The sequence below is a fragment of the Mesoplodon mirus genome (assembly GCF_964341445.2).
Source record: "Mesoplodon mirus genome assembly, chromosome: 18".
In the NCBI taxonomy this organism is placed as follows: Eukaryota; Metazoa; Chordata; class Mammalia; order Artiodactyla; family Ziphiidae; genus Mesoplodon; species Mesoplodon mirus.
In genome coordinates, this window is record NC_138994.1 from 26,401,815 (window position 1) to 26,545,667 (window position 143,853).

Below are 143,853 nucleotides of genomic sequence, written 5' to 3' on the forward strand. Positions count from 1 at the left end.
ACCGGTGGGGTGGGGAGCCTCCCAGACCACCACTGACCCCAGCTCAGCCCTTCCCCCAACCTCCTTTGGGGTTCCTGGGCACCAAATGAGAACCACCGGTCCACCCCTCTCTCAGCTTCTTTCTTCAACTCTTTCAGAAAAGCGGGGTGGAGACGGGGGCAGCAGGGGTAAGAATGCCACCTGACAGGGCGGTAGTGATGAAACGTGATAATATACGACAGTCCCTAACAAGTGCCTGGTACATAGAGGGGGTCAAAAATGCCTTTGCAGTGTCACCTTAGGATGGAGCCCCAGGCCTTCCTGAGTGCACCTGATCATAAAGAACTCCCCGGTAGGTCATCATGTAACTGAGGGGTTCTCAGATTCAAGGCCTCCTTCCTAAGCAGACACACGAGGCATAGCCTCTGCTACCAGAAGCAAGAACTGTTTTCCCAACCAACCTTCTGGTGGTTGCCACTGCTTCTTGTCCTTGAGAGAGGAGCTCCTAATGCATTTTGAGGGAAACCCCACTTACAGTGCAATATGGCTTTCCCTTCTCACAGGAGTCATCCCCCAACGCCACCCCAATCTGCAGGTCTCAGATTGGTTATGATGTCCCAGAGACTAGAAAATGCCAGATGGGTGTTTGTAATGAAGTCACCCAAACTCTTGAGTCTTCTTGGTCTACCTCCTCAGGAGAAAAAAAAAAAAAAAAAGATGCGCAAGAAATAACCAGTCTGTAGACCACAGCTCCACCTGAAGATCAAGATACAGTGGAAACATTCCAGAGACTCTCTGCAAAGGGTCTCATGAGCTGCAGTTCGAGTGACTTTAGCCCACAAGGAGAAAAGAGGTTTCCAGTCCCTTCTGAGAGGGGAAGGATCACGGTTGCGGAAGAAGATGAGTCTGGGAGAAGGGTCAGGTGCCCTCAGCATCCAGCTTTCACGTGGGTCTAAAAAGTCTCCGTATGTCTTGCTGAGGATGCCCAGGAGGTCAGTGGTGCCATGAGGCCAGGATGGGATGTGAGAACGGGAGGAGAGCCCTGGTACAGGGGCTAAGGCTCTCAGATGGCCAAAGGATCCCACACGCAGAGCCTGTTCTCGGGGTCCCCCAGCCTGCCAGAAGATGAGCGTCTGCGCTGCGTGTTCCGACGACTGAGCACGTTGTCGTCAGCCTGCCAGGCACCTGAGAAGAGGAAAGGAAGGTTACCGGACCTTTGGTTTGGTGCAGATGGTGTCTCTGGCAGGACAGTCCGGGAGTTTGGCATGAAAGCTGGCAAGATGCGCATTAGCTGGAACTCCCACAGGGTGCAAACCACAGCACGTGAAACTTGGGAGCAGTGGCGTCCACTGGGCGAGGGACAGTCATGGCCACTGTGGCCCACTGATGGAGGGACATGCAGGATGGTCCTTGTTTTGTGAGCTTGCCGTAGGATCCACCTTTGTATCTTTATTTGGTCTTGAAGTTTGCCTAAGTGTTACAGCGGACCAGGAAAAGAAACTGAGTCTGGCTGAGACTTTCACGAGAGCAGGAGGAGGTGAAGGGGAGGGAGAAGAGTGTGTTAATTTGGGCTCAGAGTTAGTGTTTGCTGTGGGGGCCAGGGTGGGGCAGGAAGGGACTGGCTGCCCAGCAGGGTTCCAGGGACCAAATGGCATGGCAGAGAACAGAGTGACAGCTGTTCCTCTCCTTCTGCACCCGAACAGCCCACCGAGAGTTGCTATCAGCTGGTGCCACCAACCCCAGGAGACATTAGCTCCAGAGCTTTGGGGTCCCCCGGGTACCATCCACGAAACTCATCATCTTCCCCCCTTGTCCTGCAGTTCCTGCACGAGAAGCACCCGCTGCCCATGCTGGAAACCCACTCTTGGTGCTTCTCTCTCCTTCATGCTCTGTATCCAATCCATCCTGACCTCCTGCTTGTTCAAGCTCTAGTAAGGTCTAAATCTGTAGTCAGAAAACCGGGATACAGCCCCAGCTTGTAACGTACTGACTGTGTGACCTTGGGCAGGTCACTGTACTTGGAGCCCTGGTTTTCCCATCCATCAGATGGGAGACAAGTACTTACTCCCCAGGGATGCTGTGAGACTAAGCGAGGTGACATGGAAGACTGGTGAGCAGGGCGCCTGACTCACAGAATGTGCGCGACAACCATCCGCCCCCCCAGGCCTTGTTCAGGCTACACTCATCTCCCCGAAGTCGTCCTCCCAGCCCACAGACTGTCTCCGTCTGATTCATTCCCCCCAGTGCAGCGAGATGCCCCTTCTGAAGGGAGAGGATGAAGCCCTAACCCCCTGAGTTGGGGGAAAGCCTTCCATTCTCTGGCCGAGGACTGCTGAGCTGCCTCTTCCAGCACCTGCCCCCAGAAGGCCCCCCCTGAAGCCAGATGGGGTCCAGCGTGCTCCGAAGTGCTTCACCACTGGCCGGTACCACCACCCTATTTCTCATGCTGTGTGGAAATTGCTGGATCCTCCAGCACACGGTGATCTCCTCCAGGGAAGAGCCGAAAGCCATGCCCTTCAGAGGGCTCAGTTCGTGGACGGAGCCGGCTGACCCTGGAGGGTGGACGTGACGCTCACTGTGTCACATTTGAGGGAGGCCACTCACAAATGTCTGGGGTCAGCTTCAGGTTAGGCCAGCCCAAGACACGAAACCCTTTAATGGCAGAAACACTAGGATTCAGCGGGTATAAATTGTGTATACCCATAAATGTCCTGGTGTGCTAATCCGCCCTAAGGCTCTAATAATAGTCTTGTGGAGGTGGACCCCAGGGGAAGGGGAGTGAGTGGGACAGGAAATGTTTAGGTATCTCTCACAGCCAGATGGAATGCGGGGATCTGTACTCCCTGGGGGTACCGGAGTCCGGCACATGGGTCCACAGTGCTTTTCCCTTCTAAGGGTGACAGGATGCAGAGCAGGCAAGATGGCCCTTTTAAGTTAGGAACCCCCAGATGTAATATGTTGTTCCTTCGTTTTATATAATTTGGTAGATCTCATACTTATTCCTCTGTGTTTAATGGGCAGGACTCCGGAACTGCGGCTGTTTGGTACGAAAGACCAAAAGCAAATGGTAAACAGGAGAGAAGACACACACACAGACACACGCACACGCACACGCACACACACACAAAGTCAAATCAAAACACTGCCGCAGCCTCGCCGCCACCACCACTGGCTGCCAGGCTGCCTGGCTCTGAATTCTTGAGTCCTTGCTACAAACACCACCGGTCCAGATTCTGAGCCAGGGCTGAAAAGTGGCTCCTTCTGAAACAGCCTCAAGACTCAGACCTGAAGTCTCTGATCTCCCCAGCTTCTTAGTACAGTCGGTGGTGCTCTTTCCTCTAAAAAGGCTTCTGCCAGACCCTCGGCGAAACCCTGCTGCTCCGTTCATCCTGGATGCAGAAGGTAAGCTTGGAAGGCGCAGGAGGACTTCCTGAGCGAGTGCTGCCATTCTGTCCAGCCCTCAGCCAGAAAAGGGAGCCTGGAGATTCAAAATCCTTCACGGGAGGTAGAGAAAGGTGGTTCCCACTTAATTCCATCCTCAGGCTCAGAAACGGGGGAGTGAGGAGACCTCTAGAGGCAGATTTGGGGAGCACATCTAGGGGGATTCCACACACCTCTTTCCTGCCTCTACCCAGCCACTAATTAAATTTAAGGTCTGTAACAGTTCCACCATCTTGTAGGGTTTCTCTCCAGGAAAAGAGAAAGTTAATTCCGATTTTTCCTTAGTATCTGCGAAGCATAACCCTTCCTAGTGGCGTCTTAGTCTTGGGTTATTTCAGGTCTCCATAAGTACTTTTCTTTGTTTTGTTTTTGGCTGTGCAGTGGCTTGGAGGATTTTAGTTCTCCGACCAGGGGTTGAACCAGGCCACTGAAGTGAAAGTGCTGAGTCCTAACCTCTGGACTGCCAGGGAATTACCTCCATAAGTACTTTTAGATTTCATCGGTATGCCCACTCCTGTCCAATGCCATCATTTAAAAACATCTGTATCGGGCTTCCCTGGTGCCGCAGTGGTTGAGAGTCTGCCTGCCGATGCAGAGGACACGGGTTCATGCCCCGGTCCGGGAAAATCCCAGATGCCACGGAGCGGCTGGGCCCGTGAGCCATGGCCGCTGAGCCTGCGCGTCCGGAGCCTGTGCTCCGCAATGGGAGAGGCCACAACAGTGAGAGGCACGCGTACCACAAAAAACAAAACAAAACAAAACAAAAACATTTGTATTTCCACTAATAAACTCAAATTATCTTTGCTTTTTCCCATCACACTCCCCAGAGCCTTTTCACAGAATTGTCACTGGTCCCCTGGCCACTATCCTGACGCCTGTGTGATACTCCATCAGGTTCCTTGGGGCCCCGTCTACCTAGCACGGCCTCGCGCTTCTAATCGACTCACCACCTACAATGGTCAACTCAGATTTCCTCCCTTTGAGAACCTTGCAGAACAATCTCAGAACATACCATCGCCCCCCCACCTTGGTCTCAGGGCCAAAGAAGACCCAGAGGCTTCTTAGCGGAAGAGGTGCTGGAATGACACAGGTGCTTTCTCAGCATCACTCCCACAAGGGTGATGAGAGCAGCGAGGATGGGGACCTGAGCCATCCTTGCCGCGAGCTGGGGCTCCTGGCAGAGCACCTGTGGGCCTGGGGAGGGTGGACCATGGGATGCTCCCCGGGCTCCCTCCTTGTGGGCGCTCCGTGAGGGGAGTGGCATCCATGTGGGGAGGGAAACAGCGTGGAGAGGGAGACCAAGTGCCTGAGAAGCTGTCCTGACGGCCAAGCCAGCCTGAGGCACCTCAGTCATAGGATGGAACTTTGAACTTACAGCTGAGCGTGGTGAGGTCTGTTGATTCCACGGGAACTACCACAGTGGATGCTCCGGTCATTAACCTGACATTAACCCGACAGATGCTTCCAGAGAGTTCCCCAGCTCTTTATTACCAGTGTGACGCTAAAGCAGAACCCGAGAAACATTTTACCAAGAGAGCAGATGCACTTTCCTTCTCCCGTAAGAGCCCTTGAGACCTCGGGGTGAGGCTACGATGCGACCCTCAACTCCCTCTCCCGGCAGCCGCCACTGTCATTCGGTTTCATGTCTGGCCTGAACGGTGAAGCCAGTTTAATCTGAGAATGGCTGGCTCTCGAGATCACCATAAAGAAGCCCAGGCATTGTTTTCCTTCCAGGTCTCGCTCCCCTGCCGCAATCCCAGAGTGGAATAAACATCCACCAGCAGGTTGGCCCGTAGGAGTTAGGGAGAGGAGGAAGCACAAGGCCTGGGGTCAGTTTCCACCAACATGGGTGGCTGAAACAATTCCCAGGAGCTCTCTCTGCCAAACACGGGGGTTGGTGGGGAGCCACTGCGGGGAGGCAGGAGCCTAGATTCCTCTCTTGAAGCCCAGTGAGCGGCTGGCCGGCACAGCTGCCACAGACTCAGGGCGGAGTGAGGGCAGAGATGGCATCTTCCCCAACTAGTGACCAAAACAAATCCTGCCTGTAACCTTTGCCACCCAAGCATCCCCGCTTTTGTGGAACAGGGATTAATCTAGTCTCACAAATATTTTTTTTTTCCTGGAAAATTTCAGCATATTAAATACAGGCTCTTGCCAGTTAGGAATGGAAGCCTCAGCGAGGGCCCCTCGGATGTGCGCGTGCCCAGCAAGCTTGGGGTTGGGTGTGGGTGAACATGAACTTTCACACGAAGTCTGGGTAACCTAAATGAGTTTCAAAATAAAGAAACTGGACAGACAGACGTACATTTGGCAAAAAGACATGAGAAACAAATGGACAGACAGAAGCCAGGTAAAGAGTGGGAAGGCAGGAAGTGAAGTGTACCCCGGACCTCAGCCGCTCAGGCCCAGGCCTGGCTGGGTCAACGCTAAGTGGAAAGGCTGGCGAGCCCCTGGGAAAGCCATGGGATGTGTCTCTGGGGATTACGGCTTCCTCCACCACAAGCCTGCATGGGGCCAGAGGGGTGAGGACCTGGGTCTTTTGCAAGCTGATGGAGAGTGGCAACCGCAGGAGTTTGTGTCCCTCCAGCACCCGTAGCCACGTTGCCAAGGGGGTAAAGCAATGGACCCACGATGGGACGTGGCTCTCCTGAAGCTTAAACATGTCCAGGGCATGTTTAAGAGATTACAAACCATGCAACATGAAGGCAGTCTCTGCCGTGAACCCAGAAGGGGCAATTTCGACCTAGTCCACCGGGCAAGACGTGGCTTTAGAGCCATGGTTGGTGAAGCCCTTGGTGAGCATGGAGAAGGGGGACATCAGTGCCCAGAGTGTGACTGACAGGTGGGTTCCTCCTGAGAACTCATCCCGGATTCAGTTTAGTGTCATGAGAAGGAATAAGGGGCACGTTGATGGCCCTGATTGAATTTACAGAGTTAACGCTCCAGGGAGAAGAGTCACCCTCGACCCCTGATCGTTCCTTTGGGATCCAAATCTAGGGAGCACAAGGCAACTGGTGGTCGCCCAGGGCTCACTGGGTCACAGAGCTAGTCTATAAAATGCTGGCTTTGAAATTCCTCTCTGATCCTAACTAACCACTCTCCTCTGAGGGGCTACAGGTTCCCTTTTCAAGGGCTCAGGCTCTCTTTCCAAGACCTTATCACCGACGCCGTGTCTGCCTTAAACTGCCTGTTGATGGAAACAAGACCAGGCCCCCTGCCATGGGACCTGCAAGAGAATGATGGAGAGGACACGGTCAGGTCAAATTGGAAGGCTTTGGAGGTATTTTTGTGCCTTTCTCCATGCCCAAATAGTTTCGCTTAGAGCAGAGTCGCTCTTTGCCCAAGGACTCTCCCGAGGTCGCCTCACTTCCTTTCAGCAACTGGCTCCCAGCACCTTAGCAAAGCCCATGCCTTCTTGCAGGAACTGCAGGGCAGGAGATGGGTGTCCCAGGGTGAGAGCAGGGGTGCGAGCAGGGGAGCATCTCCCACCAAGTTCATGTTCAGCAGACTGCCACTCACCGGGTAAGCAGACCGCAGAGCACAGCTTATTGTCCAGTGCTTTCATGCTGGCGATGTCAAAGTCATTGTTATTGTCACACTCCATACCTAGAAATGCGAATGTCCTCTGGCCTCTAACGGAGTTAAGGCAGTTAGAGAGGACCTGGCTGTGTTTTTCTCTGCTTTGCTGTCCTTAAAATAAAAATCTTAAGGATGGAGACAAAAAACATCAAATCATATGTTAAAAAAATAAATAATTAAAATTAAAAACAATAATTATTGGGGAGAGTGGACAATAAAGGAAACTGTGTGGGTACGTTTGTGTTCTCGCTCTGTTCTGCTCTGTTTCCTTAACTGGCCCCTTTCCAGCCTTCGTTCCAGGGAAATCAGACCCTGGGGAGGTCTGTGGGATTCGGACACGCAGACGCGGGCCCACAGCAGAGCTAAGCCAGGCTGGAGGAGCCAGGAGAGCCACGGGGGAAGTGACCCCGGACTCCGGCCTGTGTCTGTCGGTGCACGTGGGGTGTGTTTATGACCACAAGGCTCTGCGAAATGACTAATACATAAAATGGCAATTAAAGCTCTTTGGTCCCGTAATTTGGCACCTCAAATCAAAGAATCGCATTGTTCGCAAAATTATGATTTATTTTCTTTGAGACTTAATTTGCTATTCTGAGGATGTTTTAAGGGGATGACCAGAAACCTACAGTCGTGTAAGATGGGAAGGGGACAGTTTTAGATGTTATTTTTTCAAGCTCCCCACCCGATTTTTTTTCCTTGGTGAAAGGGAGAGGAAGAAACATACATGTACTGCGTACGGCATGTCAGGTGGAAACCACATATGGAATGTCAGGCGGAAACCACGTACTGCCCTGTGCCTTTTAGAAGCAAATATTCTACTGGGGACGACAATCACAATGGAGATCTCGGAGCCTTGTGCCCTGAAGACATCAACCGAGGGGAGGTAGCGCCCAACCCCGGCTTGGTTGGCGTGTGCGTTGGGCAGAGGCACAGCCTGGGCGACCACCCCTCCTTCGGCACTACTTTGCCAGGAGAGTGTGGTCATGTGCGCATGCGCACCCCTGCACACCACACCGGCCCCCAAGCAACTGCCATGGTCAAAGCAGAAGCGACTAGCATGGCATCTGCATCCAGGCTGGGATCCATGTTTGCTCTGGAGGTTGCCCTTCTGTGGAGGCATCTCAGAGGAGCAAACTGAAGAGACACCGGTTCCTGGGACGCCTGGTCCTACACTCCCAGGTGGGATTTCCAGGTCACCTCCCCACCCCCACTTCCTTGCTCTATATGTAGGTCGTTCCTTTGCTTCTCGGCTTACTAGAAACAACATTCTTCCGATTGAAGATAAGATTGACCTTATTTACAAAACAGAAATAGAGTCACAGATGTAGAAAACAAACTTATGGTTATGGCGGGGGGCAAGGGAGGGGAGGGATAAATTGGGAGATTGGGATTGACATATACACACTACTAAATATAAAATAGATAACTAATAAGGACCTGCTGTAGAGCACAGGGGACTCTACTCAGTACCCTGTAATGGCCTATATGGGCAAAGAATCTAAAAACAGAGTGGATATATGTATATGCATAGTTGATTCACGTTGCTGTACAGCAGAAACTAACACAACATTGTAAACCAACTCTTCCAATTAAAAAAAAATATCTACTTGAGGCCTGAATGATGGTAAAGAGAATCGTTCCAATAGCCTACAAACACTAGTGTACGCTGAGCTGCTAACGTCTCTTCCCCTCACCTTTGCTGTGCCGCCAGGGCTGTGATCCTTCTGCTACTGTAACATCAGCCGTTTTCTTCACTAAAGCAGGAAAACCTACTGCCTAACAGTCGGTTCCCCCAAGGGGAGGAAGCTGTTCTCCTGCTGCAGCTGAACTTTGGGGCTGCTAGAGCAGTTCTGTGAGACTCGGCTGAGAAGCTGAAGCAGGAAGGAAGGTGATGGCAGTTGCCCAAGAAGCTTCAGGATCTACTCAACGTAGATGGAGAACTCCATGTATCTTCTGCAGCCTTGGCTCAGAGGCCCAGAAAGAGCCAGGAAGGCTGCTGAGGTCCTCAGATACCCTGCTTGCTTTGATATTCCATCAAGAAGACAACCTTTCCCCAAAGCCACACCCTTGAGCAGTGCCACCAAGTCACACCAGTGCCCCTTTCTGTACCCTTCAGAGAATACCCGGGAAAGAAATATAATAAAAGGGAGCAAAAGACCAGGTCTTTTACCATCTTCTTGTGTGGGTGATCCGTCCTCTTCTTCTAGAACATCATCTCCCTAGGACAGAAGGAAGGCACTGTGAGTCCGTAAAGCAGTGAAATGAGTCTACTGATGGTCAGAAGACAGAACTAATCACCCTCATGGTATCCATACATTTCCTGTCCGTGTGAGATGGCTGGGAGGCCCAGCAGAGGCAGATTTTGTTTGGCGAGGCAGGATCGGCCCGTAGGGACCAGGTCTGAGGCACGTTCCAGAGGGTCCAGGTCTGAGGCACCTTACAGAGGGACCCTGGGACTGTCAGGAATAGCCTTGGTCATAGTTTAGCTCACACTGTTTCTCTCAGGTGGAAATCAAAGTTGTCAAATGAAAAAGCAAACCGTGAGATCATAAAACTTTCAGAAACCCTTTAGGATCCCCAATCCCATACAGATACTCCTTTGAGAACATCTGGCTCAAGAGAAAGTTGTAGAGCCCCCACTGGGAGCTGGGCATTCCATATACTTCGGCCACACCTCCATCAGAGCATTTCTCACGCTGAGTTATAAGTCTGATTCCTCCATCAGACGGAGCTCCGGGATGGGTGGGATGGGTGGATTGGGGGCGTGGGCAGGCAAAAGCCATGTCACTCGGTCTTTGTGTCCCCCAGTGCCAGGAAGATGTGAGATGCCTGTGCCAGGTAAATACTAAGTGAATTGGAGGACAAACACCCTCTCAAGGGTCTGGCCTGGAGACTTCCCTCTGGAACTCACCCCACGCCTATTACGCTGAGACCAGCGCACTCTGCTAACCGGACAGTCCCTGTGCCTGCACCCTGCCTCTAACAGATCCAAGTGCACAACCATGGAAGGCTTCTTCCAGAACAACCCCCATCCTATTTGCCTCCTCTGCCAGCGCCGGCAGTCCCTCTGACCGGGGAGGGGCACCAGCGTCCACCTTGCTCTTACCTCTGCATCCTGCTCTTCGGCGGTGGCGGCGAGGCCCGCAAAGTTGCCTTCTGGAGACGCCGCTGGCGTCACCTGCAAAGGAGCAACAAAAGTCAAGGTGCAGATGCCACCGGCTCTCCTACGCAGCTCGCCTGGCAGCAAACCAAACCAAGTCCTCAGGACAGAAGTGGTGCCACATGGAAGATCACATCTGAGGGAGTCTGTGATTCAACGACACGGTACCCTGTTTTCCAGGGCTCCCCTCCCGAGCACTGGGGGGCTTTGCCGATCTCCCTGGCAGGCCCTGGACTGAGCTCCTTGGGACTCGAGTACAGAGCAGAGCAGAGCGGCGAGGGCGATCCCATGCTCCTCTCTTACGTCTCCTTCTTCTGAGGGGGTCCTGCTGGAGGCCCGGGGGCAGGGGAGAGCCTCCCCTTCCTCTTCTGTGCCAGGGGCGATGTAGGAGCCGGACATGGAGGAGACGGTGTTGGTGCTGATCTGGGAGGACACCATGGACATGACAGACTGGGCCAGACTGCTGCTGGCAGGGTCTTTGGAGACAGGAGTTGGAGGAAGGACACGGAGGTCAGGCCCGGCTGCTGTGACTGCACTGGGAGCAGAGCTCTCTCGCTGCACCCGGGCAGTGAGGACACCAGCGGCCTGGCCTTGCCCTCACCAAATAGGGTTTAGATGGAAGGTTTTCCAAGGTTTGGCTGCTTTATATTTTAGAACTCCAAACTCAACCTCAGGGATGAGGGATTTGCTTTTCCCTGTCATAATGTTAAAGAAACACTTATGACAGCAGGACTGGGAGTGAGATACCTGCTTCTCCCCCAGCTCAGCCACTAGACCGCCCTCTCATTGCAAGGGAGCGAGTCTCACTTCCTCTCAAGCTGGGGCCTATTTTGTCTGCCGCTTAGGTATTAAAGTGCTGCTCCCTAGTCCATCCGGGAGGACTCGGCTGATGGGGAAGGACCTGCAGTTGTTCCGACCCACCATCATGTACCTTCTGGGGAGGAAACTGTCGAGGAGAGAGGCGTCCCCGTGCAGGACGACTGGTCAATAGCTCCTTTCGGTGACAAGGTCAGGTTCTCACTTTCTGGGGTGATGCCACATTCCTGGGTGGGAAAGAAGTAAGCGCCAGTCAAATATGTTAGAGGGGAGGAGTCAGGGCAGGGCACCCGTGCGAGGAGGAGGAAAGGGGATCTGGGAAGGGCGGCAGGAGGCGACATGCAGAGGGAGGGCTGGTCTCTCCTCTCATCACTTCTGTGCACCCCTGACCCGGAGTGGCTGTCTCCTGGGGGGAGGTGCAAGCACATCCTGCCCGAGGCCCAGCAGCTGCTGGAGCCACACAAAGACCGCAGCTCAGGTGACACTGGTCACCCAGTAGCTGTGACACAGGAACACCCCAGGTTTCCCCAGGATTACTAACAGCTCTCCTTTTTTTTTTTTTTTTTTTTTTTTTGTGGTACGCGGACAAATAGCTCTTCTTCTGAAGCGAGAGAACACAGAACCAGCAGAGGCCCTGGTACCTGCTGGGCTTCTCCTCTTGGATGGAGGGTTAGTTCCAGCTTGATGGATCTAATACAAACACCGCCTGTCCCTCAGCCCACGCCCGGCACCCCCATCAGTCACCTGGGCTCGCAACCTCGGTGCACCCCAGGGCAGATGCAAAAGCCTACTGATTCTCTTTCTACAGCCACAACTAAAAGTTCACATGCCACAACTAAGGAGCCAGTGAGCCATAACTAAGGAGCCTGCTGGCAGAAACTAAGACCCAGTGCAACCAAATAAATAAATAAAGATTAAAAAAGTAAAATAAAGAAATGAATCCAGACTCTACATTATATATAGGAACTTGCTTTTTTTTTTGGTAAACGATGTGGCCCTAGATATATTTGCACCTCAGTGGATACAGCTCTACTTTAGTTTTGCCTGAATACCAGTTCATAGTATAGATACATTATAATTTATTTAACAATTCCTGCCTGATGTGCGGAAAACCCACACACATCTAGTGTCAAAAGTGAATCAGGAGGGACTTCCCTGGTGGCCCAGTGGTTAAAAATCTGCCTGCCAATGCAGGGGACATGGGTTCCTGCCCCGGTCCGGGAAGATCCCACATACCGCAGAGTGGCTGGGCCCGTGAGCCATGGCCGCTGAGCCTGCACGTACAGAGCCTGTGCTCCGTGACGGGAGAGGCCACAACAGTGAGAGGCCCGCGTACCACAAAAAATAAATAAATAAATAAATAAAAATAAAATAAATAAAAAACTGCCTGCCACTGTAGGGGACACAGGTTTGAGTCCGGGTCTGGGAGGATCCCACATGCCATGGAGCAACTAAGCCAGTGCACCACAACTACTGTGCTCGCGTGCCTCAATTACTGAGGCCTGCGCACCTAGAGCCCATGCTCCACAGCAAGAGAAGCCACTGCAAGGAGAAGTCTGTGCACCACAATGAAGAGTAACCCCTGCTCACCACAACTAGAGAAAGCCGGCGCATAGCTAACGAAGACCCAACGCAGCCAAAAATAAAATAAATAAAAATTAATTAATTAATTAATTAATTTTAAAAATGTGAATCAGCATTGTAGGAGAATACTGAGAGCAGAGGAAACACACAGGCGTATGTTTTTCCTTTACATGGACACTCAGAGAAGTGAAATAGCTGGGCCACAGCTGAAAATTTACTAAATATTGCCAAACTGAATGCCCAAAACAAAAACAGTTGTACTACAGTTATAAAGGAAGGAAGAAGGAAAGAAGATAGCAGACAAAAGGCAAAAAATCCAGTCTAATACACACACACACACACACACACACTCGGTAAAGAGGCCCATTCCTTCCATGGACTTTACATTGTGCTATGGACTCATGTCCCCCTCCCCCATTCATACCTTGAAGCCCAACTTCCAATGTGACTATATTTGGAGATGGGGCTTTTGAGAGGTAATTAGGGTTAGAAAAGGTCATAAGGGTGGGCCCCTCCAGATGGAATTAGTGGCTTTATAAGAACAGAGAGAGAGATATCAGTCTCTCTCTCTTTTGTTTCTTTTTGGCCACACCGTGAGGCTTGCAGGATCTCAGTTCCCCAACCAGGGACTGAACCCGGGCCACGGTAGTAAAATCCGGGAATCCTAACCACTAGGCAACCAGGGAACTCCCAGTCTCTTTCTGTCATGTGAGGACACAGTAAGAAGGCAGTCATTGCAAGCCAGGAAGAGGGCCTTCACCAGCAACCCAGTCTGCCGGCACCTTGATCTTGGAGTTCTCAGCCTCCAGAACTGTGAGAAGTGAGTATGTGTTGTTTAAGCCACCCAGCCTGTGGTATTTTGTTACGGCAGCCTGGGCAGATGAATACAGGCTCCAAGGCAGTAGATACTGGGGTACTTGTGACCAACCGGTCTGGTTACACTGGGGCCTGGGCACAAACCAACCTGCAGACAAAACCCGTGCAGAGGATCCCATTTAAGTGGTAGCTGCCCCCAGGGACTGCTCCTCCGTGTCCTCTGCCTTAACTTCTCCCCTTCCCTCAACTCACACTGCCCACAACTTTTGAATCTGCACCATCCTTATTTTTTAATGCTGCTATCCTAGTTCAGGTAGTTTTCATTCTTAACTAAAACTATGACCTCTTAACTGGTCTCCTTAATCTCCTCCCTTTCTGATTCACTCTACACTGTGAGTTGATTTAAAGAGCTAACTTTCTAAAATGGAAATCAAATTACAATAGTTGTCATTATTTGAATTCTGAAAATATTCCAGCAAGATGGATATTTTTTTTACTTTTTTTAAAATTTTTAATTATTTGGCCGCACCGTGTGGCTTGTGGGATCTTAGTTCCCTGACCAGGGATTGAACCCAGGCCTGCAGCAGTGGGAGCATGGAGTCCTAACCACTGGAGCACCGGGAAATTCCCAAGATGGTTTTTTGTTTTTTTCCGGTACGAGGGCCTCTCACTGTTGTGGCCTCTCCTGTTGTGGAGCACAGGCTCTGGACGCGCAGGCTCAGCGGCCATGGCTCACGGGCCTACCGATCTGCGGCATGTGGGATCTTCCTGGACCGGGGCATGAACCTGCGTCCCCTGCATCGTCAGGCAGACTCTCAACCACTGCGCCACCAGGGAAGCCCTAATTGGGAGTTGTTATTGCAAGATCTGTAATCAATCTTCCCTTCTTTTGGTATTTTTTTAAAAATTGAGGTCACAGTAAAATAAATTAGATATCCTGCCTAAAAGTGGAAAATACTAATCTTCACCTATTTACTTTTGGACCAATGGAGTTATATCCTTGATTATTGTAGAAAATGGAATTGTACTTAAAAATAACTTCATACAAAATTAAAATATGGGAAAAAATTAAAAAGAAATAAAAAGAAAAGGAAATAAAAAGAAAAATTAAAATATGGAAAAACTGGCTATGGAAATCCTATTACATTTTCATATATTTGAAAAATCTTCATCTACATGGCATTTCAATAACATACTTTAAGCTTAAGGTCACAAAAATAAAAGGAAAGTAACAAAATTGTATTTAAGCACCTCTAACTGTTCAAGTCAATTCTAATGCTACAGTGCTGCTTTTGTTATTCATGTTTTTACCTATTTAAAAAAATTATACGGACTTCCCTGGTGGCGCAATGGTTAAGAATCCACCTGCCAATGCAGGGGACACGTGTTCGAGCTCTTGACCGGGAAGATCCCGCATGCCGCGGAGCAACTAGGCCCATGCGCCACAACTACTGAGCCCACGTGCCACAACGACTGAAGCCTATGTGCCTAGAGTCCGTGCTCCGCAACAAGAGAAGCCACCTCAATGAGAAGTTCACGCACCGCAACGAAGAGTAGCTCCCGCTTGCTGCAACTAGAGAAAGCCCGCGCCCAGCAGCGAAGACACAACAGAGCAAAAAATAAATTAAATAAATAAACAAAATTTAAAAATTATATAAGTAATACATGTCTTTGACAAAAAAAAATACAAAGAAGTACGTAATTTAAAAAGTGATAATCTGGGCTTCCCTGGTGGCGCAGTGGTTGAGAGTCTGCCTGCCAATGTAGCCAATGTAGGGGACACGGGTTCGTGCCCAGGTCTGGGAAGATCCCACGTGCCACGGAGCGGCTGCGCCCGTGAGCCATGGCCGCTGAGCCTGCGCATCTGGAGCCTGTGCTCCGCAACGGGAGAGGCCACAACAGTGAGAGGCCCGCGTACCATGAGAAAAAAAAAAAGTGATAATCCAACACTATGAAAGGTAACTCCATTATTAACAATCAGTTTGCAGCCTTCCAGATTTTCCTATACATATATAAACACATTCAGGTTTTCTGTTTTGCTTTATTTTGATATTTAACCTAATTGGGATATTACTCATATTGATCTGCATGTTGTTTTTTTTCCTAATGTACTGTACTCATCTTTCCATGTCTGTACTTACGGATTGACCTCATTGCCTCGTTGTTTTTTTTTTGGCCCGCTGCGAGCAGCTTGCGGGATCTTAGTTCCCCAAACAGGGGATGAACCCGGGCCTCAGCAGTGAAAGCGCCACAGTTCTAACCACTGGACCGCCAGGGAATTCCCAAACTCATTGTTCTTAATGACTACATAATAACCACCTCTTGGGCTTCCCTGATGGCGCAGTGGTTGAACGTCCGCCTGCCGATGCAGGGGGCAGGGGTTCGTGCCCCGGTCCGGGAAGATCCCACATGCAGCGGAGCAGCTGGGCCCGTGAGTCATGGCCGCTGAGCCTGCGCGTCCGGAGCCTGTGTTCCACAATGGGAGAGGCCCCAACAGTGAGAGGCCCGCATACCGCAAAAAAAAAAAAAAAAAAGAAAGAAAGAAATAATTTTCAAATATGTAGATATTTTCTTAGTTTTTTTCTTGTTTTCTACCTTAATTGCATCACTGTCTGAGAATGTACTCTGTATGATTTAGAGCATTTGAATTTGTTGAGACTTGTTATATGGCCCAGCATTTTCATAAACATTCCATGTAGACTGGAGAAGAATTTGTGATCTGCAGTTGTGGGTGCAGTATTCTCTATACATCTATTAGGTAAGGTCTGCTTATCCAGTTGTTCAGATCTCTTTCTTACTAGCTCTCCATCTGCTCATTTTAAGAGTTACTGATATATGCATCTGCCACTATATTTGTAGATTTGTCTCTACCTTCTTGCAATTCTGTCCATGGGTTTGCTTTCTATATTTTGAGGCTATGTGTATTAGGCACACACAAATTCAGAACTGTTATGTCTTCTTGGTGAATGAAGCATTCCATCATTATGAAGCATCCCTCTTTACTTCCAGTCATGCTTTTTTGCCATAATGCCTACCTTCTTTTGGTAGTTTTTGCATGGTTTGTCTTTTTAAATTTTTGTTCTTCTTTCAAAAATTGTGGTACAATGCACAATTTACTGTCTTAACCATTAAACTTTTTAAAAATTGTGGTAAAAACTCTGTTAACATGAAGTTTACCATTTTAGTCATTTTAAAGTGTACAGTAAAGTACATTTACATTGTTCTGCAATTAATCTCCAGAGGTCTTTTCATCTTACCACACTGAAGACGCTATATGTGTATCCAGTTAACAATTCCCCATCCTTCCTTCCTACCCCCTGCTTGGCAATCACCCTTCCTACTCTCGAAGAATTTGTCTACTCTAGATGCCCTCATACAAATACAATCAGACAGTGATTTGTTTCTTGCTGCTGGTTTATTCCACATAGCACAATGTTGTCAAGGTTCATCCATGTTGTAGCATGTGTAGCATTTCCTCCCTTTTGAAGGCTGAGTAATATTCCATGGTGTGTATATACCACAATAAAAAAAAAACTATTCATCTGTTGATGGACGCTTGGGTTCCTCCCACCTTTTTGTGATTGTGAATAATGCTGCTATGAACATGAGTGTTTAATATCTGTTTGAGTCCTTGCTTTCAATTCTTTTGGTTATATACCCAGAAGTGGAAGTGCTGGGTTATATGGTCATTGTTTAATTTTTTGAGAAACTGCCATAATGTTTTCCATAGTGGTCACACCATTTTACATTCCTACCAGCAATGGACAAGTATTTTAATTTCACTACATCTTTGCCAACGCTTGTTATTTTCTGTTTTTTGTTTTGGTTTTGATAACAGTTGTCTAAATGTGTGCGAGGTGATACTTACTCTGGACTTAAGTTGCTGTCAAAAGCAAAGGACCTTAGGGCACAAGGACCCCAAATCTTAGAATCACCTCCCTGTTCTGTCTACCCCTGATAGTTTTCACTCTTATTAACCTACCAGATGTTTCCAAGCAGATGTTTTGAGGAATACATTGTCTATTTTGTTTTAGTAGTCCTTAGTGGGGGGGGGGGGTTAGTCTGAATTATCTGGACCACCATCACTTCTTTTCTGTATTTCAAGAAGAAATGAAGTGGGCCTTAAAGGTAGAAGGAGAGTAGGAGTCCATGGATTTAATATTTCTTTATTTTTTAACCCATGTTATTTCCCACGTCTATATTTTAAGTAACCTGGAGTAGATATCCTGGCTGAGTACTCGCAGTAGCTCACATTAACAGGCAGTGAATTTTTTTTTTAGATTAAGTGGGAATAAAAAGAGAAGAAAATCCATGGAAGAAAAAGGAGTGGAAGAAGAAAGGGAGAGAGAAGGAGGACCTAGAGGGATAGAGATGGAGAAGGCAGAAAAGCGGGAAAAAGAAAAGAGAAAGATGAAGCGGGGAGAACAGAATTAAAGGAAGCTCCATTTAGTTTTACCAAGACCTGTAGCCAGCGCTTCTGTAGAAATCCAGAGTTACTACCTGCTTAACAAGCAAACAAACAAAAAATTCCTTTCACATTGTCCTTTCCTTGCCAACCATTCACTTATTTTCATGACTGGTCGCGGAAAAAGGAAACTAATTCATTCACTCAACAAACATTTATTAGGTACCCACTATATGCCAAGCTCTGTTCTGGGCACTGAGGAGAAACAAATGAACAAAACCTACACAAGCCCTTGCCCTCACTGAACTTCTGTTCTAGTGGGCCACTGTACCCAAGGTACAGTGATTGAGGTGCTAAATGCTGTAACAAACAGATCACAACTTCTCAGCAGGTTAACATAATAAAGGTCTGTTGTCTGCTCAGCTGAGAGTCCTTGCATGTATTTTTGGTCATGCAGATCTGCCCTGCTCATTCAGAGTGACACTTCTGCTTCACGTCTATTGGCAAGAACTAGTCACATGGCCCCAAAGGCAAGGGCATGGCTGGGAAATGTAGTTCCCAGTAACAAACACAAGTCTTTGGTGATCAGCAAACTGATTCTTCACATGGAAAGATACAGACAAGAAACTGAATAACAAATTATTTATTACTTTCGGAGGTGATAAATGCTATGGGAAAAATGCAGGAAAGAAATAGAGTGTCTGGGAGGGGGGGGAGTATTGAAAATTTAAATAGACTGGTGAGAGACGGACTCACTGGGCTGAGCAAAGCTTGAAGGAAGCAGAGGCGTGAGCCATGTGAATATAGGGGAGATGGTGTGACTGGAAGAGGAAACACTCAAAAAGGAGCCCATTATGGCTGAAACAGAGCCAGCGGAGAGAGGCAGGAGATGAGCTCAAACAAATCAGAGGCAAATCGTGTGGGACTCTAGATTTATCCTCTGAATGAGACGAGAAGAATCAGATGGGTGTGAGCAGAGGAGAGCTAGGATTTGATCTGCACTTTATCGAGACCAGTGTGGTGGCTACGTTGGGAATACACTGAATGGGGGCAAAGGGAAGGAGATAAAAGTGCATGGGACCAGAGTGGCAACAATGGAGGTGATGAGAGATGTAGATTGCTAGATACAATTTGAAGGCAAAGCAGGATTTGTAGATGGATTGAAGATGGAGTTTGAGAGAAAGACAGGAGTGACTGTGGCCTGAGCAATTAAGAGATGGAGCTAGGGAAGACCATGGTGGAGCACGTTTGTGGGGGGAACTCAAGAACTCACCTCTAGACATGTTGAGCTTGCGACGTCCATGAGAGTTTCATGTGGAGACGCTAAGAAGCTGCTGGACTAGGGTCTGAAGCTCAGGAGAAAGCCCTGGGCTTGAGCTACAGGTTTAGAGTCCTTTCTCAGGGTAAAGACGCTACTCAAAGCCTTGAGACCGAAAGAGAAGGGCAGGCAGTGTAGTTGAAAAAGAGAGACCCAAGGACTGAGCCTTAGGTCTGGACAGAATAAGATGTGGCCATTGCTGGGGATGGGGAGAAAAAAAGTGAGGGAAGGAAGCGGGCGTGAGTGGGGAATTATTTGGGGCTGTGGTTCATCAGATCAGAATCAGAATGGAGCACCATTAATGGTGACCAAGGGGTCTGTTTCCCCCCAACTCCACTCCTACCTGCCTGCCTCTAGCTGTGTACAATCCCAGTGGTCTGATGATGGGCAGGGCCGTCAGCTGCTCATTCCATGCTTCTGCACTCTTTCACCACCACCCCTCGCTCTCATAAAGGTTTGGTCATTCATTCAACAAATCTTTGCTGAATGCCTATATATGTGCCAGGCCCTGAGTGAACAAGCTAGACAAGGCCTGTGCCCTTCTGGAGCTTATACTCCATAAGGGGGCTGGGGCAGATAATAAACAAGCAACAAATAGACAAACAAGAACATTCCTAATCCAGGGTAAAAGAATAGAGAATGCCCTGCTTTGGTGCAGGGGATCATGAAAATTCTCTTCCAGGAGGGGACATCCGAGCTGAGACCTGAGCGCTAAAAGGATGATGGCCATCAGATCTGGGGGTCAAGGATCTGGCTGGAGGGAGGCTTGCAGTGCTGCAGGGGAATGTTGAAGGCCAGTGTGCTGATCATGGTGAGGAGCCCCCTCACATGGGACCTTGGAGGCTATGGTTAGGAATTCGGTTTTATTCTAAGTGTGACGAGGACACCTCCCGTGGGTTTAAGCAGAGGACTCACGTGACAACATTTCACAGACCTCACTGGGTTGGTCAGATGGAGAGCAGACAGTAGGGGCCAGAGTGGAGGCAGCGAAAGGAGTTAGGAGGGTTTTCGAGCTGAGGCCACAGGTGGCATCTTGCACTAGGATGGGCCAGGATGCACGTTGTCTTGAACGAACGGGTGGGTCAGGCAGTCATACATATATCAAGCTCTTCTCTGGGTCCAGGCCTATGCAAGGCCAAGAAAAGCACCTCCTAAAGAAACATGAGCGAGGTACAGTCCTTGCCCTAAGCTTACTGAATGCTGAATTACAGGAAACTCAGACCACACATATTAAGGTGCCGGGTAAACACAAAGCAACCAGTAAGTCAGTGCATAGGAGAGGCTGACTAGGTGCAGAAGGGGGACTGGAAACAGTAACTGGCTACCGCGTAAAGGGGAGACTTTGGAGCCTTCTCCAGACGGGCGGGGCGGCTCATTTTCCAGCGGGCAGTGGCAGAGGGTCGCGAGCAGCGCTGCCTCCCCGCCCCCAGCCCACGGCCCCGCGTGGCGGCGGGGCCTGGATTGTCCAAGAACTTGGCTCCGGGCTCCAGTTTCCCAACTCACTCGGAGCTCAGAGAAGCGGTGACAAAGGCGAGGGCCCTCCCGACACGCCGCGTTCTCAGCCGGCCTGCAGTGACTCACCACCTCGCTCCCTCCCTCACCGCTGACCCCGGGCCAATCCCTTAAGGAGTCTACACCCCACTCTTCTCACTTGGCCGGGACAATTGCCTGGTGGAGTTTTTAGCTCCCCGGGGGCAGGGCTTTTGTCAGCAACCGTCCAGGTTCCTCGAGAGAGGCTTCTCCTAGGGGCTGGTGGAGCGTAAAACCTTTGGGTGGACCCGAAGGCCCCAGGCCCTCCCCGTGCACCGAAGGAGGGCTTTAATGCCTGTGCATTCTTCTAATTTCAGAGCCTTTCAACAGCATTTTATACCGAATACAATTTCGCAAGTCTTGGTGTCCTGGAGGAATTTTCCCTTGGACACCTCTTGGTCAAAATTTGCTAGGGGAAAACAAAAAAGCAACCAGAGTAGGCCCCCAAAGTCTGCAAAGCAGAGACCAGTGGCAATGGGAGGTGAGAGTGCGGCGGACTGACCAACGGGCCCCGGGGCAAGGGGACCACCGCGCGAGGGCGCGGGCCGAAGCTCTACTCGCCCGCGCAACCGAAAGCGGGCGGCGAGTATCGCGAGAGCGCTCAGCTCCCCTGCAGCGAGCCCTCGGGCAGGAGCAGAGGCCCAGGCGGCGGGCGTGGGCTGCGGGGACGCTCGCCTGGTTCTCCGGCTGGCATCTCGGCGCCCCTACTTCCAGCGCGCCCCGTCGCAGCCAGGCGACCTGAGCGTCCCCCAACCAGCCTTGGGCCGGAGTGCTGCCCGCAGTCCTCCGCTCGCCCGGCCGCCGGCGCTCGCCGCCCGGCTGGGACCCGGCAGGTGGACTGCGGCGGGCGCACCCTCCTTCCGGCCCCGGCCCCTCCCTCGAGCCCTGGCGCGCCTCTGCTCCCCGGCCAGAGCTCGCCATCTGCGCCCCCGAGTTACCTGCCTCGGGAAGTCCCAGTTCGCAAGCAGCCGGGACTGTAAAAGGGTGGATTCGGCAGAGCCCAAAACCACATTTCTAGGGGAGGGGTGGGGTCCCCATCTAGAGGGTCGCAGATCGCATTACCGGCCGAGGGGAGGAGACAGCGGAAGGGAGAGTCAACAGAGGTAAAAGTTGCTTTTCGCTTACTACTCCCCCTCCCCCTCCCTTACGCGCTGCGATGCCGGTAGGCTCGGGGACACAGTGTCCGCCCCGGAACGGTTTGGCAGGACAGAGGTATCTTTCCATACGCGGATGCTGCAGTCAGAGCGCCGCTTGGCCTGCAGGGCTGCCGGGCTCCGGGGCCCCGAGGGCGACCCCCGTCTGCCCGGGGGCGGGAAGCAGAAGCCCGCCTCCGGGCACCGAAGATCTAGAGCAATAACAGACGCATAAATAAACCAATGAGCGGCTCTTTGCTGCCAGCAGCAGGGAAACCTCGGGCTGATTAAATGCAGACGCGGGGTGTCTTCCAGGACAGGAGGGCGGCGGGGTAGAGGGAACCGGCGTGGAGGCGAAGGGTGGGGGGAAGGGAGGCCGGGGCAGGAGCGACGGGAAAGACCCAAAGCCACGTTTTTAAACATGGCGTGGGGGGGGGGGGCGGTTTTAAAGGCAACCAGTACGGGGGAGGAGGGGACCGGTCTGCGGGCCTCTGGACCTTTTTTAATACATATTACTTTGAATACATATTACCATGTGAAGTGTTAGTATTCACTTCAAAGTGAAGTTGGTGGTTGGCCACCGAACAGGTTGTCACACGAAGCATTCTAAAATGGGAAATGCCATAGTACTGAAGTTTGTGGTGAAGCGAGGGTCTGTGTCTTTGAACACATCGCTTTTTTAGTCTGTCCTTTTGGCTGGGAAGCTGGGACACTATTTTTAGGTAAGGCGGGAGTTTTGGGGAGTCAGTAAGTGCCTCTCTATCAGCTGGTGTGCTTGATTTTTGCAGTTGTTAGCAAGAAGTTTCATTTCTAATACCATAAGTATTCAATCTACATTGTTTTAAAGTCTGTATACATTTATGGACAGTCCAGTGTTTTACTGGAGCAGGGAGTGATGCCAAAATAACAGGGGAAATCATTTCTACTTGCAAAGGACCTTGTGTAGTTTAAAACTATAGAGCATATTCATGAAAGGCTAAGAATATTGCAGAGGGACCTACAACTAAGTAGACCAGATCTTACACATGCACTTTTGTCCTCTGTTTAAGAAGTAGGCATGGTATTGATATTAAATGCAAATTAGTCTATAATTATCTGTCAGACTCTATTTAAGATTCTAAATACAGGCCCAGCACAAGAAGTAAGGTCCTTTGCCTGTTGTTTTAAATGCTTAACAGTTTGAAATGCCTAGTAGACTTGGGGCCAAGTTTATCAACTTGTCGATAAACAAGAGATGGGGAGGAGCTACTTAAAAATTATAAACAAAGTGTTATGGCTGTTTATTTCCATAAACTTAGATAAGTATACATGCAAATATAATTTGATTTCTAAATAATAGTTTGAATTGTTTTCTAGGAGAGAAGTATGATATGTGTGGAGAGTGTGGCCGCAGCAGCTTGTAGTTCATTTAAATTGCTGGGTGTAGTCAGGATGACTTCGGTAGCACTGGCTAGGAGCCACATAAAACTTAGTGGTCTGTCACTTCACCGGTGGCTGAGATTATACTTTTGAGCTATCCTGAATTTAATAAGGTTAATATTCCTCTTTCAAAAATAAATAGTAGATATAACATGAAGATTTTTAATTTATATGTATATATATGTGTGTACATATATATTTATATATGTATCTATCTTTATTTTAAAAGCTACCAATTGTCTAAAGCAAATTGAACGTTTTTCAGCATACTACTAAAGAGTCATACCAACTTGTTTACTGGTGTAAATTGTACTGGGTCAGTTTCTCCAAGGGCAGGAAGTTGTCTGGTAAAGCCAGAATTTGTTTTTTTTGTTTTGTTTTTTTTGCGGTAGGCAGGCCTCTCACTGCTGTGGCCTCTCCCGTTGTGGAGCACAGGCTCCGGACGCGCAGGCTCAGCGGCCATGGCTCACGGGCCCAGCCGCTCCGCGGCATGTGGGATCTTCCCGGACCGGGGTACGAACCCGTGTCCCCTGCATCAGCAGGCGGACTCTCAACCACTGCGCCACCAGAGAAGCCCCTAAAGCCAGAATTTGTGTGTTCAACTTGTTTTGACCCCCAGAAACCCTGATTCATCATTAGGTTCTTCAAAGAATGCAGGCACATTTTTTTGAGTAAACCATTGTGACGTGTGAATGTTTGTGATTTTTGTTATTTCTGTGCCATATTTTAGGTGTTCTCGGAACATCTGAATTTGCCTTTTTGCTTTCTTCTGTCGATATTCTCCTAGTGGTGAAAATAATCCTGTGAGGCGAGCTTCCTTTCAGTAGGCAATATGTGTAACTAATATAGTTTAAAAACTTATTTATTTTTATGTAAAACTGATGCATGCTATGGTCAACAAATCCAAGCAGTGCTAAGTGTATATAGGAAAAAAGATAAAAAGCCTCTGCTCTCCTTCCTCCATCGTTAGCCATGTCCCCCTAATCTGACCGTAGAAAGCAGTTGGTGTTACTTGGTGTTTGGAAGACCTCTCTTGACTCGGTGCGCGGGCAGTAGTGAAAGCAGAGGGAGAAGTCATGGAAGGCATGGCCACGGAACCCGTTTAGATGTTAGGCAGGTATTCCACCCTTATTTCCTGTGATGTTAATTAATATTGATCATCTTAAACTTCCATTAGTTTAAGATAACTGTAATTGAATTGTTAGTGAAACACTCAAACAGTTAATTGCATTGTCAGGTTGGTAAAGTTTTGATTTGTTGATCTTGTAAGGAAATAAATATTTGGAAATTGAATTCACGTAACCTTAGGGCTGGGAGTAATGTTGGTAATTATCATCTGTGGAATTTTATGATGAGATGCACAGTATACTTACTCTAGGCTTTTTATAACTCATTATGTTTCCTTTAGTTTTCAGAACAACTCCAAGATAGCTGTTATTTCTGCTTTGCAGAGGAGATTTAGGTTAAATGTGAATTAACGAACATAACGTCGCAAGACCAGTAAGTGGTGGTGCTGGCGCTGTGCCTTGGAAAGGGCGTTCTCTTTCCACTGCAGTATGCTCTGCTGCTTCTATCTAGTCTGTCTTATTTTCCAGATGAGGAAATTGAGGCCTGGAGAAGTCAAGTGACTTTCCCAAGGTCATACAGCTGATTAGTAGTAACATTAAACCAAACTTTTATCTCAGGACTCTTGGTCCTGGCTGGTTATGCTACATTTTACTGAAGTACTGTGGACCAAAGGACCATATGCTGTGACCACTGGATACAAATGCTTCAGAACTGATACATCAGCAGTGGTGTTTTCTAGTATGTATTCAAAGGTTCCTTCTCTCTCTTTCAGAAATTATAAAGAGCTCTGATGGGCTCTTTGGGTGATACCCAGTGCAGTGAACTGCAGGTGAGTAAGGTCTGGGAGAGCCTTATTTACAAAGCAAGGACTTGGTAATGCCTGAGGAAAAGACCAAAGGGACTTAATCTAGAGGAGGGTGTCTGGTCAGCAAGATGAGCTGGGACAAGGTGGAGGAAGTAGGGCCCTGGTGCAGCAGCGGTGACCTGACTGAATTGGCTACTTCTGGGGCCGACTGGATGATGGTGAACCTACTCCAAACAGACTGCCTGATGCTTTGTCAGTTTGTTTGAAGAGAAGTGAGGGTAGGTTAATCTTCCACTTCTGTTTTGCATGAGTAACTGCACAGGGATTCAACCTATCTGCATATGATTGGCTCTTCAGAGGTCCTTCAGTTTTTGTGTCAACATTCTTGAGTGTTGACCGCCCAGTGCTCTGATGAACAGGTTAAGTGTTAAATTGTCTGTTTTTCCTGTTATCTACTATGTGTGTATTGTCATGAATGACTATATATCTGCATTTCTGAGGATCTGGATACCAGGAACATACCAATGGAAACAGAAGGTTAAACTTTTTCCCTAATGGTTGTATTAGTCCTTCAAATTATTTGTTTATTGCTGAAATGCCCTAAGAATGACATTTTAGTCTTGAGTATTTATTATTTCACAGTAATTAATCTTCTTGGTCCATTATAGTATCTTGGCCATTCAGTATTAAACTAAGAAAATGGTAATACTACAGAAAAACAATTAGAAGACTGTTCTAATATTGTCCTTGTGGGGCATCAGTGCTAAAATTATTTTTTGATGTATTTTTAATGCTAGTCCCAGAGACTTTAATGAGACAATGCTATATACTTTTAGGGTTTATAATTAAACTTAGGCTTGGCTACTTATTGATTGCTAAAGTAAAACATTGTTGTAGGGGTTCTTTGTTTCTTGAGTTAGGGTAGTTTGCACGATTCATCCCCCACAGGTTCATGGGGATGATCAGAAGGCTAGCTGAGCTGGTTTCTTGGTCCTTGGAAAGCTGGGGTCTGGGTTGTCATAGGTCATTGTGATCAGAAGTACATGAGCGTTCTCAGTTAAGGCCAAAGTGAGCAATAAAAGAGAGGTGTGGACCTCTTCCTGAGACTATATCGAGTTTGCATCCTGGGACCCCTAAGTTTGCTCAGTATGGTAGAACTTCCTCTCTTAAATTATAAAATAATTTAAGAATTGTTATTAAGTAAATTGTTAAATATTTGGGTTACTACCCCTAAAACAGTTGATTTTATTTTTGGCATTCTGTTAAAAATATATATAGAGAGATATATATCTCTCTATATCTATCTATATATACATACACACACACATAGATTATTGTACTCCTTTTTAATTATAATGTATATAATTTGAATTTTTCCTACTTATTAGATTATGAAACATTTCCATGTTATAGTTGTCACAATTTTAATTGACATGATTACACTTTGAGAGGCTGCAAAATATTTCATCAAGTCATGCCGTCAATAATTTACTTAACTCTTTTTATGTTAGTTATTTATGTTGCTGGCTCGTTTTCAGTTAATACTTTAATGTACATTATTGTAGATATTATTGTCCTTTTCTTCGGGCTCATTATATCTCTAGGATAAATTTTTGAATGCATTATTGTGTTAAATGGTATGAATGTTTTTATGGTTTTTGATATATATATCGCCGTCCTGTTTTTCAAGAATGTTATACCAGTTTGTACTACTAAGAGATATACAGATGTACCTGTTTCGCCATAACTGGATATAAATACATTTTTTCCTTAAAAGTTTTTGCTTATTTAATAGTGTAAATTGGCATTTGTACTTCTTTGTTCTATAATGTTGAATTTTTCTCTTTGAGTCTCTTCATGGTGAATTGTTTGTTCATATCCTTTGCTATTTTAATCAGTAAACTATCGATGTGGGCTTTGGATGGTAAGGCAAGTATAACCAGCTAATAAACAGGTGATTATTAAAAAGATGATCAGAACCTGTTCGGGGAGAATGTTCAGAGAGAGTCTAGTCTGGATGGTAAGTTTTCTTGAGAACATAGTGGTTGAAGGGGAACGGGTGAGTTATTCCAAGGTTCAGCTCAGCACATGTTTAGTGCGCATCCATTGTGTACCACGTGTTGCATCCTCTTAGTGCTTCTCAAGTCATCGTGGCGTATACTTGGCTGAAGGAGGAGGCTGCTTGAGGCTGCTTGAGGCTTGACTTGTGGGACTTTGGCTGCTGAAGTCTCTTTGTGGAGGGCTGAGGGGATGACTGACTAGAACCTCTTTAGCTCATTCAGGGCATACCACAGTGCCACGGCACAGTCTTTGAGAAGCTCTGTTCTGAAGGATACAAAGACGAATAAAGCATCATTTCCTCTGACAAGGAGCGAATCATCTAGTAGAGAGAGTAGGGGCACCAAAACAAGAAAGGACTAATAGGAATTTGAAGGGTGCTGTAAGAGGGGTTCAGACAAGGTGCTTAGGGGTTCAGTGGAGGGAGTGATACTGCCCCCTTGCGGATGTAAGGGAACGCTTCAACTGAGGAGGTGGCATTTAAATTGCACCACTGTGAAACTGAGGCGCCAGGGCAAGAAGAGGGCATTCTGGAGGGAAGGGTAGCTTGAGCAAAGGCTGAGGGGTGGTGTTGGAAATGAGGTGGATGTCCGGAAACTGAGTATCCAAATTACCCGGACCCTGGGTTACATGAAAGAACATAGTGGACAGTGAGGCTGTTGAGAGGTCATGACTGGGTTTTGGAGAATGCATATGATGGATTGTGAGTGAGGAGAAACTAGAGACAGGGTTTTCAGTCGAGTTCATGGCACTACTCCAGGTGAGGGATGATGAGTGCCTGAGTTAGTGTGCTTGGGAATGAAAGGAGGTGGTGGAGTCAAGAGATACTTTGGAGGTTGAACAGAGAGATGTGGTGACTGATTAGGTAGGAGGGGAAGGAACAGTCAGTTCTGTGTCTTAAGTCAGAGATGATGCTGAGGTATTTGTGGTTGGATGGCTGGCAGAATGGGACAGCAGGAATACAGAGGTCAGGAGGAAGAGCAGGTCTTAGGGGTTTAGAATAGAGAAAAGATGATTTTGGTTTTGTGTGTTGAGTTTAAGGAACTAGTAGAAAGGTGAAATCAGAATCTTAACCCTGGAAGGAACAGATGAGGAAGTTCAGGGCCCAGAGGAGCTAGAGGGACCAGTGAGGTCTCACAGTTAGATAAAGCAGAGTGAAGACTGAAGCTTCCTGATTCCCAGTGCAGCACTCTCTTCAGTGCCTCAGACTGAGAAACTTCTCTGCTGTGGTGTTTTCCTCGCACCCAGGTGTGCTCAATAGGAAGTTGGAAGTGGCAGAGCTTATGTTGGGAGTGAAGAGTTTATTTTTTAATTACATTTTTTTATTATGGAAAATTTCAGATGTATAGAAGTGGAAAGGGTATAATCAATCCCACTGTACCCATTGTTCAACTTTAATAGTTAGTGATGTTGTTTCCTCTGTTTCCTCCCTCTCCATCAATTCTATTGAAGCAAATCGGATAAAGTGTTTTGGTGAACTTGAACTCTGCGTATCTGTAGTTAAGGAGAATTGAACAGTTCAGTAGGGTATGTTCTGAGCTTTCTGGGTGGGGGTCTAGAGTGAACAGAAGTAGCATTAATTGCCAGGATTCCTGGGCAAGTCACTTACGTCTTCTGAGCCTTCGTTTGTCTGTGAGACGGAGGTAATAATGGCAGCGTCACAGAATCACCTGAGATAAGGTGTAGAAAACCCTCTGTGAACTGTGAGCCTGAAGTGTTATGCAGATTTTAGTTGTTGGTAATAACAGAAAGGTAGTGCTATTCCTTTGGGCTTCTGTGTTGCTGGCATTCAATACATTTTTATTATTCAACAAAGAATGATGTGAGGTACCTGAGGCTTCAACAGGGAACAAAACAGACAAAATCTCAGCTCTCCTGGAACTCATGTTCTAGGTCTGGAGTATAATAGGAAGCTACTACCTTCATAGTGATTAGTGTGGGCCAGACACTGTTCTAAGTGCTTTCATATTTTACCCTATTTAATTCTTGCAGTAATGCCTTGAAGTGTAGCCCTGTTACTATTCCCATTTTGCAGATTTGGAAATCAAAGCAGATTTTTAAGCAGATTGCCTCAGGTCACAATGCCGGGATTCAGATTCAGGCAGAGCTGGCTTCAAGCCTGTACTCTTACCCCTGTGCCATTAAAACACTTTAGCTCATTCATGGCGTACTAGTGTTTGGTACAAATACAAAAGGTAGGCCCTGATTGAAATTATTCCTAAACAAGTAAGTGTTCTCTTCTTGAGGGAGAAAAAAAGACAAAACCAAATGAAAAAAATGGCAGTACACAGTTCTCTGTGGATGGGGGTATATTAGTATTCTTACACAGAAAAGAATGTTTCTTCCTAAGTTTTTATAGGCTTCAGCAACTTTCTTGGATTCTTTAGATACAAATGGCCACCTCAGTGGAACGAAGTCATTTTCCTGCTGGTACTTGGGAAGAGTCTCTTCTTGAATGAATCTCCTTCTTGCTTACAATTCTTCTTTTTTCTCCTACTCCTCTCTTTCCTTACCTTGGGGCAGTTCCCTTCTCTGATTTCCCCTGTTGTCTGATCCTCCTTTTCCTCACAGCTGTGGTGTCCCTTCCCAGTGTCATCAGCTGCCCATGTTCTCAGGGATTTCCTTCCTTCTGCTTTTGCCTTCTCTTCCCTAGCCTGCCTCTGTCCGTCTTCTTGGGCCTTACCCTCTGTTGTGGCTCTTCTGAGTTTCTTCAGCGGGACTAACGTCAGGACCAATTTCCCGCCTCTGGCTCTGGCTCTGCCTTGCCAGCTCGTGGTTCTTCTTCCTGGGCAGGGAAGATGGGGAAATGGGCAGTGAGCATTCCTTAAGTTTGCATCAGGATTAGGACATGGGCCTCACTCCTTTTAAGGAGGGTTAGGAGGGTATTATGGCTTGCATACCTGTGGGGTTTTTTTTGAATATTGTTAAAATATACATAACATAAAATTTACCATTTTAATCATTTTAGCATACAATTCAGTGTCATTAAGTGCATTCACATTGTTGTACAACCATCACCACCATCCATCTCCAGAACTTCATCTTCCCAAATTGAAGTCTGTACTCATTAAACACTAACCCTCCATCCCCCTCTCCCTCAAGCACCTGGCAAACATCATTCTACTTTCTGTTTCTCAGAATTTGAATAGGGTCCATTCATACCATAGGTACCTCATGTAAGTGCACTGATACAATATTTGTCTTTTTGTGACTGGCTAATTTCACTTAGCCTGTCTTCAAGGTTCATCCATATTGTAGCACGTGGCAGCATTTTCTTCCTTTTTAAGGCTAAATACTATGCCATTGTATGTAAATACCACATTTTTAAAAATCCATACAGTTTTTGATAGACACTCAGGTTGCTTCCACCTTTTGGCTGTTGTGAATAATGTTGCTGTGAACTTGGGTGTATACATATCTGTTCAGGTCCCTACTTTCAGTTCTTTCAGGAAATACCCAGAAGAATTGTTAGATCATATGGTAATTCTGTGTTTAATTTTTTGAGGAATCCCCATATTGTATTCCATAGCAGTAGCACCGTTTGATGTCCACCAGAAATGTAAAAGGGTTCCAATTTCTCCACATCCTCGCAAACAGTTATTTTCTATTTTTTGGATAGTAGCCATCCTAATGGGTGTGAAATGATAATATATACTTGTTTTTAAAGGTGTTTTATGTAGAATAATAGAATTTCAGGACTGGAAATGGTATTAAAGATTTCTGGTTCAATTAGCTGTAGACAGCAACAAATGTTCTCATATGTCTTAGCATTTTCACTTCTTTCTCAGTTGGAGAAAGGCATTTTGGGCAGATGGGTCTCTACTGGATCTTCGGCTCAAGATGAACTATGTCTGACCCAGGCAGGGTACATGGAATGCAGCTTTGCCAGAGATCTGCTCTTCTCTTCTGCCAGTGACTCTCTTTCTTATACTTCTTTACAGTTTCCAACTGTGTCTTCTGGGTTATTTAATCTTCTTTCCAGCTTCATTAAGGGATAAGGTAATTGTATTCAAATAAACATTTTTATTTAAAAAAACTAGGTAAGTTAGCAATTAATGAGCCCAAGATCAGTATAAACTGCTCAGATGATTAAAAAGACTCTATTCAATATCAATTTGAAGGAAACCTAAATATTACTCCTGGATGTTAGCTATAATTCCTTACTATGGAAAATAAGTCACCCCTTTTCAATTTTTTTTTTTTTAATTTGGAGGAGATGAGTTAAGCAGCATAAAATAAAATATATTTTATATTTACGAGAAGATTATAACTTCTGGATTAGTTTGGGTTTTGAATCATTTTTAAGTTAAAGAAAACTGTTAGTTTAATTTATATTATGAAAATCTTTACGCCTACAGCAAAGTTGTAAGAATAGTATAATCAATACCCAATTGTTAGCGTTATGTCATAATTTGCCTTGTCTCCCTTTCTCTGTCAAATAGATAGAATTTTTTTTTTTCCTGAGCCAGCTGAAAGTAAGTGGCAGACATCTTACATGGCATTTCATTCATACTTCATCATGTGTCTCCTAAGAATGAGGACATATTTCTTCATAAACATAATACCATTATCACACCTAAGAAGATAATTCAGTAATACTAATAGTTATACTATCAGATATCAAGTCCATGTATAATTTTTCCTATTTCTTCCCAAAATATATTTTATTTCTTTAGTTTGTTTTTGACTCTTTAGTTTCTTTTTTTTAAATTAATTTATTTAATGTATTTATTTTTGGCTGCGTTGGGTCTTCGTTCCTGTGTGTGGGCTTTCTCTAGTTGCGGCGAGCAGGGGCTACTCTTCATTGCGGTGCACGCGCTTCTCACTGTGGTGGCTTCCCTTGTTGTGGAGCATGGGCTCTAGGCGTGTGGGCTTCAGCAGTTGTGGCGCACGGGCTTACTTGCTCTGCAGCATGTGGGATCTTCCCGGACCAGGGCTCAAACCCGTGTCCCCTGCACTGGCAGGCGGATTCTTTACCACTGCCCCACCAGTTCTTCTTTTATCAAAAAATTATGTCCTCATTTGTTTTTATGTGATGATGCCTTTATTTATTTATTTTTATTATTGTTTATTTTTGGCTGTGTTGGGTCTTTGTTGCTGCGCGCGGGCTTTCTCTAGTTGTGGCAAGTGGGGGCTACTCTTTATTGTGGTGCGCGGAATTCTCATTGTGGTGGCTTCTCTTGTTGCGGAGCACGGGCTCTAAGTGCGCGGGCTTCAGTAATTGCAGCACCCAGGCTCAGTAGTTGCGGCACACAGGCCCTAGAGTGTGTGGGCTTCAGTAGTTGCGGCGTGTGGCCTCAGTAGTTGTGGCTCGCAGGCTCTAGAGCACAGGCTCAGTAGTTGTGACATACGGGCTTAGTTGCTCTGCGGCATGTGGGATCTTCTCGGACCAGGGCTGGAACCCGTGTCTCCTGCATTGGGAGATGGATTCGTAACCACTGCACCACCAGGAAAGTCCCAGACGTTCCTTTTTTTAATGACAATTTTGAAGAGTCCTGGTTCATGTATTTCATAGACTGTCCCTCAACTTGGGTTTGTGTGATGTCCTCCTCATGACTGGAATGGAGTTAGGGTTTTGGGGAAGGAGATGTTTACTTTTAATATTTTGTTTCATCTCTCTCTCTTGGCTTTTTATATAAGATATTCAGTGCATATAGATATATATTTTAAAAAGCATGCTTGTAGACTATTATTTTATAATCTGCTTGCTATTTTGTAATCTGGTTGGGATGATGGTGGTATGCTTTTTTTTTTTTTTCCAGTACGCGGCCTTTCAATGTTGTGGCCTCTCCCGTTGCGGAGCACAGGCTCCGGACGTGCAGGTTTAGTGGCCATGGGTCACGGGCCTGGCCGCTCCGCGGCACGTGGGTTCTTCCCGGACCGGGGCACGAACCCGTGTCCCCTGCATCGGCAGGCGGACTCTCAACCACTGCGCCACCAGGGATGCCCATTTTTTATTTTTTTGCGGTACGCGGGCCTCTCACTGTTGTGGCCTCTCCTGTTGTGGAGCACAGGCGCCGGACGCACAGGCTCAACGGCCATGGCTCACAGGCCCAGCCGCTCCACGGCATGTGGGATCTTCCCGGACTGGGGCACGAACCCGTGTCCCCTGCATCGGCAGGCAGACTCTCAACCACTGCGCCACCAGGGAAGCCCGGTACACTTTTGTTTTAATTATGCAGTTGGCTCTCTTGCGTTGATTTACATTTTATTTATAAAGCTCCACTGCTTTGGATTATGATGTGTTTACAAGGCTACACAGATAATCTGGAAGGGAAAATGAAGAAATACAAATGACAGAAAATATTTTATAATAATAAAATTTTCTTGGCAAGCAGCAACCTTTTCTCAAAGTCAGTCTTTTAATATAATTGGCTTGCTTCATAAATATGGATTTTTTGTTTTTTCATATCTTTATTGATTAGTAAGCATATTAAATGACTTGGGAGGAATCTCACTCTCTTCAAGAAATAATTTGGAATTATTGATCCAGAATGCTGACAGTTCTCAAAAATGGGTCAGGAAAATCAAAGTAATAGATGGAAAAACAATCTCAATTTTAGCTCTTGATATAACTTTTCTAAAATTTAAGGTTCTTTTTTATAATTTAAGTTACTAAAACAGATGGTGGAAGGTCCATCAAGATATTTATTTTATGTATTTAAAGCATTTTACTTTGCTGTATTGAATTCCATTCATTCTGGAATTTAGGAGAATTTACCTCTTTATGAAAGAGATGATTCAAAGTAGAAAATGATTGATGACCTTCGCTTCCAGTTTTCTTCTCAATAGACTTAGTCTCTCTTCTAATGCTTCTTGCATACTCAGTAATTGTATAAGTTTTAGAGAAAAATGCAAGTCTGGCTGAATATTAAGCACAGTACACTAAATAAAGCTTTTTTCCTTTGCAGAATATTTTACATGTGTGTCCCATAGATTCATCAGAGATTCTAGTTTTGGATAAAGGCAAGTACATTTCAAGACAATACAACATCCCTATCTAGGACATTGGCATTCAAATGAGAAGTGAATTTGGTTCAGGACAGTTCTTGAAATGCTTAGCATTTAGGTTATTTTAGGTCAACTCTTTGGGAAATTCAATTAGAGTATTTATTGAATGGTTTTAGTGAGCTGATTGGTTGTCATGTCATGTCATAGATGATATAAAACATGACTCCTATTTATAAAATAGTTGTGTTGGTCAGATAAGGCATCTTACATGGTGTATTTAATCCAAGATAATGGATGAGTAAGAGGCAGATCATTGTCTAGGAAGTAATTTTGGTTTTGAGAGAGGCATTCTTAGGGAAATAGGCCTTGAAGTGTTCATTTAGAGCTGGGCAGGATTGAGGTCCGGAGAGAGGAGGGAAAGGATATTTGGGTAGAGGGAAGGGCACTGGCAGAGCCTCAGAGGCCTGACGGTTCCTGGGGCCTGTGTGGGAATGGTGGGAAAGTTGGGTTGCAGTCAGCCTGTGGGTGGCCTGGACGTTGGGTAATGAGCGTGGCCGTGAGTTTATGGGCGCCCTCTCTAGAGTGGTGTGTAACTTGCTTCCTCCCTGAAGAAGTGTGACACGCTTGTGCTAGCTGCAGTGTCTTCCCCACAGCTGTGCTGTCCATTGAGGAGAAAGGGGCCTGCTCTGCCATGGCTTCCTTACTCCTCAGGGTATGGCGTGTGAGTTATTTTAATAATGTATCAATCTGCCTTTTTTTTCTTTTGTCACAATGCATTTACTTTCTAACGTGGTCTTGTTCTCAGGGTAATAATTGGGTTTCCACAGGGAAAATAATAATGTGTGAGGCAAATTATTGACTTAAAAAATGAATCTCTAATATTTTTCTAGTAGTTCTTCTTTTGTTTAAATTTTTGTTTCGTTAGTTATGTAAAGAAACTTATGGATAGTAATTTCTGCTCAGGTGGATAGTGGTACTGTTTAGCACAGCTCATTGGTCTTCTGAAACCTTTACAAATGCAGTCTGATTCATTCCAGCCAAGTTAATTATGAGGTACATCATTTTTTTCCCTTAATGGAGACAAATGTAAAAGACAGAGATACAGAAATCATCTTCCGTTTAGATTGAAGAAATTTTAGTTACTACTCTTTGTTCCTGCTATTTGATCACAGTTTATTTTTATTTTTTGAAGTCTGTCTCTAATCAAATAAGATTTAATGTTTTAGAAGTAATAGAGGACCATGACTAAACTAATAAGAAAAGTTAATTTAAGGACAAGAATGGATTTTTAAAAACATAAAAGTACATTTCATGACTTGATTTCAAGATGATCTGGTGGTATCCTTATACTGTCACAGAAGGAAGTCCACAGTGGGACGAGAATGATGCTTACAAATCTGCACCCTTATTATCTATTACTGAACATGTCTTAGTCCAGGCCAGTCTGCCTACCACCTCTGTGGAACACTGTTGATTTCATTTTTCTTCCAGTATTTACTTTTGGTTCTGGACCAATTATCTAGCTGTGACGGGATTCTTCAAAAGTATCCTACATTTTGTACTTAGTGAACTAGTGATTGTTCTGTTTGCAGACATTCTTTCTGAGGCTCTACTCTTGCCTCGAAAACCTACATTTGCAGAAAGGGAAATGTATAGGTTTTCCTTTTCAATGTATTTATTTTTATTTATTTTTTATTTATTTTTGTCTGTGTTGGGTCTTCGTTTCTGTGCAAGGGCCTTCTCTAGTTGCGGCGAGCGGGGGCCACTCCTCATCATGGTGCGTGGGCCTCTCACTGCCGTGGCCCCTCTTGTTGTGGAGCACAGGCTCTAGATGCGCATGCTCAGTAGTTGTGGCTCACGGGCCCAGTTGCCCCGTGGCATGTGGGATCCTCCCATTCCAGGTCTCGAACCCGTGTCCCCCCTATCGGCAGGCAGACTCTCAACCACTGCGCCACCAGGGAAGCCCAGGTTTTCCTTTTATTAACAAACTTATCCTTCTTTATTTCTTTCCAGTTTTTAAAAACCGTGTCCATTGTGACATTGAGATTCATATTTAAAAATAATTTTAAAATTTTATTCTTAAAATTATCGTACAGTAAAACTAACCTTTTTCTTTTATCCTGTTAATTTAACACGTGTAGTTTGTGCAACCAGCACTACAATCAGTATACAGAATAATAATATCACCCCCCAGAATTCCCTGATGCTATCCTTTTACAGTTAACTGTCCCCATCCTATAACCTCTGCAACCACTGACCTTTTCTCCATCCCTATAGTTTTGTCTTTTTGAGAATGTCCTAAACATGGAATCATACATGTAAGCTTTTGAGACTGGGTTCTTTTACTCTGTCTTTGAGATTCATCTAAGTTATTGCATGTATTGAAAGTTTATTCCTTTTTATTACTGAGTAGTTTTCCATTGTCACTCATTAAAGGACATTTGCGTTGTTTCCAATTTTTAACATTTAGGAATAGAGCTGCTGTAAACATTTGTGTACAGACTTTTGTGCAAACATAGTTTTCATTTCTCTATCTCTAGGGTAGCTGTCTCTGGGGAGAGGGGATTGCTGGATGGTATAGTGAGTATATTTTTAACTTTATAAGAAACTGTCAACCCTTTTTCCAGAGTGTCTGTACCATTTTATATTCTCCCACTAGCAATGTACGAGAATTCCACCTATTCCACATCACTGACACTATCAGTGGTTTTAATTTAGCCATTCTAATAGGTACGTGGTAATATCTTATCATTGTTTTAATTTGCATTTCTCTGATGACTAATGCCATTGGACATCTTTTCATGTGCTTATTTGCCATCATTAGATCCTCTTGGTGGAGTGCCATTGAAATCTTTTGCCTAGCTTTTAATTGGGTTGTTTTCTTACTGTTGAGTTTTGAGAATTCTTTATATATTTGGATACAAATCCTTTTTCAGGTATGTGATTTGCCATTGGTTTTTTCTCAGTCTTTAGCTTGGCTTCGTATCCTTCTAACATAATAGTTTCTTTCAAAGAGGAAAAAGGTTTAATTTTGAGAAAGTCCATTTCATAATTTTTTTTCTTTTTTATATTATACTAAGATGGGTAGATTTTAAAATAAGTTTCTGTTCTATAAAAGTGGTGAAAAGTAACTTAGTGATGGGAATGTCCTCATAAAGTTGACTTTGTGGAAGGTGCAAATGTTATTTTCTGGAAAGGTAGTACTAATTAATATACCTCTTAGTCTTGGGAACATCTAGGACTTTTGTTTAACCAAAGGATGCAATTGGTTGAGGTTTGTGAGGGTTTTCACACTTTTTAAAAAAATGATGATCACTAATGTGGTTAAATATGTATACTTTCATAATGCAGAACTATGTAGGAATTAGTCCTTAAGACTCTTCCAGGGTTAAAAGAGTGGTATATTACATTCCCATTTGATGCTTTGGGGAGTGCCTGAGTTTGAGTTTCTGCTTCACTGGAACAGCATTAGAACTCTGAGTGTAGGTTCAGATTCAGTGGCATGGCTAAAAGCACGAGCTGCATCAGAATGTCTGCATTTGAATCCTGCCTTTTATTTACAGTGTAACTGTGGGTGAGTAACTTAACTTGTCTGTGCTTCAGTTTCCTTATCTGTTAGTGGGAATGATAATAATAACATCCACCTTGTAAGGTCATTATGAGGACTCAAGCAGATTACATAATATAGTCATTTCAACGGCCTCTGGCCCACAGGAAGCATTCAGCAAATGGCTCTTGTTATTATTCTTATTATTATTGCTGAAATAGCTTTATGATAAAATTGTTTAAACAAATGTTTTGGAATATTTTCAAGAGTCAGAATAACCACATATCACACTAAGTCATTTCTCTCCCATGCCCACTTTTTTCTCTTTGCACTTGTTATTATTAATCAATACCTGTGACCAGTGTTTTTAATAATCATGTATATATACACTGTTTTACAAGCCAGCTATCAGTTCATTCCATTTTTCACATCCTGTGAGGTACTAATCAGATATACACATATACATCAGTTCGCCTCAGCTGCCTGAAATATCAACCTAAATTGGCTTAAGCTGGAAAGAAATTTGAGTTAGGCTCACCTAACTGCAAAGTCAGGCACAGCTAGCTGGATTCAGGGCTCAAGTAAAGTCATCAGGACTCAGGTTCTCCCCACGAGTCAACTCTGCCTTTTCCTGTATGGACTTCAGTTGTCGGAACTGTATGTTAGAAACTTGGCTGTAGCATATTCACCCCCTGTAGCCTGTCAGCGTTTAGATTCAGCCGGAAAGAGCGCCTGTCTCTTTCCCAGAAGCCTCAGCAAAAGTCTCATGATGTCTCATTGGCTCTTATGGGGTCACATGTCTGACCTGGAGCCAATCGCTGTTTGAGGCTGTGAGACTGGGATTGGCCAGTTCTGGTCACGTGTCACCCGTGGCTCTTTGGCGGAGTCGAGCCCACCGGAGCCACGCTGACTGAGAGGCGGGGAGAGGTACCTACTCTGAGGGACTTTGTGGGCTTTTATTACCAGAAAAAGGGCTGGACGCTGGCTGGTCAAACGACTAATGTGCTGTTAGGCTCTTTTTGTAGATCGGCAACGGATCACAGGGGTTAATGGATTTGAATTAGACCGGATTTGAATTAGAACCTTGGTTACTGATTCCAGCTTTTTTGTCTCAGGAATGCCGTTCCCCACAGGGTCAGGAGTTTGCAGAAAGTTAGTGTTGTGTATTCTTTTGGTGAAAGTCGGATAATGTTTAACAGGAAGAGAAAGAGTCAAGGCAAATAGGGGTGGCCTTCTCAATGGGTGGACGTGGTGCTTCTTCCCACACTGGTGGGTTTAAGCGACTCAGCGCCCTTCTCCGGGCCTTTCTGTCCCCGTGGCAGAGGCTGTACAAGACCCAGCTTGGTCAGTGTCTGTCCGCTACATGGCAGGGTTGCATGCTGTAGACACGGGTGTATCCGTGTATCCTGGCCAAGAGTGTTGGCTACATGGTGAGGTGTGTCTGGTGCTGGCGTCGTTTAGAGGTAGTTTCTAGATCTCTGTATTTTTTATAGTCCATTTTAGTGTGGCTTGAGACATTGTCTCACTTTGACTTCGGCTGGCAGTTTCTATTTTATGTTTTTCCAGAAGACGCTTGAACTTCTTCAGGAGTATGTGTAGCCAGGTCATGCTGTTTTCTGAAGAACCAGAGAAGGCAGTTACCAGAGACCTGCCTTGTATGGAGAGCTACGCTACAGAAGTACCCGCAGTGAGTTTCAGGGAGACCGCAGTTAGAAATGAACTGTTGGGACCTGATTAATTGTGGTAGGCATCTTCATATCCAGAGCTGAGGTGGGCACCTGAGCCTACATATCAGAGACATTAACTCTTGAAATTAAGTCACTTCCCCCCATAGCTCCCGGAGTTAGTAATTCTGTCCCTAATCTCTACTTCTGTGTTACTTTTATTGAGATATCCCTGGCTAATATGTTTGGTGATTAATGTTGATGGTAGGCTTTGTGATCTCCCCTCAGAGCCAGTTTTAGGGGTTAGCTTGTGTTTGTCAGTGATGTACAAGTACACTTGTTTCTCCAATGGCTATTGGAGAGCATAATCATTCTTATGATTGCATAATCATAACCATTATTATTTTACCGAGATGGTGAAAATGGGTGAAAATAATTCCTCTGTCAAGTAGATAAAGTAGTTACATAGCATGATATTTTATTTTCTAAAACTAGAGTGTTGTATGTTGAAATCTGTAAAGTGATTTCCACTTTGTATAAATTGAAAATATGGAATTTTAGTGAAATAACAATAGCTAACACTTACTGAGCACTCACTGTATGCCAGGCATTCTTTTAAGCACTTTACACGTATTATTTCGCTTAATTCTTAAGTGAAAATAAATAACCATAGGAGGTAGGTATTAGTTGTCTCCTTGCCATTTTAGAGGTGAGCAAGTTGAGATACTTGAGGCTAAGTCATTTGCTCCAGGTCACACAGCTGGTGAGTGACACAGTTGGTGAGTGACAGCTGGTGAGTTCTGAATGTAAGTCCTCTGGCTCCAAGCCTGTGCTTTGGATCACTATGCTGTGTTCTGTCCCTAGTAAAGATTTTAGCTCATGTGTTGTTAGTTTTTCTTTTCATTTTGCTTCTTTTTGTAATATTTTCTAGATGTGGGCTAGGAGTTTTATAGAGAAGATTTGCTAATTCTAGGACCTTTGGAATCCATGGATTTATCCATCTTCTGTTGCTGTTATTTGGCAAGCAAACACTCTATGCTTGTTTAGATCAGTAGGTGTCAACCAGGAATGATTTTGCCCCCCAGGGGACATTTGCTGATGTCTGGAGACAGACATCTTTAGTTGTCGTAAGTCAGGAGACGTGCTCCTGGCACCTAGTGGTCAGAGGCCAGGATGCTGCTGAAACATTTATGAAGCACAGGACAGCCTTCCGCAACAAAGAATTGTTCAGCCCAAAATGTCAATAGCATCAACTCTGGCCTATAGAATGAGTGACTGATGATCTTGTAATGCCATTCTGATCTCTAACGGGCAAAGTCACATTAGTAATGTAGAAATGATTACTTTTGATGTTTGTTTGATAATTGATTTCCCCAAATGAATGCATGTTTGTATAAGGGACATAAACAGCAACCATAACTTAAATATTGAAGTTCCCTTAAAGTAAACTGGGAATTATAGCCCACTGAGGGAGAGCTGAGGAAGTTTAAAGGGAGGCCATGTAATGCCTGAGGATACAATACTCTAAATATTTGTTGGATTACCTTGTGAATTACACAATTAGATTTCATTTTTTGTGTTGTATTAACTTGTCAAATGTATAAACATTTTAAATATCCTGTAATTTTTAAAACCGTGTTTTGGTATTTTTTTAATTAAAAATTTCATACTGAGAAAAGTGGAGAATATTACATTGTACCCCATGTATGTACCACCCATATTTAACAAATGCTAACAAATACTGAAGTCCATTTTGAGCTCTTTCTCATCCCATCCCTTAGGTGTTTCTACATTTTTTATTATACCAAGCATCTCAAAAGTTGAAGGGGCCTGGAACTCTTCCGTTGTCTGTCGTCAGGCCTCACTCACTGCTGCTGCCTTTTGTCTGCCTGTCAGCTTCTCCCCTCATCTTTCACTGCAGTATATAGGCGGTAGAGGGCGGAGCCAGGTTGTCTTCTCAAAGCTGGAAAGGCCAGGCCGAGAGTGGATGCGTAGGCTGGAGGGAGGCGGGAGGACAATAAGTATGGGTTTCCCCCAATGACTGAAAGCAGAGCGTTCCCATGAAACCTTTCATAAGCCGAAGTGGCGTAAAGCGAAGAAGCAGTGACCATAGGACACATCTTGCTAACGGATGCACAAAATAAATTGAGCTAAAGTACAGAAGCTCAGTGACAGTTCAAAGCTATGGTGGCTTGATGCTGAGGTGCTGAGTGTGGTTCCCAGGAAGGAGCTGGGTGGTGCCCCTTGCACCCGCTTTTGCAGCGCACAGTGCGAATTGCCTCTGTACGGGCTGCTGCACAACACGTGCCGGGCACTGTTCTCATTTTCCCCCCTTTTTTGTGAAAATAGATACCTCTTTGGATTTCTTTTGGTTGGGAAAACAGGCGCTAACGTGGGTCTTTCTTAAAAGCGAAGTGGCATAAATTGAGCTTTGGAAGGATGGAGGAGACCTGTACCTTGGGGCCGTTTGGTGAGGTAGAAAGTGGGGAGAGTGAGCGAGGGTGGGAAGAGGCAAGAAGAGCAGTCTCGGAACCAACAGAGATGGTGGTGGGAGGTCTGCAAGCGTGGTCCGCCGGAGCAATGTTGTGACTGTCAGGTCAGAGGATCTTAGGTCTTCTTTGCCCAGGATTGCTGCTCCCTGCATTATGAGTGGTATAGCTCAGGAGAGGCTGCGCTTGAATTCTCAATCTCTATTACTTGGACTGCTTAGTGGTTTGTTATTAATGGCAATGCCTGCTTATCACCAGTTGTTCACCGGACTTCTACATGATAGGTTCCTTTTTTTTTTTTTTTTTTTTTTTTTTTGACCACACCATGCCGCCTGCGGGATCTTAGTTCCCCGACCAGGGATCAAACCCTCTCCCCGCCCCTTTCCGCCGTGGAGGAAGCGCGGAGTCCCAACCACTGCACTGCCCGATAGGTTCCTCCTTTACTTAAACACCTCCCATCATGCTCCATTGCTATGGAATAAAGCCCTCACTTCCTGTGGCATTGGAGGGCATTCTTAGCTCCTTTCCCACTTTCTCTGACACACCTGGAGTGTATCATGTGCTTTTTCTTGTCTTGGTGACTTCTTGTGCATTCTCTCTGATAAACTCCCCTGTGCTCTCCCTATCATCTCTGCACAGTGAACTTGTGTTCTTTTGAGGGCAGCTCATGCCTTTCGGCAGATGGAAGGTATTTCTTGCTATTTTTCATTTGTGCTTTGCCTGTCTTGCTAGAATCTGAGTTTCTTGAAAGCAGTGATGGCATGCTTCCTCTTTGCGTTTAGTGCTGCTAACACAGGGCCTGGCCTCAGGAAATGTTTGCTGAACTGAATTAATAGCCAGTTCGAACTTGCCCTTGAGCCAGTGTTTTGTACTGGTGGGAAAAATCCTACACGGTGTGGACTTTGATTCTCTGAAGTGTCAGTTACAGTATTGTAAGACGGAAGATAGGAGCCTGGGATAGGAAACAGTTTTGCACCTTCTGGTTTTTTTTTTTTTTTTTGCGGTACGCGGGCCTCTCACTGTTGTGGCCTCTCCCGTTGCGCAGCACAGACTCCGGACGCGCAGGCACAGCAGCCATGGCTCATGGGCCCAGCCACTCTGCGGCATGTGGGATCTCCCTGAACCGGGACACAAACCCGTGTCCCCTGCATCGGCAGGCGGACTCTCAAACACCGTGCCACCAGGGAAGCCCTAGATTTCTTTTGTTAATGCAGAGCCTTAGTTTACTACCCACACCCCCGATATTATTACCTCCTTTAATTATGTGTTCTTTGTAAATTTTAATTATTTATTTATTTGGTTGCACCGGGTCTTAGTTGCAGCAGGTTGGCTCCTTAGTTGCGGCTCAAGGGCTCCCCAGTTGCAGCAGGCAGGCTCCTTTAGTTGCGGCTCGCAGGTTCCTTAACTGTGGCATGTGAACTCTTAGTTGCAGCATGCATGTGAGACCTAGTTCCCTGACCAGGGATCGAACCCGGGCTCCCTGCATTGGGAGCACAGAGTCTGAACCACTGCACCAGCAGGGAAGTTCCAATTATGTGTTCCTTTATTCATTGGCATGTATACATAATTCTTATCTTTTTCCCCTGTATTTTTATAAATACAGAAAAGTGAATAACATCTTAAAATAAAATGAAGGAAAGGCCTAATGTATCTGAGTTTTTCTCAGTAGCACGAAGGGAAATGTTTGCCAGCAAGAACTGTGGCAAGGTTATCCCAGATGTCAACTGTCTCTACTACCAGGGGCTCAGAGCCCTTCTGAAGCTTCCTAATTGTCCAGGACAGCTCCATTATGGCTCACCGTACAGGGCCTAGCCTCTCATGCGACACTCAACATTTAAAAATTAGTCTTCATTTCTCCTTCCCAGCAGGCAGCTTCAGTTGGAGAAAGTAACTTCATTTTCTTATGTACTCGTTCATTCACTCAGTCAACAGACCATCACTCCTCTATTATATGCCAAGATCTATGCTTGCTTCTGGTAACAAGGAAAGAATGGTTCCTTGTTATGGTTCCTTCAAGCACTTAAGGAGCTCATAAACTAGTGACAGAGGAAGATGCACAAACCAATCAATAAAGAATTAACAATGCTTTGACTTTCTTTGTATTATTTGAATTTTTATGACTATATTTATATACTACACCCTGTTCAAAGTGGAAATAGATATTTAAGAAAGAACTAGTGATGTAAAAAATCCACAGTAATATGTAAGTTATTTAGAGAGTTAAGACTGGCGATATTTGCACTCTCCAAGAAGCTTGTTCATGCAGATGAACCCCTACTTCTTTTGGTTGCTTTATTTACATTTATAGAGGTATAGGTATTCCCTCTTCTAACAGGGGTTAGTAACTTGGGGAGGGGGTGCTACAGATTAAGGTCCTGATTCAGTGGCAGGTCCATCTTACCTCCTCTTCAGGTCATATTGTCAAGCAGGAGCTACAGGATGAGACGAGTAAAACAGTTCACTTCCTTTGCTTACCCCCAGCCCCATGATAGGCTTCTGCTGGGCTTCCTTGGTTGCTTTCATCATCACTTTCACCACCAGAGGTCAGGGAACCTTCCGGTTAATCAGGGGCCCTGGAAATGATGCAGAAAAGTACTGACTTAAAAATAATAAATAACATTTATTTAGGGCTGACTGTGAGCTCATTGCTTAAAATGTCCTACTTAATCTTCACAACCACTCTAGGAAATTGGTATTGATAAATCTCAGGTATATCCAAAACAAGTCTCTATGTAGGATTGTGATATTTTTAGGACTTTTATGTCTTTAGGTTCGTCTTGGCACCAGACATAAGGCGGTTCAACATAATACGCTGGCCCTAAACAGCTCCAGATGCCAAGAATTGGCAAATCACTACTTTGGTTTCAATGGGTGGTCAAAAAGGATCATCAAGGTGAAGTCTGTAGATTTTCTTTGACTCACCAGACTCCTTTCAACATTGAACTCCTAGACTTTAGAGAGAAGAATAGAACAGGGCTATGGGGAGGAGATGTGAGAGCCTTCCACATGGAAGTATGTGAGCATTGGCCTGCCACCTAGAATTAGTGATAATCTCAATGACTTGGATGGCGGTGTCCATAATTTTCGCCAGTATTTGTATGGTATATGATAAAAAATAGTTGTCCATATCTAGTCATTCATTTGCAAGTCCCAACTTGATTTTGAAGCTATTGCATACCTAAACTATTACCTGGGATTGCTGGAGTTTCGTTTTTATTTCTAACAACAGGATATTTTGAAGTCTAGCCTTTAATTCATAATCCTAACAGCTTCAGGATCTTTCTAACCTTGAAGAAAGGGGAAATGAAGCTATTGTGACACCAATTCAGAAGCAAAGCCTGAAGTTCTTCTGTGCTTTAGAGGTGGTGTTGCCCTCCCATGAGTGCAGGAGTCCCGGAGTTGTCATGGCTGAGGAACCTTTGCATAAGTTGGAGGAAGGTCTGTTTTCCAGTATGTTTGTGTGTGGGGAGGTGAGGGAGTGGGATTTCTCTTTTTTCCTTTCTTTCTGAAACTCACCTTTTCAGACACATCATCGCTTTTCTAAGCCACTAAAGCCCTGGGCAGATTTTTTCTGCCTGACAATATAGGTTTTTATCTTAGGCAATACCTGACAGCACCTTAAACTTTAGAACTTGAGAACTGACCGCCTGCCAAGAAGCTTAGGAGGAAGGAAAATTAGTTAGTTTTTGTTGTGGTTGTTGTTAATAATTTGTTATGTGCTAAAATATTCCTTCAAATACAGATGTCTTCTGGCCTTCAGTTATCCCAAGAAAATCATTGTCTAAAGATTGAAATAAACTCTTGTGTAAATATTCAGTCCTTTGCCTCCTATAGAAGGGCCTGAGCAGAAAAAGTTAATGTAGATCCCTAGAAAGGGGATTCCGATTGGTACTGAGTTTTTTCCTAGAATCCATGGCACTTGGGCTTAGGGTTTTAACTCAGAGGCAGAGCTGTTAGCGAATGGAGTGGAGGAGGCTCCACCATCCACCTGAGTGGGTGATGGTTGAGGAGAGGCCAGATCATCTGCACTACCGCCAAATCTATGTCACTGTATGAATCCAGCCCTTTACGCACAGGAGAGCAGGGTCTGTAGCAGTGCAGCCTCAGCTTGTCCATTTGAAATCTGTGAGTAGTATGAGACTTGTGCACGTTCTTGGTTTCCATTTCCCATCGAGTGTTTTAGGAACCTCCAGAATAGATCTGAGCAGTCAAAATGTGCCATGCCAGGGTATACCTACAACAGAGACATTCACCCGTACCCCAGTGTTGTGCCTGCCCTTAATCACTAAGATAATGATCTAAGAATCACAGATGCATTTTTAGTTTTACACACATAACCTAGAAATCAGTTATTCAGACAGGCATTTTAAATTCATCTGTTTTGGTTGGATTTAGGGTCATTATCATTCCTTATGGAAAGGAAGGTAACCCAGAAGCTTGCTATTCAGAAGGCTATGACAGATGCATTCCAGAAACTGCTGATTGTGGCTTTAGGTAAGACCTTTTTGATTGTCCTTGAAGTACTTCAGTTTCAGTGAGCAAGTAAAGTTACTTGAAAAGTTAATTGGATGAAAATAATGGTTAGCTAAAACATTACATATTCTTTCATTCACCAGGTGCTTTCACAGCAGCAGTCTTAAATTTGTTCTTTGTGGCATTTATGAGAAAAATGACAGCAAATATTATTGTCCCCAGTGTTTAGATGTAGAGTGACTTGCCACAGTTCCTACAGAAAGCGTTTGATCCCGTTCTTCCCCAATTGCTTGCTTATCTTCCAGAATAGTGCAGTGATGATAAGCCTTGGGCACCTGCGTTTGAGTCCTAACTTCGTCTCTTAGATTTTGTTGTTGTCGTTGTTGTTGCAATTTTAGGCTTTTCTAGCCAGAGGCATTGGAAGGTATTTAATATCTCTAAGCTGCAATTTCTTTATCTGCAAATAGGACTAGTAATACAGCTTATCACCTAATGGAGGCTATTGTAAGAGTAAATGAGATGATGAATGTAAAAAGCTTAGAACTATGCCTGAAACATAGTAAGCAGAGAAAATATATTGACTATTATTATTATCGTTTTTTTCTTGTTGAAGAGTTTATCAGATGATGTTTTTGAAATCAGTTTAATTTCAGTTTTCATTTCTGATATATTGGGTGAATATGATTCTTATATAATAATTGGCTACGTCTTTGTGAGCCTTGAAAGTGGTCATGCTATTGAATAGTGTTGATTGTGTTCCCTATCGAGTTATACAGCAGTGAGAATGTCACAGGCTGTGCCCAAAGGAAACTTTATGATGAGTAGATTCCCGGAACAGAATTGCTCCCCTGCTTCACAGCCCTGCAGGCTTAGAGAAAATCCGAGCAAAGTTGTCAGAGACCTTATTTGCTTGTAAGAGTTGACCCTGGATTGGTCTTGGCCTTCCAGCCTGGGCAGTCCTTCCAGTGAAGTTTGACTTCCCTGGTCATCAGGCAGAATCTCCATCAGCTGTCAACTCTGGGTAACAACCTTTAAGAACCAAACTAAATGTCTGGGTTGTTTGTCCCTAATATGCCAAGGTATTCCTTATATGTACTCCAAACTCCTTAGACCAAAAAGCCTGGTGGCTCTAGCTTGCCTTGAGGAAAGCTGTATTGTCCAAAAGGTACATGGGCTAGTTTCTGCCAGTAGAGTGTTCAAATGCTGTCTCTCTCTGTCTCTGTCTCCAAAGCTTTGTTCATTGTATCTGGTAGAAGTTTGGTCCCAAGGAGTAGGCCCTTGCCTTGCTTCTAATATGAAGTATCTATTATAGTCCAGTGGTACCTCTCCAGGTTTGAACTCATTTTGACCCCCACCTAATGCCTTCCTATTTCATTGTATTGTGATTGAACATTTTTGTTTCCACAGCTTTTAATTTCTATGTCATTATTCCTTAGTTCTTATTTCTAAGATCATAAAGGTTTTTGAACCAAAGTTGATACTTCTTATATATTTTTTCACAACTAATTATGATAAAAACTGGAGTGTCAGATGAGGGAACTTCTAGGAAAATGCTCTTATTTTCTGCTTTTAGAAATCAAAAGAATGTCTAATTATTGGGTGCTACCATTGTATACAGGAAGTTTTAGAGCAAGAAAACTTCTGAATTGATCCTTGTTAACTTTATCTCAGAAATTGGTAAAACAGCCGTGGCATATAGACTCTGTGAAGAGGTCACAGATGCTAGAACCAAAGAGGAACTACAGGATTTAATTCAAGTATGTGTATGTGGAGATACAAACTCAAGGGGTACACAGCCAGTGTAGCCATAATTCAAAACAAGCAGCAGGATTTGGAAGACTTTGGCATGTCTACTCAGCTCTGTCTTCCTTAGGAAAATGTGAAACTCTGAAACTGCTTTTGAGGCAGGGAATTTCTAGGACTTTCCCAAGTCCCGAGCCTTGTCTCTGGCCCGTTATTTGAAGTTTGGAGAGCAGGATTGAGGGCCATCAGTGTACGTCTACAGTTGTGGACACAGGAGAAGACACAGGCCCTTTAGAACTCCCCTCAAATAGAATTGCAGGGATTTGGGAACAAAGTAACTATGGCCTTAAGTGTGATTATGCTACAGTGTTTTAAAACTATTCATGCCTTTCAAGTAAGGTATATTACCCAGATCTCAGCATCTCATATATATCTTGTGTTAAATATTTTGCCGAAGCACCTTTCTGTAAACCAATTATATGGATGCCTCGAATTAGGGATTAAGTTGTCAACGTAATTTCTAAAAGAAAACATTAATGTACTGTATATAGGATTTTTATTAAAAAGGAGCAAAAAATGTGTTTCATGTCATTGAGAGCTTATTTTGGGGCTAGTTTTCTGATGATTTAACTCACCCCAACGTTGCAAAGTTTGTTTTGAAGGGAAGAAAGTAGAGAAAGAAAAGGTGGTTATGTTCTGAAAAATGTAGAAATTTTGAAAGTTTTTCCTGTACAAAATAATTATTTTAATTCAATTGAAATCAGTCAAGGAAACTTCAAACGTATCCATGTTTGGACATTAAGAAGTCTAGCTTCCTGTGAAATGTGAGAGGAAAGGACTCCGTATTGATAGTAAAGATTTCGGAAAACTGATTGTAACAACAGATCCATTCCTAAATGAGGCCAATCTTGGAATCAGTTCCATTGAGAAACCATTATGTGCCAGGCACTGGAAATAAGATGAAGCTCCTTCTCTCTTGGAGTTTAGGTGTTACAGGTGTACCAGACAATTAAAAAGGACTAAAATTAAATAGATTATGAAAAGGACTGTGAAGAAAGTAAACTGGGTGCTAGTTACAGTATTTGGAGAAAACTACTTCACATGCTGACTTTAACATTCTAAGTGTCTTCTCCATGTCTGCACACAGGGTAGACCTCTGAAAAGTGACACAGTAGTTTTTTCTAGATTAATGGTTCTGTTGAGACAAGGTGGGATGGGGGAAGTTTTCCCATGCTAATATAAAGGGCCATTCGCTTGGTTTTAGACACTCTTTCCCAGAATGAATTGCTCACCTGCCCCAAACCCCTCCTACAGAAGTTCTGGAGTCATCACTGATTCAGTGGTAACCTCTGATGACAGAGTGGTGAATTAATAATGAGACGTGAATACTGAGAGTTTGGAGGAAATGGCAACAATTTAGAATAATTGTAAGGTGTGTTCCCCTCCCGCCACCCTGACTGGTGCTCATTTTGCAGGTCAGCTACTTTTCTTGTCAGCCCTGTAGCCAAAGGGAGGAAGAATGTCTCTCAGACTTCAGCTTCGAGGAGGAAGAGTTCAGATGCCAGAACTGGACTAGCACTTTTGAATTTCCCAGAATGCCACATCCTGTGGTTTCCTCGGGAAGCTCTGCATCCTTCCCAACCCCCCTCCACCCCTGGGCTGCTGGAGTTTGGGGCCACTGGGGTCTGCAGCCCAAATCCCGCCTCATTGTTTGGGGCCTGGGAGGGCAGGGCGGGGTTGGGAAGGGGGCCCAGCAGGAGGTAATTGTCTCCTTTGCAAGGGGAAGGGTGGCTTGTGCCCTGGGGACTCTGGGAAAAAGGCTCACTCTGGTGGCGTGCATTGGATCTCCGCGGGAGCCTAATAAAGGTGGAGTAAATACAGATGTCATAAATAACGGGTGGGACGTTAGGTGAGGGAGGGACACGTGGTTGCTAACGGTTGCTAACCGTGAGCCCTGTGTTGCAGCGCTGGCATAACGGTTCAGTTCGGCTCTGAAGGAGGATGTGGCTCTGGCTTCTCGCTGGCCTGGGTCGCTGTGCCTGGGAGCCGCCACATGTTATGTCCTGGCTGTGCCTCTGTGTTGCTGCTGCACCCCACGGCTCCTCCTCACATGGCAATGACTGTGGCTTCTAGTCCAGGCAGTTCAGCCTCCGGAGTGGGCCCTGGGCCGCGTCCAGGTGACCCCCTAACCCCCGCGCCTGACCGAGACTTGGTCTTCATACACCTCAGACAGCCCTCCCAAATTGCCCCTTGCCCTTACACCCCTGGAAGAAGCCGGGGGCTTTAATTACTTGACGTCCTCGTCTCCAGTCCACATGTTGGCCCTGCCTCATCAGGAGTTGAGTGAGACTGAGGCTCCATACCCGGACACGGATTCCGTTGTAGAGCTGCCTATAGGGCCAGATCAGTTTGCTGTTCCACATCAGTATCTGAATAACGAGCAAATCCAACATCAAAAGCTCCCAGAGGCGGTTCCAGTGCTAGAGTGGGATCAGAATCAGCCCTTGGTTCTGCCTCCTCGACACAAAAGTAAGACTAAACACATAGGTCTAGATCAGGCTGAAGGTCACCAATCATTTGAAATACTTGTTCCACCTCTAGGTAGTAAGAGCTCAAAACCAATGAGCTTTATTGTTTCACCCCCAAACCTGAAGAAAGATCTAGTTCAGCATCGACGGCTTGCCAAAGTTGTTGTTGGAACTATAGGCCAATTTGAAAAAAAACACTCAGTGTCTAGAACAACAGTTGCAGGGTGATTATTTACATCCAAGTATGGAGGCCTTTTATCCTGAGGAGAGCATACCTAGGGATTTTCTGGGAAGCCCAGATGAACTTCCAGAGCCCCATGAGGAAGCTGAAATGTTTGCATCCCAGCAGGGGGCGCAAACTCGTCATCCAGAGCTCACTGAGGAGGCTGAGTCTTTACCTCATCAAGAGGCCCCTGCTCAGCATCCACAGACCCCTGAGGACGTTGAATCTTTTTCACCCCAGGCAGAGGCCCAGGCTCAGCATGCAGAGCCCACTGAAGAGGTAGAACCACCTCCACTTCGGCAGGAGGCTCCATCTCAGCCTTCAGAGGCCCCTGAGGAACTAGAAACTTCAAGTCCTCAGGAGGCCCTCGCCCGGCCCTTGGAGACACTTAAGGAGGTTGTAGTTTGACCATGTGTTCATCATGGGGTAAATGAAGCTCAGCAGTCACACTTGTACAATGTCACTGTTAAATCTCTGGCTCTGGCCCTTCCCATAAATCCACAGGTCACTAAAGAGGTTGAACCTTCTCCAGTCCAGCAGAAGACCCCATCTCAGCCTCCAGAGCTCCTTAAGGAAGTTGTAGCTCAGTCTCCATTGTATCCCGAGGTGACAGTTCCAGCACAGAGCAGGATCATGCTGAGCATCCAACATCACCCAGTATCAAGAGCAGTGGTTCTCAACCAGGGTGATTTTGCACACAGGTGACATTTGGTAGTGTCTGGCGACAGTTTTGCTTGTCAGAACTGTATATGCTACTGGCATCTAGTGGACAGAGACCAGAGATGCTACTAAACATCCAACAGTGTACAGGAGAGCCTCCCACAGCAAAGAATTATCCAGCCCAAAGTGTCAATAGTGCTGCCTAGCTAGAGAAATAAAGATGACTTAACACAAGTATTTAATGAGCATTTAGTATTTTGTATCTACTGCACCACATATATAATCATGAAAGTATAAATCATAATATCTCCCACAGTGAGATTTCTTTAGTGTATGGAGGGAGTAGTGATGTTATGTTTCATCATATATAAATTAGAATTATTGCCAAAGGATAAATGTTCTGAAAGAATATCTGTTTTTCTAATTCTTTTGCTTGTGTCTTTTTTTGTAGAAATCTTGGTTGCAATTTACTCCCAGAACTGAGCTTTGGAACGTTTCAGGCCTGGCATGGAATGCAGTTTTTACACAAGTTGTAAGTGAAATAGAAGATGAATACATGTAAACAACTGTGTGTAAAAACAATCATGCAGTTATTGGTTAGCTGGGTGTAAGTAAGCCCAGTATGAATTCTGGAAAGTATGTCTTGAGAGCCATTTATTTTTTTTTTCAAATGAGGAAACTAAGGTACAAAGAGGCCAAGAGACTTGTTTAACTCATATATATGAAAGGCTCTGCTTTCCATAGTACTGATCTTTGGCATGGTCAATTAAAGGCACCGAACAGAAACACTCAGATTAGCATTGTCATGGAATCCCACTCCATGGATGCCTCTCCAATATGCGAATGGTCCAGGCACTTCCACTTTTGAATTTCGCTTTGATTCCTTTTCATGTGCAAAGTTCCTAACTGCTTAAAATGTATGCAACACAGAGCTGCAGAGAACTAAGTTTAGCAGGGTGTGGTTCAGTGGGTGTGGGTGCTTCCCCAACCATCATTAGCTCTTTTAAATGGTAAAGCAGAAAGAATTCCTGAACACCCACCACAGGGCTCTCCCCAGCCACCCAGAACATTATTTTTCAAAAAAGCATATATTGCTGAAGTGAATTATCTGTGGCCAATAGGAACCTTTGAGGTATGGAAAAAGACGTTGTTTGTGTTCAGCTGTAGTGTGAAAAATATAAAGAAAAGACTTTGCTGCGGCCTAATTCAATATGTTTTCTTTGCTGACTACTCTTCAATAAGAAGTGTGGGTTTTACACCCCTTCAGCTCAAAACTTCTCTGATTTCTCATGGCACAAGGAAATGATAGTGGGTACGTTCAATGGCCCGAAGGCGATTTTAGACTCAAGGTAAAGAGCTCTTCTACACCTGGCTTTGGAAAAGACTCTCTTACCTGTCTTATGGTTCAGAAATCCAGTTTCACACAGTTCCCACATTTTGGGTTAATGAAGGTGTTGAGGCTGTGTCTGGAGCTGGATTAACAATTCCTGCAGATGCCTATCTTTAGCGGCCTCCTTCCTTTCCCTTGTTAGTTTGCTGACGCCTACCTTGGGGAGAGAGCACCAAGGGTCGGTTTTTCTTTTGTTAGCACACCGGAGAGCAGGCTCGTGAGGTCCCTTCACCAGGAGGTTTTAGTAGCGTCAGTACAACGTCTTAAACTCACCACTTTCCTAAACATCCTAGAACACCAAGAGTTCCTTATAAGAATCAGAGTTTCACCATAGTTAATGTAGGCAACACAGGAAAATACATTGTGGAAATAAATAAATAAATCACAGTTTAAAAATTAATGAATTCATTCCAAAACATTCACTGAGTGCCATGCCCACTGTCTGTGAACACTGTACTAAGTGCTGGGGATACAAAGACGCATAGGGCAGGGACTTTGTCCCCAAGAAGCTTTCATACTGGAAGGAGAAATATGGATGTCGATGGGAAAACATACATGAGAGCCATTCTAGCATCTATGCAGCAGGGTAACAAGGTGAGGGAGGGGGGTGATGAAGTAGCAAATGGGTGGTAGGTTAGAAAAGATTTGTAATGGAAGAGGCACCAACTTGTTCCTTTGGAATTTGTGCTCCTCTTAAATGACAGAAAAAGGTAGTGAAAGAATCAGAACTACCTGGTGTTGTAAATAAATTAGTACTGTACTCCGAAAACTCATTCACAGTTACTTTCAAAAGATTGTCACAGTATAGTAAGTCTTTGTTTTGGACTAAGTCTTTCTAATAGACAAAGCTAATTTGCTTCAGGATACATTTGCCATGGTGAGATATAAACTTTATTGCATCTCTTACCAAAGGCAAGCCACCAAGGGAAGATGCCACCCTTGAGTTAAATCATTTTACTACCTATAATGACATATTACTGGGGTGTTTATAAGTTGCTTGCATTAAATAAGTTTGGAAAAGGGCCCCAGCTGAGGTGGATTTATCATGAATTCAATGAACCTTAGGCTTCAGGGCTCCTCACTTGCATAGGTCCCTTCCAAGGTCTTGAGAGGGGTCCTAGCGATTTTTCTATTTATAACTTTGCATGTTTTTATTAGATAGGATTTCCCAAAGTAGATGAGGTTCAGGCCGCACAAATCCTTGATTCATCACCGGGTGTCAGGTAATTATAAGTCAGTAGGTTTCTTGAATGAAGCCTCTATGTTATTGAGAAATATCAGGTGAAGTAGTTAGCAGTGTGGTAGTCTATTTTAAATCCGAAATCTACCTCAAAGATGAGCCAAGAGCTTATTAATAAAGTACCACTTTTTCAATGGTGGTAGTAATCATATCTCTTTCAGATAAAATCAGGAATGAAATATACTATGGAAAACCGGCAGTGGTTGATAATCCTAAATGTTAAGTATGCTTTTTTTCTCTGACTGTAAAGTGTTTCTCCTTCATTCACCTATGCACGTCCAGACTGATGGCTTATTTTTAAAAATTCTTTTAGTCACTTCATTGGATCTAACAATACAAGCTCCATGATTTTAGAAACTGAAGGACTCTACAATGTGGAAAGGCTATATAACTTAAGCAGACAGAGCACATTCACATGCTGGCTTGTCCGTGGTACATCAATATTGTACCAAGAACATAAGCACGAAGAGAGAATAAGAGGAAAATCAAAGCCTTATCCCTATTGAATTATTTACCCCATTGTTGAGAATATCAGTGCGGGAGGTGTGGCCACACTATGAAGGCAGATTGAGCTGCGGTCACAGAGCCGCCCTAATGCTCCCCCAGTCAGCTAGCATTGGTTTCCTTTACATAGCTATGTACACACAAAAGCTTACACACTTGAGGGTGTTGTCCTCACTTTTTGCTATGTACTAGAATCCTGGCAACTTCTCAGATTTAGAAAGGCATAAACACTAAAAGCAAAAATAACTTGGGTCTGCCCTTTGGGGTGGTTCAGGGTGGCTGTTTTATTTGTAATAGTTCAAAATTTTGAGATTGTCACACCTAGCAACTACTATACTTTTCTTCTCCCCACTGCATCTTATTCTTCCCACCTGTAGTATTTTCTCCCATTCTATATGTTTATTCACTTTCTTGATAGTGTCCTTTGAAGCACAAACTTTTTAGTTTTTATAAAATCCAATTCATCTATTTTTCCTTTGGTTGTTTGTGCTTCTGGTATCATATCTAAGAAACTGTTGTCTAAAGCAAGGTCATAAAGATTTACTCCTGTGTTTTCTTCTAAGAGTTTTATAGCCTTAGCTCTGACATTTGGATATTTGATCCATTTGGAGTTAATTTTCATATACGGTGTGAAGCTTCATTATTTTGTGTGTGGATGTACAGTTGTCCCAGCATCACTTGAAAAGACTGTTCTTTCCACATAGAATTGTTTTGGCACCCTTGTTGAAAATCAATAGACCATAAATATGAGGGTTTATTTCTATATTGTCAATTCTGTTCCATTGATTTACATGTCTGTTCTTATTCCAGTACCACACTGTGATTGCAGTAGCTTTGAACTGAGTTTTGAAACCAGGATGTGTGAGTCCTCCCACTTTGTTCTTTACCGACATTGTTTTGGTTATTCTGTTTCCTTGAATTGCCATAGGAATTTTAGAAAGAGCTTGGCAATTTCTGGAAAGAAGTCAGCTGGGATTTTGATAGGAATTGCAATGGAACCATAGGTCGATTTGGGAAGTAGTGAAATTTTAATAAGATTATCTTCCAGTCCATGAATCCAGCATGTCTTTATATTTATTTAGATCTTCTTCAATTTCTTTCAACAGTTTTGTACTTTTCAGTGTGAATCTTGCACTTACTTGGTAAAATTTTCCCCTAAGTATTATATTTGTTTTGATGCTGTTCCACATGGAATTGTTTTCTAAATTCCATTTTTTGATTACTCATTGCTGGTGTGTAGAAATAATATTGATCTTATATCCTACAACCTTGCTGAAGTCATTTATTAATGCTAACAGTTATTCTCCTAGATGCCCAGGAATATGTCTTGTGGCCTTCCAGTTTCCCAGGAATACACTGGAATATTGCAAAGTGTCTGTGGACATCTCATTCCTCAGCTTTTCTTTTAAAGCTTTGCGGTTGGGTTGTTTTTTGCCCCAAACTGTTATCCATTGCCTCATGCCACCGCCATGTTAAAATATTTGCTTGAAAATGTTTTCCAGAAATGCCACCTGAGCAGAGGCTTTTCTCACTAGACAGCCCTCAGTCAGGTCAAAGGCAAGCCTTTCAAGTGAGGTCTTCCAGGGGACCACCAGACATGTACAACAATGACAGTTCTTTGGGGATGAGGCTTTGAAGGACCTCCCAGTCCATGCTGCTCGTTCTGGTACCAGGGATGTGGGCTGTTTTTCAAGGCTACCACTGGCATGGAGACCAAGGGTCAAGGGCAAGTTAAAGCAACACAGATCTCGTTGTTCTTACAGAAATTAATTTGTTTTCCTTGAATAAATTGCTCCCCCATTTGCTGCCAGCGTGTTGGTTAAATTCCCAGAGTTCAGAAGACGTTGATTCTGACCATTTTTGCCAGTTTTGTTGTTGCTGTTATTGTTGCTTCCATGCGGGGATGAATTTTCAGATGTCCTTCCTCCATCATTTTTACTGATTTTCCTGCAATTAAAAAAAAATCTATAAAGTCTCAATGGCCATAGGCTAATTAAATATTTATCACGAGAGATGATTAAGGAAAAAATAAATAAAAAGAGAAATAAATAAATAAATAAAAAGAGAAAATATAGTTCTCATAGAGGCTTTCCCAGATGGGTAGATGAAGTTTGAAAAGGTATTTCTATATTTAGTGCTGTCAAAATTAAGGTTAAAGTAACAGATGTTTCAAAAAGAAAAAAACCCTTTTTTTTCATTCAGGTTAAACACAGGCTTTAGAGTCAGAACTGAGTACCAACTCCAGCTCTGCTTCTTACGAGCTTGATGACTTAAGACAAGTTATGTAACTTCTCTGTGCCTCAGTTTCCTCATTTGTACAATTGTGTAATATATATATCACATAAGGTTACTGTGAGGATGAAATGTTAAATGCTGATCACATATGCATGGCAACCCAAAAGATATTAGTTTTGATAATTATCTTTATAATATTCTGCAAAAGTACACTAATAATTCTTGAGTAGAGTTAACCTAAAGTCAGATAGTCTCTTCTTTCTTCCTGTTTCTTTTCTGTTTTTTTTTCCCCCTTATTTGTTTTAAAGAACTAAGGGGAAAAGAAAGAAAGAAAGAAAGAACTATGAAGAAAATCTATTCCAACATTTTGGAGTAAAATTTTGTTCCTCAAAATTAATTTGTTTATTTTATTGATATATAAACAAAATGTTATTTATTTATTCAGCAAACATTTATTAAGTGCCTAGTAACTATTAGGCACTATGTCAGGCAGAGGAATAATAATGACAATAAAGTGTGGTCCCTGCTCTCAAGTTGCTGACAGTCTAGGAGAGTGACAAGTAAACAGTTGATTACATACACAGTAACAAAGGCTATGGCACCAGGATACACACGGGACTATGTGATGGGAGTATGGCTTTCACCAGTTCCTCTTGGATTTCTCTCTTCTTTGGCTCCAGAACCAAGGAATTAGCCTTATTTTTGTCTTTAGCTGGGTAGTTTAAATCATGAAATTTTTCAAACTTTGTAGAGATGAAAGAAAAACACCTTGAATTATGGAGGACACTAGAAATAGTACTTTTTTACAGAGCAAGGGCTTCCTACCAGCATAGTCACTTCGAGGGTTTTTAACGTGAAAAGTACTTTGGCATATTTTTTCTTTGCTAGCCACTTTTTTTCTATTTTATTGTTTGTTTGTTTGTTTCTCTTCTCCACTTTATCATCTAGAGACCTGGGTAGTTCCCAGTGAAAGAGTGTTTTACAGATTCTAAGGGAGATTTATAGGTAAAGACAGAAAATGATTTTTTTTAACCTTCAAGTTCCATACGCAAAAAAAAATGACTATAAACTTTCATGGAAGTAATTGAAAATGCAGATAATTTTAATTCCATTCCATTTTTCAGAATTCTCAATCGTAATCCTTTGCCAACAGTGGAAGATTCTTGTCTTTTTAAAGTGCCAGCATTAAACTATTTGTAAGTATTGTAACAGTTTCATGGCTCATGAGATAATTTCTGCTCCTTTTGACTTTCGTCAAAAATTGAGTACTTTGGCTAAACAGTCATAATTTAGATTTTAACTGGGTTATTGAAAATAAGAGTTATTGGCAAAGAAAAGGATTAAGAAAGAATATATATGGGTAAGAGAGCCAGCAGAGGATGAGAACAGTGTTGAAGAACACATATAGGTATGGAACATGAAGATGCATATAGGAATAGTATTTATCCAAGAAAGCAAAAAGGAATAAGGGGTACATTATTTTTTTAAAAAAGAGTGATCAAAAGAGGTAGATGCAATTGAAAATGAGAAGTGAGGCTAATAGAAAATGATTGTACTGTTCAGCACCAAGGTCATTAATTTGATGATGCAAATTTAAATTTCTTCCAAAAGAGCTCTTTGGAATTATCATCTATGGCAAGTAAGAAGCCAAAGTGGAAGTAATCCCATGTTACGTATCTTTTTCAGTTTAGAAATTTTGTCTTTGGGTTTTATATCATGCATGTTTGGGCTTCTCCTTCAGAGACATGGGAACAGCACAAGTGTCACTTACAGCAATTGAAAGCATCCTCATGATGACCCTTGAATTGGAAACACTGTAAGTTGATTTTTCTTACATTGATTTTCACTCAATTGTATTTTTAGGTTTGTTTGATTATCTTCTTAAGTCAGGTTTATTTATGTATAATTTTCATTTAACAAACTTCACTCTTTTTAAATATACAGTGTGATGTGTTTTGACAAACGTATAGTTCTGTAGCCACCACCACATTTGAGGTCAAGAAAACTTCTGCACTCCCAAGAGACCCCCCATGTCCCTCTGTAGTCAATCCATCCTCCTGTCACTACCAGCCCCTGGCAACCACCAATCTGAGTTTTGTCCGTATAATGTTGCCTTTTCCAGAATATTTGATAAATGAAATCATGTGGTATGTAGCTTTTTGTTTTTGGCTTCTTTCACTTAGCCAGTCTCTTTGGAGATTCATCTGTTTTGTTGCACCTGTCAGTAGCTCATTCCTTTTGAGCGCTGAGCAGTATTCTAGTTGTGTGGATACGCAGTCATCGTTTGATGCACATTTGAGTTTCTTCTTGTTTTTTGGCTATTATGAACAAAGCCTCTGAAAACACTCACATGTGTGTGTGAACATATGTCTTGTGTGAGCATATGTTTTCATTTCTTTGGGGTAAAATACCTCAGGGTGGGATTGCTTCATCATATGCTAAGTGCCTATTGAACTTTTTAAGAAACTGCTGAACTGTTTTCTAAAGTGCCTGTGCCATGTTGCTTTCCCACAAGCAGTCTATGAGAGTTGCAGATGCTCTACCTCTTCACCTGATCCTTATATTTGTTTTTAAAAAAATTTAGCCTTTCTAGTAGGTGTGTAGTTGAATCTCGTGGTTTTTGCCACATTTTGCATTTCTGTAATAGCTGATGATGTTGAGTGTCTATTCATGTGCAAATATCCTTTTAAATGAAGTGTCTGTTCAAATCCATTTTTTAATTGGATATTTGCATTGAGATTTAACAGTGCTTTATATAAAAAGCAATGGAAATAGTCCTTGCTCTCAGATATGTGTTTAGTAAATATCTTCTCCCAGATTGTGACTTATCTTCATTATATTAAAGTGTCTCTGAAAACTAGAAGTGTTAAATTTTTGATGAACTCTAATTTAGCAATTTTTCTTAATTTTTCATATTTATTTAATTTATTTATTTGGTTGTGCTGGGTCTTAGTTGCGGCAGATGGGCCCCTTAGTTGCGGCTCATGGGCTTCTTAGATCTGGCATGCGAACTCATAGTTGAGGCATGCATGTGGGACCTAGTTCCCTGACCAGGGATCGAACCCGGGCCCCCAGCATTGGGAACTTGGAGTCTTAACCACCACGGAAGTCCCTTAGCAATTTTTCTTAGATGGTTTTTGCTTTTTTGTGTCTTAATCTAAGAAATCTTTCTCTGAGACCCCACTGTCTAACCCCAAATCACAAAGATTTTCTCCTACGTATTCTTCCAGACGTTGTATAGCTCCATTTAGGTCTATGATTCATTTTGAGTTAATTTTCATATACGTTGTGAGGGAAGGGTCAAGTTTTATTTTTTTGCAGTTTAAAAAACTATTTCTGTAGGACCCTATTGTGACAGTTTATTACACAACGTACTGCACCTTAAACTGTGCCATCCCCCCTCCCATATGGCAAGCTAATAGAAACATTCTGTTACCACAAGGCTAGTTGAGGGGATTGCGTGAGATTAGTATGCGGAAACGGCCCTGCATTTAGCAGTCTGTTCCAACCGTCTTTGTCAGGTCACCTGACAAATGACTGTCTTCACCGTGCCGTCACGCATTGGTCACTGCTCTAGCCTCATCTTCCTCAGCGTCCCACAGCATCAGCCACAATTGCGATCCCTCTCTTGTCAGCTACATGCCCTCCTCTCTGGATATTAAAAATTATTTCCCTGTTTAACGACAATACTGTTAATACACAATATTGAAGACATTAAATTCTTACACAATAATATTACCTAATAAAGTGTTGCTATTCAAATTTCCCCCATTGTCTCTCTTATATAATATCATTTCTTTTAACAGCTTTTTGAGGTACAATTGACATGCAGTAATCTGTGTTCACACACTCACATACATACACACCATGAAGACATCACGAAAATCAAAATGTCCATCACCTCAGAAAGTTTCTTAATGTCTCTTTGTAATCCTTCCCATCGTTCCTTGCACTTCCCAATCGCCATGCAACCATTGATCTGCTTTCTGTTTGCATTTTCTAGAATTTTATATAAATGGAATCATACAGTGTATACTTTTTTCTAACTGGCTTCTAACTCAGCATAATTATTTTAATCTTCATCCATATTGTTGTATATATCAGTAATTCATTTCTGTTTATTGCTGAATAGCATTCCTTTATATGGATGTACCACCATTTATGTATTGACCATTGATGGACATTTGAGTTGTTTGAGTCTTTGTCTATTACAGATAAAGTTGCTATGACTATTTGTGTACAAGTCTTGTATGGATGTTTACTTCCATTTCTCCTGGGTAAATGCCTGCCTGTAGAATGGCTGCATCATTGGTAAGTGTATGTTTAAGTTTTTTTAAAATACCTATTTTCCATAGTGGTTTGATCATTTTACATCTCTACCAGCAGTGTATGCGAGCTGCATTTTCTTCACGTTGTGGCCAACATTTGCTATGCTCAGTATTTTTAATTTTAGATAGTTTAATAGGTGTGTAGTTGTATCTCACTGTAGCATCCCTAATGATTAATCATGTCAAACATCTTTTCATATGCTTATTTTCCATCTGTATATCTTTGAATCTTTTATTTATATTTTTCTGGAGTTCTGAGAGTTCTTTATATATTCTGGAAATTAGTCCTTTATCCAATAGGTAAGTTGCTAGGTATTTTCTCCCATTCTGTGACTCATCTTTTCGTTCTCTCAGGAGTGTCTTTTGCAGGGCAGAAATTCTGTATTTCGATGGTGTCTAATTTATCTGTTTTTTTCTTTTATGCATTATGCTTTTGGTGTTGTATCTAAGAAATCTTGCCGAACTCAAGGTCATAAAATTTTTCACCTGTTTTGTTCTAGATGTTTTATAGTTTTATGTTTTACATTTAGATCTTTGAACCAATTTGAGTTCATTTCTGTATATGGTTTAGATGGAAGTTCCTTTTTTTTTCCTTTTTGCACCTGGATATTCAGTTGTTCCAGCATCATTTGTTGAAAAGACTATCATTTCTCCACTGAAACGCCTTTGAACCTGACAGTCAGTTCTCCCCCTCTCTCTACTTCAGAACTTTGTATTCTGTTCCTTTGGTCTTTTTGTCTCTCTTTACACTACTATCACAATGTCTTGAAGGTGTAGCTTCATAATCCTTGAAATCAGTTACTGTTAGTTCTTCAACTTTGTTCTTTCTCAAAGTTGTTTTAGTGATTCTAAATTTTATTTCCATATGAATTTTAGAATTAGCTTGTCAATGTCTATAGAAAAGCCTACTGGGGTTTTGATGTATACATCGATTTGGGGAGAATTGATGTCTCAACAATATTGAATCTTCTGATCCATGGATACTTTATATCTCTCCATTTATTGAGGTCTTTCTTAATTTCCCCCGGCAATATTTTACAGTTTTCAGGGTGCAAGTCTTTTGTCAGACTTATTCTAAGTATTTTATATGTTTGATTCTTTTATAAGTAGCATTTTAAAACTTTGATCTCTGATTGTTTGTTGAGACAAATTCATCTTTTTGTATGTGGATCTTGTACCCTGCAAACTTGATAAACTCATTTATTAGTTCCAGTAGCATTTTCGTAGCTTCTATCAGGTTTTCTACATAATCATGTTATCTGCAAATAAAGATAGTTTTACTTCTTCCTTTGCATTCTGAATATCTCTTTTCTTTTTGTTGCCCTATTGCACTGGCTAGAACCTTCAGTGCAAGGTCAAATAGAAGCAATGAGAGCAGATATCCTTGCCTTGTTCCTGATCCTGGTGAGAAAGTACTTTGTCCTTCACCATTAAGTATGATGTTAGGTTTTTTGTAGAAGTCATTTATCAAGTTGAGGAAGTCTCCTTCCATTCCTAGTCTACTGAGGGCTGTTTTTTTTTTTCTTTAATCAGGAATGTATGTTAGATGTTTTCATTCTTTTCCTGCATCCATTGCAGTGATTATATGATTTTTCCCTTCTTTTCTTAATTTGTTTATTTATTTTTGGTTGAATTGGGTTTTCATTGTTGTATGTATCCAGTATTCTTAATCTTTTATGTAGATCCATATTCCAATCTGGTGTCATTTTCCTTCTGCTTAAAAATACTTCTTTTAACATTTCTTATTGTGAAAGTCTACTAGCAATGAATTCTTTCAGCTTCTGTATGTCTGAGATAGTCTTTATTTTGCTTTTGTTTTGACAGATGTGGGTATAAAATTCTAGCTTGATAGAATTCAATTCACTACTTTAAAGATGTTATTCCACTGAGTTCTCGTTTATGATTTTTCAAGCAAGAATTCTGCTGTCATTGTTATCTTTGTTCCTCTGTACGTAGTGTATAATTTTTTCCTCTGGCTCCTTTTAAATTCTTCTCTTTATTGCTGGTTTAGAGCAATTCGATTATTTTCTGTGCCTTGGTGTAGTTCTGTCCATGTTTCTTCTGCTTAAAGTTCATTGATCTTCTTGACTTTGTGGGTTTATAGTGTTTACCAAGTTGGAAAAATTTTGGCTATTATTTCTTCAAATTTTTATATTTCTCCTCTCCTTCATGGACTCTAAGTACACATGTATTAGGCCACTTGAAGTTGTTGCACAAGTCACTGAGGCTCTATTCATTTTGTTGTTGTTTTGTTACTCCTTTTGTTTCATTTTGGATAGTTTCTGTTGCTATGCCTTAATGTTCACTGACCTTCTGCCGTGTCTAATTAGCCTTTAACCTCCTGCAATATCTTTTTCATTTAGACATTGTTTTTAATCTCTAGAAGCTCAATTTAGGTCTGTTTTACATTTTGCATGCCTGTACTTAACATTTTCAGGGTTTAGTCTGGGTGTTTTAACATATGAAATACAGTTATAATAACTTTTCTTCATGTATAATAACTTTTTAAAAGTTCTTTCCTGCCCATTCTAACATCTGTATCGATTATGGGTTATTGTTGATTGATTGCCTTTTCTCCTCAGTATGGGTCATATTTTCCTACTTCTTTGCATGCTTGCATGCAATTTTTCATATGATCCCAGATATTGTGAGTTTTAGTTTATTGTGTGTTATGTATATTTTTATTCCTGTAAAATGCCTGGGCTTTGTTTTGGGTGAAATTAGGTTACTCAAAACACTTTTCTTCTTTTAGGTCTAGCTTTTAAGGTTCGTTGGGTAGGAGTCCAAGTAGCCTTTAGTCTGGAGCTCATCATTTGCAACTACTGAGACAAGTCCTTTCTGCGTATCATGAGGTTTTCCAGTCTGACTTGTAGGAACAGGTACTATTCCTACAACCCTGTGTGATATCCAGTTGTTCTTCTTATTAATCCTTTCATGTGGTTCTTTTCCTGGCATCAAGTTATTCCTCACACAAATGTACTGACCCATACTTTGTTGAATTCTCAAGAGCTCCCTCTGCATATCTCCAGAGTTCTTTGTCTGTGCACTTCTTTTCTCTCTGATACTCTGCTTTGTGAACTCTAGTTACCTTGGTTTTCCCAGACTCTTCTCTCCATTTCGTCTGTCAGGGAGCCCACTAGTCTCTGTCTGGACTTCTCTTCCCTGTACCATGACGTGGATACTCTCTCAGAGAAGTAAGGGCAATTATAGGGATCACTTCATTTATTTCCCATCTCCTCGGGAATCACTGAAATGTATTGCCTGAGGTTCCGTTTCTTGAAGACTGTTGTTTCATAGGTTCCATCTGATTTTTTCCTTGTTTCAGCTGGGAGGTTAAGTTGGCCCTTGTACTTCATCTTGGCCAGAAGCCAATAACATTCTTTAAGTCTGTTTTGTTTTGATACAGGATCCAATTAAAGATGAGGCATTGCATGTCATGTCTGTGTTTCGGTTAACCTAGAATTTTTCCCTACTATCTTTTTTTGGTCTTTTATGACATTGGCTTTTTTGAAGAGTCTAAGCCAGTTGTCTTGTAAATTGCCCCACAATCTGTATTTGTCTGTTTCCTCATTAGATTCAAAGTAAACATTTTGGGGAAGAATACTATATAGGTGATGTATTCTTCATACTTCATCCCTTGAGGTGGCCCAGTGCTAAGTTTGATCACTTGATTAAGGTGGTCTATTCCATATCTCTCCATTGTAAAGTTATTTTTCCCCTTGGTAATTGATAAATAATATGTGGGGTGATCCTTGGGATCAGTGAAGATCCTACTTTCAAACAACTCTTCACCCAACTGTGCATCAATGATAATCCTTGTCTGAATCGGTTATTACATTGATCGTTGCAAAATAACACTTTCCTAATTCTATCCTTCCTTTTGCATTTATTAGCTGACATTATTCTATAAAGAAGAGCTCCCCCACTTTTCATTTGGAGTATCATTATGAACTCATGTGCTTTTTTTTCAATTAACTGTGTTATACCTTATTATAATGATAATGTTATTCTTTGGAATGTTCCTTTTGTCCAGATTTGGTCAATGCGATCTCTGTTATTGTTTAGCCACATGATGCTTTTTTATTACTAGAATAATTTCTAATATATTACTCCTCACAAATAGGAACTGAGAAAGTGACTCCAGAATGTGCGGTCTTATTCATACTCTTCTTAGAAGTCTGCCTTCTTCGGGTGTACTCTCAACCCAAAGTGAGGCTTTCGGGTCGGAAGGAGATACTTCTGAATTAAACTGCAGTTCAATGTCACCCAATTCTAATCCCTATTCCCTTTTTTCTAGGCATATCATACCTACTGCCATCCTAATCCTTCTGTTGGGCACCTCTCTCCTCCTCGATATTTATTTCCAACAGTCAAGGGCAGCAATTGGCCAACCGGCCCCTATCCAGTTCTATAGTCCATATGCCCCAAGAACTCCTTTTTGCACTGGTCTGTGGTGGCCTTGGCCTACCTCTTCTACCTACTCAGGTAACTCTTTTACCACGAATTTAATGACCTGTGTTTCCATTTATAGGATCTTACCCAGCCGGAGGGCCTGCTGCCTCTGCCAATTTAAAAATACTATTGAGGTTGTCTGTGAGACAGTCAAGCTGCGTTGTGACAGTGAACGCCTGAGGGACGTCACACGTTGTGGTGAGTCTCAATTGCGGGATAATACATTTTTAATTTTTAACTTAATTTTTTATTTTTAATCAAGGATGATACATTTTAAAACTAATGATGTAATTACATTATTTTAATACATTCATTCAGAGTTCCAGCTCCCTAAATTTCTAAGAATTACCCCCTTGCTAAAAATCAGATTCTTGGTTACATTATTAAGCTAAGAATAGCTCAGTTACATTATTAGCTTCATAATGTAACTGATCTGCATATGTAAAGGAACCAGAGAAAGGAATGGAAGGGGGAAGGGAATTCACATTAATGGCCACATATCCTATGCTGCCCTCTGTGCAAATGAGAACTTATTCACATAGTACATCACAGTTTGTAAACTGATTTTATATACATTAGGTCTCAAGTACCCTTTGTCTTATAAGACAGGTGTAAATATAGTTTTGTTTATTTTGTTTGTTTCTGCAATTTTATGAAGAGTACAAGTGATGCTGTTTTAGGTCCTATCTGGAGCCTGAGAGTTTCTGGTTCCATAAGCAGAAGCTGCTACCAAGCCCTTCTAATGCATGGGAGAGCTAGTTATTTCTTTGACTGTCCAGCTCTGAACTTGCTCTGAATCGCAAGTTTTTCTATCCACAAAACACTCAGGGGCTTTCAACTATTTTTCTATATATTAGATTTATGGGCACTAACTTGATGACTTCCAAAATGTGCTTTCATGCCCAGGTAGCTTGAATACAGGTCTCTTTCAGTGATCTAGAGCACATCATAAATAATAACACTTTGCCACTTATATAAAGACGAAATGGCTGATTTTTCAACACAGTTTTTTTTTTTTTTTTCCCTTTGGCCACAAAGCTGGTGGGATCGTAGTTCTCCCACGAGGGATTGAACCCGGGCCACAGCAGGGAAAGTGCCGGGTCCTAACCACTAGACCACCTGGGAACTCCCCCAAACATTTTTTTTTACTAATTATATTACTCCCTTCTCCCCCAGAAGTGGGCAGAAAAGGCATTTTTACTCTCCTTTTACCGGTGAGGAAAAACAAGATCAGAGGTGTTAAGTGCTATGAACCTAGTGCCCCGATCTCCTGTCCCCAGTTTGGGGCTCTCAGCTAGCCTCTGCTCCTCCTTTCTCATGACCCTTCCCTCCTCCTTTGACCCTCACCAAAAATACTTTCAATCCTTTTGGAAGACAAGCCCAGCTACACAATGGTACACATTACCTTCACACAGTCAGAAGATTTGGATGGTTCCCCAAGTAGAGCTGGAAATATTAGAAGTAAAATGAATTGAAAGCAAAGTAGCCATCCGACAGAAGTTGCTTTTTCCCGTCTACATTTTAGGGCCTCAAGTATTATTCCATTGATTTGTTGAACATTCCACATGGGCATACAATCTGGCAAATCTCTTAACTTATACCCGAGATCCCTGCCCAAATTTTAGCAAAGAGCCAGGTCGGACATAGTGTTTTTTTTCTGTATAGAGCCTTCTGTTATGGGGACTGGGATATATAGAAGCAGGGACTAAACAAAGGACTCAGTGGGTAGTTGGAGAAGGACATGTCCAGATGACGACCTGTTAGCGGCGGTGGTTGTCGTGGAGATCTGTGATAGCAGCAAGAACACAAGCACACTGAAGAGGTGGAGAGAGGAAGCCTCACACTCCTGTGCCTCTGAGGCAGGACAGGATGGGGTATATGAATGTGAGGAGTCACAGTAGGTCTGCAGAGAGTCCAGCTGATTAGGGGAATATTTGTCTTCCAGCCTTGGCTTTTCTTGAGTACTGGCCCCTGGGAACCAGTGGAGTAATCCTGAATATAGTTCCTATGTTTCACGCTACAGAATTTTCTGAGTAGATAGCCCCTTTTTCAAGAGAGACCTTTTTCACATTTTGTTGTTGCCAGTCATAGGCTTAAGTGTGGGTTTCTTTTTCTCCTAAGTAGCACTCAAACTTTGACTGATTCCTCATTTCTTTGGCTGTGGACTGACAAAAGGCTGTCCCATCAGTCTTCAGTGATGAAAAACAGTCCCTTCTCTTTTGACAGATGAAGAAACATCTATAGAGAATGCAGGAGGATCGTTGATGCAGGTGTTACAAGCCCAGCAGAAGAACAACAGCACCGAGCTGACTATTGAGTCAGAGAGGATGTCCTCACATAACAGTGCTGTCAGCTTGTCAGGCTTCATGAATGAGCAGCTGGACTTTCATACTAAAAGTGATATTATCAGTACACTAAATTACATACTGCCTTATATCTCAGAGGGAAATCTAGGAGATGTGGAATCAACATTATTACCATTCATTCAACTTCTTTTTTCAAATAAACAAGATGGACATATGCCGCTGGGCCTTTTGAAAAACAATACAAGGAGCCTTTCTGTTAAACCTGTACCCAACAATTCAACTAATAAAAACAAATTGAGGGAACTCCATTTTGTGGAAAATTTGTTAGATGCAGAAACTCAAGAAAAAATTGATGAGGTTAAAAAGGAAGAAAAACCTGCCACGCGTACGCGTTCCAACCTTTTAAGTGCCATGTTTACACGCTACATCTTTCAAAAGAAATTAGAAACTGCCCAACCACAGAAAGACAGCCTAGCAAAGATTGAGAGTACAGAGGAAAAGCTGCTGAGAGTGAACAAGGTCCTCAAGGGGCATACAGAAAATGCACCTCAAAGCAGTGGGAGATGAGAGCGTCAGGAGGGAACAGAATGCCCAGCCATCTGTGGCGAGCACTGCCAAAGAATGAAAGCTCAGGAGGCCATCCCCAAGAAAGCTGAAACAGCTTCTCGTGGTGCAGAGGCCCAGGAAGCTGGTGGGAAAGTCCTCCAATGCAGAGTCTTCATTCCTAAAGGAACACAAGGCCGCAGGCTCCTCTTCCCTGAAACCGTACTTCAAGGGCAGGCCTTGTGCCTCCATCCCGCCAAAATCCCCATCTGAGGTTAAAAGCAAATCAAAAGACTTATCCAACGCTATTCATGTTTTCGAAGATGCAAAGGCAAGAGTTAGAAATATTAAGGACTTCGAATTAATCTCACATTCTGGAAAACAAATACATCTTCCATAAAATTAGGTCTCATCGGGTCCACAGAAAACCCAAAGTTAAAAGGAGTCGAGGGGCTTCCCTGGTGGCACAGTGGTTGGGAGTCTGCCTGCCGATGCAGGAGACACGGGTTCGTGTCCTGGTCCGGGAAGATCCCACATGCCGTGGAGCGGCTGGGCCCATGAGCCATGGCCGCTGAGCCTGCGCGTCTGGAGCCTGTGCTCCGCGACGGGAGAGGCCACAACGGTGAGAGGCCTGTGTACCGCAAAAAAAAAAAAAAAAAAAAAAAAAAAAGGGAGTCGAAAGTTCAGAAAGAAAAGTTCACTTGATAGAATGATGCTTGCAAGCCCTCCGTTCTCTGTCGTGAGGAGTCTCATAAATTCCCCTCCACGAGAGGCTGTTTCGTCTTCAGGAGAAGTGACTTCTCAGGAAAATCCTTTTCCAGAATTATTTTCTCTTTCAGACCCTTCTGCAGAAAACACTACTTCAGAAAACAATACTGCACAAAATGTTTCTGAAGCAATTATTTCTACAGGAAACGCTACTCTGCCAGGAGGAACCGGCCCTGGAAACACTAGCCATAGGAACGTCTCCACTGCACATTCTACTGTTGCTGCAGACAACAGTATGCCAGCTGTTCAACACAGCAACAAAACACAATGGGAGCACCACAACATGGTCACTGAATTATCCTCTAAGCCCACAGGCTTCACTTTCCCAGGGCTCGCATCCCCGGGTGATCAAGTTGAAACTCAGCTAAACCAGCAGCTCTGGTCCCTCATCCCCAACACTGACGTGCAAAGGCTCATTTCTCATGTTATCCAGACTTTGAAAATAGACTGCTCGGACACCCACGTGCAGCTGGCCTGTGCCAACCCCATCTCTAGAACAGGCCTCCTGATGAAGCTCCTCAGCAAGCAGCAAGAAGTAAATGTGTCCAAAGCGGAATGGGATACGGACCAGTGGAAAGCTGACAACTATATCAGTGAGAGCACAGAAGCCCAGAGTGAGCAGAAAGAGCAGGAGTCAAGTGAGGTGAGGATAACCCCTGACACATGGGACTTGGACTTTTACTCAGTTTAGGACATGCCATTAACGTGCCCAAGCGGGAATACCACGGGCTCCTAGTCAGTATCTTATCTTCAGCCATGAAACGGGCTAAGACAGTGATCTCCAACTTTGCTCATTGAGAGAGTGTGTCACTATTCCTAGGGTAGACGCGAAAAGGACATAACACAAGATAAATAAATTGTAGATAAATTGTAGAAGAAAATGCTAATGATAAGACTAATAACATTCAATTTGACTTGTTCTTATAGAAGCTACTCGCCTGGAAGGATTGGGTTTCATAGTAGTTTAAGAAGAGTTAGCTATCGTTTAGAATAGGATTAAGAATCGTAAGTTTTCATCCCTTCTATCTCCTTGTTTTTAAAAATTGTTATATATTTTTTTAGCTCACAAAAGAAGTTCCAGGTTATGACTATAACAACAAACTCATCTTGGCAGTATCTGTACCTGTAGTAGTGACGATTTGTGTTAGAATTCTCTGTCTCATTGAGGTAAGGACAATAATTAATTCAGATTCAGAACCCAGAAACTGAGAATCAAATCCACCTTTCCTCCTGCTACTACTTGATTCTTCCCTTTAGCCATGAGGACTGACATACACTTTGTTCTTTTAATGAAAAGTATATTCCCAGGATGTTTTTTTGTGTGTTTTTTTTTTTTTTTTTTTGGCTGCGTTGGGTCTTCATTGCGGTGCGTGGGCTTCTTACTGAGGTGGCGTCTCTCGTTGTGGAGTACGGGCTGTAGATGCACGGGCTCAGGAGTTGTGGCACACTGACTTAGTTGCTCCGCAGCATGTGGGACCTCCCCAGACCAGGGATCGAACCTGTGTGCCCTGTGCTGGCAGGCGGATCCTTAACCATTGCACCACCAGGGAAGTCCCCACAGGATTTTTAAAAGGAACTTCACTCCCAGGAGATCCCTATGGAATTGGATCCCTGATAACAAGCTATTGGACTATTTTGACACGTGAAGTTTATAAGAAGGCCAGAGTTGACATGATAGTAAATTTTCTTCAACCCAACAAAGTATGCTGATTTGATGTACTCACCAGTCACTCTCATTCTACTGTTGATTTCTTTCCTTCTTGGCTGAAGTGATGAGAGATATAGGATCTCCATACTCAAGGAGCTATCAGTCACCCTGGGAGGGCTAAAAGGGCATGCCTAAAAGACAAAAGTGTGATCTCGTCAATTCCTCAGGTTTACTTAGCAGCTTTCTTCTCCGGTGTATTAGGAATTGTGTAGATAGGTTCCATTAAAACACTGCAAGTAAACTCTTGCAGCAGGCTACCCTCAAATATTTATAGTAGCCTATTCCTGGAGCTAGCCTGTTTACCTTTTGTTCAGTTACATAGTGGTTGATTACTTTTCCCAGCAGGCAGTTGCTAACATTAAAAGAGTGATTTTAATAGGCTGACAGTCTTGATTCTACCCTACCACTCCACATTACTTTAGTTATCTTTTCTCCTGTGATGGCAGCCCTCCATTCCAGCCAAAGCAGCTCCTCACTATACGCTAGTTACACCATAGCCATTCCTACTTTTGTCTGTGCCTTTGTCCATCGAAAATTCCTTTATTTTGCTTTGCCTGTGGAACTCCTATGAATCTCTGAAAAGCCAACTCAAGTTCAGATATCTTTCTCTGTAAAGCCTTCCCTGAATACTCCAGCCCTCCTGATCCTAGTCCTGTGAGGTTTGTCACCATTTCTTAGGGGCCATAGCAAAGTAGTCCCCCCTCCCCTCAGAACTCACAAAAGTGGTAAGCAGTTTTTTGAAAGGCAGCCCCCCAAGAGAGAACCACCAAGGTTAGCACATCATGGAGCTGAGCAGAGATGTGTAAGGACCAATGGCTTCCTGGCCTATCACACTTGAATCAAACCTGACATGATGTACTAACTTCTAAAGAGAAATGTGTCTATCTGCAGGAGGGTTGGTCACTAGTGAAAGCATAGAAAAGGTGAGGAGAGACCAACATGGGCAGTGCCCATCCTCACATTGCCCAAGAGTAGAGATGGCACCTTAGGCAGCATAACTGAGGAGTCAGGCCCACTAGCCAGGCTGCCTGTTGAGGAGATGGATGGATCCAGTTACCTCAGGCCTTCCCATTAAGTTCTGGATTCAGCTGATTCCTTTTCTAATTCTGATCTCACCAAGCAGCCTTCGATTCTGTGATTGTGCTTTAGTGTGCCACGGAGGCCTGTCCCCACAGAAGGTAATTCTCTGATTGTGTAGACACAGATGCCCCGTGTGTAGAACAGATGTATTTCTCATTGTCAAGTAATAATTTGGCATTCTGATGTTTGATCAATCCTGTGATATTGCTAAAGTGAGACTGCCACAACAGGAAGACGTGAGTTCTCGCTTGGTGAGGAAGAGTATGATTTCTGAGCCTAGGAGGCTGGGGACTAGCTTGCTAGTCATTGGCCATTGCCCAGACTGTACCCTCTACATCTCAGGTGGCATATGGCCTTTGGCATGTTTAGAATTTCTGTAAAGTCCCCTTTTTTATTGTTTTTAACTTCTTGCATTTGTTTTGTTTTGTTTTGTTTTGTTTGGGCCTGTGTGATCTTAGTTCCCCAAGCAGGGATTGGACCTGTACCCTCGGCAGTGAAAGCGAGGAGTCCTAACCTTTATTTCCTCTCCCCACATATACGATAAGCTTTTGGAGGACAGGGACCATGCAGTGTTCTTCCTATGGTAGATAATAATGGTGTTCAATGGAAGAGAGATGAGGCGTTATGTCAATTCCACAGTGAGGAATAATGCAACCGAATATTTATTTGAAGTAGGATAGAGTCCAGCAATAGACCCCTGTGTTCTTAAGACTTTTGAAATGTCATGTTTTAATATTGCAATCAGGGGAAGAAAATGAATAAATGGTGATAGAATAGCTGCCTAACTATTTGGGGGGTAAATAGCAGATCCCCATGTTTCATGTTAAATGAACATATATCCATAAATGTGAAAAAAGACCACATAAAGGTATTAGAAGAAAATAAAAGCAATATTTCTATAATCTTCTGGTGGGAAAGAGCCTTCAGAGCCTGATGCCACAAGCAGAGCCTTTGATATATTCCACCATCTTGTCTGTGACACCAGCTTAGCACTGATTCATGCCGAGCGTAAGATGAAGAGTTTTCCATATATTGTCTGATTTAAAGCCCACAGTCCTGTGAGGATGATATTACTATCCCTCCCTCATAGATGAAGGAGATCAGTGTAAGGCCCCAGCGGCCAAACCGAAAGCAGAAGGCAGTTTCACCCGACTGCAAAGCTGGTGCTCCCTCCTCCACTCTTTTGTCTTGTCTCCTTAGAGACAAAAACACTGGAAATATTCGAAACACTGAAATTCAATGAAAGCCAGTATTTCTTTACCATAAAGAGTTTTTGTTTGTTTGTTTCGAAGTGGTGGGGTTTGGCCATGCTGTGCAGCTTGCAGGATCTTAGTCCCTTGACAAGGGATTGAACCTCGGGCCACAGCAGTGAAAGAGCCACGCCCTAACCAGTGGACCACCAGGGAACTCCCAAGAGTTTTGTAAGTCAACAAGAGGAAGACAAACAGTCCAGGGGAAAAGGGGGCGAGGGCTGTGAAGAGTAGGAGGTGTGTTGACAGTCTGCCACCATATCTGCCTGTCGTCTCCTCATGGCTCATGTGGGGTGGGTTTTGTTAGCCAGGCCTTTGTCACCTCGTGACGTAAAAATCACCTCTAAGATTTTCTTCAAGTACTTTTATAATCTGTCCAGAATTTGTTGTATTTGTTTGTTCGTGTGGTTGAGGTAGGGGATCTAACTTTTTCCCCCTACATGAAGATCTGATTCTTTTCAAATCTTTCACTGAATGGTTTATTCTTTCTTCCCTGGTCTACTATGCTATCTTCATCTGGATGCTGTTCTGTGATCCAGTTATCTTGTCCTGTACCAGTACTGATATCACACTGCTTAATTCCAGTTGCTCTATAACATATTTTATATCTGGTAGGGCAAGGTCCTACTCTTTGACCTTCTTTGGCATACATCTCATAACTATTCTCACATATATTCTCTACCAAATGTCAGCTGGCCAGGTTTATTTAAAAATTATTTTGGTTATAAAATGGATTGCATTGAATTTTTAGTTTCATTTGAAGAGAATTGACCTCTTTACAACATTCTAGGAGGATGGTATCTCATGCCATGTAAGTACTTCTTAATGTCCTTCAAAAAAGGTTTAATATTTTCATCACATAGGTCTTACAAATTTGTGGCTAAATTTATTCCTAGGTACTTTATGCATTTTTATTGATATAGTAAATGGGATGTTTCTTCTGTTTTTTAGTTAGTTAGTTGTGTTATATGGGAAAGCTATTGAGGCTAATATGTTGATCTCTTGATTTTGTATGGAGCCATCTTACTCATGTTACTTCCAATAAAATTTCAGTTGATTCTTTTGGACTTTTTAGGTCCCTTGTTTCATATGCAGATATGTTTGTCTCTTCTTTCCAATACTTCGTTTTTCTCATCGTACTGATTAAGACCTCCTCCACAATGCTCAATAGTAGCAGTAATGATTGGGCATCCTACTCTTGTTCCTGACTTTAAAACAATGCTTAGGTTTTTGCCAGATACTTTTATTTTCTTTTCCTACTTCTAAGAGTTTTTATTAGGAATTATCTGTTGAACGTTATCTAAAACAGTCAATAAAATATATCGCCAGCTGCATGCAAGACCCTAAGTTAGGTACTGTGGAAGAGTCAAAGGATTCTTAAACAGGGTAGAATTCCTTTCCTTGAAAGAGTTATCATCTTACTGGATAGATCAGATTTAAAGTAAAAAGGAATGAATAAGGATTTGGAAATAGTTGTAATGGATAATCATGATCCTGTTTTCTTTCAAAACAGATTTCTTCTCATAGAATTGCAAAAGAGGAAGATAGAAAAAGAAGCAGAAGGTAAATATTGGTCTTTGAAAGCAGAATTTTACAACTAGAGGAGAACTTAGAACTCATCTATTTCAGTTTCCTCACCAAAGGCAGGAAGAACGCTTAATCACCCTAATGGTTTACCCTAGTTTATTTATCAGCAGAATTAGCTCCCCAGCCCAAGCTGAGTTAGAACAGGACTGGCACACATTCATCTGCTCTCACTAGTCCTTTAAGGAAAGAGGGTGGACGGGGAGAGGTTTTGGTTGTACCTGTTCCTGCTGGGCTGATGCCTGGCTCCCAGGCATCAGGCCAGGCCAGAGGCCTTCTAGGAGGCTCGGGGGTAGGGAGGGCCACATGGTTGGGGATTTAGGGGCTGGCCTCACTCAAAGCTGACGAAAGGTAGAACATATGAGTCCCTCCTGGAAAGTGGCAAGAAAACTTCCCTTCTCATCCTACTGTTTTTCAGGCCCCTACTCTCTATTCCCTTTATCCAAACCTCATAGAATTTTAACCGGGAGAAACTTTAGACACTAGTTTGTCTCTTCCTTTTGTAATAAGGAACTGGAGAAAGAGAAAGGGAAACTATCTTGCCCCATGGTCATACTGCTAGTGATTACCGAGAAGAAGATGGTCCCTTTCCACTGAGGACTTCTCCACTGATCACACACTGTGCTTGGGCTGTGAGCTACGTTTTATGTCACAGTCGAGTAGACACATACTATATGGACATAAGTAGTTTCTGAAACAAACTTATTGTGCACTCTGATTTTTTTCTCTTCTATTTGTATTCGAAAAGAGTATTTTGTGCTTCCCTGCTGGTCGTGGCCTTTAAACGGATTCCACAATTCACTGACACCTGAGTGACAGCCTGCAGAGTGAAAGTCAGAGAGCTATAGATGACTTTGCTCGTTGGGTTCAGGTGTTTACTTGGTGTGATTCAACTTATAGGATAGAGCAGCCAGGAAAATAAAATCACCTTCTCCCCACACCCACACCCCCAGCAAATGCTGCATGTGCGACTAAGTCCGAAGCGGACTGGTGTGAAGCGCGTCTAAGGGAGTAACAAGTTTCTGCCCAGTGCCGTTGTGCAGTGTTTTCACTGCACGAGGGCAGCTGGCCAAGGGCAAAGAAAGGTGAACGGGGCTGAAAATCCTGCCTATACTCCATGCTAAGCCACATACAAATGTCTCTCCAGAGACACTTGGGGTCCATTTTGGACAGACACAGAGAACTTCTGGAAGGCCAGCATGCATGCAATGATTTTCATGATCCCGGGTCTGTGGTGGTTTTGCTCATTGTGATTATGGACTGAGGTCCCCATTTAGTCCTAATGAAAGCAGAGATAACACATTGTGAGAGCGATGAAAAGTGACATGCAACACTAACTGTGTGTGTAACACTAACTGTGTGTGTTTTCCTCCAAGGGGCTTTTTTTGATTTCTGCTGCGTAAGAGAAGCTCAGGGGAAAGTGAGAGTCAGGTAGATGTGAGGAGGATAAAGTACTGTGGCCAGAGAAAGCAGGGGAGATGCAGAATTAATATTTCCCTTTCTGTGTTCTAGGAGGGCTTTTTCGGGAGAAGGCGGCCACTTTGGCTTAGGGATATGTATAGGCCTCTCAGCGCCACACGCAAGGAACACATGGCCCAAAAGCTACACGACAGGGAGTCTTCTGATGAGGATGAGATATTTCTGCATCCCAGCAGGAGGCCCAAACTCGTCATCCAGAGCTCACTGAGGAGGCTGAATCTTTACCTCATCAAGAGGCCCCTGCTCAGCATCCACAGACCCCTGAGGACGTTGAATCTTTTTCACCCCAGGCAGAGGCCCAGGCTCAGCATGCAGAGCCCACTGAAGAGGTAGAACCACCTCCACTTCGGCAGGAGGCTCCATCTCAGCCTTCAGAGGCCCCTGAGGAACTAGAAACTTCAAGTCCTCAGGAGGCCCTCGCCCGGCCCTTGGAGACACTTAAGGAGGTTGTAGTTTGACCATGTGTTCATCATGGGGTAAATGAAGCTCAGCAGTCACACTTGTACAATGGCACTGTTAAATCTCTGGCTCTGGCACTTCCCATAAGTCCACAGGTCACTAAAGAGGTTGAACCTTCTCCAGTCCAGCAGAAGACCCCATCTCAGCCTCCAGAGCTCCTTAAGGAAGTTGTAGCTCAGTCTCCATTGTATCCCGAGGTGACAGTTCCAGCACAGAGCAGGATCATGCTGAGCATCCAACATCACCCAGTATCAAGAGCAGTGGTTCTCAACCAGGGTGATTTTGCACACAGGTGACATTTGGTAGTGTCTGGCGACAGTTTTGCTTGTCAGAACTGTATATGCTACTGGCATCTAGTGGACAGAGACCAGAGATGCTACTAAACATCCAACAGTGTACAGGAGAGCCTCCCACAGCAAAGAATTATCCATCCCAAAGTGTCAATAGTGCTGCCTAGCTAGAGAAATAAAGATGACTTAACACAAGTATTTAATGAGCATTTAGTATTTTGTATCTACTGCACCACATATATAATCATGAAAGTATAAATCATAATATCTCCCACAGTGAGATTTCTTTAGTGTATGGAGGGAGTAGTGATGTTATGTTTCATCATATATAAATTAGAATTATTGCCAAAGGATAAATGTTCTGAAAGAATATCTGTTTTTCTAATTCTTTTGCTTGTGTCTTTTTTTGTAGAAATCTTGGTTGCAATTTACTCCCAGAACTGAGCTTTGGAACGTTTCAGGCCTGGCATGGAATGCAGTTTTTACACAAGTTGTAAGTGAAATAGAAGATGAATACATGTAAACAACTGTGTGTAAAAACAATCATGCAGTTATTGGTTAGCTGGGTGTAAGTAAGCCCAGTATGAATTCTGGAAAGTATGTCTTGAGAGCCATTTATTTTTTTTTTCAAATGAGGAAACTAAGGTACAAAGAGGCCAAGAGACTTGTTTAACTCATATATATGAAAGGCTCTGCTTTCCATAGTACTGATCTTTGGCATGGTCAATTAAAGGCACCGAACAGAAACACTCAGATTAGCATTGTCATGGAATCCCACTCCATGGATGCCTCTCCAATATGCGAATGGTCCAGGCACTTCCACTTTTGAATTTCGCTTTGATTCCTTTTCATGTGCAAAGTTCCTAACTGCTTAAAATGTATGCAACACAGAGCTGCAGAGAACTAAGTTTAGCAGGGTGTGGTTCAGTGGGTGTGGGTGCTTCCCCAACCATCATTAGCTCTTTTAAATGGTAAAGCAGAAAGAATTCCTGAACACCCACCACAGGGCTCTCCCCAGCCACCCAGAACATTATTTTTCAAAAAAGCATATATTGCTGAAGTGAATTATCTGTGGCCAATAGGAACCTTTGAGGTATGGAAAAAGACGTTGTTTGTGTTCAGCTGTAGTGTGAAAAATATAAAGAAAAGACTTTGCTGCGGCCTAATTCAATATGTTTTCTTTGCTGACTACTCTTCAATAAGAAGTGTGGGTTTTACACCCCTTCAGCTCAAAACTTCTCTGATTTCTCATGGCACAAGGAAATGATAGTGGGTACGTTCAATGGCCCGAAGGCGATTTTAGACTCAAGGTAAAGAGCTCTTCTACACCTGGCTTTGGAAAAGACTCTCTTACCTGTCTTATGGTTCAGAAATCCAGTTTCACACAGTTCCCACATTTTGGGTTAATGAAGGTGTTGAGGCTGTGTCTGGAGCTGGATTAACAATTCCTGCAGATGCCTATCTTTAGCGGCCTCCTTCCTTTCCCTTGTTAGTTTGCTGACGCCTACCTTGGGGAGAGAGCACCAAGGGTCGGTTTTTCTTTTGTTAGCACACCGGAGAGCAGGCTCGTGAGGTCCCTTCACCAGGAGGTTTTAGTAGCGTCAGTACAACGTCTTAAACTCACCACTTTCCTAAACATCCTAGAACACCAAGAGTTCCTTATAAGAATCAGAGTTTCACCATAGTTAATGTAGGCAACACAGGAAAATACATTGTGGAAATAAATAAATAAATCACAGTTTAAAAATTAATGAATTCATTCCAAAACATTCACTGAGTGCCATGCCCACTGTCTGTGAACACTGTACTAAGTGCTGGGGATACAAAGACGCATAGGGCAGGGACTTTGTCCCCAAGAAGCTTTCATACTGGAAGGAGAAATATGGATGTCGATGGGAAAACATACATGAGAGCCATTCTAGCATCTATGCAGCAGGGTAACAAGGTGAGGGAGGGGGGTGATGAAGTAGCAAATGGGTGGTAGGTTAGAAAAGATTTGTAATGGAAGAGGCACCAACTTGTTCCTTTGGAATTTGTGCTCCTCTTAAATGACAGAAAAAGGTAGTGAAAGAATCAGAACTACCTGGTGTTGTAAATAAATTAGTACTGTACTCCGAAAACTCATTCACAGTTACTTTCAAAAGATTGTCACAGTATAGTAAGTCTTTGTTTTGGACTAAGTCTTTCTAATAGACAAAGCTAATTTGCTTCAGGATACATTTGCCATGGTGAGATATAAACTTTATTGCATCTCTTACCAAAGGCAAGCCACCAAGGGAAGATGCCACCCTTGAGTTAAATCATTTTACTACCTATAATGACATATTACTGGGGTGTTTATAAGTTGCTTGCATTAAATAAGTTTGGAAAAGGGCCCCAGCTGAGGTGGATTTATCATGAATTCAATGAACCTTAGGCTTCAGGGCTCCTCACTTGCATAGGTCCCTTCCAAGGTCTTGAGAGGGGTCCTAGCGATTTTTCTATTTATAACTTTGCATGTTTTTATTAGATAGGATTTCCCAAAGTAGATGAGGTTCAGGCCGCACAAATCCTTGATTCATCACCGGGTGTCAGGTAATTATAAGTCAGTAGGTTTCTTGAATGAAGCCTCTATGTTATTGAGAAATATCAGGTGAAGTAGTTAGCAGTGTGGTAGTCTATTTTAAATCCGAAATCTACCTCAAAGATGAGCCAAGAGCTTATTAATAAAGTACCACTTTTTCAATGGTGGTAGTAATCATATCTCTTTCAGATAAAATCAGGAATGAAATATACTATGGAAAACCGGCAGTGGTTGATAATCCTAAATGTTAAGTATGCTTTTTTTCTCTGACTGTAAAGTGTTTCTCCTTCATTCACCTATGCACGTCCAGACTGATGGCTTATTTTTAAAAATTCTTTTAGTCACTTCATTGGATCTAACAATACAAGCTCCATGATTTTAGAAACTGAAGGACTCTACAATGTGGAAAGGCTATATAACTTAAGCAGACAGAGCACATTCACATGCTGGCTTGTCCGTGGTACATCAATATTGTACCAAGAACATAAGCACGAAGAGAGAATAAGAGGAAAATCAAAGCCTTATCCCTATTGAATTATTTACCCCATTGTTGAGAATATCAGTGCGGGAGGTGTGGCCACACTATGAAGGCAGATTGAGCTGCGGTCACAGAGCCGCCCTAATGCTCCCCCAGTCAGCTAGCATTGGTTTCCTTTACATAGCTATGTACACACAAAAGCTTACACACTTGAGGGTGTTGTCCTCACTTTTTGCTATGTACTAGAATCCTGGCAACTTCTCAGATTTAGAAAGGCATAAACACTAAAAGCAAAAATAACTTGGGTCTGCCCTTTGGGGTGGTTCAGGGTGGCTGTTTTATTTGTAATAGTTCAAAATTTTGAGATTGTCACACCTAGCAACTACTATACTTTTCTTCTCCCCACTGCATCTTATTCTTCCCACCTGTAGTATTTTCTCCCATTCTATATGTTTATTCACTTTCTTGATAGTGTCCTTTGAAGCACAAACTTTTTAGTTTTTATAAAATCCAATTCATCTATTTTTCCTTTGGTTGTTTGTGCTTCTGGTATCATATCTAAGAAACTGTTGTCTAAAGCAAGGTCATAAAGATTTACTCCTGTGTTTTCTTCTAAGAGTTTTATAGCCTTAGCTCTGACATTTGGATATTTGATCCATTTGGAGTTAATTTTCATATACGGTGTGAAGCTTCATTATTTTGTGTGTGGATGTACAGTTGTCCCAGCATCACTTGAAAAGACTGTTCTTTCCACATAGAATTGTTTTGGCACCCTTGTTGAAAATCAATAGACCATAAATATGAGGGTTTATTTCTATATTGTCAATTCTGTTCCATTGATTTACATGTCTGTTCTTATTCCAGTACCACACTGTGATTGCAGTAGCTTTGAACTGAGTTTTGAAACCAGGATGTGTGAGTCCTCCCACTTTGTTCTTTACCGACATTGTTTTGGTTATTCTGTTTCCTTGAATTGCCATAGGAATTTTAGAAAGAGCTTGGCAATTTCTGGAAAGAAGTCAGCTGGGATTTTGATAGGAATTGCAATGGAACCATAGGTCGATTTGGGAAGTAGTGAAATTTTAATAAGATTATCTTCCAGTCCATGAATCCAGCATGTCTTTATATTTATTTAGATCTTCTTCAATTTCTTTCAACAGTTTTGTACTTTTCAGTGTGAATCTTGCACTTACTTGGTAAAATTTTCCCCTAAGTATTATATTTGTTTTGATGCTGTTCCACATGGAATTGTTTTCTAAATTCCATTTTTTGATTACTCATTGCTGGTGTGTAGAAATAATATTGATCTTATATCCTACAACCTTGCTGAAGTCATTTATTAATGCTAACAGTTATTCTCCTAGATGCCCAGGAATATGTCTTGTGGCCTTCCAGTTTCCCAGGAATACACTGGAATATTGCAAAGTGTCTGTGGACATCTCATTCCTCAGCTTTTCTTTTAAAGCTTTGCGGTTGGGTTGTTTTTTGCCCCAAACTGTTATCCATTGCCTCATGCCACCGCCATGTTAAAATATTTGCTTGAAAATGTTTTCCAGAAATGCCACCTGAGCAGAGGCTTTTCTCACTAGACAGCCCTCAGTCAGGTCAAAGGCAAGCCTTTCAAGTGAGGTCTTCCAGGGGACCACCAGACATGTACAACAATGACAGTTCTTTGGGGATGAGGCTTTGAAGGACCTCCCAGTCCATGCTGCTCGTTCTGGTACCAGGGATGTGGGCTGTTTTTCAAGGCTACCACTGGCATGGAGACCAAGGGTCAAGGGCAAGTTAAAGCAACACAGATCTCGTTGTTCTTACAGAAATTAATTTGTTTTCCTTGAATAAATTGCTCCCCCATTTGCTGCCAGCGTGTTGGTTAAATTCCCAGAGTTCAGAAGACGTTGATTCTGACCATTTTTGCCAGTTTTGTTGTTGCTGTTATTGTTGCTTCCATGCGGGGATGAATTTTCAGATGTCCTTCCTCCATCATTTTTACTGATTTTCCTGCAATTAAAAAAAAATCTATAAAGTCTCAATGGCCATAGGCTAATTAAATATTTATCACGAGAGATGATTAAGGAAAAAATAAATAAAAAGAGAAATAAATAAATAAATAAAAAGAGAAAATATAGTTCTCATAGAGGCTTTCCCAGATGGGTAGATGAAGTTTGAAAAGGTATTTCTATATTTAGTGCTGTCAAAATTAAGGTTAAAGTAACAGATGTTTCAAAAAGAAAAAAACCCTTTTTTTTCATTCAGGTTAAACACAGGCTTTAGAGTCAGAACTGAGTACCAACTCCAGCTCTGCTTCTTACGAGCTTGATGACTTAAGACAAGTTATGTAACTTCTCTGTGCCTCAGTTTCCTCATTTGTACAATTGTGTAATATATATATCACATAAGGTTACTGTGAGGATGAAATGTTAAATGCTGATCACATATGCATGGCAACCCAAAAGATATTAGTTTTGATAATTATCTTTATAATATTCTGCAAAAGTACACTAATAATTCTTGAGTAGAGTTAACCTAAAGTCAGATAGTCTCTTCTTTCTTCCTGTTTCTTTTCTGTTTTTTTTTCCCCCTTATTTGTTTTAAAGAACTAAGGGGAAAAGAAAGAAAGAAAGAAAGAACTATGAAGAAAATCTATTCCAACATTTTGGAGTAAAATTTTGTTCCTCAAAATTAATTTGTTTATTTTATTGATATATAAACAAAATGTTATTTATTTATTCAGCAAACATTTATTAAGTGCCTAGTAACTATTAGGCACTATGTCAGGCAGAGGAATAATAATGACAATAAAGTGTGGTCCCTGCTCTCAAGTTGCTGACAGTCTAGGAGAGTGACAAGTAAACAGTTGATTACATACACAGTAACAAAGGCTATGGCACCAGGATACACACGGGACTATGTGATGGGAGTATGGCTTTCACCAGTTCCTCTTGGATTTCTCTCTTCTTTGGCTCCAGAACCAAGGAATTAGCCTTATTTTTGTCTTTAGCTGGGTAGTTTAAATCATGAAATTTTTCAAACTTTGTAGAGATGAAAGAAAAACACCTTGAATTATGGAGGACACTAGAAATAGTACTTTTTTACAGAGCAAGGGCTTCCTACCAGCATAGTCACTTCGAGGGTTTTTAACGTGAAAAGTACTTTGGCATATTTTTTCTTTGCTAGCCACTTTTTTTCTATTTTATTGTTTGTTTGTTTGTTTCTCTTCTCCACTTTATCATCTAGAGACCTGGGTAGTTCCCAGTGAAAGAGTGTTTTACAGATTCTAAGGGAGATTTATAGGTAAAGACAGAAAATGATTTTTTTTAACCTTCAAGTTCCATACGCAAAAAAAAATGACTATAAACTTTCATGGAAGTAATTGAAAATGCAGATAATTTTAATTCCATTCCATTTTTCAGAATTCTCAATCGTAATCCTTTGCCAACAGTGGAAGATTCTTGTCTTTTTAAAGTGCCAGCATTAAACTATTTGTAAGTATTGTAACAGTTTCATGGCTCATGAGATAATTTCTGCTCCTTTTGACTTTCGTCAAAAATTGAGTACTTTGGCTAAACAGTCATAATTTAGATTTTAACTGGGTTATTGAAAATAAGAGTTATTGGCAAAGAAAAGGATTAAGAAAGAATATATATGGGTAAGAGAGCCAGCAGAGGATGAGAACAGTGTTGAAGAACACATATAGGTATGGAACATGAAGATGCATATAGGAATAGTATTTATCCAAGAAAGCAAAAAGGAATAAGGGGTACATTATTTTTTTAAAAAAGAGTGATCAAAAGAGGTAGATGCAATTGAAAATGAGAAGTGAGGCTAATAGAAAATGATTGTACTGTTCAGCACCAAGGTCATTAATTTGATGATGCAAATTTAAATTTCTTCCAAAAGAGCTCTTTGGAATTATCATCTATGGCAAGTAAGAAGCCAAAGTGGAAGTAATCCCATGTTACGTATCTTTTTCAGTTTAGAAATTTTGTCTTTGGGTTTTATATCATGCATGTTTGGGCTTCTCCTTCAGAGACATGGGAACAGCACAAGTGTCACTTACAGCAATTGAAAGCATCCTCATGATGACCCTTGAATTGGAAACACTGTAAGTTGATTTTTCTTACATTGATTTTCACTCAATTGTATTTTTAGGTTTGTTTGATTATCTTCTTAAGTCAGGTTTATTTATGTATAATTTTCATTTAACAAACTTCACTCTTTTTAAATATACAGTGTGATGTGTTTTGACAAACGTATAGTTCTGTAGCCACCACCACATTTGAGGTCAAGAAAACTTCTGCACTCCCAAGAGACCCCCCATGTCCCTCTGTAGTCAATCCATCCTCCTGTCACTACCAGCCCCTGGCAACCACCAATCTGAGTTTTGTCCGTATAATGTTGCCTTTTCCAGAATATTTGATAAATGAAATCATGTGGTATGTAGCTTTTTGTTTTTGGCTTCTTTCACTTAGCCAGTCTCTTTGGAGATTCATCTGTTTTGTTGCACCTGTCAGTAGCTCATTCCTTTTGAGCGCTGAGCAGTATTCTAGTTGTGTGGATACGCAGTCATCGTTTGATGCACATTTGAGTTTCTTCTTGTTTTTTGGCTATTATGAACAAAGCCTCTGAAAACACTCACATGTGTGTGTGAACATATGTCTTGTGTGAGCATATGTTTTCATTTCTTTGGGGTAAAATACCTCAGGGTGGGATTGCTTCATCATATGCTAAGTGCCTATTGAACTTTTTAAGAAACTGCTGAACTGTTTTCTAAAGTGCCTGTGCCATGTTGCTTTCCCACAAGCAGTCTATGAGAGTTGCAGATGCTCTACCTCTTCACCTGATCCTTATATTTGTTTTTAAAAAAATTTAGCCTTTCTAGTAGGTGTGTAGTTGAATCTCGTGGTTTTTGCCACATTTTGCATTTCTGTAATAGCTGATGATGTTGAGTGTCTATTCATGTGCAAATATCCTTTTAAATGAAGTGTCTGTTCAAATCCATTTTTTAATTGGATATTTGCATTGAGATTTAACAGTGCTTTATATAAAAAGCAATGGAAATAGTCCTTGCTCTCAGATATGTGTTTAGTAAATATCTTCTCCCAGATTGTGACTTATCTTCATTATATTAAAGTGTCTCTGAAAACTAGAAGTGTTAAATTTTTGATGAACTCTAATTTAGCAATTTTTCTTAATTTTTCATATTTATTTAATTTATTTATTTGGTTGTGCTGGGTCTTAGTTGCGGCAGATGGGCCCCTTAGTTGCGGCTCATGGGCTTCTTAGATCTGGCATGCGAACTCATAGTTGAGGCATGCATGTGGGACCTAGTTCCCTGACCAGGGATCGAACCCGGGCCCCCAGCATTGGGAACTTGGAGTCTTAACCACCACGGAAGTCCCTTAGCAATTTTTCTTAGATGGTTTTTGCTTTTTTGTGTCTTAATCTAAGAAATCTTTCTCTGAGACCCCACTGTCTAACCCCAAATCACAAAGATTTTCTCCTACGTATTCTTCCAGACGTTGTATAGCTCCATTTAGGTCTATGATTCATTTTGAGTTAATTTTCATATACGTTGTGAGGGAAGGGTCAAGTTTTATTTTTTTGCAGTTTAAAAAACTATTTCTGTAGGACCCTATTGTGACAGTTTATTACACAACGTACTGCACCTTAAACTGTGCCATCCCCCCTCCCATATGGCAAGCTAATAGAAACATTCTGTTACCACAAGGCTAGTTGAGGGGATTGCGTGAGATTAGTATGCGGAAACGGCCCTGCATTTAGCAGTCTGTTCCAACCGTCTTTGTCAGGTCACCTGACAAATGACTGTCTTCACCGTGCCGTCACGCATTGGTCACTGCTCTAGCCTCATCTTCCTCAGCGTCCCACAGCATCAGCCACAATTGCGATCCCTCTCTTGTCAGCTACATGCCCTCCTCTCTGGATATTAAAAATTATTTCCCTGTTTAACGACAATACTGTTAATACACAATATTGAAGACATTAAATTCTTACACAATAATATTACCTAATAAAGTGTTGCTATTCAAATTTCCCCCATTGTCTCTCTTATATAATATCATTTCTTTTAACAGCTTTTTGAGGTACAATTGACATGCAGTAATCTGTGTTCACACACTCACATACATACACACCATGAAGACATCACGAAAATCAAAATGTCCATCACCTCAGAAAGTTTCTTAATGTCTCTTTGTAATCCTTCCCATCGTTCCTTGCACTTCCCAATCGCCATGCAACCATTGATCTGCTTTCTGTTTGCATTTTCTAGAATTTTATATAAATGGAATCATACAGTGTATACTTTTTTCTAACTGGCTTCTAACTCAGCATAATTATTTTAATCTTCATCCATATTGTTGTATATATCAGTAATTCATTTCTGTTTATTGCTGAATAGCATTCCTTTATATGGATGTACCACCATTTATGTATTGACCATTGATGGACATTTGAGTTGTTTGAGTCTTTGTCTATTACAGATAAAGTTGCTATGACTATTTGTGTACAAGTCTTGTATGGATGTTTACTTCCATTTCTCCTGGGTAAATGCCTGCCTGTAGAATGGCTGCATCATTGGTAAGTGTATGTTTAAGTTTTTTTAAAATACCTATTTTCCATAGTGGTTTGATCATTTTACATCTCTACCAGCAGTGTATGCGAGCTGCATTTTCTTCACGTTGTGGCCAACATTTGCTATGCTCAGTATTTTTAATTTTAGATAGTTTAATAGGTGTGTAGTTGTATCTCACTGTAGCATCCCTAATGATTAATCATGTCAAACATCTTTTCATATGCTTATTTTCCATCTGTATATCTTTGAATCTTTTATTTATATTTTTCTGGAGTTCTGAGAGTTCTTTATATATTCTGGAAATTAGTCCTTTATCCAATAGGTAAGTTGCTAGGTATTTTCTCCCATTCTGTGACTCATCTTTTCGTTCTCTCAGGAGTGTCTTTTGCAGGGCAGAAATTCTGTATTTCGATGGTGTCTAATTTATCTGTTTTTTTCTTTTATGCATTATGCTTTTGGTGTTGTATCTAAGAAATCTTGCCGAACTCAAGGTCATAAAATTTTTCACCTGTTTTGTTCTAGATGTTTTATAGTTTTATGTTTTACATTTAGATCTTTGAACCAATTTGAGTTCATTTCTGTATATGGTTTAGATGGAAGTTCCTTTTTTTTTCCTTTTTGCACCTGGATATTCAGTTGTTCCAGCATCATTTGTTGAAAAGACTATCATTTCTCCACTGAAACGCCTTTGAACCTGACAGTCAGTTCTCCCCCTCTCTCTACTTCAGAACTTTGTATTCTGTTCCTTTGGTCTTTTTGTCTCTCTTTACACTACTATCACAATGTCTTGAAGGTGTAGCTTCATAATCCTTGAAATCAGTTACTGTTAGTTCTTCAACTTTGTTCTTTCTCAAAGTTGTTTTAGTGATTCTAAATTTTATTTCCATATGAATTTTAGAATTAGCTTGTCAATGTCTATAGAAAAGCCTACTGGGGTTTTGATGTATACATCGATTTGGGGAGAATTGATGTCTCAACAATATTGAATCTTCTGATCCATGGATACTTTATATCTCTCCATTTATTGAGGTCTTTCTTAATTTCCCCCGGCAATATTTTACAGTTTTCAGGGTGCAAGTCTTTTGTCAGACTTATTCTAAGTATTTTATATGTTTGATTCTTTTATAAGTAGCATTTTAAAACTTTGATCTCTGATTGTTTGTTGAGACAAATTCATCTTTTTGTATGTGGATCTTGTACCCTGCAAACTTGATAAACTCATTTATTAGTTCCAGTAGCATTTTCGTAGCTTCTATCAGGTTTTCTACATAATCATGTTATCTGCAAATAAAGATAGTTTTACTTCTTCCTTTGCATTCTGAATATCTCTTTTCTTTTTGTTGCCCTATTGCACTGGCTAGAACCTTCAGTGCAAGGTCAAATAGAAGCAATGAGAGCAGATATCCTTGCCTTGTTCCTGATCCTGGTGAGAAAGTACTTTGTCCTTCACCATTAAGTATGATGTTAGGTTTTTTGTAGAAGTCATTTATCAAGTTGAGGAAGTCTCCTTCCATTCCTAGTCTACTGAGGGCTGTTTTTTTTTTTCTTTAATCAGGAATGTATGTTAGATGTTTTCATTCTTTTCCTGCATCCATTGCAGTGATTATATGATTTTTCCCTTCTTTTCTTAATTTGTTTATTTATTTTTGGTTGAATTGGGTTTTCATTGTTGTATGTATCCAGTATTCTTAATCTTTTATGTAGATCCATATTCCAATCTGGTGTCATTTTCCTTCTGCTTAAAAATACTTCTTTTAACATTTCTTATTGTGAAAGTCTACTAGCAATGAATTCTTTCAGCTTCTGTATGTCTGAGATAGTCTTTATTTTGCTTTTGTTTTGACAGATGTGGGTATAAAATTCTAGCTTGATAGAATTCAATTCACTACTTTAAAGATGTTATTCCACTGAGTTCTCGTTTATGATTTTTCAAGCAAGAATTCTGCTGTCATTGTTATCTTTGTTCCTCTGTACGTAGTGTATAATTTTTTCCTCTGGCTCCTTTTAAATTCTTCTCTTTATTGCTGGTTTAGAGCAATTCGATTATTTTCTGTGCCTTGGTGTAGTTCTGTCCATGTTTCTTCTGCTTAAAGTTCATTGATCTTCTTGACTTTGTGGGTTTATAGTGTTTACCAAGTTGGAAAAATTTTGGCTATTATTTCTTCAAATTTTTATATTTCTCCTCTCCTTCATGGACTCTAAGTACACATGTATTAGGCCACTTGAAGTTGTTGCACAAGTCACTGAGGCTCTATTCATTTTGTTGTTGTTTTGTTACTCCTTTTGTTTCATTTTGGATAGTTTCTGTTGCTATGCCTTAATGTTCACTGACCTTCTGCCGTGTCTAATTAGCCTTTAACCTCCTGCAATATCTTTTTCATTTAGACATTGTTTTTAATCTCTAGAAGCTCAATTTAGGTCTGTTTTACATTTTGCATGCCTGTACTTAACATTTTCAGGGTTTAGTCTGGGTGTTTTAACATATGAAATACAGTTATAATAACTTTTCTTCATGTATAATAACTTTTTAAAAGTTCTTTCCTGCCCATTCTAACATCTGTATCGATTATGGGTTATTGTTGATTGATTGCCTTTTCTCCTCAGTATGGGTCATATTTTCCTACTTCTTTGCATGCTTGCATGCAATTTTTCATATGATCCCAGATATTGTGAGTTTTAGTTTATTGTGTGTTATGTATATTTTTATTCCTGTAAAATGCCTGGGCTTTGTTTTGGGTGAAATTAGGTTACTCAAAACACTTTTCTTCTTTTAGGTCTAGCTTTTAAGGTTCGTTGGGTAGGAGTCCAAGTAGCCTTTAGTCTGGAGCTCATCATTTGCAACTACTGAGACAAGTCCTTTCTGCGTATCATGAGGTTTTCCAGTCTGACTTGTAGGAACAGGTACTATTCCTACAACCCTGTGTGATATCCAGTTGTTCTTCTTATTAATCCTTTCATGTGGTTCTTTTCCTGGCATCAAGTTATTCCTCACACAAATGTACTGACCCATACTTTGTTGAATTCTCAAGAGCTCCCTCTGCATATCTCCAGAGTTCTTTGTCTGTGCACTTCTTTTCTCTCTGATACTCTGCTTTGTGAACTCTAGTTACCTTGGTTTTCCCAGACTCTTCTCTCCATTTCGTCTGTCAGGGAGCCCACTAGTCTCTGTCTGGACTTCTCTTCCCTGTACCATGACGTGGATACTCTCTCAGAGAAGTAAGGGCAATTATAGGGATCACTTCATTTATTTCCCATCTCCTCGGGAATCACTGAAATGTATTGCCTGAGGTTCCGTTTCTTGAAGACTGTTGTTTCATAGGTTCCATCTGATTTTTTCCTTGTTTCAGCTGGGAGGTTAAGTTGGCCCTTGTACTTCATCTTGGCCAGAAGCCAATAACATTCTTTAAGTCTGTTTTGTTTTGATACAGGATCCAATTAAAGATGAGGCATTGCATGTCATGTCTGTGTTTCGGTTAACCTAGAATTTTTCCCTACTATCTTTTTTTGGTCTTTTATGACATTGGCTTTTTTGAAGAGTCTAAGCCAGTTGTCTTGTAAATTGCCCCACAATCTGTATTTGTCTGTTTCCTCATTAGATTCAAAGTAAACATTTTGGGGAAGAATACTATATAGGTGATGTATTCTTCATACTTCATCCCTTGAGGTGGCCCAGTGCTAAGTTTGATCACTTGATTAAGGTGGTCTATTCCATATCTCTCCATTGTAAAGTTATTTTTCCCCTTGGTAATTGATAAATAATATGTGGGGTGATCCTTGGGATCAGTGAAGATCCTACTTTCAAACAACTCTTCACCCAACTGTGCATCAATGATAATCCTTGTCTGAATCGGTTATTACATTGATCGTTGCAAAATAACACTTTCCTAATTCTATCCTTCCTTTTGCATTTATTAGCTGACATTATTCTATAAAGAAGAGCTCCCCCACTTTTCATTTGGAGTATCATTATGAACTCATGTGCTTTTTTTTCAATTAACTGTGTTATACCTTATTATAATGATAATGTTATTCTTTGGAATGTTCCTTTTGTCCAGATTTGGTCAATGCGATCTCTGTTATTGTTTAGCCACATGATGCTTTTTTATTACTAGAATAATTTCTAATATATTACTCCTCACAAATAGGAACTGAGAAAGTGACTCCAGAATGTGCGGTCTTATTCATACTCTTCTTAGAAGTCTGCCTTCTTCGGGTGTACTCTCAACCCAAAGTGAGGCTTTCGGGTCGGAAGGAGATACTTCTGAATTAAACTGCAGTTCAATGTCACCCAATTCTAATCCCTATTCCCTTTTTTCTAGGCATATCATACCTACTGCCATCCTAATCCTTCTGTTGGGCACCTCTCTCCTCCTCGATATTTATTTCCAACAGTCAAGGGCAGCAATTGGCCAACCGGCCCCTATCCAGTTCTATAGTCCATATGCCCCAAGAACTCCTTTTTGCACTGGTCTGTGGTGGCCTTGGCCTACCTCTTCTACCTACTCAGGTAACTCTTTTACCACGAATTTAATGACCTGTGTTTCCATTTATAGGATCTTACCCAGCCGGAGGGCCTGCTGCCTCTGCCAATTTAAAAATACTATTGAGGTTGTCTGTGAGACAGTCAAGCTGCGTTGTGACAGTGAACGCCTGAGGGACGTCACACGTTGTGGTGAGTCTCAATTGCGGGATAATACATTTTTAATTTTTAATTTAATTTTTTATTTTTAATCAAGGATGATACATTTTAAAACTAATGATGTAATTACATTATTTTAATACATTCATTCAGAGTTCCAGCTCCCTAAATTTCTAAGAATTACCCCCTTGCTAAAAATCAGATTCTTGGTTACATTATTAAGCTAAGAATAGCTCAGTTACATTATTAGCTTCATAATGTAACTGATCTGCATATGTAAAGGAACCAGAGAAAGGAATGGAAGGGGGAAGGGAATTCACATTAATGGCCACATATCCTATGCTGCCCTCTGTGCAAATGAGAACTTATTCACATAGTACATCACAGTTTGTAAACTGATTTTATATACATTAGGTCTCAAGTACCCTTTGTCTTATAAGACAGGTGTAAATATAGTTTTGTTTATTTTGTTTGTTTCTGCAATTTTATGAAGAGTACAAGTGATGCTGTTTTAGGTCCTATCTGGAGCCTGAGAGTTTCTGGTTCCATAAGCAGAAGCTGCTACCAAGCCCTTCTAATGCATGGGAGAGCTAGTTATTTCTTTGACTGTCCAGCTCTGAACTTGCTCTGAATCGCAAGTTTTTCTATCCACAAAACACTCAGGGGCTTTCAACTATTTTTCTATATATTAGATTTATGGGCACTAACTTGATGACTTCCAAAATGTGCTTTCATGCCCAGGTAGCTTGAATACAGGTCTCTTTCAGTGATCTAGAGCACATCATAAATAATAACACTTTGCCACTTATATAAAGACGAAATGGCTGATTTTTCAACACAGTTTTTTTTTTTTTTTTCCCTTTGGCCACAAAGCTGGTGGGATCGTAGTTCCCCCACGAGGGATTGAACCCGGGCCACAGCAGGGAAAGTGCCGGGTCCTAACCACTAGACCACCTGGGAACTCCCCCAAACATTTTTTTTTACTAATTATATTACTCCCTTCTCCCCCAGAAGTGGGCAGAAAAGGCATTTTTACTCTCCTTTTACCGGTGAGGAAAAACAAGATCAGAGGTGTTAAGTGCTATGAACCTAGTGCCCCGATCTCCTGTCCCCAGTTTGGGGCTCTCAGCTAGCCTCTGCTCCTCCTTTCTCATGACCCTTCCCTCCTCCTTTGACCCTCACCAAAAATACTTTCAATCCTTTTGGAAGACAAGCCCAGCTACACAATGGTACACATTACCTTCACACAGTCAGAAGATTTGGATGGTTCCCCAAGTAGAGCTGGAAATATTAGAAGTAAAATGAATTGAAAGCAAAGTAGCCATCCGACAGAAGTTGCTTTTTCCCGTCTACATTTTAGGGCCTCAAGTATTATTCCATTGATTTGTTGAACATTCCACATGGGCATACAATCTGGCAAATCTCTTAACTTATACCCGAGATCCCTGCCCAAATTTTAGCAAAGAGCCAGGTCGGACATAGTGTTTTTTTTCTGTATAGAGCCTTCTGTTATGGGGACTGGGATATATAGAAGCAGGGACTAAACAAAGGACTCAGTGGGTAGTTGGAGAAGGACATGTCCAGATGACGACCTGTTAGCGGCGGTGGTTGTCGTGGAGATCTGTGATAGCAGCAAGAACACAAGCACACTGAAGAGGTGGAGAGAGGAAGCCTCACACTCCTGTGCCTCTGAGGCAGGACAGGATGGGGTATATGAATGTGAGGAGTCACAGTAGGTCTGCAGAGAGTCCAGCTGATTAGGGGAATATTTGTCTTCCAGCCTTGGCTTTTCTTGAGTACTGGCCCCTGGGAACCAGTGGAGTAATCCTGAATATAGTTCCTATGTTTCACGCTACAGAATTTTCTGAGTAGATAGCCCCTTTTTCAAGAGAGACCTTTTTCACATTTTGTTGTTGCCAGTCATAGGCTTAAGTGTGGGTTTCTTTTTCTCCTAAGTAGCACTCAAACTTTGACTGATTCCTCATTTCTTTGGCTGTGGACTGACAAAAGGCTGTCCCATCAGTCTTCAGTGATGAAAAACAGTCCCTTCTCTTTTGACAGATGAAGAAACATCTATAGAGAATGCAGGAGGATCGTTGATGAAGTTGTTACAAGCCCAGCAGAAGAACAACAGCACCGAGCTGACTATTGAGTCAGAGAGGATGTCCTCACATAACAGTGCTGTCAGCTTGTCAGGCTTCATGAATGAGCAGCTGGACTTTCATACTAAAAGTGATATTATCAGTACACTAAATTACATACTGCCTTATATCTCAGAGGGAAATCTAGGAGATGTGGAATCAACATTATTACCATTCATTCAACTTCTTTTTTCAAATAAACAAGATGGACATATGCCGCTGGGCCTTTTGAAAAACAATACAAGGAGCCTTTCTGTTAAACCTGTACCCAACAATTCAACTAATAAAAACAAATTGAGGGAACTCCATTTTGTGGAAAATTTGTTAGATGCAGAAACTCAAGAAAAAATTGATGAGGTTAAAAAGGAAGAAAAACCTGCCACGCGTACGCGTTCCAACCTTTTAAGTGCCATGTTTACACGCTACATCTTTCAAAAGAAATTAGAAACTGCCCAACCACAGAAAGACAGCCTAGCAAAGATTGAGAGTACAGAGGAAAAGCTGCTGAGAGTGAACAAGGTCCTCAAGGGGCATACAGAAAATGCACCTCAAAGCAGTGGGAGATGAGAGCGTCAGGAGGGAACAGAATGCCCAGCCATCTGTGGCGAGCACTGCCAAAGAATGAAAGCTCAGGAGGCCATCCCCAAGAAAGCTGAAACAGCTTCTCGTGGTGCAGAGGCCCAGGAAGCTGGTGGGAAAGTCCTCCAATGCAGAGTCTTCATTCCTAAAGGAACACAAGGCCGCAGGCTCCTCTTCCCTGAAACCGTACTTCAAGGGCAGGCCTTGTGCCTCCATCCCGCCAAAATCCCCATCTGAGGTTAAAAGCCAATCAAAAGACTTATCCAACGCTATTCATGTTTTCGAAGATGCAAAGGCAAGAGTTAGAAATATTAAGGACTTCGAATTAATCTCACATTCTGGAAAAAAAATACATCTTCCATAAAATTAGGTCTCATCGGGTCCACAGAAAACCCAAAGTTAAAAGGAGTCGAGGGGCTTCCCTGGTGGCACAGTGGTTGGGAGTCTGCCTGCCGATGCAGGAGACACGGGTTCGTGTCCTGGTCCGGGAAGATCCCACATGCCGTGGAGCGGCTGGGCCCATGAGCCATGGCCGCTGAGCCTGCGCGTCTGGAGCCTGTGCTCCGCAATGGGAGAGGCCACAACGGTGAGAGGCCTGTGTACCGCAAAAAAAAAAAAAAAAAAAAGGGAGTCGAAAGTTCAGAAAGAAAAGTTCACTTGATAGAATGATGCTTGCAAGCCCTCCGTTCTCTGTCGTGAGGAGTCTCATAAATTCCCCTCCACGAGAGGCTGTTTCGTCTTCAGGAGAAGTGACTTCTCAGGAAAATCCTTTTCCAGAATTATTTTCTCTTTCAGACCCTTCTGCAGAAAACACTACTTCAGAAAACAATACTGCACAAAATGTTTCTGAAGCAATTATTTCTACAGGAAACGCTACTCTGCCAGGAGGAACCGGCCCTGGAAACACTAGCCATAGGAACGTCTCCACTGCACATTCTACTGTTGCTGCAGACAACAGTATGCCAGCTGTTCAACACAGCAACAAAACACAATGGGAGCACCACAACATGGTCACTGAATTATCCTCTAAGCCCACAGGCTTCACTTTCCCAGGGCTCGCATCCCCGGGTGATCAAGTTGAAACTCAGCTAAACCAGCAGCTCTGGTCCCTCATCCCCAACACTGACGTGCAAAGGCTCATTTCTCATGTTATCCAGACTTTGAAAATAGACTGCTCGGACACCCACGTGCAGCTGGCCTGTGCCAACCCCATCTCTAGAACAGGCCTCCTGATGAAGCTTCTCAGCAAGCAGCAAGAAGTAAATGTGTCCAAAGCGGAATGGGATATGGACCAGTGGAAAGCTGACAACTATATCAGTGAGAGCACAGAAGCCCAGAGTGAGCAGAAAGAGCAGGAGTCAAGTGAGGTGAGGATAACCCCTGACACATGGGACTTGGACTTTTACTCAGTTTAGGACATGCCATTAACGTGCCCAAGCGGGAATACCACGGGCTCCTAGTCAGTATCTTATCTTCAGCCATGAAACGGGCTAAGACAGTGATCTCCAACTTTGCTCATTGAGAGAGTGTGTCACTATTCCTAGGGTAGACGCGAAAAGGACATAACACAAGATAAATAAATTGTAGATAAATTGTAGAAGAAAATGCTAATGATAAGACTAATAACATTCAATTTGACTTGTTCTTATAGAAGCTACTCGCCTGGAAGGATTGGGTTTCATAGTAGTTTAAGAAGAGTTAGCTATCGTTTAGAATAGGATTAAGAATCGTAAGTTTTCATCCCTTCTATCTCCTTGTTTTTAAAAATTGTTATATATTTTTTTAGCTCACAAAAGAAGTTCCAGGTTATGACTATAACAACAAACTCATCTTGGCAGTATCTGTACCTGTAGTAGTGACGATTTGTGTTAGAATTCTCTGTCTCATTGAGGTAAGGACAATAATTAATTCAGATTCAGAACCCAGAAACTGAGAATCAAATCCACCTTTCCTCCTGCTACTACTTGATTCTTCCCTTTAGCCATGAGGACTGACATACACTTTGTTCTTTTAATGAAAAGTATATTCCCAGGATGTTTTTTTGTGTGTTTTTTTTTTTTTTTTTTTGGCTGCGTTGGGTCTTCATTGCGGTGCGTGGGCTTCTTACTGAGGTGGCGTCTCTCGTTGTGGAGTACGGGCTGTAGATGCACGGGCTCAGGAGTTGTGGCACACTGACTTAGTTGCTCCGCAGCATGTGGGACCTCCCCAGACCAGGGATCGAACCTGTGTGCCCTGTGCTGGCAGGCGGATCCTTAACCATTGCACCACCAGGGAAGTCCCCACAGGATTTTTAAAAGGAACTTCACTCCCAGGAGATCCCTATGGAATTGGATCCCTGATAACAAGCTATTGGACTATTTTGACACGTGAAGTTTATAAGAAGGCCAGAGTTGACATGATAGTAAATTTTCTTCAACCCAACAAAGTATGCTGATTTGATGTACTCACCAGTCACTCTCATTCTACTGTTGATTTCTTTCCTTCTTGGCTGAAGTGATGAGAGATATAGGATCTCCATACTCAAGGAGCTATCAGTCACCCTGGGAGGGCTAAAAGGGCATGCCTAAAAGACAAAAGTGTGATCTCGTCAATTCCTCAGGTTTACTTAGCAGCTTTCTTCTCCGGTGTATTAGGAATTGTGTAGATAGGTTCCATTAAAACACTGCAAGTAAACTCTTGCAGCAGGCTACCCTCAAATATTTATAGTAGCCTATTCCTGGAGCTAGCCTGTTTACCTTTTGTTCAGTTACATAGTGGTTGATTACTTTTCCCAGCAGGCAGTTGCTAACATTAAAAGAGTGATTTTAATAGGCTGACAGTCTTGATTCTACCCTACCACTCCACATTACTTTAGTTATCTTTTCTCCTGTGATGGCAGCCCTCCATTCCAGCCAAAGCAGCTCCTCACTATACGCTAGTTACACCATAGCCATTCCTACTTTTGTCTGTGCCTTTGTCCATCGAAAATTCCTTTATTTTGCTTTGCCTGTGGAACTCCTATGAATCTCTGAAAAGCCAACTCAAGTTCAGATATCTTTCTCTGTAAAGCCTTCCCTGAATACTCCAGCCCTCCTGATCCTAGTCCTGTGAGGTTTGTCACCATTTCTTAGGGGCCATAGCAAAGTAGTCCCCCCTCCCCTCAGAACTCACAAAAGTGGTAAGCAGTTTTTTGAAAGGCAGCCCCCCAAGAGAGAACCACCAAGGTTAGCACATCATGGAGCTGAGCAGAGATGTGTAAGGACCAATGGCTTCCTGGCCTATCACACTTGAATCAAACCTGACATGATGTACTAACTTCTAAAGAGAAATGTGTCTATCTGCAGGAGGGTTGGTCACTAGTGAAAGCATAGAAAAGGTGAGGAGAGACCAACATGGGCAGTGCCCATCCTCACATTGCCCAAGAGTAGAGATGGCACCTTAGGCAGCATAACTGAGGAGTCAGGCCCACTAGCCAGGCTGCCTGTTGAGGAGATGGATGGATCCAGTTACCTCAGGCCTTCCCATTAAGTTCTGGATTCAGCTGATTCCTTTTCTAATTCTGATCTCACCAAGTAGCCTTCGATTCTGTGATTGTGCTTTAGTGTGCCACGGAGGCCTGTCCCCACAGAAGGTAATTCTCTGATTGTGTAGACACAGATGCCCCGTGTGTAGAACAGATGTATTTCTCATTGTCAAGTAATAATTTGGCATTCTGATGTTTGATCAATCCTGTGATATTGCTAAAGTGAGACTGCCACAACAGGAAGACGTGAGTTCTCTCTTGGTGAGGAAGAGTATGATTTCTGAGCCTAGGAGGCTGGGGACTAGCTTGCTAGTCATTGGCCATTGCCCAGACTGTACCCTCTACATCTCAGGTGGCATATGGCCTTTGGCATGTTTAGAATTTCTGTAAAGTCCCCTTTTTTATTGTTTTTAACTTCTTGCATTTGTTTTGTTTTGTTTTGTTTTGTTTGGGCCTGTGTGATCTTAGTTCCCCAAGCAGGGATTGGACCTGTACCCTCGGCAGTGAAAGCGAGGAGTCCTAACCTTTATTTCCTCTCCCCACATATACGATAAGCTTTTGGAGGACAGGGACCATGCAGTGTTCTTCCTATGGTAGACAATACTGGTGTTCAACGGAAGAGAGATGAGGCGTTATGTCAATTCCACAGTGAGGAATAATGCAACCGAATATTTATTTGAAGTAGGATAGAGTCCAGCAATAGACCCCTGTGTTCTTAAGACTTTTGAAATGTCATGTTTTAATATTGCAATCAGGGGAAGAAAATGAATAAATGGTGATAGAATAGCTGCCTAACTATTTGGGGGGTAAATAGCAGATCCCCATGTTTCATGTTAAATGAACATATATCCATAAATGTGAAAAAAGACCACATAAAGGTATTAGAAGAAAATAAAAGCAATATTTCTATAATCTTCTGGTGGGAAAGAGCCTTCAGAGCCTGATGCCACAAGCAGAGCCTTTGATATATTCCACCATCTTGTCTGTGACACCAGCTTAGCACTGATTCATGCCGAGCGTAAGATGAAGAGTTTTCCATATATTGTCTGATTTAAAGCCCACAGTCCTGTGAGGATGATATTACTATCCCTCCCTCATAGATGAAGGAGATCAGTGTAAGGCCCCAGCGGCCAAACCGAAAGCAGAAGGCAGTTTCACCCGACTGCAAAGCTGGTGCTCCCTCCTCCACTCTTTTGTCTTGTCTCCTTAGAGACAAAAACACTGGAAATATTCGAAACACTGAAATTCAATGAAAGCCAGTATTTCTTTACCATAAAGAGTTTTTGTTTGTTTGTTTCGAAGTGGTGGGGTTTGGCCATGCTGTGCAGCTTGCAGGATCTTAGTCCCTTGACAAGGGATTGAACCTCGGGCCACAGCAGTGAAAGAGCCACGCCCTAACCAGTGGACCACCAGGGAACTCCCAAGAGTTTTGTAAGTCAACAAGAGGAAGACAAACAGTCCAGGGGAAAAGGGGGCGAGGGCTGTGAAGAGTAGGAGGTGTGTTGACAGTCTGCCACCATATCTGCCTGTCGTCTCCTCATGGCTCATGTGGGGTGGGTTTTGTTAGCCAGGCCTTTGTCACCTCGTGACGTAAAAATCACCTCTAAGATTTTCTTCAAGTACTTTTATAATCTGTCCAGAATTTGTTGTATTTGTTTGTTCGTGTGGTTGAGGTAGGGGATCTAACTTTTTCCCCCTACATGAAGATCTGATTCTTTTCAAATCTTTCACTGAATGGTTTATTCTTTCTTCCCTGGTCTACTATGCTATCTTCATCTGGATGCTGTTCTGTGATCCAGTTATCTTGTCCTGTACCAGTACTGATATCACACTGCTTAATTCCAGTTGCTCTATAACATATTTTATATCTGGTAGGGCAAGGTCCTACTCTTTGACCTTCTTTGGCATACATCTCATAACTATTCTCACATATATTCTCTACCAAATGTCAGCTGGCCAGGTTTATTTAAAAATTATTTTGGTTATAAAATGGATTGCATTGAATTTTTAGTTTCATTTGAAGAGAATTGACCTCTTTACAACATTCTAGGAGGATGGTATCTCATGCCACGTAAGTACTTCTTAATGTGCTTCAAAAAAGGTTTAATATTTTCATCACATAGGTCTTACAAATTTGTGGCTAAATTTATTCCTAGGTGCTTTATGCATTTTTATTGATATAGTAAATGGGATGTTTCTTCTGTTTTTTAGTTAGTTAGTTGTGTTATATGGGAAAGCTATTGAGGCTAATATGTTGATCTCTTGATTTTGTATGGAGCCATCTTACTCATGTTACTTCCAATAAAATTTCAGTTGATTCTTTTGGTCTTTTTGGGTCCCTTGTTTCATATGCAGATATGTTTGTCTCTTCTTTCCAATACTTCGTTTTTCTCATCGTACTGATTAAGACCTCCTCCACAATGCTCAATAGTAGCAGTAATGATTGGGCATCCTACTCTTGTTCCTGACTTTAAAACAATGCTTAGGTTTTTGCCAGATACTTTTATTTTCTTTTCCTACTTCTAAGAGTTTTTATTAGGAATTATCTGTTGAACGTTATCTAAAACAGTCAATAAAATATATCGCCAGCTGCATGCAAGACCCTAAGTTAGGTACTGTGGAAGAGTCAAAGGATTCTTAAACAGGGTAGAATTCCTTTCCTTGAAAGAGTTATCATCTTACTGGATAGATCAGATTTAAAGTAAAAAGGAATGAATAAGGATTTGGAAATAGTTGTAATGGATAATCATGATCCTGTTTTCTTTCAAAACAGATTTCTTCTCATAGAATTGCAAAAGAGGAAGATAGAAAAAGAAGCAGAAGGTAAATATTGGTCTTTGAAAGCAGAATTTTACAACTAGAGGAGAACTTAGAACTCATCTATTTCAGTTTCCTCACCAAAGGCAGGAAGAACGCTTAATCACCCTAATGGTTTACCCTAGTTTATTTATCAGCAGAATTAGCTCCCCAGCCCAAGCTGAGTTAGAACAGGACTGGCACACATTCATCTGCTCTCACTAGTCCTTTAAGGAAAGAGGGTGGACGGGGAGAGGTTTTGGTTGTACCTGTTCCTGCTGGGCTGATGCCTGGCTCCCAGGCATCAGGCCAGGCCAGAGGCCTTCTAGGAGGCTCGGGGGTAGGGAGGGCCACATGGTTGGGGATTTAGGGGCTGGCCTCACTCAAAGCTGACGAAAGGTAGAACATATGAGTCCCTCCTGGAAAGTGGCAAGAAAACTTCCCTTCTCATCCTACTGTTTTTCAGGCCCCTACTCTCTATTCCCTTTATCCAAACCTCATAGAATTTTAACCGGGAGAAACTTTAGACACTAGTTTGTCTCTTCCTTTTGTAATAAGGAACTGGAGAAAGAGAAAGGGAAACTATCTTGCCCCATGGTCATACTGCTAGTGATTACCGAGAAGAAGATGGTCCCTTTCCACTGAGGACTTCTCCACTGATCACACACTGTGCTTGGGCTGTGAGCTACGTTTTATGTCACAGTTGAGTAGACACATACTATATGGACATAAGTAGTTTCTGAAACAAACTTATTGTGCACTGTGATTTTTTTCTCTTCTATTTGTATTCGAAAAGAGTATTTTGTGCTTCCCTGCTGGTCGTGGCCTTTAAACGGATTCCACAATTCACTGACACCTGAGTGACAGCCTGCAGAGTGAAAGTCAGAGAGCTATAGATGACTTTGCTCGTTGGGTTCAGGTGTTTACTTGGTGTGATTCAACTTATAGGATAGAGCAGCCAGGAAAATAAAATCGCCTTCTCCCCACACCCACACCCCCAGCAAATGCTGCATGTGCGACTAAGTCCGAAGCGGACTGGTGTGAAGCGCGTCTAAGGGAGTAACAAGTTTCTGCCCAGTGCCGTTGTGCAGTGTTTTCACTGCACGAGGGCAGCTGGCCAAGGGCAAAGAAAGGTGAACGGGGCTGAAAATCCTGCCTATACTCCATGCTAAGCCACATACAAATGTCTCTCCAGAGACACTTGGGGTCCATTTTGGACAGACACAGAGAACTTCTGGAAGGCCAGCATGCATGCAATGATTTTCATGATCCCGGGTCTGTGGTGGTTTTGCTCATTGTGATTATGGACTGAGGTCCCCATTTAGTCCTAATGAAAGCAGAGATAGCACATTGTGAGAGAGATGAAAAGTGACATGCAACACTAACTGTGTGTGTTTTCCTCCAAGGGGCTTTTTTTGATTTCTGCTGCGTAAGAGAAGCTCAGGGGAAAGTGAGAGTCAGGTAGATGTGAGGAGGATAATGTACTGTGGCCAGAGAAAGCAGGGGAGATGCAGAATTAATATTTCCCTTTCTGTGTTCTAGGAGGGCTTTTTCGGGAGAAGGCGGCCACTTTGGCTTAGGGATATGTGTAGGCCTCTCAGCCCCACACGCAAGGAACACATGGCCCAAAAGCTACACGACAGGGAGTCTTCTGATGAGGATGAGATATTTCTGCATCCCAGCAGGAGGCCCAAACTCGTCATCCAGAGCTCACTGAGGAGGCTGAATCTTTACCTCATCAAGAGGCCCCTGCTCAGCATCCACAGACCCCTGAGGACGTTGAATCTTTTTCACCCCAGGCAGAGGCCCAGGCTCAGCATGCAGAGCCCGCTGAAGAGGTAGAACCACCTCCACTTCGGCAGGAGGCTCCATCTCAGCCTTCAGAGGCCCCTGAGGAACTAGAAACTTCAAGTCCTCAGGAGGCCCTCGCCCGGCCCTTGGAGACACTTAAGGAGGTTGTAGTTTGACCATGTGTTCATCATGGGGTAAATGAAGCTCAGCAGTCACACTTGTACAATGGCACTGTTAAATCTCTGGATCGGGCACTTCCCATAAATCCACAGGTCACTAAAGAGGTTGAACCTTCTCCAGTCCCGGAGGAGACCCCTTGTCAGCCTCCAGAGCGCCCTGAGGAGATTGAACCTTCTCTACTCCATCAAGAGGCCCCAACTCAGACTCCAGAGAGCCCCGAGGAGGTTGAACCTTCTCCCGTCCAGCAGGAGGCCCCATCTCAGCCTCCAGAGCACCCTGAGGAGATTGATCCTTCTCTACTCCATCAAGAGGCCCCAACTCAGGCTCCAGAGAGCCCCGAGAAGGTTGAACGTTCTCCAGTCCAGCAGGAGGCCCCATCTCAGCCTCCAGAGCACCCTGAGGAGATTGATCCTTCTCTACTCCATCAAGAGGCCCCAAGTGAGACTCCAGCTTTCCCTACTGAGTATGTACTTCAAATTCCAGTGACTGATGAGGTAGCATCTCTACCTGGCGTTCAGCGTCACGCTCCTTCAAACTTGCCCAGTGTTAACACTTCAACCTCTGGATTTGGGATTTACCATCAATCCAGAGGCCACTACGGAAGCTGAGTTTCCTGCAGCTCAGCAGGAGGCCCTGGCTCCACCTCTTGAGCATCCTGAGGAGACAGAATCTTCTACAACCCAACAAGAGACCACAGCTAGGCCTCCAGAGCCTCCTGGAGAGGATGAGACTTCAAGGGAGCAGTAGCAGCCAGCTCAGCCTTCTGAGCCTCCTGGGGAAGTTGAACCTTCTCCAACCCAGCAGGAGCGCACAGGTCAGCCTCCAGAGCCTCTTGTGGAAGCTGAGCCTTCTCCAAGTGAACAGGAACAACTGACTCAGCCTTCTGAACCTACAGAGCCTCCTGAGGAGGTGAAAGCAGCAACCCAGCAGGAGACCCCAGCTCAGCTTTCAGAGTCTTTTGGAGAAGCTGAAACTTCTGCAACCCAGGAGGAAGCCTCAGCTCCGTCTCTAGAGCCTCCTAATGAGGCAGAATCTTCTCCAACCCAGCAGGAGATCCCAGCTGTGTCTCCTCCGGAGATAGGACCTTCTGCAACCCTGCAGGAGCAACCAGCTCAGCCTCCAGAGCCTTCTTCAGGGGAGGTGGAACCTTCTCCAACTCAACAGGAACAGCCAGCTCAACCTCCAGAGCATCATGAAATGACAGTTTCACCTCCAAGTCACCCTCATGCTCAGCATTCAAAGTTATCCAGTGTCGCTGTCAAACCTGCAGATGTGGAGCTTACCATCACAGAAGAACCCACTCCAGAGGTGGGACCTTGTCCAAATCAGCACAAGCCTTCAGCTCAGCCCTCAGTGCCCCTTACTAATACAGAATTTTCTACAACCCAGCATGAGGCCCGCACGCTGCCTTCACAGCCATCTGAGGAGGTTGAACCTTTGCCAGTTCAACAGGAGGCTCCAGCCCAAACTCCAGAAGCCGGTTCACATAATAAACCTTCAGTAAAAGAGGAGACCCCAGCTCAGTATCCAGAGCATCCTGGAGAAGAAGTTATACCTGCCACAAGCCAGCAGGAGACCCCAGCTCAGCTTTCAGAGTCTTTTGGAGAAGCTGAAACTTCTGCAACCATGGAGGAAGCCTCAGGTGGAGCAAGACACTCCACCGCAGGAGTGCAAGCAAGGGCATGGGGCCATCCCCCCTTCCTGGTCCCAGTGGTTCTAGCAAGCACTGCGTCCCTCCCAGTTAAGCCTCAGCTGTAGCTACACTCACTACATTAGTCTGTCTGTCCCCTTTCCCTCTGCAGCTTGGATGCCCCAGGCCCTAACCCCCAGATCCCCAACTCCCCGCTGCTCTCAGCCTCAAGTTGGGCTCAAAGATTAGGGACACATACCCTCTGCCCCAACTCTAGGGATGAAGAGAAGAGATCCCAGAGGCCTTAGAAAATCTCCTGGCTCCACCCGGTACCCCGGCCTCGTTCTGTCTCCTCTCTCTTCCCCCCTCCGCCTAGCTCTGCCTCACAGACTGCTGGCCACAGCCCCAGGGAAGCTCTGCTGGGAGAGGCCTCTTGGGTGTTAATTTGCAGTCACCTACTCAGCATTTGTTGTACCTGGGAACTTTGTCTGGATAGAGACCTGGGGAGGAGAGCAGGAGAGACAGAAGTTTCGAAGCTAAGATGTTCTGGTGCGTACCCTGTACTGATGTTTCCAGCTTGGCCAGGGCCCCTCCAAGCCGCAGCTCTCATAGTGCAGGGCCCTTAGCATGTCTCTGGGGCAGGGAAGAAGTGGATCAATGAAACACTGTGTGTATGGGGTCTGGGGAGCAGAGGCAGCAATTTTGGTCCTGGGCCCCAATTCTCAGCCTGCTGGACTAGAATCTGAGGATGGCCTGGGCTGGGGGCCGTGTGGCCTGGTGGGGTGAGCTGGCCCAGCCCCTGCCTGGGCGGTAGGGTGTCCATGGGCCTGCACTGGCGGGGAGGGGGGCAGTCTGGGCCCAGACTTCGGCGCTGTCTGAAGGTGGGGCAGGGCCTGGCTTCTTACAAGAAGGCGCCCAGCCTGGCCCAGTCATGCAGGTCAGAGGCCAGTGTGGCATCCCCGGCCTCAAAGAGGGGCTCGGGAGGCAGGGAGCTACGGGTGCTCTCATCCCAGGGGTGCTCCAGGAAGGATGTGGCCAGGAAGGTCTCATCAAAGTCCAGGCTTTCGGTAGCCTGCTCCACTGGAGGCCCCCAGGTAACAGGGCAGTCGATGTGGTAGCCATGGATGGTGAGGTCCACGTCACCGTGTGAGGCAGGGCTCAGCGGCGGGATCAGCTCCGAGGTCTCCAGCGTGCCCAGCTCCCCTTCCAGCGTGCCAGCGTCCAAGATGGCCTCCCAGTCAAAGTTTCCCTTGAGGGGTTCCAGCTCACCCTGCTCCTCCTGGGTCAGCAGCAGGGGGCTGGAGGGCCGCGGGACCTTGGCCTCCTGCTTGGGCAGCGGCTGTTGACGCTTACGCCCCAGCCTGCCCTCACCTGCACCGCAGCCCGCCTCCCCAGTGGCCTCCTCGAACTCCCGCAGCAGCTGCTGGGCCTCGGTGTCGCAGTCAGTGGCCTGACCCATGGGGCGGCGCTGGGTTCCGGCGCGGCCTGGCGGGCAAAGGCCGGGTGGATGTGGACTTGGGGCAGCCGCTGCTTCTTCAAGGCCCCACTCAGCAGCCGCTCGGCGTACTGGGGGTCGATGCGCCAGAAGCCCCCCTTGCCTGGCTCGTCCTTCTCTCGAGGCACGTTGATGAAGCCCTTGTTCAGGGACAGGTTGTTGTGGATGGAGTTCTGGACACAGGGAGATAGGAGAGAAGGAAGACAGCTGGGAGAGTGGGTGGGGTCAGTGATGGGGGGCTCCTAGCGCCACTGCCAGTCCCACCACCATCTTCTCTCCGATGGGGGCACGGGAGACAGAGGCGCTGCTCTGAATGGGAGGCTCTGGGACACCAGCCACGGGGCACCAGGAGCTGGGAGTGCTGTCGGGGGCTTTTGTTCCCTTTGGCCAGGATATCTGCCTGCTCGGTCATCCGAGCCCTGAGCCGCAGGGTGGCTCTCAGTGCCAGCCTGTCCTGCCCTCCCTCCCTTACCCCGCCGCTTGCGGCCTCTGGCCAAAGACCTTGGCTCCCCCAGGGCCTGGACAGCCATCTCCCTCTGCCTGGGCCTGGCTGGCCTTCTCTGTTTGTGAAATGAGTGAGTGGGTGTGAGGGTGTGTGTGGGGGGGGGGCGATGAAGTGTGGGAGGATCTGATGACTTTCCTTGTTTCTAGAGCCGGCTGCTGGCCTGGGCCCTCACCCACCATGTCCCCCTCCTCCCACCCCAGGCTCTGAGGCCTCAGTTGATTATTACCCAGCCAAGAGCATAGCGCTCATTCCTGGGGCCTCTCAGGCTTGGGGTAGGGTCGGGGGTGGTGGAGAGTCTCTGCTTTTCACCAAGGTTACAAATGGTACCTGCCCCAGGGTCAGGGCCCAAGCAAACGTGGAATAGCTGTGATCACAGGAACTCTGATCCTGTGACCTGTGCCACAGGGAAGGATCTGTGCATCCTCAGGGTCTCTGTCCCCAAGTAGCCCCTGATCCTGATGGTTGAAGAGGCTCAGGGCAGTGTGTGCCCAGCCTGAATCACCATCTTGCCTTGTTCACGCCTGGGTGCACAGTCCAAACCACGCTGGGGCACAGGGATCTGGGACCTGGTGGGTGGGGCCGGCAGGTGAGTAGTGCCCCCTGGCAAGACTGGGAGGTTTACATGGTGGTCTGGGCCCCTTGGCTGCTCTGTGCCAGGTTCCAGAGACTTGGAACATGAAGCCAGTGTGGGAGGAAAGGGCCCCTGTGGAAAGCACGTGGCTGAGGTAATTGTCCCCCCAGGGAGGTTGATGAGAAGAGGCGGAGGAGTGAAGGCAGGAAACTAGGGAGGGCTTTGGGTGGGGGCTGGCACAGCAGTTTTCGGAAGGCCCTGTAGCCCTTCCACTGGGACACCGATGGCCTTCACACGCCACAGCACGCCCCTCTCCCCTCCCAGAGCCCCTCCAGCCAACTGAAAGCAGGCAGGATGGACAGCCTGGCAGGAACGATGCACTGCTTCCAGTCACGCCCTGATAAACTGACTTTGAGGAGGGGAGTGTCGAGGAATTCCAGGACTTGGGACAAAAATGTGTCCCTCAGTCCATCAACCTACCCTGGGGGGCTGTGTCCACGCATAGTTCAGCCCTGGTCTTTGGGCTGAGCCTGCCGGACGAGTCACAAGTTCTTTCCACTTGAACCTCTATGTCGGCACCCCTGCAGCCCTCTGAACATCCTCCCTCCTCCATCTCTGAAGTCAAAGGGGCAGCAGTCCAAGCACTGGGCTCCCTTGAGGTCCTTCCTGGACGGCCTTCCTCTCTCGGGGCCCTGGCCGTACCGCGCCTACTTGGCCTGCGGATCTGGGATGTGAGTCCAGTCCGCGCAGGCATGGGGAGGGAGGGAGGGAGTGCCTCCCTACCTGCCAGGTGGGATCAGCGTGGCGGAAGTAACAGAAGTTGTCCGTGATCCACTTGTAGATGGCCGACAGGGTGATCTTGGTGGCCTTGCTGGCCTGCATGGCCATGCAGATGAGCGTGGCATACGAGTAGGGCGGCTTCACGTGCGGGTTGGTGGCGTAGTCCACGTCGTCGGGAGGCGAGGCCTGCAGCCCCGAGGGGGCGCTCCGCGGCGTGCAGGAGGACGTGGGCTTGCCGGGTGTGTGCGGCTGCCCCAGGCAGGCGGGGTCCGCCGCCAGGGGAGACCCCGGCTCGGCCGAGCCTGCCAGCTCGTGGGAGCCGTGGGGGTCGGTGTCCCCCGAAGGCAGGGCGGGGAGCTCGGCGTTGAGAATGGAGAATTCCTGCAGCCACTGCAGGCTGGTCAGGCTGTCATTCAGGGCGTTGGACTCCTCCAGGCCGCCTTCCGGTCCGGCCTCCTCTGCTGCCCCTGCTCCCGAGATGCGTAGCCAGCTCTCCGCCATATCTGCGGGGACTCTCCGAGGGGGCTGTCAACATCCACGAGCCGAGCCGAGGGTGGCCGCCGAGCTCTCCGGCCCGCTGACTCCCGCGGCTTCAGTTACGCAGCCTCCCGGAAGCGGGCTTCCATCCCGCGATCCGGGGGTAGCCTCCTCCAAACGGAATGTGGTGCCTGCGGGGACCAGAGCGGGAACTGAGCCCTCTTTCCCCACCCCCGAGGGGAGAGTGTGGGCGAGGGGGGAGGCTCTTACTAAAACCCTTCCTGCAGCTGGGGAGGATCTTTTACTGCCGAGTTCTGGAAAACAGAAGGTGTGCCTGGTGCTCCGACCCACACGGGGTTCGCCTCGCTCTTTTCCTCTTGGATCTTTTAGAGGAGACTTAATTAGCCCAACGAGGGAATAGTGTAGGGGCATGCGAGGCCACCCCTTTCTCCCTCAAAGCGGGGAATTAACCCCCCTCTCTCCGTCCACAACCAACGGAAATGGGGCGAGAGAGTCCAGGAGGGCAGTACGACGGGTCGGGGGGCGGGGGAGGTCGTCTGATCTTTGAAAAGGGATATTAGGATGGGGCTCAAGGGGAAGGAAGGAAACAATACAGAGAGTTATAAGGGGGCGGGAAGTGAGTGTCCCCCAAACGCCTCTGATGTCAGTCCCCGGGCCCTCCACTTCCGTCGGGGACGGATGGGAGAGCGGGCTGGTACTGACGCCCTCCCTTCCCACGGCCGGCAGCCCTCCCCGTCCCTTACCTGGCTCAGAGCGCAGCCCGGGCCAAAGGAAGCTTCTCAAAGAAATTCCTCCCACCGCCCACCCTCACCGCGGCTCTCTGCTCCCAGCTCCAGGGCCCAGCCAGCAATCCTCGTCGCCATTCACGCCCGACGGCGCCTCTCTGAAAGCCAGCAGCCCGGGGACCGGCACTCAGTAGCCGCTCGCAAGGCGTGTCCTGCTGCCGTGGCGACGTCCCGCCCATATAAACAGCTTCCGCTTCTGCCATTGGCCAGGGCGTCTCCAAAGAGACCGCGGGCTCTTAACCGCTCTCTCACGCGGTAACTCTCTTCCAGCTCCCTCCTGCCGCCCTCTCTGGCGCGCGACCCAGCCCCTTACCCGCCACCTCGTCCCGGCTCCGCGCATTCCCGCCCGAGGGCCCCGCGCAGGGCTCGGAGAGGCGCGCGGCTCGGCGCTCCCGCAGAGGCTCCGGGGCCCTCGGCGAGCAGGACGCCGCGCGAACCGTACTCCGCCCCACCTCCTTCCCATCTGGGCTGCTCAGAGGTGGCGACGGCTCCTGGGATGCAGCCCCTGGTGGGGGGCCAGGGCTGTGTGCATGCTTGGGGCTTTCCTTTCCTCTCCTCTGGGCTGCGAGTGGCACTTCCTCACGTTTCTGCGGCCTGTCCCGGTCTCCCGACCGAGTGTCGTCTTGGTGCCCGCAAGCAGGTCTGACTCTCCGATGCCACCTGCCGCTCAGGTCCGCAGAAACCGCAACCCCGGTCGCAGACACCAGAAGGTGGCTAGGGTAATCCAGTGTTTCCCGGTAAGCGCTCCCACCCCGCCCCGTCCTCAGCAAGATTCCCAGAAGCTGACATTCCAGAGGCTTCTTCGGAAGTGCTCTCCCTCCTTTCCAGATAGCTGAGGAAACAGAGCCGGTGGGTGAAACCCCGGAAAGCCGTGGACTTGCCAAATTCTTTGACTGGGTTCATTTGCCCCATTAATTTCACCAGCCTTTAAGTGACGGACTAACGGTGGACTGTGGTCCTTCCTCCTCCTCTCCCCCAGCCTCCCTCCAGTCACCAGCTTTCCTGCTCTTCAGTTATTGAGGAGCTGCAGTTGGAAGTTCTCTGGTTGAAGGGGGTGGGGTTCGGGATGGGGGAGGTGGAGGAGAGGACTACTTATCAGGCCTCTGCGCAGGAGCTGTGCCCGGAGGATGGTACACCAGCTTCCACGCAGAAACATGTCTTTCCCTCTACCCCTTGCCCTCTCTCACTCCTCCATGTACAGCTTGTCTTGAGTCAAAGTATTAAAGACATGCTGGAGAAAGTCGGACAGAAACTTTCACAAATAAGCCAACTGCGCAGTTAACAGCTCTTCTTCCCTTGTGAACAGTTTTATTTATTTTTAAGAATCATGCAGCAGTCCATAAATATTGCATCCTTGACGTCCCCACTGTAGTGTGCCCATGAGTGTACTCCAGGGAGTGAGGGGTACACAGATGGCACAACAGTACACACATACTTACACACACTAGGTGTGCAGATCCTAAAGCACAGTGAGCAAGCAGCATGCCAAGGTCAGGTGAACAGGACAAAAACCCTCCCCAGGTGAGATGGCTTAACGTGTGTGGATCCGTGCCCAGGAGACGCCCCAGCGTTGGCATGGCCTCTGGTAGGATGGGACTGGGGAGGAGAAGGAAAAAGGGCTCTGTGAGAAGGCTGGGATCACCACACCACCCGGAAGTGAGCTCATAGGTGAGCTCCGACTTGAGTGTGGCAGGAAGGAGCCCCAGGCCTCCGGTTAGTCTGTGTCCTTGTGTGAGAAACCAGGCCCCGTCATATTCTCTGTGGGTCAACTGCTAACAACATGACCATCTCCAGATGATGACTGGGGCGGCTGTCCTGTTCCCCGACCAGGCTCTGTGCCCTGTTCCCTGATCCCAGCCCTTTTGGATGGGATATTTCTGCTCGCCAAAGAGCTAAATGAGGGCAAAGAGGTGCGGGGATGGGGGAGAGAGCAGGAACTGTCTGAGAAACAGGAGTGAAGGGCCACTTCTCACCCGGGTATGTCTTGGTTATGGAACCAAGGCCTTGAGGAATCTCTCTGAGCCTCTTCCTGGGAGAAGACAGACCCTCCAGAAAGGGTGAAGACAATGGCTTCCTCTTAGGGTTCCTGGCCACTGTGGCGACTGTTTACCTACATCTCCTTCATCTCAGGTAACACCACACTCTGAATACTACCTGCCGGGAGAGGAGGTGGATCTGTATGCCACCACCCCAGGCTCAGGGAGAGTCCCCTTCCCTAGTGCTTCTGGGGCTCAGATTTCAAGGAAATCAGGAAGTGTGGTTATTGCTGGAATCATCAATATGAAAGGGTCTGTAAGAATGTTTCGGGGAAAGAAAGGACATTAACAGGGGTCTGAAACAGCAGAGCCCACTGCAGGATTTCAGAGCGGGTGGACACCGGAACTCAAGGCAGAAGCTGAGATTTGGCTTGGCTCATGTAGTGTCTGTCAGGACCACAGGCCTCCGCCTGCCCACCCCCAGGGCAGGATGTGAACCACAACCACCAGGCAGTGAGGGTCACCACGCACCTGACGGCACAAGGCAGCCACACAGGAGGTGCAAAAGATCCCCCGGCACTGGGCTCTCTTTGAGGCCTTGGGAAGGACCCTGAAAAGTTCCTCTAGGGCAACAATTCCAACTACTAATTCAGGCCATCATGGTGGGCATAGCCTAGGGCTCTGTCACATCTCAGCCTCACAAACTGTTGGATCCCACTTTGCTTCTCAATCTCATGCTCCACTAACTAACCACCTCTTCCAAAAGCCAGCAGACAATGCATCTATCAGAGAGCTATGAGGAATCCATTGATAACACTAGTGTTGAGAGACGAACAGCCAACAGCTTACGGTCTTGCTGTTTCAGACTGTTATTTATATGCCTACACTGGACTGGGGTGGGGTGGACATGTGATTTGAACAATATCTCTAAATCTCTGATGAGCCTATGGAAGGCAGTACCTCCGGCTCCCCCCATCAGGCTCAGCTGATCTGGAGGACAGGGGAGGAAAACCGGTGGGATGGGGAGCCTCCCAGACCACCACTGACCCCAGCTCAGCCCTTCCCCCAACCTCCTTTGGGGTTCCTGGGCACCAAATGAGAACCACCGGTCCACCCCTCTCTCAGCTTCTTTCTTCAACTCTTTCAGAAAAGCGGGGTGGAGACGGGGGCAGCAGGGTTAAGAATGCCACCTGACAGGGCGGTGGTGATGAAACGTGATAATATACGACAGTCCCTAACAAGTGCCTGGTACATAGAGGGGGTCAAAAATGCCTTTGCAGTGTCACCTTAGGATGGAGCCCCAGGCCTTCCTGAGTGCACCTGATCATAAAGAACTCCCCGGTAGGTCATCATGTAACTGAGGGGTTCTCAGATTCAAGGCCTCCTTCCTAAGCAGACACACGAGGCATAGCCTCTGCTACCAGAAGCAAGAACTGTTTTCCCAACCAACCTTCTGGTGGTTGCCACTGCTTCTTGTCCTTGAGAGAGGAGCTCCTAATGCATTTTGAGGGAAACCCCACTTACAGTGCAATATGGCTTTTCCTTCTCACAGGAGTCATCCCCCAACGCCACCCCAATCTGCAGGTCTCAGATTGGTTATGATGTCCCAGAGACTAGAAAATGCCAGATGGGTGTTTGTAATGAAGTCACCCAAACTCTTGAGTCTTCTTGGTCTAACTCCTAAGGAGAAAAAAAAAAAAAAAAGATGCACAAGAAATAACCAGTCTGTAGACCACAGCTCCACCTGAAGATCAAGATACAGTGGAAACATTCCAGAGACTCTCTGCAAAGGGTCTCATGAGCTGCAGTTCGAGTGACTTTAGCCCACAAGGAGAAAAGAGGTTTCCAGTCCCTTCTGAGAGGGGAAGGATCACGGTTGCGGAAGAAGATGAGTCTGGGAGAAGGGTCAGGTGCCCTCAGCATCCAGCTTTCACGTGGGTCTAAAAAGTCTCCGTGTGCCTTGCTGAGGATGCCCAGGAGGTCAGTGGTGCCATGAGGCCAGGATGGGATGTGAGAACGGGAGGAGAGCCCTGGTACAGGGGCTAAGCCTCTCAGATGGCCAAAGGATCCCACACGCAGAGCCTGTTCTCGGGGTCCTCCAGGCTGCCAGAAGATGGGCGTCTGCGCTGCGTGTTCCGACGACTGACCACGTTGTCGTCAGCCTGCCAGGCACCTGAGAAGAGGAAAGGAAGGTTACCGGACCTTTGGTTTGGTGCAGATGGTGTCTCTGGCAGGACAGTCCGGGAGTTTGGCACGAAAGCTGGCAAGATGCGCATTAGCTGGAACTCCCACAGGGTGCAAACCACAGCACGTGAAACTTGGGAGCAGTGGCGTCCACTGGGCGAGGGACAGTCATGGCCACTGTGGCCCACTGATGGAGGGACATGCAGGATGGTCCTTGTTTTGTGAGCTTGCCGTAGGATCCACCTTTGTATCTTTATTTGGTCTTGAAGTTTGCCTAAGTGTTACAGCGGACCAGGAAAAGAAACTGAGTCTGGCTGAGACTTTCACGAGAGCAGGAGGAGGTGAAGGGGAGGGAGAAGAGTGTGTTAATTTGGGCTCAGAGTTAAGTGTTTGCTGTGGGGGCCAGGGTGGGGCAGGAAGGGACTGGCTGCCCAGCAGGGTGCCAGGGACCAAATGGCATGGCAGAGAACAGAGTGACAGCTGTTCCTCTCCTTCTGCACCCGAACAGCCTACCGAGAGTTGCTATCAGCTGGTGCCACCAACCCCAGGAGACATTAGCTCCAGAGCTTTGGGGTCCCCCGGGTACCATCCACGAAACTCATCATCTTCCCCCCTTGTCCTGCAGTTCCTGCACGAGAAGCACCCGCTGCCCATGCTGGAAACCCACTCTTGGTGCTTCTCTCTCCTTCATGCTCTGTATCCAATCCATCCTGACCTCCTGCTTGTTCAAGCTCTAGTAAGGTCTAAATCTGTAGTCAGAAAACCGGGATACAGCCCCAGCTTGTAACGTACTGACTGTGTGACCTTGGGCAGGTCACTGTACTTGGAGCCCTGGTTTTCCCATCCATCAGATGGGAGACAAGTACTTACTCCCCAGGGATGCTGTGAGACTAAGCGAGGTGACATGGAAGAGTGGTGAGCAGGGCGCCAGACTCACAGAATGTGCGCGAAAACCAGCCACCCCCCAGGCCTTGTTCAGGCTACACTCATCTCCCCCAAGTCGTCCTCCCAGCCCACAGACTGACTCCATCTGATTCATTCCCCCCAGTGCAGCGAGATGGCCATTGTGAAGGGAGAGGATGAAGCCCTAACCCCCTGAGTTGGGGGAAAGCCTTCCATTCTCTGGCCGAGGACTGCTGAGCTGCCTCTTCCAGCACCTGCCCCCAGAAGGCCCCCACTGAAGCCAGATGGGGTCCAGCGTGCTTCGAAGTGCTCCCCAACTGGCCCGTACCACCACCCCATTTCTCATGCTGTGTGGAAATTGCTGGATCCTCCAGCACACGGTGATCTCCTCCAGGGCAGAGCCGAGAGCCATGCCCTTCAGAGGGCTCAGTTCGTGAATGGAGCCGGCTGACCCTGGAGGGTGGGCGTGAGGCTCACTGCGTCACATTTGAGGGAGGCCACTCACGAATGTCTGGCGTCAGCTTCAGTTTAGGCCAGCCCAAGACACGAAACCCTTTAATGGCAGAAACACTAGGATTCAGCGGGTATAAATTGTGTATACCCATAAATGTCCTGGTGTGCTAATCCGCCCTAAGGCTCTAATAATAGTCTTGTGGAGGTGGACCCCAGGGGAAGGGGAGTGAGTGGGACAGGAAATGTTTAGGTATCTCTCACAGCCAGACGGAATGCGGGGATCTGTACTCCCTGGGGGTACCGGAGTCCGGCACATGGGTCCACAGTGCTTTTCCCCTCTAAGGGTGACAGGATGCAGAGCAGGCAAGATTGCGCTTTTAAGTTAGGAACCCCCAGATGAAATAAGTTGTTCCTTCATTTTATATAATTTGGTAGATCTCATACTTATTCCTCTGTGTTTAATGGGCAGGACTCCGGAACTGTGGCTGTTTGGTAGGAACGACCAAAAGCAAATGGTAAACAGGAGAGAAGACACACACACACACACACACACACACACACACACACACAAAGTCAGATCAAAACACTGCCGCAGCCTCGCCGCCACCACCACTGGCTGCCAGGCTGCCTGGCTCTGAATTCTTGAGTCCTTGCTACAAACACCACCGGTCCAGATTCTGAGCCAGGGCTGAAAACTGGCTCCTTCTGAAACAGCCTGAAGACTCAGACCTGAAGTCTCTGATCTCCCCAGCTTCTTGGTACAGTCGGCGGTTCTCTTTCCTCTAAAAAGGCTTCTGCCAGACCCTCGGCGAAACCCTGCTGCTCCGTGCATCCTGGATGCGGAAGGTAAGCCTGGAAGGCGCAGGAGGACTTCCTGAGCGAGTGCTACCATTCTGTCCAGCCCTCAGCCAGAAAAGGGAGCCTGGAGATTCAAAATCCTTCCCGGGAGGTAGAGAAAGGTGGTTCCCACTTAATTCCCTCCTCAGGCTCAGAAACGGGGGAGTGAAGACACCTCTAGAGGCAGATTTGGGGAGCACATCTAGGGGGATTCCACACACCTCTTTCCTGCCTCTACCCAGCCACTAATTAAATTTAAGATCTGTAACAGTTCCACCATCTTGTAGAGTTTCTCTCCAAGAAAAGAGAAAGTTAATTCCGATTTTTCCTTAGTATCTGCGAAGCATAACCCTTCCTAGTGGCGTCTTAGTCTTGGGTTATTTCAGGTCTCCATAAGTACTTTTCTTTGTTTTGTTTTTGGCTGTGCAGTGGCTTGGAGGATTTTAGTTCTCCGACCAGGGATTGAACCAGGCCACTGAAGTGAAAGTGCTGAGTCCTAACCACTGGACTGCCAGGGAATTCCCTCCATAAGTACTTTTAGATTTCATCGGTATGCCCACTCCTGTCCAATGACATCATTTAAAAACATCTGTATCGGTCTTCCCTGATGGCGCAGTGGTTGAGAGTCTCCCTGCCGATGCAGAGGACAAAGGTTTGTGCCCTGGTCCGGGAAAATCCCAAATGCCACGGAGCGGCTGGGCCCGTGAGTCATGGCCGCTGAGCCTGCGCGTCCGGAGCCTGTGCTCCGCAACGGGAGAGGCCACAACAGTGGGAGGCATGCGTACCACAAAAAACAAAACAAAACAAAACAAAAACATTTGTATTTCCACTAATAAACTCAAATTATCTTTGCTTTTTCCCATCACACCACCCAGAGCCTTTTCACAGAATTGTCACTGGTCCCCTGGCCACTATCCTGACGCCTGTGTGATACTCCATCAGGTTCCTTGGGGCCCCGTCTACCTAGCATGGCCTCGCGATTATAGGCAGCTCATCACCTACAATGGTCAACTCAGATTTCCTCCCTTTGAGAACCTTGCAGAACAATCTCAGAACATACCATCGCCCCCCCACCTTGGTCTCGGGGCCAAAGAAGACCCAGAGGCTTCTTAGCGGAAGAGGTGCTGGAATGACACAGGTGCTTTCTCAACATCACTCCCACAAGGGTGATGAGAGCAGCGAGGATGGGGACCTGAGCCATCCTTGCCGCGAGCTGGGGCTCCTGGCAGAGCACCTGTGGGCCTGGGGAGGGTGGACCATGGGGTGCTCCCCGGGCTCCCTCCTTGTGGGCGCTCCGTGAGGGGAGTGGCATCCGTGTGGGGAGGGAAACAGTGTGGAGAGGGAGACCAAGTGCCTGAGAAGCTGTCCTGATGGCCAAGCCAGCCTGAGGCACCTCAGTCATAGGAAGGAACTTTGAACTTACAGCTGAGCGTGGTGAGGTCTGTTGATTCCATGGGACCTACCACAGTGGATGCTCCTGTCATTAACCTGACATTAACCTGACAGATTCTTCCAGAGAGTTCCCCAGCTCTTTACTACCAGTGTGACGCTAACGGCAGAACCCGAGAAACATTTTACCAAGAGAGCAGATGCACTTTCCTTCTCCCGTAAGAGCCCTTGAGACCTCAGGGTGAGGCTACGATGCGACCCTCAACTCCCTCTCCCGGCAGGCGCCACTGTCATTCGGTTTCATGTCTGGCCTGAACGGTGAAGCCAGTTTAATCTGAGAATGGCTGGCTCCCGAGATCACCATAAAGAAGCCCAGGCATTGTTTTCCTTCCAGGCCTCGCTCTCCTGCCGCAATCCCAGAGTGGAATAAACATCCACCAGCAGGTTGGCCCGAAGGAGTTAGGGAGAGGAGGAAGCACAAGGCCTGGGGTCAGTTTCCACCAGCATGGGCGGCTAAAACAATTCCCAGGAGCTCTCTCTGCCAAACACGGGGGTTGGTGGGGAGCCACTGCGGGGAGGCAGGAGCCTAGATTCCTCTCTTGAAGCCCAGTGAGCGGCTGGCCGGCACAGCTGCCAAAGACTCAGGGCGGAGTGAGGGCAGAGATGGCATCTTCCCCAACTAGTGACCAAAACAAATCCTGCCTGTAACCTTTGCCACAGAAGCATCCCCGCTTTTGTGGAACAGGGATTAATCTAGTCTCACAAATATTTATTTTTCCTGGAAAATTTCAGCATATTAAATACAGGCTCTTGCCAGTTAGGAACGGAAGCCTCAGCGAGGGCCCCTCGGATGTGCGTGCGCCCAGCAAGCTTGGGGTTGGGTGTGGGTGAACATGAACTTTCACACGAAGTCTGGGTAACCTAAATGAGTTTCAAAATAAACAAACTGGACAGACAGACGTACATTTGGCAAAAAGACATGAGAAACAAATGGACAGACAGAAGCCAGGTAAAGAGTGGGAAGGCAGGAAGTGAAGTGTACCCTGGACCTCAGCCACTCTGGCCCAAGCCTGGCTGGGTCAACGCTAAGTGGGAAGGGACCGGAGAGCCCCTGGGAAGGCTGTGGGAGGCGTCTCTGGGGATTACGGCTTCCTCCACCACAAGCCTGCATGGGGCCAGAGGGGTGAGTACATGGGTCTTCTGCAAGCTGATGGAGAGTGGCAACCACAGGAGTTTGTGTCCCTCCAGCACCTGTAACCACGTTGCAAAGAGAGTAAAGCAATGGACCCATGACGGGACCTGGCTGTCCTGAAGCTTAAACATGTCCAGGGCATGTTTAAGAGATTACAAACCACGCAACATGAAGGCAGTCTCTGCTGTGAACCAAGGAGGGGCAATTTCGACCTAGTCCACCAGGCAAGACGTGGCTTTAGAGCCATGGTTGGTGAAGCCCTTGGTGAGCATGGAGCAGAGAGACATCAGTGCCCAGAGTGTGACTGACAGGTGGGCTCCTCCTGAGAACTCATCCTGGATTCAGTTTAGTGTCATGAGAAGGAATAAGGGGCACGTTGATGGCCCTGATTGAATTTATAGAGTTAGGGCTCCAGGGAGAAGAGTTACCCTCGACCCCTGATTGTTCCTTTGGGATCCAAATCTAGGGAGCACAAGGCAACTGGTGGTAGCCCAGGGCTCACTGGGTCACAGAGCTAGTCTATAAAATGCTGGCTTTGAAATTCCTCTCTGATCCTAACTAAACACTCTCCTCTGAGTGGCTACAGGTTCCCTTTTCAAGGGCTCAGGCTCTCTTTCCAAGACCTTATCACAGAGGCCGTGTCTGCCTTAAACTGCCTGTTGATGGAAACAAGACCAGGCCCCCTGCCATGGGATCTGCAAGATCATGATGGAGTGGGCACGGTCAGGTCAAATCGGAAGGCTTTGGAGGTATTTTTGCGCCTTTCTCCATGCCCAAATAGATTCGCTTAGAGCAGAGTCGCTCTCTGCCCAAGGACTCTCCCAAGGCTGCCTCACTTCCTTTCAGCAACTGGCTCCCAGCACCTTAGCAAAGCCCATGCCTTCTTGCAGGAACTGCAGGGCAGGAGATGGGTGTCCCAGGGTGAGAGCAGGGGTGCGAGCAGGGGAGCGTCTCCCACCAAGTTCATGTTCAGCAGACTGCCACTCACCGGCTAAGCAGACCGCAGAGCACAGCTTATTGTCCAGTGCTTTCATGCTGGCGATGTCAAAGTCATTGTTATTGTCACACTCCATACCTAGAAATGCGAATGTCCTCTGGCCTCTAACGGAGTTAAGGCAGTTAGAGAGGACCTGGCTGTGTTTTTCTCTGCTTTGCTGTCCTTAAAATAAAAATCTTAAGGATGGAGACAAAAAACATCAAATCATATGTTAAAAAAAAGACAATAATTAAGTGGGGAGAGAGGACAATAAAGGAAACTGCGTGGGTACGTTTGTGTTCTCGCTCTGTTCTGCTCTGTTTCCTTAACTGGCCCCTTTCCAGCCTTCGTTCCAGGGAAATCAGACCCTGGGGAGGTCTGTGGGATTCGGTCACGCAGACCCGGGCCCAGAGCAGAGCCTAAGCCAGGCTGGAAGAGCTAGGAGAGCCACGGGGGAAGTGACCCCGGGCTCAGGCCTGTGTCTGTCGGTGCACGTGAGGTGTGTTTATGACCACAAGGGTCTGCGAAATGACTAATACATAAAATGGCAATTAAAGCTCTTTGGTCCCGGAACTTTGCACCTCAAATCAAAGAATCGCATTGCTTGCAAAATTATGATTTATTTTCTTTGAGACTTAATTTTCTATTCTGAAGATGTTTTAAGGGGCTGACCAGAAACCTACAGTCGTGTAAGATGTGAAGGGGACAATTTTAGATGTTATTTTTTCAAGCCCCCACCCGGTTTTTTTTTCCTTGGTGAAAGGGAGAGGAAGAAACATACATCTACTGTGTACAGCATGTCAGGTGGAAACCACATATGGAATGTCAGGCGGAAACCACGTACTGCCCTGTGCCTTTTAGAAGCAAATATTCTACTGGGGACGACAATCACAATGGAGAACTCAGAGCCTTGCGCCCTGAAGACATCAACCGAGGAGAGGTAGCGCCCAACTCCGGCTTGGTTGGCGTGCACGTGCGGCAGAGGCACAGCCTGGGCGACCACCCCTCCTCCGGCACTACTTGGCCAGGAGAGAGTGGTCATGTGCACATGCGCACCCCCTGCACACCACACAACACCCCAAGCAACTACCATGGCCAAAGCAGAAGCGACTAGCATGACATCTGCATCCAGGCTGGGATCCAGGTTTGCTCTGGAGGTTGCCCTTCTGTGGAGGCACCTCAGAGGAGCAGACAGAAGAGACACCGGTTCCTGGGACGCCTGGTCCTACAATCCCAGGTGGGATTCCCAGCTCGCCTACCCTCCCCCCCCCGCCACTTCCTTGCTCTATATGTAGGTCGTTCCTTCGCTTCTCGGCTTACTAGAAACCAAATTCTTCTGACTGAAGATATGATTGACCTTATTTACAAAACAGAAATAGAGTCACAGGTGTAGAAAACAAACTTATGGTTATGGCGGGGGGCAAGGGAGGGGAGGGATAAATTGGGAGATTGGGATTGACATATACACACTACTATATATAAAATAGATAACTAATAAGGACCTGCTGTAGAGCACAGGGGACTCTACTCAGTACCCTGTAATGGCCTATATGGGCAAAGAATCTAAAAACAGAGTGGATATATGTATATGTATAATTGATTCACGTTGCTGTACAGCAGAAACTAACACAACATTGTAAACCAACTCTTCCAATTTAAAAAAATATATCTACTTGAGGCCTGAATGATGGTAAAGAGAATCGTTCCAATAGCCTACAAACACTAGTGTACGCTGAGCTGCTAACGTCTCTTCACCTCACCTTTGCTGTGCCGCCAGGGCTGTGATCCTTCTGCTACTGTAACATCAGCCGTTTTCTTCACTAAAGCAGGAAAACCTACTGCCTAACAGTCGGTTCCCCCAAGGGGAGGAAGCTGTTCTCCTGCTGCAGCTGAACTTTGGGGCTGCTAGAGCAGTTCTGTGAGACTCGGCTGAGAAGCTGAAGCAGGAAGGAAGGTGATGGCAGTTGCCCAAGAAGCTTCAGGATCTACTCAACGTAGATGGAGAACTCCATGTATCTTCTGCAGCCTTGGCTCAGAGGCCCAGAAAGAGCCAGGAAGGCTGCTGAGGTCCTCAGATACCCTGCTTGCTTTGATATTCCATCAAGAAGACAACCTTTCCCCAAAGCCACACCCTTGAGCAGTGCCACCAAGTCACACCAGTGCCCCTTTCTCTACCCTTCAGAGAATACCCAGGAGAGAAATATAATAAAAGGGAGCAAAAGACCAGGTCTTTTACCATCTTCTTGTGTGGGTGATCCGTCCTCTTCTTCTAGAACCTCATTTCCCTAGGACAGAAGGAAGGCACTGTGAGTCCATAAAGCAGTGAAATGAGTCTACTGATTGTCAGAAGACAGAACTAATCACCCTCCTGGTATCCATACATTTCCTGTCCGTGTGAGATGGCTGGGAGGCCCAGCAGAGGCAGATTTTGCTTGGCGAGGCAGGATCGGCCCGTAGGGACCAGGTCTGAGGCAGGTTCCAGAGGGACTAGGTCAGAGGCACCTTACAGAGGGACCCTGGGACTGTCAGGAATAGCCTTGGTCATAGTTTAGCTCACACTGTTTCTCTCAGGTGGAAATCAAAGTTGTCAAATGAAAAAGCAAACCGTGAGATCATAAAACTTTCAGGAACCCTTTAGGATCCCCAATCCCATCCAGATACTCCTTTGAGAACATCTGGCTCAAGAGAAAGTTGTAGAGTCCCCACTGGGAGCTGGGCATTCCATATACTTCAGGCACACCTCCGTCAGAGCACTGCTCACGCTGAGTTATAACTCTGATTCCTCCATCAGATGGAGCTCCGGGATGGGTGGGATGGGTGGATTGGGGGTGTGGGCAGGCAAAAGCCATGTCACTCGGTCTTTGTGTCCCCCAGTGCCAGGAAGATGTGAGATGCCTGTGCCAGGTAAATACTAAGTGAATTGGAGGACAAACACCCTCTCAAGGGTCTGGCCTGGAAGACTTCCCTCTGGAACTCACCCCACGCCTATTACGCTGAGACCAGCGCCCTCTGCTAACCGGACAGTCCCTCTGCTCTGCACCCTGCCTCTAACAGATCCAAGTGCACCACCTTGGAAGGCTTCTTCCAGAAGAGCCCCCATCCTATTTGCATCCTGTGCCAGCGCCGGCAGTCCCTCTGACCGGGGAGGGGCACCAGCGTCCACCTTGCTCTTACCTCTGCATCCTGCTCTTCAGTGGTGGTGACGAGACCCGCAAAGTTGCAGTCTGGAGACGCCGCTGGCGTCACCTGCAAAGGAGCAACAAAAGTCAAGGTGCAGATGCCACCGGCTCTCCTACCCAGCTCGCCTGGCAGCAAGCGCAAACCAAGTCCTCAGGACAGAAGTGGTGCCACATGGAAGATCACATCTGAGGGAGTCTGTGATTCAACAACCCGGTACCGTGTTTTCCAGGGCTCCCCTCCCGAGCACTGGGGGGCTTTGCCGATCTCCCTGGCAGGCCCTGGACTGAGCTCCTTGGGACTCGAGTACAGAGCAGAGCAGAGCGGCGAGGGCGATCCCATGCTCCTCTCTTACGTCTCCTTCTTCTGAGGGGGTCCTGCTGGCGGCCCGGGGGCAGGGGAGAGCCTCCCCGTCCTCTTCCGTGCCAGGGGCGATGTAGGAGCCGGACATGGAGGAGACGGTGTCGGTGCTGACCTGGGAGGACACCATGGACATGACCTTCCTTCTTCAAGTCTGGGTCCCCAGTATGTTGAGGGGGGCAGAGGCGGGGAGAAGAGTGTTTCCTGCCCTCAGCTCAGCTCTTCAGGAGGCCTGGCGCATTTGCTTCAGGCCAGCATGGAATCCCATCCCGGGGGCCTTCCCGTCACTGGAGCTGGGGGTGGCCTGTCCCGTGGGCAGACGGTGAGGGTCCCCAAACACTGAGTTCCTGAACATTGCCCCTCATCCCTTTCCTGGCTGGCGATACATGGGGGAGGGAGGATAGGGAAGAGGTGGAAAGTGAGGAGACAGAAAGCTAGCTTCTTGCTTTGGGAAGGGACTGTACCACACCTGAGGGTGAAGTGGCTGAAGGGCTTCTCACCTCAAAAGTGGAGATCAAAGGAAATGCGAAACCTGCCCAGAGAGCTTGAGTCATGGGCTCAAAGCCACACAGGGCAAAAGAGAAAGGACAACTCAGTGCAACATGGGGTCCTGGATTGGGATGTTGGAATGGAGAGGAGCATTCCTGGGGTGATCTGCAAGACGTGAAGGGGGTCTGCGGTTACATGGGATTACCAGGTCAGTGTTCATTTCCTGATTGTGATGGTGGTACTGGGATTATGGAGGTGTGTCCTTGTTCTAAGGAAACACACACTAAAGTATCTAGTGCTAATGGGGCAGCCTGTCTGCAACTTACTGTTAAGGGCGCAAAATATATATTGACTGGGATTACAGCGAATCTCTAAATAAATACGGAGTCACTGAACGTTTTTTCAAAAAGCCACCCAGCCAAGGGCCGGGGCAGGGATGAATAGGAGGGACAGGATCCACTCACGCTTCCCGCCTCCTCCACCGCCAACCCCCAAACGCTGCCTGCTGAAAGGGTGTGTGAAGCCCTGTGTTCTGGCCGCTTCGGAGCCCCCTCTTAGCTTTGGCTGCTCGTTGGCAGCATCCATGGACCCTTAAAAGTGCCAGTGTTTGGGTCCCAGCCCCAGAGACGCTAGTCCCAAGCATAGGGATTTTCAGGAGCTCCTGGGGATTCTTCCTGGCAGCCAGAAGCTTCTTCAGCCTTTTCTTACCTGGCAGGCAGTTCTGCCAGCCCCTGACCTTGCCCCTCTTCCCCCAGCATGGGCCCAGGCAGAGGGTGAGGAGGGGGGACAGTGACCGGCCCCACCTGTCAATCCAGGATGTACCCCTTTTGGCGGGGGCTGGAGGCTGAGCCTGGGGACCAGTGGAGAGGCTGGAGCCCCCATGTTCCCCCAGTGCTGGGGAGCGTGGGCAGGAAGGCCGGAGGGTGGTGGGGAGAGGGAGGGAGTCGTTGCTTAGGGGGTGAAGGGAGTCTCAGAGGGAGGTTGGGGCAGCCTCCTCAGCAAGCGGTGGGAAGGGGATGGGCTGCCTCCTGAGCTCTGTAAGGCCCCAACCCGCCTGGCCCTGCAGTGTGCGCACCCTTCGGAAATATTTTGAGTAATTAGCAAGGGAAAGCAGCAAGTTGGCGGGGGAATGCCAGGTTGTCCTGGAGCCAGCCTCCAGTGCAAGGAAAGAAAGGGGCCTCAGGAGAAAGGGGCCCGTGGAGGCTGGGCAGGATTGTGTAGGACAGTGCCCGTTTGTGTGTGTGTGTGTGTGTGTGTGTCTGTGCGCACGTGCACGTGAGTGCTGGGGGAAGGGGCTGTGCACCACAAGGGCGTGCTGGCGGGGCCAGGTGCAGGCTCGGGGGAGAGATGGGTTCCAGGCAAAGCTGGGGTGAGGGGGTGGAAAGGTGCCTGCTGAGTGTCACATATTTGCTGTGCCTCAGTTTCCCCATCAGAACTCTGGTACGTTGATTCCTCACAGGCTGGAGCTGTAGGGTCTAGGCACCCCGTCTTCCGTCTGCCCTGATGGCCTCCCTCAGCCCCAACCTGCATTGGAGGGAAGGCCCTGGGCGGGGTGAATGAACCCCAGGGTGGCAAGTGGGGCCCCAGGGGCTGGGGCCCTCTGACCTCACACCCTGTCCCTTCAGGAAGGGACCAAGGGAGGGAGGAGCTGGAGACAGGCCCAGGCGAGGACCGCAGGTGAGTCTGGGCAGGCCCTCAACTTGGGCGAGGTGGGGAACGTGAGCCGAGCCCTGGGCAAGAACGGCCTTTGTGAGTGAGTCCCCAGGGCCAGGGAGGGGGCTGTGCCTCCTTTGCCGCCTGCTCCTCGGGGCTGTGGGTACAGTCTCCCCATTGCACATAGAGAGGTGCCGAGGCCCTGGCTGCAGGGGACCCCCGAGGGCCTTCTCTCAGCCCCTTTCTCTCTGGGCACCCAGAGATCCTGAGGAGTGCATCAGGGGACACTCTGCAGGCCTTTGGTGCCCCCCATCTTCCTCCCAGCCATTCCCCCTTGGGCCGTGGCCTCCCCAAAACTGGCCCATGCTTTTCCCCAGAGAAAGTTGCAAGCAGGTCCATTTTGAGACTTTTTAAAACTTTAGTTTAAAAAATGTTTTTATTGTAAATCACTTTCTATGAAAAAGGTTAAATTGCCCGATGGGTTAGGAGAGTGGATGTGGGATGCAGCCCAGGGCGTTTATGGTGGAGCAAGACACTCCCCTGCAGGAGTGCAAGCAAGGGCACGGGGCCATCCCCCCATTCCTGGTCCCAGTGGTTCTAGCAAGCACTGCGTCCCTCCCAGTTAAGCCTCAGCTCTAGCTACACTCACTACATTAGTCTGTCTGTCCCCTTTCCCTCCGCAGCTTGGCTGCCCCAGCCCCTAACCCCCAGATCCCCATCTCCCCGCTGCTCTCAGCCTCAAGTTGGGCTCAAAGATTAGGGACACATACCCTCTGCCCCACCTCTAGGGATGAAGCCAGAAGATCCCAGAGGCCTTAGAAAATCTCCTGGCTCCACCCGGCACCCCGGCCTCCTTTCTGTCTCCTCTCTCTTCCCCCCTCCGCCTAGCTCCTCCTCACAGACTGCCAGGAGAGGCCTCTTGGGTGTTCATTTGCAGTCACCTAATCAGCATTGGTTGTACCTGGGAACTTGCTCTGGATAGAGACCTGGGGAGGAGAGCAGGAGAGAGAGAAGCTTGGAAGCTAAGGTGTTCTGGGGCGGGCCCTGTACTGATGTTTCCAGCTTGGCCAGGGCCCCTCCAAGCCGCAGCTCTCATAGTGCAGGGCCCTTAGCGTGTCTCTGGGGCAGGGAAGAAGTGGATCAATGAAACACTGTGTGTATGGGGGGCTGGGGAGCGGAGGCAGCAATTTGGGTCCTGGGCCCCAATTCTCAGCCTGCTGGACTAGAATCTGAGGATGGCCTGGGCTGGGGGCCGTGTGGCCTGGTGGGGTGAGCTGGCCCAGCCCCTGCCTGGGCGGTAGGGTGTCCATGGGCCTGCACTGGCGGGGAGGGGGGCAGTCTGGGCCCAGACTTCGGTGCTGTCTGGAGGTGGGGCAGGGCCTGGCTTCTTACAAGAAGGCGCCCAGGCTGGCCCAGTCATGCAGGTCAGAGGCCAGTGTGGCATCCCCGGCCTCAAAGAGGGGCTCGGGGGGCAGGGAGCTACGGGTGCTCTCGTCCCAGGGGTGCTCCAGGAAGGATGTGGCCAGGAAGGTCTCATCAAAGTCCAGGCTGTCGGTAGCCTGCTCCGCTGGAGGCCCCCAGGTAACAGGGCAGTCGATGTGGTGGCCATGGATGGTGAGGTCCACGTCCCCGTGTGAGGCAGGGCTCAGCGGCGGGATCAGCTCCGAGATCTCCAGCGTGCCCAGCTCCCCGTCCAGCGTGCCAGCGTCCAAGATGGCCTCCCAGTCAAAGTTGCCCTTGAGGGGTTCCAGCTCACCCTGCTCCTCCTGGGTCAGCAGCAGGGGGCTGGAGGGCCGCGGGACCTTGGCCTCCTGCTTGGGCAGCGGCTGTTGACGCTTACGCCCCAGCCTGCCCTCGCCTGCACCCCAGCCCGCCTCCCCAGTGGCCTCCTCGAACTCCCGCAGCAGCTGCTGGGCCTCGGTGCTCACGGTCAGTGGCCCGGCCCATGGGGCGGCGCTGGGCTCTGGCACGGCCTGGCGGGCAAAGGCCGGGTGGATGTGGACTGGGGGCAGCCGCTGCTTCTTCAAGGCCCCACTCAGCAGCCGCTCGGCGTACTGGGGGTCGATGCACCAGAAGCCCCCCTTGCCTGGCTCGTCCTTCTCCCGAGGCACCTTGATGAAGCCCTTCTTCAGGGACAGGTTGTGGCGGATGGAGTTCTGGACACAGGGAGGTAGGAGAGAAGGAAGACAGCTGGGAGAGTGGGTGGGGTCAGTGATGGGGGGTTCCTAGAGCCACTGCCAGTCCCACCACCACCTTCTCTCCGATGGGGGCAGGGGAGACAGAGGCGCTGCTCCGAGCGGGAGGCTCTGGGACACCAGCCACGGGGCACCAGGAGCTGGGAGTGCTGTCGGGGGCTTTTGTTCCCTTTGGCCAGGTTATCTGCCTGCTCAGTCATCCGAGCCCTGAGCCGCAGGGTGGCTCTCAGTGCCAGCCTGTCCTGCCCTCCCTCCCTTACCCCGCTGCTTGCGGCCTCTGGTCAAAGGCCTTGGCTCCCCCAGGTCCTGGACGGCCATCTCCCTCTGCCTGGGCCTGGCTGGCCTTCTCTGTTTGTGAAATGAGTGAGTGGGTGTGAGGGTGTGTGTGTGTTGGGGGGGGATGAAGTGTGGGAGGATCTGATGACTTTCCTTGTTTCTAGAGCCGGCTGCTGGCCTGGGCCCTCACCCACCATGTCCCCCTCCTCCCACCCCAGGCTCTGAGGCCTCAGTTGATTATTACCCAGCCAAGAGCATAGCGCTCATTCCTGGGGCCTCTCAGGCTTGGGGTAGTGTGGGGGGTGGTGGAGGGTCTCTGCTTTCTCACCAAGGTTACAAATGGTACCTGCCCCAGGGTCAGGGCCCAAGCAATCGTGGAATAGCTGTGATTAAAGGAACTCTGATCCTGTGACCTGTGCCACAGGGAAGGATCTGTGCATCCTCAGGGTCTCTGTCCCCAAGTAGCCCCTGATCCTGATGGTCGAAGAGGCTCAGGGCAGCGTGTGCCCAGCCTGAATCACCATCCTGCCTTGTTCAGGCCTGGGTGCACAGTCCAAACCACGCTGGGGCACAGGGGTCTGGGGCCTGGTGGGTGGGGCCGGCAGGTGAGTAGTGCCCCCTGGCAAGACTGGGAGGTTTACATGGTGGTCTGGGCCCCTTGGCTGCTCTGTGCCAGGTTCCGGACACTTGGAACATGAAGCCAGTGTGGGAGGAAAGAGCCCCTGTGGAAAGCACGTGGCTGAGGTAATTGTCCCCCCAGGGAGGTTGATGAGAAGAGGGGGAGGAGTGTAGGCAGGAAACTAGGGAGGGCTTGGGGTGGGGGCTGGCACAGCAGCTTTCGGAAGGCCCCGTAGCCCTTCCACTGGGACACCGATGGCCTTCACACCCCGCAGCACGCCCCTCTCCCCTCCCAGAGCCCCTCCAGCCAACTGAAAGCAGGCGGGATGCAGAGTCTGGCAGGAACGATGCTCTGCCTCCAGTCAGGCCCTGACAAACTGACCTTGAGGAGGGGAGTGTCGAGGAATTCCAGGACTTGGGACAAAAATGTGTCCCTCAGTCCATCAACCTACCCTGGGGGGCTGTGTCCACGCATAGTTCAGCCCTGGTCTTTGGGCTGAGCCTGCCGGACGAGTGACAAGTTCTTTCCCCTTGAACCTCTATGTCGGCACCCCTGCAGCCCTCTGAACATCCTCCCTCCTCCGTCTCTGAAGTCAAAGGGGCAGCAGTCCAAGCACTGGGCTCCCTTGAGGTCCTTCCTGGACGGCCTTCCTCTCTCGGGGCCCTGGCCGTACCGCGCCTACTTGGCCTGCGGATCTGGGATGTGAGTCCAGTCCGCGAGGGCATGGGGAGGGAGGGAGGGAGTGCCTCCCTACCTGCCAGGTGGGATCAGCGTGGCGGAAGTAACAGAAGTTGTCCGTGATCCACTTGTAGATGGCCGACAGGGTGATCTTGGTGGCCTTGCTGGCCTGCATGGCCATGCAGATGAGCGTGGCATACGAGTAGGGCGGCTTCACGTGCGGGTTGGTGGCGTAGTCCACGTCGTCGGGAGGCGAGGCCTGCAGCCCCGAGGGGGCGCTCCGCGGCGTGCAGGAGGACGTGGGCTTGCCGGGTGTGTGCGGCTGCCCCAGGCAGGCGGGGTCCGCCGCCAGGGGAGACCCCGGCTCGGCCGAGCCTGCCAGCTCGTGGGAGCCGTGGGGGTCGGTGTCCCCCGAAGGCAGGGCGGGGAGCTCGGCGTTGAGAATGGAGAATTCCTGCAGCCACTGCAGGCTGGTCAGGCTGTCATTCAGGGCGTTGGACTCCTCCAGGCCGCCTTCCGGTCCGGCCTCCTCCGCTGCCCCTGCTCCCGAGACGCGTAGCCAGCTCTCCGCCATATCTGCGGGGACTCTCCGAGGGGGCTGTCAACATCCACGAGCCGAGCCGAGGGTGGCCGCCGAGCTCTCCGGCCCGCTGACTCCCGCGGCTTCAGTTACGCAGCCTCCCGGAAGCGGGCTTCCATCCCGCGATCCGGGGGTAGCCTCCTCCAAACGGAATGTGGTGCCTGCGGGGACCAGAGCGGGAACTGAGCCCTCTTTCCCCACCCCCGAGGGGAGAGTGTGGGCGAGGGGGGAGGCTCTTACTAAAATCCTTCCTGCAGCTGGGGAGGATCTTTTACTGCCGACGTCTGGGAAACAGAAGGTGTGCCCGGGGCTCCGACCCACACGGGGTTCGCCTCGCTCTTTTCCTCTTGGATCTTTAAGAGGAGACTTAATTAGCCCAACGAGGGAATAGTGTAGGGGCATGCGAGGCCACCCCTTTCTCCCTCAAAGCGGGGAATTAACCCCCCTCTCTCCGTCCACAACCAATGGAAATGGGGCGAGAGAGTCCAGGAGGGCAGTACGACGGGTCGGGGGGCGGGGGAGGTCGTCTGATCTTTGAAAAGGGATATTAGGATGGGGCTCAAGGGGAAGGAAGGAAACAATACAGAGAGTTATAAGGGGGTGGGAAGTGAGTGTCCCCCAAACGCCTCTGATGTCAGTCCCCGGGCCCTCCACTTCCGTCGGGGACGGATGGGAGAGCGGGCTGGTACTGACGCCCTCCCTTCCCACGGCCGGCAGCCCTCCCCGTCCCTTACCTGGCTCAGAGCGCAGCCCGGGCCAAAGGAAGCTTCTCAAAGAAATTCCTCCCACCGCCCACCCTCACCGCGGCTCTCTGCTCCCAGCTCCAGGGCCCAGCCAGCAATCCTCGTCGCCACTCACGCCCGCCGGCGCCTCTCTGAAAGCCAGCGGCTGGGGACCGGCACTCAGTAGCCGCTCGCAAGGCGTCTCCTGCTGCCGTGGCGACGCCCCGCCCATATAAACAGCTTCCGCTTCTGCCATTGGCCAGGGCATCTCCAAAGAGACCGCGGGCTCTTAACGGCTCTCTCACGCGGTAACTCTCTTCCAGCTCCCTCCTGCCGCCCTCTCCCGCGCGCGACCCAGCCCCCTACCCGCCACCGCGTCCCGGCTCCGCGCATTCCCGCCCGACGGCCCCGCGCAGGGCTCGGAGAGGCGCGCGGCTCGGCGCTCCCGCAGAGGCCGCGGGAACCGTCCTCCGCCCCACCCCCTTCCCATCTGGGCTGCTCAGAGGTGGCGACGGCTCCTGGGACGCAGCCCGTGGCGCGGGGGCCAGGGCTGGGTGCATGCTTGGGGCTTTCCTTTCCTCTCCTCTGGGCTGCGAGTGGCACTTCCTCACGTTTCTGCGGCCTGTCCCGGTCTCCCGACCGAGTGTCGTCTTGGTGCCCGCAAGCAGGTCTGACTCTCCGATGCCACCTGCCGCTCAGGTCCGCAGAAACCGCAGCCCCGGTCGCAGGCACCCCAAGGCGGCTAGGGTAATCCAGTGTTTCCCGGTAAGCGCCCCCTCCCCGCCCCGTCCTCAGCAAGATTCCCAGAAGCTGACATTCCAGAGGCTTCTTCGGAAGTGCTCTCCCTCCTTTCCAGATAGCCGAGGAAACAGAGCCGTTGGGTGAAACCCAGGAAAGCCGTGGACTTGCCAAATTCTTTGACTGGGGTCATTTGCCCCATTCATTTCACCAGCCTTTAAGTGACGGACTAACGGTGGACTGTGGTCCTTCCTCCTCCCCTCCCCCAGCCTCCCTCCCGTCACCAGCTTTCCTGCTCTTCAGTTATTGAGGAGCTGCAGTTGGAAGTTCTCTGGTTGAAGGGGGTGGGTGGAGGTGAGGGCTCCTTATCAGGCCTCTGGGCAGGAGCTGTGCCCGGGGGATGGTACACCAGCTCCCACCCAGAAACATGTCTTTTCCTCTACCCCTTGCCCTCTCTCACTCCTCCATGTCCAGCTTGTCTTGAGTCAAAGTTTTTTTTTTCTTCCCAAGTATTTATTGTTTTATTTTAATTTTTATTTTATTTTTTTATTAGTTTCTGCTTTATAACAAAGTGAATCAGTCATACATATACATCTGTTCCCACATCCCTTCCCTCAGGCATCTCCCTCCCTCCCACCCTCCCCATCCCACCCCTCCAGGCGGTCACAAAGCACCGAGCTGATCTCCCTGTGCTCTGCGGCTGCTTCCCACTATCTACCTTACGTTTGGTAGTGTATATATGTCCATGCCTCTCTTTCGCTTTGTCACAACTTACCCTTCCCCCTCCCCATATCCTCAAGTCCATTCTCAAGTAGGTCTGTGTCTTTATTCCTGTTTTACCCCTAGGTTATTCATGACATTTTTTTAAATTCCATATATATGTGTTAGCATACGGTATTTGTCTTTCTCTTTCTGACTTACTTCACGGTGTATGACAGACTCTAGGTCTATCCACCTCATTACAAATAGCTCAGTTTCGTTTCTTTTTATGGCTGAGTAATATTCCATTGTATATATGTGCCACATCTTCTTTATCCATTCATCCGATGATGGACACTTAGGTTGCTTCCATCTCCGGGCTATTGTGAATAGAGCTGCAATGAACATTTTGGTACATGCCTCTTTTTGAATTATGGTTTTCTCAGGGTATATGCCTAGTAGTGGGATTGCTGGGTCATATGGTAGTTCGAGTTTTAGTCTTTTAAGGAACCTCCATACTGTTCTCCATAGTGGCTGTACCAATTCACATTCCCACCAGCAGTGCAAGAGTGTTCCCTTTTCTCCACACCCTCTCCAGCATTTATTGTTTCTAGATTTCTTGATGATGGCCATTCTGACTGGTGTGAGATGATATCTCATTGTAGTTTTGATTTGCATTTCTCTAATGATTAATGATGCTGAGCATTCTTTCATGTGTTTGTTGGCAGTCTGTATATCTTCTTTGGAGAAATGCCTATTTAAGTCTTCTGCCCATTTTTGGATTGGGTTGTTTGTTTTTTTGCTATTGAGCTGCATGAGCTGTTTTTAAATTTTGGAGATTAATCCTTTGTCAGTTGCTTCATTTGCAAATATTTTCTCCCATTCTGAGGGTTGTCTTTTGGTCTTGTTTATGGTTTCCTTTGCTGTGCAAAAGCTTTGAAGTTTCATTAGGTCCCATTTGTTTATCTTTGTTTTTATTTCCATTTCTCTAGGAGGTGGGTCCAAAAGGATCTTGCTGTGATTTATGTCACAGAGTGTTCTGCCTATGTTTTCCTCTAAGAGTTTGATAGTTTCTGGCCTTACATTTAGGTCTTTAATCCATTTTGAGCTTATTTTTGTGTATGGTGTCAGGGAATGATCTAATCTCATACTTTAACATGTCCCTGTCCAGTTTTCCCAGCACCACTTATTGAAGAGGCTGTCCTTTCTCCACTGTACATTCCTGCCTCCTTGATCAAAGATAAGTTGACCATATGGGTGTGGGTTTATCTCTGGGCTTTCTATCCTGTTCCATTGATCTATCTTTCTGTTTTTGTGCCAGTAAAACACTGTCTTGCTTACTATAGCTTTGTAGTGTAGTCTGAAGTCAGGGAGCCTGATTCCTCCAGCTCCGTTTTTCGTTCTCAAGATTGCTTTGGCTATTCGGAGTCTTTTGTTTTTCCAAACAAAGTTTGAATTTTTTTGTTCTAGTTCTGTGAAAAATGCCAGTGGTAGTTTGATAGGGATTGCATTGAACCTGTAGATTGCTTTGGGTAGTAGAGTCATTTTCACAATATCGATTCTTCCAATCCAGGAGCATGGTATATCTCCCCATCTATTTGTATCATCTTTAATTTCTTTCATCAGTGTCTTATAATTTTCTGCATACAGGTCTTTTGTCTCCTTAGGTAGGTTTATTCCTAGGTATTTTATTCTTTTTGTTGCAATGGTAAATGGGGGTGTTTTCTTGATTTCACTTTCAGATTCTTCATCATTCGTGTACAGGAATGCCAGAGATTTCTGTGCATTAATTTTGTATCCTGCTACTTTTCCAAATTCATTGATTAGCTCTAGTAGTTTTCTGGTAGCATCTTTAGGATTCTCTATGTATAGTATCATGTCATCTGCAAACAGTGACAGCTTTACTTCTTCTTTTCCAATTTGGATTCCTTTTATTTCCTTTTCTTCTCTGATTGCTGTTTCTAAAACTTCCAAAACTAAGTTGAATAAGAGTGGTGAGAGTGGGCCACCTTGTCTTGTTCCTGATCTTAGTGGAAATGGTTTCAGTTTTTCACCATTGAGGACAATGTTGGCTGTGGGTTTGTCATTTATGGCCTTTATTATCTTGAGGAAAGTTCCCTCTATGCCTACTTTCTGCAGGGTTTTTATCATAAATGGGTGTTGAATTTTGTCGAAAGCTTTCTCTGCATCTATTGAGATGATCATATGGTTTTTCTCCTTCAACTTGTTAACATGGTGTATCACATTGATTGATTTGCGTATATTGAAGAATCCTTGCATTCCTGGCATAAACCCCACTTGAGCATGGTGTATGATCCTTTTAATGTGCTGTTGGATTCTGTTTGCTAGTATTTTGTTGAGGATTTTTGCATCTATGTTCATCAGTGATATTGGCCTGTAGTTTTCTTTCTTTGTGACATCCTTGCCTGGCTTTGGTATCAAGGTGATGGTGGCCTCGTAGAATGAGTTTGGGAGTGCTCCTCCCTCTGCTATATTTTGGAAGAGTTTGAGAAGGATAGGTGTTAGCTCTTCTCTAAATGTCTGATAGAATTCGCCTGTGAAGCCATCTGGTCCTGGGCTTCTGTTTGTTGGAAGATTTTTAATCACAGTTTCCATTTCAGTGCTTGTGATTGGTCTATTCATATTTTCTATTTCTTCCTGATTCAGTCTTGGCAGGTTGTGCATTTCTAAGAATTTGTCCATTTCTTCCAGGTTGTCCATTTTCTTGGCATAGAGTTTCTTGTAGTAATCTCTCATGATCTTCTATATTTCTGCAGTGTGAGTTGTTATTGAGTCAAAGTATTAAAAGCGTGCTGGAGAAAGTCGGACAGCAACTTTCACAAATAAGCCAACTGCGCAGTTAACACCTCTTCTTCCCTTGTGAACAGTTTTATTCATTTTTAAGAATCATGCAGCAGTCCATAAATATTGCATCCTTGACGTCCCCACTGTAGTGTGCCCATGAGTGTACTCCAGGGAGTGAGGGGTACACAGATGGCACAACAGTACACACATACTTACACACACTAGGTGTGCAGATCCTAAAGCACAGTGAGCAAGCAGCATGCCAAGGTCAGGTGAACAGGACAAAAACCCTCCCCAGGTGAGATGGCTTAACGTGTGTGGATCCGTGCCCAGGAGACGCCCCAGCGTTGGCATGGCCTCTGGTAGGATGGGACTGGGGAGGAGAAGGAAAAAGGGCTCTGTGAGAAGGCTGGGATCACCACACCACCCGGAAGTGAGCTCATAGGTGAGCTCCGACTTGAGTGTGGCAGGAAGGAGCCCCAGGCCTCCGGTTAGTCTGTGTCCTTGTGTGAGAAACCAGGCCCCGTCATATTCTCTGTGGGTCAACTGCTAACAACATGACCATCTCCAGATGATGACTGGGGCGGCTGTCCTGTTCCCCGACCAGGCTCTGTGCCCTGTTCCCTGATCCCAGCCCTTTTGGATGGGATATTTCTGCTCGCCAAAGAGCTAAATGAGGGCAAAGAGGTGCGGGGATGGGGGAGAGAGCAGGAACTGTCTGAGAAACAGGAGTGAAGGGCCACTTCTCACCCGGGTATGTCTTGGTTATGGAACCAAGGCCTTGAGGAATCTCTCTGAGCCTCTTCCTGGGAGAAGACAGACCCTCCAGAAAGGGTGAAGACAATGGCTTCCTCTTAGGGTTCCTGGCCACTGTGGCGACTGTTTACCTACATCTCCTTCATCTCAGGTAACACCACACTCTGAATACTACCTGCCGGGAGAGGAGGTGGATCTGTATGCCACCACCCCAGGCTCAGGGAGAGTCCCCTTCCCTAGTGCTTCTGGGGCTCAGATTTCAAGGAAATCAGGAAGTGTGGTTATTGCTGGAATCATCAATATGAAAGGGTCTGTAAGAATGTTTCGGGGAAAGAAAGGACATTAACAGGGGTCTGAAACAGCAGAGCCCACTGCAGGATTTCAGAGCGGGTGGACACCGGAACTCAAGGCAGAAGCTGAGATTTGGCTTGGCTCATGTAGTGTCTGTCAGGACCACAGGCCTCCGCCTGCCCACCCCCAGGGCAGGATGTGAACCACAACCACCAGGCAGTGAGGGTCACCACGCACCTGACGGCACAAGGCAGCCACACAGGAGGTGCAAAAGATCCCCCGGCACTGGGCTCTCTTTGAGGCCTTGGGAAGGACCCTGAAAAGTTCCTCTAGGGCAACAATTCCAACTACTAATTCAGGCCATCATGGTGGGCATAGCCTAGGGCTCTGTCACATCTCAGCCTCACAAACTGTTGGATCCCACTTTGCTTCTCAATCTCATGCTCCACTAACTAACCACCTCTTCCAAAAGCCAGCAGACAATGCATCTATCAGAGAGCTATGAGGAATCCATTGATAACACTAGTGTTGAGAGACGAACAGCCAACAGCTTACGGTCTTGCTGTTTCAGACTGTTATTTATATGCCTACACTGGACTGGGGTGGGGTGGACATGTGATTTGAACAATATCTCTAAATCTCTGATGAGCCTATGGAAGGCAGTACCTCCGGCTCCCCCCATCAGGCTCAGCTGATCTGGAGGACAGGGGAGGAAAACCGGTGGGATGGGGAGCCTCCCAGACCACCACTGACCCCAGCTCAGCCCTTCCCCCAACCTCCTTTGGGGTTCCTGGGCACCAAATGAGAACCACCGGTCCACCCCTCTCTCAGCTTCTTTCTTCAACTCTTTCAGAAAAGCGGGGTGGAGACGGGGGCAGCAGGGGTAAGAATGCCACCTCCACCTGACAGGGCGGTAGTGATGAAACGTGATAATATACGACAGTCCCTAACAAGTGCCTGGTACATCGAGGGGGTCAAAAATGCCTTTGCAGTGTCACTTTAGGATGGAGCCCCAGGCCTTCCTGAGTGCACCTGATCATAAAGAACTCCCCGGTAGGTCATCATGTAACTGAGGGGTTCTCAGATTCAAGGCCTCCTTCCTAAGCAGACACACGAGGCATAGCCTCTGCTACCAGAAGCAAGAACTGTTTTCCCAACCAACCTTCTGGTGGTTGCCACTGCTTCTTGTCCTTGAGAGAGGAGCTCCTAATGCATTTTGAGGGAAACCCCACTTACAGTGCAATATGGCTTTCCCTTCTCACAGGAGTCATCCCCCAACGCCACCCCAATCTGCAGGTCTCAGATTGGTTATGATGTCCCAGAGACTAGAAAATGCCAGATGGGTGTTTGTAATGAAGTCACCCAAACTCTTGAGTCTTCTTGGTCTAACTCCTAAGGAGAAAAAAAAAAAGATACAAAAGAAATAACCAGTCTGTAGACCACAGCTCCACCTGAAGATCAAGATACAGTGGAAACATTCCAGAGGCTCTCTGCAAAGGGTCTCATGAGCTGCAGTTCGAGTGGCTTTAGCCCACAAGGAGAAAAGAGGTTTCCAGTCCCTTCTGAGAGGGGAAGGATCACGGTTGCGGAAGAAGATGAGTCTGGGAGAAGGGTCAGGTGCCCTCAGCATCCAGCTTTCACGTGGGTCTAAAAAGTCTCCGTGTGTCTGGCTGAGGATGCCCAGGAGGTCAGTGGTGCCATGAGGCCAGGATGGGATGTGAGAACGGGAGGAGAGCCCTGGTACAGGGGCTAAGGCTCTCAGATGGCCAAAGGATCCCACACGCAGAGCCTGTTCTCGGGGTCCTCCAGGCTGCCAGAAGATGGGCGTCTGCGCTGCGTGTTCCGACGACTGACCACGTTGTCGTCAGCCTGCCAGGCACCTGAGAAGAGGAAAGGAAGGTTACCGGACCTTTGGTTTGGTGCAGATGGTGTCTCTGGCAGGACAGTCCGGGAGTTTGGCACGAAAGCTGGCAAGATGCGCATTAGCTGGAACTCCCACAGGGTGCAAACCACAGCACGTGAAACTTGGGAGCAGTGGCGTCCACTGGGCGAGGGACAGTCATGGCCACTGTGGCCCACTGATGGAGGGACATGCAGGATGGTCCTTGTTTTGTGAGCTTGCCGTAGGATCCACCTTTGTATCTTTATTTGGTCTTGAAGTTTGCCTAAGTGTTACAGCGGACCAGGAAAAGAAACTGAGTCTGGCTGAGACTTTCACGAGAGCAGGAGGAGGTGAAGGGGAGGGAGAAGAGTGTGTTAATTTGGGCTCAGAGTTAGTGTTTGCTGTGGGAGCCAGGGTGGGGCAGGAAGGGACTGGCTGCCCAGCAGGGTGCCAGGGACCAAATGGCATGGCAGAGAACAGAGTGACAGCTGTTCCTCTCCTTCTGCACCCGAACAGCCCACCGAGAGTTGCTATCAGCTGGTGCCACCAACCCCAGGAGACATTAGCTCCAGAGCTTTGGGGTCCCCCGGGTACCATCCACGAAACTCATCATCTTCCCCCCTTGTCCTGCAGTTCCTGCACGAGAAGCACCCGCTGCCCATGCTGGAAACCCACTCTTGGTGCTTCTCTCTCCTTCATGCTCTGTATCCAATCCATCCTGACCTCCTGCTTGTTCAAGCTCTAGTAAGGTCTAAATCTGTAGTCAGAAAACCGGGATACAGCCCCAGCTTGTAACGTACTGACTGTGTGACCTTGGGCAGGTCACTGTACTTGGAGCCCTGGTTTTCCCATCCATCAGATGGGAGACAAGTACTTACACCCCAGGGATGCCGTGAGACTAAGCGAGGTGACATGGAAGAGTGGTGAGCAGGGCGCCTGACTCACAGAATGTGCGCGAAAACCATCCGCCCCCCAGGCCTTGTTCAGGCTACACTCATCTCCCCCAAGTCGTCCTCCCAGCCCACAGAATGACTCCATCTGATTCAGTCCCCCCAGTGCAGCGAGATGCCCCTTCTGAAGGGAGAGGATGAAGCCCTAACCCCCTGAGTTGGGGGAAAGCCTTCCATTCTCTGGCCGAGGACTGCTGAGCTGCCTCTTCCAGCACCTGCCCCCAGAAGGCCCCCCCTGAAGCCAGATGGGGTCCAGCGTGCTCCGAAGTGCTCCCCCACTGGCCCGTACCACCACCCCATTTCTCATGCTGTGTGGAAATTGCTGGATCCTCCAGCACACGGTGATCTCCTCCAGGGCAGAGCCGAGAGCCATGCCCTTCAGAGGGCTCAGTTCGTGGACGGAGCCGGCTGACCCTGGAGGGTGGGCGTGAGGCTCACTGTGTCACATTTGAGGGAGGCCACTCACAAATGTCTGGCGTCAGCTTCAGTTTAGGCCAGCCCAAGACACGAAACCCTTTAATGGCAGAAACACTAGGATTCAGCGGGTATAAATTGTGTATACCCATAAATGTCCTGGTGTGCTAATCCGCCCTAAGGCTCTAATAATAGTCTTGTGGAGGTGGACCCCAGGGGAAGGGGAGTGAGTGGGACAGGAAATGTTTAGGTATCTCTCACAGCCAGATGGAATGCGGGGATCTGTACTCCCTGGGGGTACCGGAGTCCGGCACATGGGTCCACAGTGCTTTTCCCCTCTAAGGGTGACAGGATGCAGAGCAGGCAAGATTGCGCTTTTAAGTTAGGAACCCCCAGATGAAATAAGTTGTTCCTTCATTTTATATAATTTGGTAGATCTCATACTTATTCCTCTGTGTTTAATGGGCAGGACTCCGGAACTGTGGCTGTTTGGTAGGAACGACCAAAAGCAAATGGTAAACAGGAGAGAAGACACACACACACACACACACACACACACACACACACACACAAAGTCAAATCAAAACACTGCCGCAGCCTCGCCGCCACCACCACTGGCTGCCAGGCTGCCTGGCTCTGAATTCTTGAGTCCTTGCTACAAACACCACCGGTCCAGATTCTGAGCCAGGGCTGAAAACTGGCTCCTTCTGAAACAGCCTGAAGACTCAGACCTGAAGTCTCTTATCTCCCCAGCTTCTTGGTACAGTCGGTGGTTCTCTTTCCTCTAAAAAGGCTTCTGCCAGACCCTCGGCGAAACCCTGCTGCTCCGTGCATCCTGGATGCAGAAGGTAAGCCTGGAAGGCGCAGGAGGACTTCCTGAGCGAGTGCTACCATTCTGTCCAGCCCTCAGCCAGAAAAGGGAGCCTGGAGATTCAAAATCCTTCACGGGAGGTAGAGAAAGGTGGTTCCCACTTAATTCCCTCCTCAGGCTCAGAAACGGGGGAGTGAAGACACCTCTAGAGGCAGATTTGGGGAGCACATCTAGGGGGATTCCACACACCTCTTTCCTGCCTCTACCCAGCCACTAATTAAATTTAAGATCTGTAACAGTTCCACCATCTTGTAGAGTTTCTCTCCAAGAAAAGAGAAAGTTAATTCCGATTTTTCCTTAGTATCTGCGAAGCATAACCCTTCCTAGTGGCGTCTTAGTCTTGGGTTATTTCAGGTCTCCATAAGTACATTTCTTTTTCTGGCTGCACAGTGGCTTGGAAGATCTTAGTTCTCCGACCAGGGATTGAACCAGGCCACTGAAGTGAAAGTGCTGAGTCCTAACCACTGGACTGCCAGGGAATTCCCTCCATAAGTACTTTTAGATTTCATCGGTATGCCCACTCCTGTCCAATGCCATCATTTAAAAACATCTGTATCGGGCTTCCCTGATGGCGCAGTGGTTGAGAGTCTCCCTGCCGATGCAGAGGACAAGGGTTTGTGCCCTGGTCCGGGAAAATCCCAAATGCCACGGAGCGGCTGGGCCCGTGAGCCATGGCCGCTGAGCCTGAGTGTCCGGAGCCTGTGCTCCGCAACGGGAGAGGCCACAACAGTGGGAGGCACGCGTACCACAAAAAACAAAACAAAACAAAACAAAAACATTTGTATTTCCACTAATAAACTCAAATTATCTTTGCTTTTTCCCATCACACCACCCAGAGCCTTTTCACAGAATTGCCACTGGTCCCCTGGCCACTATCCTGACGCCTGTGTGATACTCCATCAGGTTCCTTGGGGCCCCGTCTACCTAGCATGGCCTCGCGATTATAGTCAGCTCATCACCTACAATGGTCAACTCAGATTTCCTCCCTTTGAGAACCTTGCAGAACAATCTCAGAACATACCATCGCCCCCCCACCTTGGTCTCGGGGCCAAAGAAGACCCAGAGGCTTCTTAGCGGAAGAGGTGCTGGAATGACACAGGTGCTTTCTCAACATCACTCCCACAAGGGTGATGAGAGCAGCGAGGATGGGGACCTGAGCCATCCTTGCCGCGAGCTGGGGCTCCTGGCAGAGCACCTGTGGGCCTGGGGAGGGTGGACCATGGGGTGCTCCCCGGGCTCCCTCCTTGTGGGCGCTCCGTGAGGCGAGTGGCATCCGTGTGGGGAGGGAAACAGTGTGGAGAGGGAGACCAAGTGCCTGAGAAGCTGTCCTGATGGCCAAGCCAGCCTGAGGCACCTCAGTCATAGGAAGGAACTTTGAACTTACAGCTGAGCGTGGTGAGGTCTCTTGATTCCATGGGACCTACCACAGTGGATGCTCCTGTCATTAACCTGACATTAACCTGACAGATTCTTCCAGAGAGTTCCCCAGCTCTTTACTACCAGTGTGACGCTAACGGCAGAACCCGAGAAACATTTTACCAAGAGAGCAGATGCACTTTCCTTCTCTCGTAAGAGCCCTTGAGACCTCAGGTTGAGGCTACGATGGGACCCTCAACTCCCTCTCCCGGCAGGCGCCACTGTCATTCGGTTTCAGGTCTGGCCTGAACGGTGAAGCCAGTTTAATCTGAGAATGGCTGGCTCCCGAGATCACCGTAAAGAAGCCCAGGCATTGTTTTCCTTCCAGGCCTCGCTCTCCTGCCGCAATCCCAGAGTGGAATAAACATCCACCAGCAGGTTGGCCCGAAGGAGTTAGGGAGAGGAGGAAGCACAAGGCCTGGGGTCAGTTTCCACCAGCATGGGCGGCTAAAACAATTCCCAGGAGCTCTCTCTGCCAAACACGGGGGTTGGTGGGGAGCCACTGCGGGGAGGCAGGAGCCTAGATTCCTCTCTTGAAGCCCAGTGAGCGGCTGGCTGGCACAGCTGCCACAGACTCAGGGCGGAGTGAGGGCAGAGATGGCATCTTCCCCAACTAGTGACCAAAACGAATCCTGCCTGTAACCTTTGCCACCGAAGCATCCCCGCTTTTGTGGAACAGGGATTAATCTAGTCTCAAAGATATTTATTTTTCCTGGAAAATTTCAGCATATTAAATACAGGCTCTTGCCAGTTAGGAATGGAAGCCTCAGCGAAGGCCCCTCGGATGTGCGTGTGCCCAGCAAGCTTGGGGTTGGGTGTGGGTGAACATGAACTTTCACACGAAGTCTGGGTAACCTAAATGAGTTTCAAAATAAACAAACTGGACAGACAGACGTACATTTGGCAAAAAGACATGAGAAACAAATGGACAGACAGAAGCCAGGTAAAGAGTGGGAAGGCAGGAAGTGAAGTGTACCCTGGACCTCAGCCACTCTGGCCCAAGCCTGGCTGGGTCAACGCTAAGTGGGAAGGGACCGGAGAGCCCCTGGGAAGGCTGTGGGAGGCGTCTCTGGGGATTACGGCTTCCTCCACCACAAGCCTGCATGGGGCCAGAGGGGTGAGTACATGGGTCTTCTGCAAGCTGATGGAGAGTGGCAACCACAGGAGTTTGTGTCCCTCCAGCACCTGTAACCATGTTGCAAAGAGAGTAAAGCAATGGAGCCATGACGGGACCTGGCTGTCCTGAAGCTTAAACATGTCCAGGGCATGTTTAAGAGATTACAGACCACGCAACATGAAGGCAGTCTCTGCTGTGAACCAAGGAGGGGCAATTTCGACCTAGTCCACCAGGCAAGACGTGGCTTTAGAGCCATGGTTGGTGAAGCCCTTGGTGAGCATGGAGCAGAGAGACATCAGTGCCCAGAGTGTGACTGACAGGTGGGCTCCTCCTGAGAACTCATCCTGGATTCAGTTTAGTGTCATGAGAAGGAATAAGGGGCACGTTGATGGCCCTGATTGAATTTATAGAGTTAGGGCTCCAGGGAGAAGAGTTACCCTCGACCCCTGATTGTTCCTTTGGGATCCAAATCTAGGGAGCACAAGGCAACTGGTGGTAGCCCAGGGCTCACTGGGTCACAGAGCTAGTCTATAAAATGCTGGCTTTGAAATTCCTCTCTGATCCTAACTAAACACTCTCCTCTGAGTGGCTACAGGTTCCCTTTTCAAGGGCTCAGGCTCTCTTTCCAAGACCTTATCACAGAGGCCGTGTCTGCCTTAAACTGCCTGTTGATGGAAACAAGACCAGGCCCCCTGCCATGGGATCTGCAAGATCATGATGGAGTGGGCACGGTCAGGTCAAATCGGAAGGCTTTGGAGGTATTTTTGTGCCTTTCTCCATGCCCAAATAGATTCGCTTAGAGCAGAGTCGCTCTTTGCCCAAGGACTCTCCCAAGGCTGCCTCACTTCCTTTCAGCAACTGGCTCCCAGCACTTTAGCAAAGCCCATGCCTTCTTGCAGGAACTGCAGGGCAGGAGATGGGTGTCCCAGGGTGAGAGCAGGGGTGCGAGCAGGGGAGCGTCTCCCACCAAGTTCATGTTCAGCAGACTGCCACTCACCGGGTAAGCAGACCGCAGAGCACAGCTTATTGTCCAGTGCTTTCATGCTGGCGATGTCAAAGTCATTGTTATTGTCACACTCCATACCTAGAAATGCGAATGTCCTCTGGCCTCTAACGGAGTTAAGGCAGTTAGAGAGGACCTGGCTGTGTTTTTCTCTGCTTTGCTGTCCTTAAAATAAAAATCTTAAGGATGGAGACAAAAAACATCAAATCATATGTTAAAAAAAAGACAATAATTAAGTGGGGAGAGAGGACAATAAAGGAAACTGCGTGGGTACGTTTGTGTTCTCGCTCTGTTCTGCTCTGTTTCCTTAACTGGCCCCTTTCCAGCCTTCGTTCCAGGGAAATCAGACCCTGGGGAGGTCTGTGGGATTCGGACACGCAGACCCGGGCCCAGAGCAGAGCCTAAGCCAGGCTGGAAGAGCTAGGAGAGCCACGGGGGAAGTGACCCCGGGCTCAGGCCTGTGTCTGTCGGTGCACGTGAGGTGTGTTTATGACCACAAGGCTCTGCGAAATGACTAATACATAAAATGGCAATTAAAGCTCTTTGGTCCCGTAATTTTGCACCTCAAATCAAAGAATCGCATTGCTTGCAAAATTATGATTTATTTTCTTTGAGACTTAATTTTCTATTCTGAAGATGTTTTAAGGGGCTGACCAGAAACCTACAGTCGTGTAAGATGGGAAGGGGACAATTTTAGATGTTATTTTTTCAAGCCCCCACCCGGTTTTTTTTTCCTTGGTGAAAGGGAGAGGAAGAAACATACATCTACTGTGTACAGCATGTCAGGTGGAAACCACATATGGAATGTCAGGCGGAAACCACGTACTGCCCTGTGCCTTTTAGAAGCAAATATTCTACTGGGGACGACAATCACAATGGAGAACTCAGAGCCTTGCGCCCTGAAGACATCAACCGAGGAGAGGTAGCGCCCAACCCCGGCTTGGTTGGCGTGCGCGTGCGGCAGAGGCACAGCCTGGGCGACCACCCCTCCTCCGGCACTACTTGGCCAGGAGAGAGTGGTCATGTGCACATGCGCACCCCCTGCACACCACACAACCCCCCAAGCAACTGCCATGGCCAAAGCAGAAGCGACTAGCATGACATCTGCATCCAGGCTGGGATCCAGGTTTGCTCTGGAGGTTGCCCTTCGGTGGAGGCACCTCAGAGGAGCAGACGGAAGAGACACCGGTTCCTGGGACGCCTGGTCCTACAATCCCAGGTGGGATTCCCAGCTCGCCTACCCTCCCCCCCCCGCCACTTCCTTGCTCTATATGTAGGTCGTTCCTTCGCTTCTCGGCTTACTAGAAACCAAATTCTTCCGACTGAAGATATGATTGACCTTATTTACAAAACAGAAATAGAGTCACAGGTGTAGAAAACAAACTTATGGTTATGGCGGGGGGCAAGGGAGGGGAGGGATAAATTGGGAGATTGGGATTGACATATACACACTACTATATATAAAATAGATAACTAATAAGGACCTGCTGTAGAGCACAGGGGACTCTACTCAGTACCCTGTAATGGCCTATATGGGCAAAGAATCTAAAAACAGAGTGGATATATGTATATGTATAATTGATTCACGTTGCTGTACAGCAGAAACTAACACAACATTGTAAACCAACTCTTCCAATTTAAAAAAATATATCTACTTGAGGCCTGAATGATGGTAAAGAGACTCGTTCCAATAGCCTACAAACACTAGTGTACGCTGAG

The 143,853-nt window shown here is 46.2% G+C and overlaps 3 protein-coding genes across 3 annotated transcripts; 2 read left to right on the forward strand and 1 right to left on the reverse strand.

Moving 5' to 3' along the window:
* Nucleotides 1-21,784: 21,784 nt before the first annotated feature.
* LOC309793378 (RAD52 motif-containing protein 1-like) lies at nt 21,785-48,217 on the forward strand (the record flags this gene model as incomplete). Its single annotated transcript, XM_082603848.1, has 6 exons — nt 21,785-21,790; nt 44,533-44,655; nt 45,032-45,200; nt 46,158-46,256; nt 47,907-47,992; nt 48,200-48,217. 6 exons carry the CDS (start codon nt 21,785-21,787, stop codon nt 48,215-48,217), a joined length of 501 nt encoding a protein of 166 aa, XP_082459974.1.
* A 144-nt stretch (nt 48,218-48,361) lies between these two features.
* Nucleotides 48,362-69,846, forward strand: LOC309793379 (uncharacterized protein; the record flags this gene model as incomplete). The annotated part of the gene is made up of 3 exons (XM_082603849.1): nt 48,362-48,372; nt 51,841-51,913; nt 69,658-69,846. 3 exons carry the CDS (start codon nt 48,362-48,364, stop codon nt 69,844-69,846), a joined length of 273 nt encoding a protein of 90 aa, XP_082459975.1.
* Nucleotides 69,847-125,510: 55,664 nt separating this feature from the next.
* On the reverse strand, nt 125,511-128,464 carry LOC309793992 (forkhead box protein J1-like; the record flags this gene model as incomplete). The annotated part of the gene is made up of 2 exons (XM_082604928.1): nt 125,511-126,278; nt 127,967-128,464. The coding sequence occupies 2 exons, from the start codon at nt 128,462-128,464 to the stop codon at nt 125,511-125,513; spliced, it is 1,266 nt and encodes a 421-aa protein (XP_082461054.1).
* Nucleotides 128,465-143,853: the final 15,389 nt, after the last annotated feature.